The following is a 144,179-nucleotide window of genomic DNA, read 5'->3' as shown; positions in this document are numbered from 1 at the left end:
ATCTACATATATAAATTAAATATTTACCTTCTCTCAAATACTAATCAATAAAATAACCATCAATAGAAAAACAAAATTGGAAGAACTTGCCCCATTTGAATACAAATGGCGTAATAAATCACAATAAATATAACGAGCGAATAAATAGCAAAAATCGAATAGAGTCTGAATAAAGGGAATTGATATACAAATCAATTGGGAAGCCACAATAATTGGGGTAGGGGTAGAAACAGTTAAATATATAATTAAAGGAATTAATAAGCACGGTACAAAATGGATTGGTATGTTTAAGGTAAGGTACACCTGTGAAATACAAGTTATGGAGTTAATACCGTGACTATTTTTAAAGCTTAGTAGGGCTCAGTGGCGAAGGATGAAATTTTTCAAAAGGTAACCTGAGGCAAAAAAGAATTACCTTAGTTAACATATCGCGGCCAATTTACCAGAAACCATAAACGTAAGATAAACGGAAATAAAAAAGGGAAGCCGGTAGGAATCGGGTTGTATGGACGCTTTGCAAGGCCGTAACTAATGAAATAATTGTCTCGCATTACGTTTGCTCCTTTTTCGTTTATTAGTGCCATAATTAATTTAAAATTCCTGTCTATTTTTATGATATTATTATAACATTTAGGTCATTTAAACGGTTCTCTATAAACAGAGCCGCCATCTTTAAAAATGTCTGACAAGTAAAAGTTATAGTTTTGTTCCAAATTCAAATTTTGAATCAAGATAAGTGGATAAAAGTTCAAGGAAGTAATAAAAATATGATATTCTGGAGTGGAAATAAGGATTCCATTTTCAATAAGCATGGAATTGTAGTTTATGTCAAACGCTTTGCAGTAGATCTTTCGTCTGAAATGCAAGCTTCTAAAGGTATTGCATTATTATTGCAAATTCAATTTGGCGGATTCGCGTCGCCTTTTAAGCCATATATGTTTGCCAAATATGCTGTGCTATATAGTTAAAAAAAATGTTATAAGAATAAACAATGTCAGGGTTTAATTATAATTTGTGATAGAGTCTTTTTGCCTTAAAGATAGGACTTTTAGAAGTATAATAAAAATGACTAACTTGTCATTTGTAAAAATACTTATAAGCATGTAAGTTTTTATAGATATTTTGTTACTTAACGTTTGAAAATAGTGTTGTTTTCAAAACCACTTAATATGAATTTATTCATTTAAATTGCTATTTTTCAACTGAATCTCACATACAAAGTAATAAAATCCGTATTACTAACGAAACTTTGCAAAATTCAACATAGTTGGGCCAATAAGCCATTCTCATGTTAATGCTACGGCGTAGCAAATTCGTAGCTAGTTCGTAGATCTTAAAAACTTTCATACTTACGTACAAGGCTAGCTCTCAACGTTTTTTTACTAACTATAAATGTTCTTGTTTATATGTGTTAGTGTACTGAGTACTCACACGGAAGTAAAGGATTATATTTTTATGCTTGTGTGAGGGGCAAAATGAGCACACATAAGCAATGTTTTTAACACAAAGATATAAACTGAATACGCTATACTATCTACGTAGAATACACATACACACACGCTTTTACGCCTAAGGATAAACCAGAGACACAACTGGTACATCCACTTTCCGCCATGTGTATTCAGTCCCATAATGTGATAGAGAATGAGTCTATAGTCGTATCAGACACGAATTACAGACTCTACGTAAAAGATATTACAGAATAATATTATAGTATTTGACAAGACATGTACTTTAATTCTTCTTCCTTGATCATAACATAAGTATTATATATCTACTTATAGAAATAGTCATTTTTTATGGAAACAGACAAGAAAGAGCACAACCTTCGTTAAAACACTTAATTAACCTAAATGACAAAGTTAGGTAAACATTTTAATAATTAAATGTCCATTATCTTAATTAAACATTTTTCATTTAATTATTAAATAAAAGAAATTAATTAACATTTTCTTTGTTATTAAAGTATCTAGGATTCTTGACTGGCATGATCACGCTAGCATATTACGGTTTACAATTTACTGGCTTTTGCTTACAGTTTCGTCCGCGTACAATAGTTTTTCCGTGATAAATGTCCCGCTAAATATTTTCCTGTTATAAAAAGCCTGTCACCAAACTATTCCCATCAAACATCGAAATCCGTTCATTACTTTTAGACTTTATCGCGTTCAGATAGACAGACGCGGCGGGGAACCTTATGGTATAATATGTAACGATGTATTAACTAATTATTGCTACGGTTTCGCTCGCGTGAAATATTTTTCCAAAATAAAAGTTCCGCTATATATTTCCTGGGATAAAAACTAGCGAATGTTCCCAGGGTCCCAGGCTATCTCCGCACCAAAATCCGTCGAATCCCGTTTATTAGTTTTTGAATTTATCGCATTCAGACAATTGGGGGGAGTGGAAGTGGAAGTGTGGGGGGAGACGTTTTTTTTTTCTAAAGATTCACAAACTAGCCATTGCTCATGCTTTTGTCAGCTGAAAAGTCTTTTGCTATAATTATGTCAGGGGGCACCGTTTTCTAGAATAACAAGTAATCTAAATAGGAATCTTATTCCCATATTTCGTAATATATATATGAGTTTATGTGTAATATGCAAAAAACTTTCATAATATTGATACCATCTCTAAAAGAGCGTAAACATGAATCGCATCTTACTAATATAATAAATGCAAGTCTATGCAATATTTAGATGTTTGTTAGAGGTAAACACAGAAATAGCTCAACAGATTTGGATGAAATTCGACGCACGGATAGACCATAATAATAATAATATCAGCCCTGCATTATATACTGTCCCACTGTTGGGCACGGGCCTCCTCTACTACTGAGGATTTAGTCCACCACGCTGGCCTAGTAGATTGGTAGACTTCACACACCCTTGAAAATTCCTATAAAGAATTTCTCAGGTATGCAGGTTTCCTCACGATGTTTTCCTTCACCGGTAAAGCAAGCGATAATTCACAAAGAATACACACATAATGACGGATAGACCATGTCCTGGTTTAACCCATTAGGTATTTTTTATTTATATTATTTGCTCCCATAGATAATAATAGAATTTTTAATCTCACAAATATAAGCTATAAATCGGTACAGGGATATTTTATAAGGAAAGCGCCATGCGCGTGAAGCCGCGAGGAGCACCTAGTTAATAATGTTTAAATTCCACTAAATTAACAAACAAACCACGGAGAGTCGTGCCCAATGCTTGTTTTAAGAAGCTGTATTAGAAAATCTCGCAGCAACATAATTTTTATATTTCAAACATAATAATATAGGCATAGTGTGTTCATAGAGAAAATGTATTTTTATGCACCTGTATATTTTAGGCATATTCACGCTTTTTTTTCTTTTTCATTTAAATTTCTGGTCTCATTATTTATTATTTGTCGTGTCGTAAAATAAAAGCCTTTTTTTTTATTTATTTTTATTCATTTACGCAATAAAAAAATCATAAAGAATCCAATTATATACTAAAGACATTTTACATGATATCTCAATCGGCTATCCATTGATATACCATTACGCGAACACATACTTCATATTTGACGTCCTAATCGGAATCCTGCTTTGAATACTAACGGGCTGAACCATTTGTTACATAGTGATAAGCAATATTTATTACAGCTGTCATGTTACGATATACAGGTACCAGGAATAAACATATCGTGTACACGCAGTCCTGAATTCGATTCTCGGATAGTAACCAATTAAGTATAGTTAATATTGTTGATTGCTTCAGTGGCGTATTTATATTGCGTGCGTGGTACGTCAATGACGTAATATACAACATCTATCACCCCTTTTATCCTAGACGGGGTAGGCAGAAGAACTGGTGCAACCACTTTTCGAGTGAGCTCAATATGTTCCGACCCATGATGTGACAGGGAGTGAGCCTATCGCCATATTGAATACAAATTCCAGACTCCGAAATGATACTGAGAACAAAAACTCAATAGCACTGCCCGACCTGGGATCGAACCTTAGTACTGCAATCGTGCTGTAATACAACCTCAAAGCCCAAAATATATATAAAATACTGTTTAGAATAAAAAAAAAAATGTGTATTTACTTTGTTAATTTAGTATTACAATTCATAGTTTTAAAAAAACATTTCAAATAACAGTAAACATTAATTAGATATTTTCAAACTAATTAAATTCGAAACGAAGAATTTTACGGCACACACCATTTAGCGCTTAATTAAATAAAAACGTGATAAAACGTTGGCGAAACCATTTCATTATACATTTTCATTTCATTATCATTTGAAACCGTGTCAGAGTAATGAGATAGTACGTATCTATTAATTGTTTCATTCTAATTAATTTATAATTGCGTTATATCTTTTATGCCTTTTTACCCTCCAATGTTCCATTATTTTATATAAAACTGTGTAAATAAAATTAAAGAGATTTATATAAAATTATTAATTGCGCAAGGGGGTCCTCTACTATTCAAAGCCTGGCCTTAGTCCATCACGCTGGCCTAGTGGGAATTGGACGTCACACACCTTCAAAATTCCTATATAGAACTTCTTAGGTATGAAGGTTTCCTTAGGGTATTTTCCTTCACCGTTAAAACAAACGATCATTCACAAAGAATACACACATCATTTTAGAAAAGTCGGAGATGTGTACCCTTGGGCTTTGAACCTAACAACATTCGTTTTGGACAACCAACTACACTATCGCCGCTAAAAATTAGTGCCCAACAATGAGACAGTATAATAATAATCAATAGATTAGCAATATTTTTTATGTCTATAGAAAGTTGACTAAAAGGCCAGCATAATTGTGTCATCAGGCGATAGATAACCATCTCTCGTCAGTCGACACTAGGTCTCATTATCTCATGGATTTTGTCGCGGATTTTATATTATGATTTTCTCCCTATGATAAAATTCGTAAAATAGTTTTATTTAAATGCCTAACATTCGCTTAAACATAAGAAATAATTAAGCAAAACCGTCACTTAGTTTTCTGGTAGCAAGTAGCAACCCATTCATACTGCAAATAAATGACAGCATAAGCCAACCTTACAAAACGCCTCACACACTAAACTATAACCAACACAGATTCTGTTAGTCCAACTCGGGAATGAAGCCAAGTGAAGATAATTTACAGACGTGGCAGTGTTCCAGGGAGTCAATGAGGTTCGGCAGACGTGCCGTATCGACGACTCGGATCTCGGATCACGCTAGGCCCTGATCAAGCCACTTGATCTTGACGAGTGCCGTTTTATGCCCGCCGCCTTTCCCAGATTGCATTGTGATTGTCGATTGTTGTTTTTGGAATTATTTTGCATTGTTCGATCGTTGAAAAACAGAGACAATGGCTTTTAATATATTTTCTACACATCAAATCTTAATATGTTATTCATTATTTACATAACGTGGTGGAGTAAGGCCTAAACCTTCTCATTAGTAGTAAATACCCATGTCAAGATAATATAGAGCTGACATTATTATTATGGTTACGTCTAGCGACAACAATGGCGTAGGATGTAAATTCAAAGGACTCTTTACCCGTATAATATCTGTAAAACATTCTATTAATATTATAAAGTTTATTAAATTCATTGACAGTGTATCCAATCAAAATCAATTCTCAATGTTAAGTGTTAAGTCGGTTAGATGGGTTCCTTGACTTGTATATAGAAGAACGGTGCGCGTGATTTGTCAGTGTCTGCCATCCAGAACGGAGTAGATCTCAACTGACCGATTGGAGTGCTTGTAATGTTTTTAGATGTGTTTGACTTGTAGATTCACTGGGTAGGAGCTTGACTTAATGTAATTTTGTGTTATGCGTGTGCGTGTACGTCTGCGCGTTTATAGATTACAACACAAATATGTATGTAGCTGTTAAAATAAAACTAAAATATTTTAAATTTACCTTCAAAACCAAATCAAACTCATTGATAAATTTAATTACCTAACTGGGCCAAATCCTTTCCTCTAATCATAATGCATTTAGTCCTCATGAGGTATACAGATGTACATACAGGGCACTCACTTTTCGCCATGTCTTTTCCGTCTCATGATGTGATGGGGGCGGGCCTATTGCCATATCGGCCACAAATTACCAGGTTGATACCAAGCATAACACTTATTAACTATACTCGACCCAGGATTCGAACCCAGGACCTCATAACGGTGGTCGAACCGCGCACGCAATAAAACTACGCCACTGCGTTAGTCCAACTATAACTAATCCCAATTACAATTTAGAATTAAGTCTATTTCCTACAAATCGACCCTTTAACTAATCAATTTCAAACTCGTAAAAGATACGGTCGCCTTAAAACTATGTACTTTCAACTCGTCAACCGAAGTCTGTCGGAGACAGTCCTGTTATTAACTTACTCAGAATTAATAATTAAATAGTCACCGACAGATCATATCTCTGTCAACCGAACTAAAATTAAATCACATAGTTTCATAGTAAAGTATTCGTTTTGTTGCGTAAAATAATATTATGTATTTCTTATGAGTGTTGTAATGTTAAAAATAACAATTAATATAAACGTTCCTATTTTAAAAATAAACTTTTCATTTTAGCTAACTTCGATATTTAAAACTGCAGGGGAATTGTTTTAATTTATAAATCTATAAAACCCAATAGAGTCCGTTACATTCGGGATTAACATAATATTTTTTATTGCAACATAGCCGTATCTAAATCTAATACAATTTTTAAACATTTGAATTTCGAACTTTAGAATATTCCATAATCCAAACTCTAAACGAACAAATAAAACAATATAACGCAGAAGTGCAAACGTAATGAAAGCCTACTATTACGTTGAATAACAAACATTGAATGGGTTAGCCTTGATTATACGCTTATGATGTTTCTGACACGCATTGTCAAAATAATTTGACCTAATTTCGCATTGCAATTAAAATATTGTTATTTACATTACAGACATCGACTGCCTTGGTTGCGTAGTTGTAATGCGTATGACTACTGCACTGAGGTGCTGGGTTCGAATCCCGGGTCGGGCAAAAATTTACTGTGAGTGGGTTTTCCCATCTTAAAAATTACTCATTACCCTTTGCCTCAGAAAGCACTCAGGTCGTTGGCCCTGCGAATGATCTCTCTGCGGTCATGGCGGTTTGCCGTCTCACAGAATTATGAGGTTGAAAGAACAGAGAGTGCACCTGTGTGTTACGCACATGTTTGTGCACTATAATATCTTCTGCATATCTGGCTGACCTCCGTTGAGATTGGCTGCTGTGGCCGAAATTTAGCCAGGACGGATTCATTCATTTACTTCACATGTTTAAATTCATTGATTCATACGTTGATATTTCTTACCTCCTGAACATTGATTAAGTGTTCCATAAATAAATAAACATGTTTGTTTAATTATGGATAGAAAAGCAACGAGTACTTAGATCTCGTAGTATACTACGTCACTAAAAACAAGGTCCATAATATTTCACACTTCTTCTTCTTGGTTGTGTTCTTCATTATTGAGGGTCGTGTTCCTGAAAGGTCTTCGTGGTTGTATGTATAAGATCTTTCCATTTTGTTCGATTTCGGCTTCTTTTAAGGCAGTCGCAACAGACAATCCAGTGAGGGCAGATCTACCCAACGCGACGGATTGGTGTTCGCCGCGAGGTCTTTTCTCTTCTACTTTGCCCACCACAAATAACTTGTCAGGATTATCTGACGGCGGGCAATATGTCCAAAATAACCAATAATCCTATTTCACACGTGTTTACATAAATATTTAATATACTACTATGGGAAAATAATGAGTTTTTTTAATCTTTAATTAATATCAACATTACAATAACGTTTTCAGTGTTTAAGATAATAATTACTGTCAATTAACAAATCAAAATGATTTATACATAAAACAGAATTTTCTATCAGATCAAAAATGATTAAACATACAAAACATTGCATTTGTTAGATAACATAATCCCATCAGATAACTAATGTATTCCTATCGCGATTAACGCTTGCCAAATTGATATACTTAATGAGAATTCTAATTAATTCCAGTTTGTATTTAAATTATTTAAATTAGAATTAACTAAGTACGCTTCGCTAACATTTTCTGTTAATTAATGGGTATAAATATTAATAATATCAGCCCTGTATTTTATACTGTCTCACCACTGGGCACGGACCTCCTCTACTACTGAAAGGGATTAGGCCTTAGTCCACCACGCTGGTTTAGTGCCGATTTGCAGACTTCACATACTCTCAAGATTCTTATAGAAAGTTTTCTATAAATAAAACACGTGAGCGTCGTCCTTTTCAGAGAAATAAAGATTATGAAACAACGGATTTGGCACCTCCGGAAATTTCAATCACCGCACGAAATGTAGCAAATTGCCATTTCACAACGATTTTAGGTCACAATAGTTTGAATCAGCAAGATTCTGTCTGTTTTGTTATACAAAATTCTCGACAGCATAGCTGTTTAACCGTATATGTAAAATTTTAAACGTAAGGTGAATTTTGTAAGTAGACTAGAGAAGCCTAAACCTACAAAGTAAAACCATGATGAATTTGCAATTATAGTTGTTAAAAACCAGCAAATCCGAAATATAATGTTTAATTCCTCAGTATTAGTATATTAAAAGACAAACCTCAAATTATTTGCTAAAAATTCATCCCTACGTGACCGTTTAACAACATCCATAACAAATTCTAAACATTAAATAATGTAAAATGTAATCCCATATCGGCCACCCAGAGTGGAAAGTAAAGAGAACACATTTATTTATTCAACCGTATCGCGGACGCGCAACTTCTGTAAGCGGATAAACGGATAATGTATGGACAACACGTATCTGATAGGTAAAAACCGATTCCATATGTATAGAAAACGTGTATTGGTTTATGGGATAGGCCTGCGGATTTGAGGTGTAATCCATCACTCGAAGCGTTTTGTGGATTAAAACTTCGGTTCAGCCCTATCTATCCATTTTACAAACGGAACACTGTTTTATAAATTTTATTCGGTTGACAACTATTTGGTTTTAGGAATGACTGATTCATAAAAAAGAATGCCTATTTATTTTTTTATTGATTTGAATGATGAGACGAGCTTGTCGTTACCCCCATTTGGTAAGCGATACGACCGCCCATAAGCAGCAGAAACATCAGCCAACACCTTGAATGCCAAAGTATTGTTTAGTATTCCAATGCGCTCGCCATCCTGAGACACGAGATGTTAAGTCTTATTATGTCCAGTAATTACATTGGCTACAATGTCCTTCAAACCAGAACACAACAGTGACTACACTGCTGCTTGGCGGCAGAAATAGATACCACCAGTAAAAAAAAAATTACGCAACTCGAATTTTTTGATATCGATACAGAATAAAAGTTAAGTGTTATTTTCTTAAAATCCGGTTAAATATAACTGTGAATATAATAACTACCTAAAAAAATCAATCATTCAGCCATTTTTGATCCTAAACGCTTTTTATATGGTAAAAGTTCCACCCAAATCAATAACCATCACAAACCTTTACAGAAATCCGAGATAATTGATTAGTGGCTAACTGGCTCTAAATCTTAGGAAAACCACATTTAAACCTTTCAATATCAAAGCTTCCACAAATTTTCCAGACGTTCGAACTAAATCTATTAATTTGAAAAGCAAAAGATGACGAGCTATGAAAAGCTTTGACTAAACCCATTTCATTCATTTCAAAAACTTAATATAATTTTGAGCTATAAACAATTATTTAATTTAAGACTTCGATAATCGATAGAAACAGATCACGTTAATAGACAATGAGAAACTTGTAATAATCTAATAATGTTTTTTCGAGACACGAAGCCGATCTAGTAATGAAAAATTCATCTTGTTGAATAAAATCTGAAAACGATATAAAAATATTAGCTTTTACGCGCAGATGCGCCCGCGTGGAAAAGTTGTTTTAGGAAAACAAAACCGTTTTATATGTTTTCGGCATAAAATGGTGCCTATATTTTATGTTATAATTTTAGCAATACGCTAGTGAAAACTACATTAAATTCCATGCAGTACTTTCTGCGTGATGCGTGTACAAACATACAGACAGACAAAAATGCTTAAAACAGGTATATTGCCTGCTGTTACTCTAATAAAAAACCTGCATATTAGTTTTTCTTCAATATCTTTAATGTATAAACATCGGCTTCTTACAAATTTTGTTATATGTAATACAAAGACGAAACTGCTTTTTCTTTCAAACTTAGTAACAAAAGACGACATTTAAGTCAAGTTTGATTTACCTCTATCTCTGATATTTGGTCGCTTGTCTACTTATTAGTTGGTTAACAGCTATTACTCGGTATGTACTTTTAAAACCGTATCAAGAATACCAAATCTAGATACTTAAATATTCAGTAATCATTAGTAAAATAATTTTCAGAATTGTGTCAGTACTTAGTTACAGAGACTTTTGTACAATTCAACAGAGATGTAACATCATCCAAGCCTAAAAACAACTTTTTTGTTTTACTAAATGTAATATATACTACAAATTACAATAAATATTTCAAACTTACGAGGAATGTGATTTGGACCACGCAATTAAATGCCTATTGGCAGCATTTTGCTGGTCCAGCGACGCTACGCGCGACAACAGGACATTAAAATCGCCAATTGTCAGTTTCAAACATGCAGGAAACACGCCGGCCAGCCACAAGCGCGTGGTGTTGCCTCCATATTATGCAAGGATAAACCACAGCTGAATTTGTATTGCCATTTATCCATTATTGTTCTGCAGAATTGTACAAAAGTGAATTATTAAGGAGTTATTAAAAAGGCGATAGTTAAAATTCGCGCGTTTAAGAGTGATGGTCATCAACAAAATTGATGTGGGTAGGTATTCTATTTTTAATTTGGAAGATGTGTGAAATCTTGTAATTTGTTATGATTATGTGAATGTTAGACATCAAAATAAAACTAGTTTTACTAATTTAATTTTATCGCGGTTTTTTAAATTTTAATTTTGTCGAAAAACAATTATCAAAAAAAGTTATATGGTTATATTTAGATAAGTACTGTAACTTTGAATTCTCGGACGACCAATACCTCAGTCCGCCTCGTGACCAAGAAGGCCGCAAAGTCTTCGAATAGTCAGGAAAAAATTAAAAATATAAAAAAACTGCGATAAAGTACGAAAATTAGGTGTGTTACGTTGTATGGAAATCTGCTAACCCGCAGAAGCCAGCGTGGTGGACTAAGGCCTTAACCCTTTAGTAATAAAATAGTAGGTGTATTGTATTTTAACTAATAAATAAATTTGTAAAACGAATTAGTTGATTGGACAGACGTTACCCAGTGTAAAAATTAATCTAGTTTTAGCTTGAAGTTTGATTGTGGCAAATATTTGACAAATAAATCTATTAAACTAGTTTTATTCCAATCTGCTATCTAGAATCAGTATTCATTTTAAGTCAGCCATTTTAAAAAAGTATATCGCTGAACAAATACAAAAAAAAATGACGAAGAATAGAAACCAAAATAGAACCTCTCCTATGGAGTGTATTAAAAATTAAATATGTCTAATTACAATGGAATATGCATACGTAATGATTTTCGCCAGAAATATTATACGGTATTAAAAGCAAAGGAATTTCTTTAACTTCATTCTATTATTTACAACTTAAATTGCCAATAGTAAATGCTTACTAACCTTTAACGACAAATATCAGTCCATCTGTCTACCAATCTCACAATTTATAAACCATTAAAACATTAAAAATAATAAAGTCTACTAATCAATCAATCTTGATTAATAACAGAAGAAAATTCTTAGTAGAAAACGCATATTTCCAAAGTTTTCGCCCACACTCAACTGACGACGCAAATATGTTACTGAAACGAACAACTCGCCGAAACGTCCGTGGTAGTTTGCTTTTATACATTTCAATACATGTCAGTTCTCTGAAGTACGAATTCAGTGGAAATTGGTATGAAACCGACAGTTTGGAAATATATACCATTTTAAATTGTGTAAATATTTTTCGGTACAGTATTATAGCGTTTTTATTAAAATATCAAATGTCATTGCAAAAATATTTATATATATTTTTTACTGATTATAAATAATATGATGTTTAATAATGTTATGTTAAATAATGAGTTATATCTCTATAGAAGGTGTTGCCAGCTGCCCCTTTCTTCACCGCAAAATGATGAAAAAACGCTTTACAGCTACCACCACTGTGAGTGGAACGATTATGTTGGTTTCACAGGTCTTACAGTCCAATGTCGACACTCGGGAGTATCATCATCCGAACAAGCATTGCACCGAGTCCATAACCCTATTATACTCTAAACCGGCATACCAACCAAAACCCGCAGTGGCCTTCGTCAGCGCATACCGGATGGTCCCGGTCATGCGTTTAATACTAGTGATTATCTTTTACACAGGTATATTATCGACGGAATCGTTGGTATATAGATATAGATATAGAGAAGGATAGAAATTCCCATGGCAGTTGTTGAGCTCTCTGCGACTCTGATTGTTCTGAACGTTAGCTAAATATTACTTCATGTTGCCGTTGAAATGTAACTCAATACGGATATATCAGATATTGACAGAATGTTTTGGTGTAACATAGCCGTTCATTGGTTTGCCATTGTACAATCAGTTACGAAAAAGCTAAACGAATTCAAAATTTCAGACCACCTCAAAACTTTTGTCTCCGTATAAACGTTATACCTTACTAAAATTAACTTAAAAGGATTTATTTGATTTCTGATAAAGATAAAAGAATATTTTAATTAAAGTTAATATGTTTAGCTAGTTTATGTCTATCATGCCGGGACATGGTAATTGGCGAAATAAGAACGACAATATCCTTGTGTAATTTATATAAACTATACCTATGTTATTTCCATTAAATTTTACTCCTAGAATAGGTTTTCATCAACAAAAAGCGAACTTCATTATAAAGACGACGTCAATGACCATACCCATGTCTGGCAATGAAGATTAGACTCTATTGCAAGCGTAGCTACGCTTATCAAACAATAATTTAGCGCCGAGGATAGTGACCGTCGAACTACGTGACTAGCCTGATATGCAATTAAACTTTATGCAAATACAAATTAGTGCGAAATTTAAGTGTTTTTGGATGTTTTGTCGTTCCTTCGTGCCTTATTGGAGTTTAGGTTATAGCACTAGTTCAGACGGTAAACTGGAAATGATATCTTTAGTAAAATAGGCCGACTTTCCGCATGATCATTGGTCCCTTCTATAAATGTCTACTCGATGCTTCCAATATTGCAAGTGTGTGGTTTAGACGTTTGAACTAAATAAACAGTTGAATGAGGCCATCGTATCAAATAGCAAGGCCCTACCCTTTACAGGCCAAACAGACATACATAACTACCAGAGGCGAAAGTTGAAAATTTACGAAATTTATGTACATAAATACGGTCTGCAAATCGTTCTAATGATAATTAGATTCTACTGAAATTCTACATAAAAGGAAGCCGGTAGGTATCAACATATATGGACCCGTCGCCACTCATAAATAAACCACTCTACAGCGACTTTTAATACTCATTCCACAATAAAAAGAGTAGAAAAAAAAATTTATGAGATTGGATTAAACGTAACATTTGGATTTTTAGAATTAAACTATTTTTCGGATTTTATCGCGGTTTTTATATTTTAATTTTCTCCCAACGTTTCGAAGATTATTTTTTGGTGCTTCGCAGTTTTTTTTAGTCCCCCCCCCGTGACCACATTAATGTCTAACATTCGCATAAACATAAGAAATCATTTGGATTTTTCTTTAATCAAAATTTAACACGTAGACTGCTTATCATGTGAGCGAAACTGCGAGCAAAAGATATTGCTTTTAATATAAAAGTATACGAGATATGTATTCTATATTGTATAATAATACAAAAAACGCCGCCCTAGTGTAAAACATCTAACAATAGTTACGTTCAGTTCCAACATTGTGCGCTTTCTATGAAAACCGCTCTTACTAACACACAAACAGAACATGCTCACAGTCCTTACTCAAAATTTGAATGCGACACGGTAGTCACACACCATTGTCCAGCTTTACAAATAGGTATTGTATGACCGTCGAAATACGCCGTAAACGGACCAAAATTATATTGTTACGATATGGACACAACTCAACCAAGCACTGTAACTTTGCCGAGCCTACACCCATATTTTATTAAGGCCGCACTTACATTGGACATATAAATTGATAATGTGTGTCTGGTTTCTCGCTCGTGCATTTTTAAACAACTATAAAATATGGTTAAGGAAATTGGATGAAGTTTTCTAGTCAAGATCGGGTGGTATACTGAACTGATGTATGTACCTATACTATACGAGTATAATTTTTAGTCTAATATTAGCTTTGTTTATCAGGCTAGAGCAGATGGATTTGCTTGTCTATAGCTAACATATATATGCTGTGGATCAAAGGCAAAGTGTCCATAAAATCCGATTTCTGTCGGCTTCTCTTTATGTAGAATTTCTGTAGAATCTAATTATCATCAGAACGATTTGCAAGCCGCATTTATACATATTAGTACCTATATGTTGTATCAGGTTTCCTTTCGGAAAATGTCGCCTTTCGCCACTGCTGTGGATAATGTTATTACTTCGAATAAGATTTTATACGGACCTTATTATATCGGAAGGAAATTGACATCAGAAAGAAGTCTATTTGTAAAAACGAAGCCATTATTCACAATCGTAATGATTAGAATCATGCAAACTATTGTTTAAAAATGTATATTGCGTGAATCACAGATTAAAACAAGATAAAAGCAGGTGGAACGAGTATGTTGACTCTTCAGCCTAGTTGCGCCAGCTATGTTAAGAGTGCTGGGTTCGAATTTCAAGATGGCGTTCTCAAACTTTAATGAAAATGAAAACGTTTAGAATAAAGCCTTTCTTTCCCTGATGGATTACAATGTAAGAAGTAGATACATTTTTGCATAAAACAATCCATTATTTATTCATGTTAGAAATGACATAAACTATGCTCATCTATTACGCTTAACAAAAATTGGATCACAATATTATCACACAAAAGGAAGTGCGATAACTTTACTACCGTTCCATTACATTCATAACAAATATTTTTACAATAGTAACACAAGTCTATAAATACGAAAAATCGCACAAAATAAACATGTTTTTTAACTTTGCCATTCTTTACATTAACCTTACAAAAGTGAACCCGGCAACTAAAATGTTGTCAGCAAGTAAATTACCCTCTTACTTTAATTCAATAAAATATGTTAATACATGCTAATTTATGCACACAAAAAGCTTCAATCCGACCATTTCTCTTTGCTGTAGTTTTATTTTCAACATCGGAGCACCCTGTCTAGACTGTTAGAAACTACAAATAAATAGTACGATATAAGTATGCAATATTAACTGTAACTTTATGTTAAAGTTGTTATATTGGCAAAGTTAGCGAAACAAAACATTTAAATAATAAATGTGACAAATTGAATTACTATTGATGCCATAAAAGTTAAACATATTTCTATTGTAGAAATTTGTGCTAATTATAGTGTTTTATTCTAATACTAAATATTAATATGGTAAATGAAACTAATCGTTTTAAAAATAATTATAATACCACTTTTTATTCACTTTATATCCATAAGGATATCACCCATAAATTACAAACTTAATAATATTAGTGCCAACAAAATAGAATTATCGTAAATAATAAGCATTAATTTGAAACTATTTAACAGACAGCTTCATTACGGTCTTACAAACTGAATTAATTAAAAGTTCGACCGACTATTAAGGGATAGCGTATCGAAATTTATTCTCTCGATTTATTCCTGCTTAGTTTCTTAATGGGCAGTCGCTGGAAAAAACGATAAAAACCATTGTACTTGCCTTAACAACTAGAAAACATTATAATTATGATACGTGTGCACTTAGAGTATGCCTAAAAGAAACGACGCGACTCCGTGTCGTTTTATTGTGATTGGTTGAGAGACTAGCACGTGAATGACGCATTGGTCTCTCGACCAATCACAAACATCGAAATTAAACAACGACTTACGAGTCGCGTCTTTTGCACATTCTAAGGAGCAGAATTACTATCGCAGTGCATGACATTTCGTGAGAAAATCATCACATAATATTACATGTATTAATAGTTATCGATAGTAGTTGCGATCGTTATTCAAACATCTAGATAATGTTCAGTAACTAGCTCCAATTGTAGCTTGTTAAAAAAACTTCTGCGTTTATTAGCATTGCAAACAAAATTGTACTTATTCTGTACTAGAGACCAGTGGCGAAGGGTGAAATTTTACAAAAGGGATCCCGACACAAAATAATATAGGTATTAATCCATGAAGCATCGCAATGTTTGCCGGCAAACATGACAGGTACATGAAATTTACGTGTGTCACGGGAATATAACCTTACATACTACATAATAAGGTGACAAGCGTAATGTCATCTAGCTGTCATGTTTGCCGGCAAACATTCCGATGCTTTAAGTTTTTGCATAAATATGCAATCTGCAATCGTTCTAATGATACTTATATTTTACATAAATTACGAAAGAGAAGCCGGCAGGAATTAGGTAGTATGAACTCTTCCTCACTGCTAGAGACCGAGATGTTAACGAGAATGTGTTTGTACAAATAAACAATAACAAATGCATTAATTCTACCTCTTTAAACACTACAACGCAAATCAAAACTACATTTTAATTATATACAGTTGTATGACATTTGTAAAAACCACGCCACATCACACAATATCGCTAAATCCCTTCCAAACCATTATTCCGAATGATAAAGCGAATTGTTAAAAACTCAGTTAAAATTTAATGTGGTTCATCTTCCCCTTTTATTGCTTGACTTATCCTCTTTGATTATGAGGAAATCTTAAATCCCTACCCACTTTAAAAAAGGGGGAAGTGGGTGTGGATTTGAACTAGTTAAATACTTTATCGTAGAAAGAAGAAAAAATCGTATGTTTCAACACTACTTATCAATTAAATATACTACAATAAAAACAAGATTTCTTACCCTTAATAATATTCAGTTATCACCTGCCTATCTCATGTGATATGAATTTCTTGAAATTACTATTCCAGACAGAATACATCTTGGTATAAACTAAGTAATAAACCATGTAGGTTAAGACCTTGACTTCTTAGTACAATTAATACTAATTTGAAATAATTCAGAGCGCTGGGCCCTTATTCTGTATGATAGTGTAAACGTGTAACACGGCCGTGTCATGTTATCTTCGAGAAATGTGGGTGGAATGGTATTCTGTAAGCCAAATTTCTATAGTACTAAACATGATGCGTTGTGTTACGTGCTTGTTACGCACTGTTTAAATAACGTGCGGGATAGAGAATAAGGCCCCTGAACAAGTATAATCTGTATACAGATAATGTGGTACATTTTCGATCCCATTTAAGCTGAGGTTAAGAAACAAACGTCATCGTTTATTATCACAAGAACTTCCTGAGATTTTTTTTATTTTCTTTAAATACTGATTTTAAATTACAAATCATATAAAAAATATAATGGATTGATGACTGTACATTACAGATATTGATGAAAAACTAAGCCAATATAACCGTTTTTAGAATTTTTGTCTGTTTGTATTTTTGTTCACGCATCACGTAAAAACAACTATATGAAATGGAATGAAGTTTTCCCCGATGTATTGCTAGAATTCTAACATAAAATATAGACTCCATTTTATCCCGGGAAAATGTAAAACGGGATCTTTGTTGCGGGAAAACTTTTTCACGTGTCTCGACCAAAAAAAACGTAGTACCTAATAAAAAAATCAGCCTCATGGACACTATTTTAGACTTAGCGAATATAAATAGAATTTCTCCAAAAAGCTTTCAGATTACGAAAGCCCCCTTTTAAACCAAAAAATTTGCCCGCTTCCTATCTCTGCCGTGCCATTAAGCTGTGGAACAGTTTCCGGTTCACCTGTTTTCTTCTTCCTGCAATATCCTTTAAACTAAGCGGTTTTGCAAGTTTTGCAACGGTAGAGATTATATTATTTTGTCTTGTAGTTTTAGAGTTCCGTATTCAAAAATATTATATGAGACTTTTTAGGAATTATTCTCATATCTACCATAACTCACCATGACTGCATCGATAGCGTAGCTGTATCACAGTACGATTGTAGTGCTGAGTACTCGGGTTTTTCTACTCAGTATCAGTCCGGAATCTGAAATTTGTGCCAAATATAGCAATAGGCTCGCTCCCTATTACATCATGGGATGGAGTACATGAGGCAGAAAGTGAGTGCACCAGTTGCGGCCCTGTCTACCCCTTTGGGAGTAATAAGGCGTGAATAAGTGTGTGTATCTATCATAACTATTGTTATAAGCCATATACATTAAAATGTCACAGTGTACTCTAGAACTCTGTCTACTAGAAGCTTAAATTTCTGTCATTATTAAAAAAAAATGTTTTTTTTTTGTTAATATTGGCAACTGACATTCAGTAAAAATAAAGTTAATAATATGCTTAAAACAATTTTTATAATCAATACTAATATTGTAAGGAGAAAAAGTTGGTGGACTTGTCTATTTGTTTACTTGGAGCTAATTACTGGAACTATTAACCCAATTTTGAAAATTTATTCTTTCACTAATAGGAAGCTATACTTAGTACTCCTAAACGCAATAGGCTACCTTTATATCCCGGGCAACATAGAGCGGGACTTTTATCATTAAAAATCTTTTCCACGCAGATGGTGCCATGGGCAAAAGCTATTGGTAAATAAGTTTAAATACCAACAGCATACCTTGTAGTTTTAATAAAATAACTACATAATATTATACTAGTTATTTCTCTTAAAATACCGTGTAGATTCTATATGAAAAAAATATTCTGTACTCAACTCCAATATGGACAATATAACGCTAGGAGCCAGCAGGCATTGTTGCCAAAATTATGATCTATTAAACCAACTGAATGCCTTCGTTGAAAGCTTCAAGTGTTTTATGGATCATCAAATAGGAAAAGCTTTTTATTTTTATGACACACTTTTTAACCAATCAAGAGGTTTTAGGAGGTTTTAATACTGGTGTAATTTGAGCTGTATACATTACTAGGTTTTGCCTGTGGCTCCGCCCGCGTAGGAAAGTTTTCCGGGATAAAATGTAGTCTATAGACTCAGAAGTAATGTAGCTTCCTATTAGTGAAAAAAAAATTAAATAGTTTCAGTAGTTTTTGAGTTAAGCGCATTCAAACTAACAAATTCTTCAACTTTATATATTGGTATATAGATACAAGTAGATGCGTAATATGCAAAAATTGTTGAGCTTCATGAATATTATAAGTATGAAAATACTCCTGTAAACCATTCAGAATGAACCAAAATATTTTTTACTGGAAAATATTTGAATATTTTTTGGGACCTATTGAAGATAATATAAAAAATATATTTCTACATAAATATGAATTACTTATAGTAATACATATTCCCATACATAATTTTAAGTTCTTACCTCAAAGACTCACAAACACATTCCACAGACTTTACAAAAATACGGTTAAAATCACATCAATGTAAAAATATGAAAATTCCCCATGTATTTTTCACAATTTTACAAATTTGATTCCACCGCGGATGAAACCATGGGTCGTGTAAAGTAAAATAAAAATTTAAACCAGGAATGCTGAAAGCTAGGTGTGAAACATGTCCGTTGTTTCATATCGGTGCTCCACAGCAATGTTCTTTGTGAAAGTCCGAATATCTGGTTTTTGTTAGCGGAATCCACGCGCTATATCCAACTGGCCGAAATATTTCCTTTTAAATTTTGAATTTGGAATAGTTGTAATTTGAACAAAACAGCCTAATTTCATTTTAGATTTAATTTTAATTAATTAAACGCCTGCTTGCACTAGGATGGCATAACGCGCGAAAATGTATAATTGAATTTTACATTAATTTATTGAACAAAATTATAAGAAGCGTAGTATGTCGATTTACTAAAGACGAATTTCGCAAAGCACTGCATAAACGCACTAATAACTTATTATTATTATCTTATTATTATTCATAAGACGACATAATCATCACGACAATAAAAGTATATTTAAAGAAAGTAAATTCACTTTTCAAAATGATTTTAAAACTAAAATACGATTACGAATAAAATAGCCAAAGAAAATCCACAAGATACGAGTTTAAAGTTATATAAACCAACCAAACTGACACGTTAGGATACACATTTTATCTCAAGTGTTTTAAAGTTTTGAAGGAGGTGAATTAACCATTCCCGAGCGAGCGAAGTAATGTAAGCCGAAAGTCATTACATACTTAAAGTTCTTTTTTGTGTCCCTCATATAAAAGTATTTCTTCAAGTCTAAACTTCTTATTAAGTGTTGAAGACATATCATTGACATTTTTAAATGAAAACTAAATTAATACGTAGGAGGAAAATTAAGAATATACTTCAAAGAGGTTCGTACACATATTACAAATATTGATTCTCTAAATATTTTTGGGCGAGAAAATTCCATTACAACATTGATTACATAATTTCATGCTTTAGGAATTCCGTTATACAGGTTATACATAAGGTTCCCATTACAATTTAAGAATCAAATTCTAACTAGAAAATTGTTTACATTATTAGCCTCTGTTTCATGAACAAAAAAGATTATTTGAGGATGTATTTGCCTTTTTATCACGGACAAGCATAAACACAGGCTTACCATTTTTCAATTTACTACACTAAACTTTTGTCGTCAAAGGGGTTTCAGAAATTCCCGGTCACAACTCTCATATTATTTCGGTCTCGTTTACTTCGTTCATCGTTGTAAAAGCCGAAAAGTAAATTAGAATCCTCAGAACGAATCCGACCGCAGCGTCTACGCCGAGATTAAAATTACGAAAAGAGAAGCCGGTCTAAACAGTATTACGGTTCGAGTTAAAATAGATCTAGTTGCAGAGTTTATCACCTTTTCAACAAATATGAGTCTTATTACTACGAATAATCCTGGAGTGCTCGTAATCGAATCTATAAATTTTGTCTTTGTAAAAATCTTGGATAATAAAAACTTTGTTATATGAAACTTGATTAGGTTTGAAGAATTTTCTTTTGACTTATAATATGAACTTTGTTGGAACGCTTACTGCTAAGATTAATGTAGAACGAATTGATATCCAAACTTGAGAGGATAGTGTTGCAATTCACGTGCATGAACGTAGCTTGCAATTTAAAAATGAGAATAAAATATTTAACTTTTTTATCTTGTTTAGTTCTTCGAGGCAAATCTTTTCTAATAATTGTCGTAAGTGCGTAACTACGGGCACACCTATATGTAAATATAATTTGAACAAAACCAAAGCCATTCACAAAAAATAACTATTAAAAATTATTTCAACCCGAACCTTTTCAGCATTTCTTCCAAGCTATCTCCGTTCCACATTTAAATCCGCTATTACCCGCAGCGGTCGTACAAAAACGATTATTTCAGAAAATAAATACTAAACATAACGCTAACCGCTGGGCTGTTAAGGAACGTTTTTATTGCCAATATGTGCACACGTGACCGTAACGATTGTGCTCGAGATGCAGTACATGTTGCGGGTAAACTTTAAAGATTAGTTAAAGATAATATTGTCCGATGTGGTAGTAATAAAGATGGCAACTGCCCTTTCTTTCTTTTTTATCTTCTTATTATAGGTGCATGATATTACAGTAAGGGTTCCAATCAAAACGTTTATTATAAATTATCAACAGTATTAATAAATTAATAAATCCTTTAGCTAAGGTAGAATAAGTTCAAGTAAAGTTAACTTGCACCGTAAGACAAGGCAAAACATAACCTTGATTAATATACATTAACGTAAAAAGTACATTATATTGACTTTATTTGGTGCTGTAAGACTGAATGAATTAGGTTACCAGTTCCCAAACTATGATACCCGACCCACTAGGAAATATTAAGCCAGCCTTAAAAAATAATACATTTCATCGACCGATCGAGCCAATAGCTGGAGGCCAATGACGGATGAGAAAAGTACCTAAAATTCTCATTGAAATAGTACTTCTTGAACGCAATCAAGTATTAAAAATGTATTCATAACAGCCAAGAGGTGAGTCTAGAATTTCGACGTTTTTGTTAAGTGAGTCACGGCTCAGGCAACTTTTGAGTGTTAATGACGCAATGGTTCGCTCGAAAAAGAGACAAGATATTTGGATTTTTTAAAATAGACTTTATTTTACTTGTCTTTTTGTCTCTTTTGGTTTATATGTGATATTATACATTAGCAAAATCACCGATAAATAAAAGAAGAAGAAAAATATTAATGATACGCTTAAAAATAAATTATATATTTTCATAATAAGGTTGATTACGTTACATTATAATTTATTTACTGTATATTTCAAATTATGTACATGCACAGATATAAACTTTATAGTGCATTAGATGTATCTTGAGTATTCCTGTGTATACAATTTGCAACATTCTACATCCAATAGGAATAAACGTACCGTAAAAGCAAACGACGTGATTGGCTTCAACCCAGTTAATGCTTGCACGTTAATGTTTACCTGATTGCATTTAGTAAAGTCGATAATGATACCTGTACAAACACGGCTTTGCTTTTACGTTGTGTTTGTAATAATTTTCATATAGTACTTTAATGTTGAAACGACATTTAATCATATACTATACAATATGCATTTACAAAATTAATTAATTATAATGAATGTCGGCTGGTTTTGTATTGATAGTATTAGTAGTTTAATTAATTATATAAGTAAGGACAAAGTCCCATGTAGTAAAGGAATGGAAAACTAAGGTTCAATAAGATTATACCGAACACGCATAATGATTTCTTTTGTTTACGCCAATGTTAGACATTATAATAAAAATATTTTATATTTTTATATATAAAATATTTTTATTATATAAAAACCACTGTAAAATCCGTAAAATAGTTTTATTTCCACTTCGTACATGCTTGTTTCCAATCCTTATAAATATGAAAAGAATTGCCAATACAAAGACCATATATCCAAAATATATCATTGAATACTTTACGTTAATTCGACAAAGAGTAAATTAAATATGATCGTCAAATTACTCTAGCCGTAATGATAGTAGTCAAACTTGGGAGTTGAACAGCAACACCCACTGAAATGTATTTTATTGCATCGTTTGTATGCGGGGTACATGATAGCGACCTTCAACCGGCCCCTTTTGGCAACTTATAAGTAAAAGTTTATGGAAAAGTTGGAAATTTATTCCGTTTCGTACGCGTATTCGTGATTTTTTGCAATAACCAAGAAAGGGTTTTGTTTTACGTTTATTTAAATGACGTATTTGAATAAATCGGAATTTCTGCTGAACTGACTGTGGACTTTAATGGTTCGATTTAGATAAGATTTTTAAATTTATTGCATGATTTATAAACATTCTAATTAACTTACAATCGCATTGTTTGGTTGGAATAAACAAGAGATATACTTTCCAAGATAAACGATGAAAATAAAATGGCAAAAAGATAACCCGCCGACGCAATTATAATCTTCACTTATTTATATTTAAAATTAAACTGACACATTCCACAGTGTTATATTTTGCTTATAAATTAATACAGCTGTTTATTAAACATGTTTTTATTACATACAAGTTTGACAGACGTCCATGACAACATACAAAACTCCCATAGAGTAATAATGCATTAAGTAATAATGTTTACACGTAGCATATATGTAACTCGAGGCAATGTCAAACCTGTCTCAAAGTTGTTCGTCGAGTATATTCGCCTTCCACATAAGCTAAATGTTGGACCAACCACGTCCAACGTAATTCACCGAGACACTTCATGACGGACGCCACCGAGTGTGCCGTCACTGGTTTCGGATGTCATCTTTGGTTTTATCCATGACATAAATCCAGCGAGGTAAATATTAGTGCTAGGGAGTTATATCTGGCTATTTGCTAAGAGTGTTGACCTTCAAATTAATATGACATACGTCAAAGAATACTTGGAATAATGACTAGTGTTATAATAAACGATCTAAATTGTAATCTTCGAACTAATCCTGAGATTAAAATAATGAAAAAAAGTAATTTATAAGTGTGTCAAAACGTAATTTCGATTGGTCCATTTCGCGATCGATCTGAAACCAAAGATTGGTATCGTTTATTGAAATCGGCGGCATACGAGCTAGGCACTCACTCAATAGGAAGTAAGTATCAGATATACCAGTTTGCGATACTTTCAAAATTACGTCTTACATTACTCTTATTCATAGGATACGAGTCTTTGCAAAACAATCACAGTAGTGCTAAACGCTGGCGACGAATAATATGATATATTTTTCCCAAAACGAGGGAGAAAATGTACCAACATGTATTACCTATTATTATAAAGTTTGTATGTATGTGGTAATTCCCACGAAAATTTAACTGTTTCTGAAAGTTCTTACTCTACTAAGAAGCTGGTTTATAAGTTTAAGTGCTTGGTTTTATATCCTAAGAACTGACTTTTATGCGAAAACTTATTTATTAAAGTCATAGAAATGATATAATAATATCAGCCGTGTATAATATAGTGTCTCACCGTTGGACACGGGCCTCCTCTACTACTGAGAGGTATTAGGCCTTAGTCCACCAAACTGACTTTATATCAACTCCCATTAAACTGCTTTGACGTAATGATTTATCAACATCAAAACATTAATTAGTGAAACTATATTATCACCATGCCATCTTAAATTCAAAGACAAAATTAAGCTTCTAAATTATTGGTCAATTGAATACTAAAGCTTGTCAACTCAAATATTTAGTTATTAATTTATACGATCCTTTGCCAAGCAATTAATAGATATTCTTGGAAATTTAGAAAGAAACCTTTAAAGCGGTGTTCTGCGCGTAACCATGGAAACAACAAGATATTAATTTTGTCAGATAATTAAGTAGATGTTTAATTAACCTTTGAAATAAACGCCATTACAATTAAACGTGATAGGCATCTTCTTATGTTTTAATTAAAAAATATAGGTAAAATATCAAAAACAGTTAACAATATACTCGTAAATAGACATAACTGACACTCTACGAAAATAAAAAACTGTGGGCCTATTTCACAAGTTTCAAGAAAATTTTATTTAATTGTTCGTATTAAACGGCTAATGTAGATAGTGTTCGTTTTATTACCATTAATTTCGGAGTATATATTAGAGCATAGCTTTTGTATTTGGTCGCTTTAACATTTATATGACGAGTAGCATTTGCTTAATAATTGAGATAGACAGAAACAAACATTTATTATGAAAATTATCATAAGTGTGAAGAAGATACTACCAGTTAAATGCCTAAATAATTTTAACTCTCTAGTACTATGAAATATAATATGTAATATTATTAGGTGTGGAGTCTGAATAAATACGTGTACTACTTTACAATTCTGTGTAGAATTTACAACCAGTCATAGCTCTTCCATCAAATAAATGATTTAGTCATCCATCGGGCCTAACTTATAAAATGTTAACGACATTTTTGCAAATATTTTATTCCTCCTTCATACATTACCATATATTATGCACGCTCTACGCTGCAATGCAGAATATTCCCGGGCTCTCTATAATAAATATAATAAAATGCATGCATCATGGACGACATTATCACGGTCGTATTTTACATACCGCAGTGGCGTATGTCATTATTGTCCGTTTTATTCAACAAAGCTTGTACTACATACTCGTACAAGATGACCCAGTAAAACTCAAGGCCTCATTAGACGTGTACAACCCAATGGTTTTCCGGCTCAAAAAATACTTGTACGTAATAACTCTAGTCTTATACGGTGTTTCGTGTCATACGTGACACATAGGTATTTTTTTTCAAGTTTTGTAGTACCTTGGTCTGAAATTGTATAGACATATAATAATAATAATATCAGCCCTGTATTATATACTTGCCCATTGCTGAGCACGGGCCTCCTCTACTACTTAGAGGGATTAGGCCTTAGTCCACCACGCTGGCCTAGTGCGGATTGGTAAACTTCACACACCTTCGAAATTCCTATAGAGAACTTCTCAGATGTGCAGGTTTCCTCACGATGTTTTCCTGCACCTTTAAAGCGAACGATAAATTCACAAAAAATACACACATGATTTTAGAAAAGTCAGAGGTGTGTGCCCTTGGGATTCGAACCTGCGGACATTCGTCTTGGCAGTCATAGACATATTTATTACCATAATGTACCATTTGCGTAAAGTGTGGTTTTGGCAGAGTTAACTAACTAAAATTAGTTCAGTAATTCTGTTTTGAAAGTCGATATCATTGAGTCTAAATTGTTAAATATTTAGGAACTTAAATATTATGCTTTTTATGATGAAATCTTTTAGATGTTCTTTAGATTTTTCTACAGAAATCTTTTATTCTTCTCCTATTATTTTTAGAACTTATATATTATTATCATTTGAAAATTACTAACTTTTAATTATGACAGCGTCAACAATTTATCTTTTTCATCTCAAAACCCATCCATTCCGCCCATCTTCAGGTTCACCGACCACTGATTTCTCTTAGTTTCAACTCTCGTTAATCTCTCTTTGTCATCGCCTGTCCGTCTGTCCGTCACAAAGAATTATTTCGAAGCCAAAAGTTTTGGGATGAACGTCTCCGTTTCTATTCGAAGAAAAGGTTACAGGATCTCAGCAAATAACACTTCGTTGTAACGGTTTTTTAAATGTTAATACTTTGTTAACGATAGTAATTAGTTCTTAAGGATTTGGGATAAGCCTTAATTGTAATAGGTCTTTTAGATGAAGATTACAGCGTAATCAAACTCTGTGTTGTTAAATATATACATTCTTAAGAAACAGAGTACCTCGGTGGCGTAGATGTGCCGCGGTAAGAGTACCGTGTTGAGGTCTTGGGTTCGATCCCCCGGGTAGTGATTTGTATGGTACTGCTATTCCGAAATAGAATTATTGACCTATCATAGCTAGTGAAATATCGCTGTCACCATTTCACTTTCACCTCTGCCTACCCAAGAGCGAAGCCAGCCGATGGACCAGGGGGGGGAGTTGATATGGAAAATGAGAAAGGTATGAATTGTAAGTAAAGTCGCTTTAATAATAACATGAGCAGAGCGTAATTTAGCGTACGGAATATTAGGAATGGAAACTTTTTTAGAATCTCTAAGGGGGGCAGCTGCCTCTCCCTGCCCCCTCCCCCCCTGGTGACGCCCTAGTGCCTACCCCTAAAACACGAAAAAGGTGTGAGGCTATATTACACAAGAATCAATTAATGACTCTAATATCATAGTAGAATGCATTTCAATATTCAGTTCACTCTAACAATAATAATTGCCGGTGTCGGCTCCAAATGTTGCTTGATAATAGTTGGTGCCAAGTTATTTAGTTTCACCGTCTTCTTCGGGAAATCCACGCTCTACGTTCTAAGTCGGAACTAATTATAGTCTATATACGTAATTATCGCACGATTCCCATATATCTTATAGTAACGGGCTATGATGCTCGTATTAAGTATTTCACGTAATAATATATATGACATTGGAGTACCGTATAACTTATACTTATACACTAAGCGGAGAAGTTTGTGAGTTTATTTGTAGGTTTGTAAGAGCAAATTAGTTAGAAATCTCTGGAACTACTGAACAAATTTTGAAAATTCTTTTACTAATAGAAAGCTACGTTACTTCTGAGTATAGTTGACTTTTTATCCCGGGAAAATATGAATCCCGGAAACACTGTCTTACGCGGCAAGAGCCACGAGCAAGAGCTTGTGTTTATATAAATACAACATGTAATTAACTTCAAAAGTTAATTTACGATATTCATTAACTGACCGAACTCGATTTTTGCGACTTAATATTGTTAGAACAAGTTATTTCTTTATGCTCTTTGACGAAAGTCAATTAACAAGTAAGTAAATTTTTGTAAGTAGGCCATCGTTAGAACAAAGATAATTCAATGTAAAAGTATTTTATAAGGAGCTTTGAAGTCTGAACAAGTGTTTGGAAACTTTAGCGAGAAATGGAAAAATAACAAGTCAGCTTGTAATCATTAAATTAAATGGCAGATCTCGGCTTATTGAGATAATGACCGCGTGGTTTCGTTGCGAAACGGAAGATTCTCAAATCGATTTTTAGATTGGGTTTATAAAAAATTGTTTATTCTCTTTGAAGAATTTAAATAATGGCTGGCGGTAGGTAATATTTTGTATCCACCCGAATACCAACCACTGTACACAAGGTGTAAAAACTTGTCATAATGACCCATGTAAGCGTGTGGCGTTCCAGGATAAGCCTGCGTATATCCAGCTCAAACAAGCTGGCAGAATTATGTCGACTGACGAGAGGTAAGTATCAACTCTCGTCAGTCAGAGATCAGGCAGATACGCAGGAGATATTGTACTTCACAAGAATATGGACAATACACAGGTGCATTCTTCCTTCATTCTCGTAGTCCAGTGAGACGGCAATCCGACATAAGAGGAGGGAGATCAGGCACAAGACCAACGGCTTTACGTCCTTTACTAAGCATGGTGATATCACACAGCCAACTTCCCGACTCCTAGCTGCGACTGAGTATTTTTAAGATGGAAAAACACAGTCACTATTATTTTTGTCCCGACTTGGTATTCGAACCCAAGACCTCAACGCGGTAGTCGTACTCGAATCGCGTATACATTACAACTACGCCACCGAGACAATCTAAAGTATTCTGTACATCAGTGACCTTCAATTAATAAATTATATTACGGAGATCTTGTCTAATACATATTTTCCATTTGAATATAATACTCAGAAACACGTAAATCCGAGGTACAAGACTGATAAATTTCTCTATTTCAATACACTACTTATCTAACAGAGTATGTGCGCTCACGGTTTATCAAAATATTAGATACATTTTTGTGGTATGAGATTTATGTGACAGCTACAAGAATACATTTATTTATAGCCTCAGATACTGATAACCGGCATATGAAAATATATGTTCGTATTTATGTACTATGTAGTGTGTGGTTTACCAGCATAACGTAACCCTGGTATAAGATGAGTGTGTTATATAGTCGATTGCTAGACATTCATTTGCTGGTGGTATTGTATATTTAATATCCGGCTGGATAGCAACCATCGTACACAAGCTGTTAAAACCCGCCTTATTGGCCGATGTAAGTGTGTCACGTTCCGGGATCAGCCTGTGTATATTCGGTTCCAACAGGCCGGCATAATTGTGTCGACTGTCGAGAGGTAATCATCTCTCGTCAGTCGACATTCTAATGGACCCCACTCCATTTACCATCACCGCCTTATTGGCCGATGTAAGTGTGTCACGTTCCGGGATCAGCCTGTGTATATTCGGTTCCAACAGGCCGGCATAATTGTGTCGACTGCCGAGGGGTAATCATCTCTCGTCAGTCGACATTCTATTGGCTACCACTCCTCTTACCATCAGGTCCAGTGAGGTCACTGTGCCGTGCACGTAAAAAAAAATGATCAAGAAAATTCCAATGAAGTTTTGTTCCAAATGTACCTAATTCATACGCTCTCCTAGAAGGCATGTGTGACCAGAATGAAAAAATAATTCGACAGGATTGTTAATTTATTTAAAAACCGGACAAGTGTGAGTTTGACTCGTGCACTGAGGGTTCCATACAACTTGTATATGGTATCTAAGTAAATAAATTTTAACTAGGAAAATAAAACTTTGCCGTTCGATGCCTAGGCACGATTATTACACCAACCGCCAATAATTAGTTTATAATCGTAAATTCGTGTTTTGTTAGTAAAAAGCATATTTGCGATTTTCAGATTTTACACATGCTGAAATACATTACTCCTTGCAAAATTTCATGAATTTAGGTCAACACAAAATACCCCATAGGTTTTGATTCCCTTATGAAATCATAAAATATGCGACAGCAACGGTCATATATTATGATTGCGTTGGCTTACAAGATTGATTTTTTCACATCTGAAAGAGATCGGAAAGTTTATACTTAATACATCGACACGTTCCTGAAAAAATGGTCATCACATATGGATAAACTGACGAAAAACAATATGATCCTTTAATTATTCCCTTTTAGGTATGGAACCCAAAATAATTCGAGAATGGCTTGCCGTTTTGTGGCATGTAATATATTATTATAATATGTGTATTAAAAAATAATTATATTTATAGTAACTTTTATCTAAGTTAATCAGATGTAATCAAATCACTGTGTACGTATATAAAAAATACACTCTTAGTTCTAATAAATATAATAAATAATTTATGTTGAATGGAAGCCATTTTGCACTCACACAATGACTCAGAACAATAACAAGCAAATGAGATTTGCGACGATACACTTGTTCGTTGGCGTTTTGCGTGTTATTTTTCTTATGTCTGTTTATATTTTGTTTCGCTTTTTATGCTCAATTCCACTTATTCCATTTGGTAAAGAGGTAGATACACGTCAATGTTTACAGTTTGTCAGTGTGCGTGCAAAAGAATCTTGTTTGTTTATTTTGTTAGTGTGGACCGTTTATTTATTTTTTTATTATTAATGTTGTATGCAGCATAATATACCTAGTCTTGCCATAAATATTGTAATAAAGAAAAAAGAAAATTGTTAACTGCAAATAACATTTATTACTTTTACAGTGTGTCAGTTTAATACATAAATATAAAACAATTAAAAATATAAAAAGCTTATTCGAAGTGGTCTCCATTGGCTGCAATACAGTCCTTTAAACGATGAGGCCAGTTATCAATAGAAGCACGCACTCTTTCCATGGGAAAATTCTTCACTGCCAATCGTATAGATTGTTTTAGGGACTCCAAATTATCATGGCGTTTAGAGCAAGCTGTACTCTCTAAAACTGACCACAAATCATAATCCAGCGGATTAAGATCGGGACTAGACGACGGCCAGTCTTCAGCTCTGATGAAGTCCGAAACGTTCGATTCCAACCAAGACTGCGTGGACCGAGCTTTATGACCCGGCGCCGAGTCTTGCTGGAAGGACCATACTTGGTTATTGAACATGGTGATGTTAAGGGGCTTAACTACCTTCTCAAGAATGGTATCTTGATACACTTGTGCCGATGTTTTGATACCTTTTTCACAAAAATATGGCTCAGTCACTCCTTCATAGCTAACACCCCACCAAACCATCACTGAAGTCGGATAATGTCCACGTTGCACTCTGTCGACTAATTGGGAAGCTTCCTTAGAGCTTTGAGCATAAATACGGTCATTTTGTTTGTTAAAATGTTGCTCAATTGTAAAAATTTTCTCATCCGTAAACAAAATTTTTCTGTGACCTCCCTTTGCGTACCGCTTCAGTAGTTGTTTCGATTTTACCACCCTATTCTTCTTTAAATTATCAGTTAAGAAATGGCCAGTGCGTCTCTTATAGGCTGCAAGTCCTAAGTCATCTTTTAAAATACGCGACATGGTTCTAGGTGCTATCTTCATTTCCCGAGATAAAATCTTTTGCTTTCGGACAGGATTTCTTCGAATTCTTTCCCTTACTGCTTTGACCACCTTTTTCGTACGAACACTACGTGGACGGCCAGATCTTTTTCTGTCACAAACAGAGGAGGTCTCATTGTACCTATTAATAGCCCGGTACACAAACATTTTACTAATACCAAGTGTATGGAGAGTTTTAAAAATTGCATTTGGCTCCATACCTACTTTGTGTAATGCTATCACAGCGATTCGGTTCTCTTTATCACCCCACACCATTTTAATATCGCAAAATATTTTACAATGTATTGGCGCCAAAATGAGAAAACACAATGAACAATCGTATAAAAATGACAGATTCGAAATTCAAATGTAATATTTTTTTATAATTAAGTGTAACAGTATTTATGGCCAGACTAAGTACATATATAAACATTTTTTTTTCTCCCTGCTTGTCATGGTATGCGCAAAAAAAATGTTTACCTCATAGTAAATGGAGTGGGGTCCAATATAATGTCGACTGACTAAAGATGATTACCTACTTTCAGCAATCGACACAACTATGCCGGCCTGTTGGAACCGGATCTACACAGGCTGATCTCGGAACACAACACGTACATGGGTCACTTAGGCTTTAACACCTTGTGAACGGTTGTCACTATCCGGGCGGATAAAAATATATCCTATCACCAGTATAGTATTTGTAATACTATATTATGCTCACCACATATGGCATTAAAATAGCCCCGACTGGACTTGATGTCATCTGTCACCATATAAATCTGCCGTACAAAATCTCGCAGAGGCTAGCTCCTTGTTTGCTCGTAATTTAGTGCCTCCATAGAGAACGATGGTACAACACCGTCGCCACCCTCTGGCCTGCACAAATATTGACGGCTATCATCTTGTACTGCTCTACTACATATATCTGTATTGGGTACAGTCAAGTAAAAATGCCGTAAAGTTTGTTTATGAAAAAAAAAAATTTGACGGCTATCATCTTGTATAGCTCTACTACATATATCTGAATTGGGTACAGTCAAGTTAAAATGGTGTATGGCTGTAAAGTTTGTTTATTAAAATGATTCTTAATTGTATGCCGTTATGAACCTTTATTATAAAGCTTTAAGTGAAACATGTGTTTATGCACCAACGCAAGACCTTTAGTGAGAATAATGGGGGATCTAATGAGTTGATATGTAAATAAGTCCTCTCAAATTTAATAGTGTTTGCGAGATTTCTTTTCATATTATATTCGTAGATTTTGTTTAAACACACACTTTACGCTTTTAGGAAAGCAGAGGTGCAACTATGGCGCCACCTTTTCGCATATGTATTCCGTCCTATGATGTGATCGGAGGCGAGGCTATCAACATATCGAGCATAAATTCCAGTCCCTGGGCTGATACTGAGAAGAAAAACTTATAACACTTTGCCCGACCCGGGATTTTAACCAGCGACCTCAGAGCTGCAATACCACTACGACACTCATGTAGTCAGTTTAAAGATATTCTGAATCATTTTATCTAAAATGAAAACTGCATATCACTATTCTACTATTATTTATTAGTGCATTTCGAAAAAGTTTGCAAGAAAACTCTGATATAGGCATTATAAGCAATACATTTTGCCATATAAAAATTATAACTCCTTCTCTTTACGACTGTACCTGTCCTTGGAATCTATACGGAATACGATATCTAAGTGGCACCGGACAACCGAGAACATGTATTCAGCTATTGTTTAACGGTACAGTCGAGTGGAATATCTGTTCCTAATACCTGTATAAGAGAACACCTTTATCTCCGAACCCGTTTACGGTTAGTAGTTTGTTAGGTAGAAAATGTACACTGAATTGTTACATTGTTTGCTTTTTGTACGCTCTTTTTTAAAATACACAATCAGTATATTATGTACGTGTTTATATGTAAATCTAAATGAAGAGACGAGCTAGATGCTCGGCTGATAGTTGGACTACACTGCTCTTCATTAACATTAGCAACTCTATTAAAATATAACAAAAATAAAATTTTAATAATATATTTCTCTCAGGCCCAAATGGTTGACTGAAATTACAGAGGATAAAATTACTTGTGGGGTATTATTTAGATAATCCTTAATTGAAATACAATATTCAAGAATTCTTACAAAACTTACCTAGCAATTAGAGGTACGACTTTATCATTCTCGAAGAATAATGAAGCCAATGAAGGAATGGTGTAAACTTTACGCAATACATAGATATACGATCGCACTAATTGCGGGTCATTTACTTTGTCATTAAAATGTTCCATTCAATCTTTGTCAATCTTTGAAAATTTTATACAAAAGATCGAATACGAAGATCAGATACTAAAACCTTATTTAAAGTTGGTTAATAAGTATTTATTTAGGAACATGTATATGTTCCTTAGCAATTATGGGTGCATTCATTATTCTCGAGACTAACTTTATATATTTTGTCGTCTGCCTGTACACGTGCCCCTAGAGAGCACGCCAACCAAACTTTATAATATTAACATGCAAAGAGAACATTTTATAAAACTCCACGGCTTCACGCTTTGTATTTTTCAGCTTACCAACTCTTACATTATCCATGATAGTAAAGATTTTGTAAGTAAATAGAGAATGCATTGTCGGGGAATGTTCGAACGAAGTGTGCGCACTGATGTTAAACCAATGTCAAAGGGTCCATATAACTCGATTCCTGTCGGCTTCTGATGGATTATGAAAGAAATAACTTAGGATTGTAAAACGATTAGTGGATTTATTGAGAACAGTAAAGTCTAGACAATGACAAAAAAGAAGTATACAATTTCTAAATTTAAAGCGGCATACTACCAGTACTAGCTCACATTGGTTGTTATTGTTTGGTTTATACTCTTTGCTGCTATACAGTTTCAACAGCTTCCCTTTTGTAATTCATGTAAAATTTTATCATTTTCATCATCATGAATCCGACCTGTGATTTGCAGATGCAGATTAGTACCTAAGTATAATATGTTGAGCGGGATACCTTTCGAAAAAATTCATACTTCGCCACTGTGGGACACTGATGCTATTTTTTTTAACATGGCCCTACGTTTGTTGGCTTGTCAAGGGCCGCCTTATACAAATACACCGGTCTTTTGGGAGAGCGCTTTAGGCGCTCGCATCCCTTGAAACTGATGCTTAACGTCATACTGCAATCTTCGCGCGATGTGCATCCTAAATGCGCGCAAAATTGCAGCGTACAATGTAAAGGTTTTGAAAGGTTTTTTTATAGCCACAGACCCTTTATAAGTATATTAAGTCTTGATTAAATAGCACTATTTCACAAGTATAATAATGATCTGTTTACGGTAATACTGGTGGTAAGAGTCTCCTATGTGCGATTCCGCCTGGATAGGTACCACCGTAATGTCTATTTCTGCCGCTAAGCAGCAGTGTATAGTCATGTTATAGTATTTGAAGGACATTGCAGCCAGTACAATGTCTACAATGTCCCATTATGTCCAGTTTTTACAACTACGTCCATAATAAGACTTACATCTCATATCTCAAGACGGCGAGAGCAGTGGAATACCAACCATACTTTGTAATTTAAGGTATTGGATGATGTTTCTACTGTTTATAGGCGGTCGTAGTGCTTAGTGCTTACCATCAGGTATACGGCAAGCTCAAATAAAATAAAAAATGATAATTGCGATTCCTTATTTGAAAACGCAGGTGCTATGCACAAAAATCGTCTAGATACGTCCTTTTGAAATATGGTACATGAGAGGTTGTAACTAATAAAAGAAAAACATATTAGGCACAGATTATAACGACGTACAGTTGCAAAGTAATTAAAAATACCTATAATGATGTCTATAAAAAAAAAAAGATATAAATATGTTGTATAAGTTTCCACGTCGCGTCATGACTATGTGTATAGGTGACCACTCAGTATAAAATAATAAGTGTTTTCTATAAACAAATCATTTCTATATTCGGTAAAGATGTTTTACAAATATCTTTAAATATATTTTGATAGATCATATTCTATAGACACTAGATATTTATCAACAGTAATAAATTTCACAAAATTATACTGTCTGACGAATTCAAAGAAATTCGGTAAGAACATCCATCGTACACTGAGTATCATATCAAGGATTGTTAAACAGAATGCAATCAACAAATATTCCTATAGCATAAAAGACAGCATGGTAAAAGTGTCAGATAAGTGATCAGATAAACTATCAAAACATCAGATTAATTCTATTAATTATGATTTTTATTTATAATATATATGTATGAAAGATACATCGGAAAATCAAACCCGATATTTCAATATTAAACAAATGTGAAAAAACAAATACAAATACAAAAACAAGTACAAATATTTAATTGTAAGCATAATTTGGTAGCAGTTAATAAGTTAATTACTAAATTCGTCTTAAATTTCATACAGAAATAGACCTTGTCCTAAGGTAACATAAATTATTTTTACACGGATATCAGAATATTTTTTATAATTTAAAAGTAGCTTAATTAAAAGTTATATTTTTATGTTTTTCCAAGGTTTATGAATTAATTATAGAAAAAACACACTAACAATATTTTATAAGGACTATTTAAGTGTTGATACTTAAGATCCCCACATAAATCACACAAAATTACATGTCCACACTTTGAGTACGTAATTAATTAATGTTGCCTGGAACAAAGTGTGATAAATTCAGCGACACCCGAATAATATTTCTTTGTCACAATTAGCCGACGTTTTCATTATGCTTGTCAAATTTGGGATCGTCCGCAAAACAATGCTTATGTTTATGAAGAATCGATGTAGGGTGTACAAAATAGCATTTCATTGGTTTGCTATAGAATTACTTATTTCATTATTCATGTGTCTAGATTCTAACTCTAAGTAGAACTTTCTACATCCAACTAACAAATAATCCCGCAAAATAATGCTTATGTTTATGAAGAATCGGTGTAGGGTGTACAAAAAAGCATCTCATTGGTTTGCTTTAAGATTTCTTATTTCATTAGTTATGGGTCTAGATTCTAACTCTGGGTAGAACTTTCTACATCCAACTAACAGATTATCCCGCAAAACAATGCTTATGTTTATGAAGAATCGGTGTAGGGTGTACAAAATAGCATCTCATTGGTTTGCTTTAGAATTACTCATTTCATTAGTTATGGGTCTAGATTCTAACTCTGGATAGAACTTTCTTCGTCCAACTAACAGATTATCCCGCAAAACAATGCTTATGTTTATGAAGAATCGGTGTAGGGTGTACAAAATAGCATCTCATTGGTTTGCTTTAGAATTACTTATTTCATTAGTTATGGGTCTAGATTCTAACTCTGGATAGAACTTTCTTCGTCCAACTAACAGATTATCCCGCAAAACAATGCTTATGTTTATGAAGAACCGGTGTAGGTTTGCTTTAGAATTACTTATTTCATAAGTTATGGGTCCGACTGGCAGATTATCCTGCCTAAATTCGAGTACGTCGAATGGAACAATATAAGCTTACAGCACATACGCATTTGTCAAACAACCGATCTTCACTCAAGTATGTTTGGAATTGGCAAAATTTACGTCAATAGAACGACAGTGTTGTCGTATGATAGAGTATAATATATAAGATATAATTTTTTATATCATATACTTTCACTTTATTACTAAGGATAGTATTAATAAACCAATCTTAAGATTAAGGACGCTAGCAAGTAAATCTTGAGATACTGTACTATAAAATAAACGAAACTTGAGCTCATATTTAAGTGACCGATATCAGCTCTATTTAACTCAACTCTTAAGTGTTAAGGAACCTCTTGGTTGCCTTCCTTTAAAATGGATAACCCTGACGTGACGTTGCCCAAATGTATATGTATTCCGTATTACGATATTTATCAATTAAGCATCCTACCATATCACTCCGCCCCAGAGATCGGAGGCCGGAAATTATCAAGTTCTTAGTCAATGTTTCAATGCTAATCGTAGTATGTCAGTGGCTTAGATTCAAGATCACAATGAGCCATAAATACGTGGCGTCGATGTTACGATGCTGCAATAAATTCGGTGCCTCACGTGGCTATCATCGATCTATATCAAATTGCCATAATCTTGTGTTACTGATTTTAACTTATATCAGCTTATACCTCACTACAATGCGTAACTAAGTTGGGTTAATTAGGCCGTCAGAGCCTTAAATCCTTTCATCAATATAACAATAGATTAACAACCAAACTTCTATCAGTAAAATTAGATAACTCCCTAAAGGGTTAAACTATGACCTAATAAAATTCGTCATTACACATTCATAAAGTATTCCGTATAAGCCGTCACTTTGCTAAGTATGCGAGGACGAACTTATGTAAGTTCATAAAGGGGGTTCGGGAATAACAACTAAGTTCGTACCATTGGTGTAGTTATCTCGTAAAAGTATTACTACTGACAAGTGCGGTCTTACAGCCTTGTAACTTGTTACCGCTGGCAAGATCTTGTGGTAATTTGAATATGCGAATTTTTATAATTTATGTAAATAAAATATTTTTCTTTCTGTCTTTCTTTCTAAAATCTAATTATTATTAGAACGTTTATGCATATTATTAGTACCTATAGTGTAGTATAGTATAGTTACGCCTTGTTCCCTTTGGGAAAAATTCATCCTTCACCACTATAAAGTACGAAAATCAATTGGCAAATATTATGTTATTAAATTGTGATTTTACGTTTCTATATTACCATTACAAATGGCCGGATATTTTGTATGCGTAATTGATATAATCATCACAAGGGGTTGGATATATTCAACCAGAGCCTAGGGCACTTAAAGGCAAACATAAGAAACCTAAAATTATTATAGGTCTTTGCAGCTTTATCATTCTAAATTGATAAAATTCAAGCCATTCACAAAATTAGTTTATTCGAATGATTTGCATGGGTTTATTGGTGTTCAAATTTATAATTGTTATGCTGAATATCATGAATAAAAGAATCATGTAATCTGTACATTGTTTCTGTACCAATAAAAAAGCATAATATAATAATAATAAAATCAATCCTGTGTTATATAGTTAGGCACGGGTCTCCTTTACTACTGAGAGGGATTAGGCCTTATTCTACCACGCTGTCCTAGTGCGGATTGGTAGACTTCACATACCCTCAAAATTCCTATAGAGAACAACTAAGAATAAACATAATATAAATCAACATGAAAGGCAGTACATTCGTCACAAAAAACGTAATCCAACATTCTAACTTTATCTAAAAACGAAATGTATTAAAACGTTTGTAACACCATTATACTCAACAAGGCTTTTCCATTTATTTCTTTGCCCACTTCCTTAGTTGGACGTCACGTAACTACCTTTTGAGTTCTAACTTCCATGTGCAAATACTGTTTCTGCTTTACGCAAAAAATATTTACATTTGCTTGATGCTGTGTGGAAATAAATACTATTGTACTGTAGCAAAAAAGAGTCTAAAACTGTATAAGGAATCATGCAGATATTTGTTTGTTGATAGAGCACAACACAACGGTAGTAAGCTGTCCATTTCATAAATGTATGAACTTAAACTATACGTCTGCCTCGGTGGCGTAGTTGTATTGCATGTCCGGTACAATAGCGCTCTGAGGTCCTGGGTTCGAATCCCGGGTCGGGCAAAGTGATATTTGGGTTTTTCTGCTCAGTATCAGCCCGGAGTCTAGAATTTGTGCCCGATATGGCGATGGGCTCGCCCCCTATCACATCATGGGACGGAACATACTTGGCGAAAAGTGGGTGCCCTAGTTGCGCCTCTGCATACCCCTTCGGGGATAAAATGCGTGATGTTATGTATGTATGTATGTAAATTATACGTATAATACTACTAATGCCTTACACGTCATATTAATAAAATTACACTCGCAGTCTTTTAAAAAATTTCAGTAGCTTAGTTAAAACACAAATTTACTTGATCAGCTGTAAGTTAAAACCCGCCATCTTGCCTCTTAATAAGATTTAAACTAGGAAACCGGTAATGTTTTCGACAGCTAAAACAAGTTTATAAGTAAAACTGCATATGAAAATAATTTTAACTGGCAAAAGGAGTTACGCCCCGAATAATCAATTTATATTTTTTATTGTCATCAAAAAAAAGTTGGAATGTTTGTTTTCAAGCCTCTGAAAAAACTTAAACAATTTCATGTATTCAATATCTAACACTTATACAAAGTATTTTTTACAAAACTAATTAAGCAATTTGTCACCAAACAATTATTTCGGCTATCGTTAAAATTAAACGGAGCTTTGTATAATGCCGCCGAAATGTAGGGTTTTGCTCGCCGCTTACGACGGGCACAAAATTCTGCGAATTGTCTAGGTCTTCAAATTGCCCACTATACTTATCTCGTGTTTTCGCATCGTATATTTACTACACTTAAGAATTAAGCCAGTAATGTTCCGGTAATTGTTTTTTTAGCTTTAATTAAAGTGTTCTTTCTAATAAATCGTAGTATTCTGTGTTTTAAGTTATCACCACACTGTATTTTTTAAATCACAAGAAACAATTTGAAAGTAAAAGACTGAAGACGACTAACTATACTTTAATAATAAACACATATTTAATCACCTATAAATAATGTACATTTAATGCCTACATAAAAAAAAAGCAGTTACAAAGCTTCTTGTTTACAAGCAGTTGTGAAAATTGATGCCACTGCGGGCGATGCTTTTTCATTACAGTTAAAGTAAAAAATTTGAATACAATGTTTACTGGTGGTAGGTCTCTCATATGTGAGAGTCCGTCTGGGTAGATACCACCGCAATGTCTATTATTGCCGCCAAGCAGCAGTGTATAGTCACTGTTGTGTTCCGGTTTAAAGGAAATTGTAGTGTAACTACTGGACATTAACATCACATATCTCAGGATGGCGAACGCAGTGGAATACCAATCAATACATTGTAATTCAAAGTGTTTGATGGTGTTTCTATTGTTTATGGGCGGTTGTATCGCTTGCCATCAGGCGAACGCCAAGCTCGTCTCGTCATTCAAAGCATAAAAAAAAGAATTCAATTTTAGATTTTAGTGCGAAACGTTGACTAGTATATTGTATTAGAAAAGAGTGGTAGATAATGCATTTTTTTTAGAGACTAATCAGTTAAAAATAACAAATAATACATAAATACCTAAATGTGTCATTACAAAAGCAACTCACGCACGTTGTTACAAACCGAACTACACTAAACATACGTATCGGGAACGGCGTATAAGTCGAAATTTTCCAATAACCGTCGAGATGAAGACATTTGCGTGAAGGAATGTGAGACGACGCGCCGTCCGTGCGGCATGAATGAATCGGCAATATTTCAAACTCTGCTAATACTGGTGGCTTGTTGTAGGATATTTCAACTGCGAAAACGACCGCTTTAGGTCATGATCATCATCTATAGGAAATCCATTGCTAAACATAGGCCTACGCTAAAAATTTCCTAACTAAACTATTAGAAACTGCATCCGGTGGCTATAGCGTAAAGGCGTATAATCCGCCACAGCCGATGTAGTGGTCCGAGAACAACCTGTATATATCCCGGATTTGAAATAAAATCTATCATAGTGGCCCTTGTAGCGTTCCGAGATCAGCCTTTATATATCAGGATTCGAACTCGGTATAATTATGTCAACTGGCGAGGGATACCATCCCGTCAAACAATACGCTATCTGGGCCCTTATTCTGTATGATAGTGTAAACGCGTAACGCGGCCGTGTCATGTTATCTTCGAGAAATGTGCGTGGAATGGTATTCTGTAAGTCAAATTTCTATAGTCCTAAACATGACGTGTTGTGTTACGTGCTTGTTACGCACTGTTTAAATAACGTGCGGGATAGAGAATAAGGCCCCTGGGCGCCGTCTCTACTTACCAATATGATCATTTTGGGGCCACTTTGTTGTGACCGTATAAAAATTATATTTAGGCTATTATTTAATGTACTTTTTATTATACACCTACTACTGTTTAACTCTGCATCACCTTTTGGTTTACGGGGAGAAAATGGCCATGACATTACGTCCTCTAATTACGAGGTCTACTGCACAAAATATAAAAGAATTCCTTTATTATGCGAATATGTAACACCCTGTGTACAGTATTAATAAATATTAATCACCAAAAACTAATACGTTAAGGTCATTTTTCGTACACAACAATCTGTATTGTACTTGGCGTAGCACTATGGTTTAATTTTCTTTAAAAGTTTCATTTCAACCGTTCTCTTATTGGATCTGAAATGTCACGTTTTATTTCTTAGTAAACTGGCGGTGCTATGACACGTTAATACTACTGTCACACAGGGCTAGTAGCTCGCTCCTAACTCTGTTAAGTGGGAAGATATTTCATGAACAATTTTCTTACAGCTGCGTAAAAAAGAAAAACTTTACATACCGTGGCACGACAGGTGGTAAGTGGTGAATCGATAACCTGCATATTCAAACCCCGTACTCAGAAAAGGGTAGGCAGAGACAATAGGTGCACCCTCTTTCTGCCGTGTGTATTCCGTCCCATGATATAGGTGGCGAGCCTATCGCCATTTCGCACTTTGCCCAACCCGGGAATCGAAACCGAGACCTCAGCACTGCAGTCCTACCGTAATACATCTATGCCACTAAGGCAATATATTATGATGTTCTATAAATATTAATTATTTTATATCTGTCGATGCAATACCTGAAGTGTTTGATTGTACCTCTGTGTACTTAATATCAAAACTATTAATTTGGGTAAATTGGGCACTTTACGAAGCATCCGTAAATCAGTCAACAGTAAATTTCTTTGTAAAATGATTACTACTGCACCATTTCATATAACTGTAGGTAACTTTCCAAGATACTGTGTAGGAAAATGGTTCCTAACCTTCTCAATATTGTTACCCCTGTGATCTTGTTGTAAACTAATTCTACCCCGCCTTCAAAATGTTATCAAAACAAACAATACAAGCAAATACAAACTTCTTTATTACTCATAAATTGCATAACAGCCATACAACAATACCATAGCCATACAACATAATTTAATATCAACTCTGTTACATTTTTTTTATTTTTCGATCCTATAATTAGGTTCTTTGTTACCTCCTGTGAATAACCTATTTTATCCCCGCGGGGTTAGGAACCCAGAATGTAGGACGAAGAGCAATGAAACTCGCGTAGAACGAAACTGATATTTATTAGGGTAGTAGGTAGAAAACAGGCATGATCGCAGTACCCTCAAATTCTTTATAGATATATCTAAATATAAGTATAATAATACTTACATTACGAGTAGGTATACAGGGCAACGCGGATATTACCACTTTAATTTAACACACGAGTAGGACTAGTAATCAGTAACCATAAAAATAATAACAAAGTAACACAGCTTGAAAATAAGAAATATATATTAACAAACATTATAATAGGAAGAGTAACCATTATTAATAAAATATGCAAAAAGTAATAATTTTATTTTTCATAAATAACATTTAATTAAATGTAACTAAATAAAAACAAAAATAACCAATATTCTTCAGTTATTTTAATAATTACTTAGGTATTTCATAAAAGTTAACTGTGATATCATTTTATAATTATTTTTATGATTACTGAACACTATCGCTACCGTGTGAAATTGAAACAAAATGCCGTATTGTCGGCGCCACTTGTTATACCAATAACAAGTGATGATAGCTAATTTAATTGATAGACAATGAAACCTAGTTTGACAGCACTAAGCGGCTTATTAGTTAAATTGGTGGAACGTCTTTTGTATACTTTGAGTTTGTCTGGCTTGTACCGCAAATTGTAATATATAATTCTAAATTCTACCGTAATAGTGTACCATGTTATATTCCGGTGTGAAGTACGTCGTATTCAATATTAATAAATCCAATATAATGAGGCCTATTTTTTTTATTTCGTGGAGAAAGTACCTTATTACTATCGCCCAGTCTTCTGTATTATGAGTCCTACGTCCAGCAGTAGACTGCAAATTCTCATTAGAGAATGTTATCCAATATTCACTGGATGTTATTAAATTTTAAATCTTAGGTCTAGTGAAAAGCTTTTCTTCCTACAGAAGTCCCTAAAACACTATAGCGATGTATAGTGCCATCTGCAGGACGCTAGCGCCATCTTTTTCTTTTCTAAGGACCCTGATTAAAAAATCAAATTAACAGGATAAATGGTGGTTATGTATTAAATCAAGGACATGATCTATCAGTGTGCCAAATTTCATCTAAATCCATTGAGCTGTTTCTGTATTTGCTTCTGACAAACATCCAAACATGTTTACAAACTTTCGCATTTATAATATTAGATTATGACGATTATAATCAGCATTTCGCAAAAAGCTTATACGTCTTCTGAGACAAAATAAATGGCAACATGTGTGATACATCTCTGCATACCCTCAAATAGGAAATCTACGTGATGCTATGTCATGATTCTCGCCATTTAGTTCACAAACAAAAGCGTCAACGTATTGACGTTCAACTCAACGAAAATAACTATCTATAAACACAGCTTGTGAAATCTCTTGCCAAAGATAACTGACAAAACCTAAGTAAACTACATGATTCAAGGAGATATTAAGTTTGGCTCATATCGATAACGTGCTCAGTTCTTGGAGAGTATTAAATCAAGTCTCCACGATTTGTCTGAGAGGCGTACGAGCTTTGAATTAATGGCGGCTGTTACTATGGGAACAATGAAAATATTCGTAAGATAAAAGTTTTTTTATAGAACAGTTAAATGTCTAGTGATAAATATAATATCAAATTACAAGGACTTTGGATCTTATAATTAGAACTATATGGGTAATGTGTTTTACTAACTAGGGCATATCAAAATAAGTATCAAATAACAGGTTCAAAATAACCGCGATAGTTAATTCTGTAACTATAGATAACCTAGTAAATTAGTAACTTAAAAAAATCGCTTCCGAGGAAGACCACAAATGCGCTGGAAAGACAACGTGAAATAAGTCACCGGATCGATCTGAAAAGAGCTCAATACCTTAGTGAATGAACGTTAAAGGAGGCCTACACCGAAAAGGTTGAATATGACTAACGAAGAAAGAAGAACTTAGAAAAGCTGTAATAAAACGTTGAAACAAATGGTAATGGTAGAAACAAAGGTAAGATAGAAATAACGATTCTTACCCCAACGTCAGCAAACTTCACATGACAAAAGTGTACACTCTTGCCAACTTTGGCTTTTGATAGAAATGTCCGCAAAATATACCAGATATTATTTTATTTAAAAGTGTTTGGAATTAGTTATGTTTTTTTCTAGTTATTTTTTATGCTATAAATTAGTATAGTGCATTGATTGTATTATTCTGTTGCTGTGGTCGCTAATTGCCTTAGATAGTGCAGTGTGTATACCTTTTGGTAGTATCAACACATTGAGGATAGTGCACGCGAACACTTCCCTTCTCTTTCCGCTCCGCCCATCCTAGTATCTTCCTCTTCCTTCCCTTTCACTCCCCCCTCCCTTTTCTCCTCTTTCACTTTCCTCCAGGGCTCTGCAGTGGGTAAGCCAGGGGAATCTAGTATACCGTTCGCTCTTTTTCTTTTCTTTTTTTGTGTAGACAGCGGGGTCTGTACTAAAAAAAATGCCTTAGATAAAAAGGAACCTAAAATAAAAAAATAAAAAATACATAATGATTTTATTTTTATTATTATAATTAATCCAAAAAATGATTATGTAACAGACACCTAACTAAACTGATAAAGAAAACTACGTGTAAATTTGAATTAGAAAATAACAACATGTACAAACATTCGTGCAAAAAATATGTTTTTGTTGTGGATGTTATGCTGTCAGTAGAAATTGATTTCAGAGATGCCTTCCGCTGTGATTTTTAATTCCCAGGCATGACGGGCAACGCCAGTGCAACGGACATAACGTTGATATCTGATATTCCAATTCTGTACGGTATTGTTCAAAAGTTTTCTATATAATATTGTTTGTAGAATTCACTTACTAATGGTTTCGAACCTAAATACCATAGCATTAAGTTTTTTTTTTACAATAATATTAATAAAAATTACATTTTTAATTATTTTGAACTAAATTTCAATTCATAGATATAAATCAAATGTAGAATAGGCAAATGTATGCTTTATTCTGTCTTTATCCCGGAAAAAAAAAAAAATTAAAATATATTTATAATATAATTTTTTAATTAATTAATTCTATTAACTAATTAAAACTAAGATAGCGTGACCCAAGATAGCCCGGTTCTTAACAAGGCCCACCATCCATATTTTCTTGTTTTTTTTTGTGTTATAAAGCAAAAACATACTACCAATTTTTGTTAGTACTTTTATTATTCAATTTTATTATGTTTTGTGATATATTGCAATTTAATCGAAGGTTTTCCTTTACATTTATGAAAAAAATTGTGAGTAATGATATATTGCAATTTAATCAAAGGTTTTTTTTTTTCATATCCTTACATGAAACAATTTTGTGAAAATTTTAAAATTAAATGGTTCATCAATAGTTTCCTTAGTTTACGTATTTATTCTTAACCTACTTGAAAAGAGGGTTAATCGGCCAAATTGAATAGCCCATATTTACGATACCTACGGCAATACATCGCTTGAAATGCTCGCTCCATTGTCCTGAATCTGGACGGAAGCCAGACTTTAATGAGGGGATCCAGGCCGTTAACCCGAATACCTTACAACCTATGTATGTATAGGCAAATATTCACTACAATTGAAATGGACATTTATAACGACCTCTATATATAGAATAAGATAGATCCATTTAAAATAGATAAGATAAAATAGATAAGTTTTTAGAAGTAAGAATTGTTTGCTTAATTTAATTTTATAGTATAATATTGTTTCTTAAATTCACATACAACTATGTAAAGATGAATATGAGATGCCTATAATTTTTACGAATTTTTATTTGCTTTACCCGCCGAGTACTTTCAATTAACTCGGATTATTAAGCACTTTGTTGTAAATTCAATTGACATATATGAACCAAAAGCAAATGCTTTGATCAGATAAATAAAAATGATACTGTAATTGTCATCATATTTTATAACCAATTCATATTTTGTAACCGTAACAAATAGTATAATGGAAATATAACATTATGCTCTAGAATTGACTCATAGCTTCATCTTTCACTTGTCCTGGTGTTGTGTTCAGTTCCGGTTTAATCAGTAGTGAAACAATAAAAGCACACGTAACCCAAGAGTGCGCGCGTATAAGCATTTTGCCCAGTTCGATAAAAAACTAGCTACATTTATTAGAATTCTTGTACCTTAAGTTCGGAATCTTAAGTAGCTGCCCCTATATTCATCGTCGTTCATGCTGAACAGTTAAACTTGATCAGGCTTCAGGAGGCCGCAAGAGTAGGGAGTTTTTATATATTAGGCTACGGTTGTTACCATGAGCAGAGGCAACGATTTTATAGCTATTAAAATCGTTTATAAAAATTTACTAATCGATTCCGAGGCGAAAATATAATGTAGAGCATATTATGTTTATGTGTACAGATTAATTATTTCTATTAGTCTATTTTTATCCCTAACGCATAGTTAACTAGGATTATTTATAGGAAAATATAAATATAACTAGATTAATTTGATGAGGTTTGTGTTGGTAAGATAGGTAATAAATAAGGTAGGTTAGGTATTAAATATAAAGAACTATAACTTTAGTTATAATTATGTACAAAACAATACATGTATTTATGAACTAACTTCTGTGAAAGAATCAAATAATATACCATGTTCTACACATATATTTTTAAGTCATCAATTATTGTGACGTCATTATCTTACTACGATCGCGAACAGACGCTGAATCGAACGGTGATACCGTGTAACGATAGCCGGAAACGTGTCGCAGGTCGGAAACGGATAGTGTCGTGTTTCCGGCGGATGTGACGTCTTGTCATGTTAAACCGATCGGTTGATATTAAAACAGTTGTATGTTATGTTGAACACTGTTCCACGTACATGACATTGATATATTAGCAATTAATATTACATGCTGTAAACTAAGACCGCAATTGATATTATCTCTAATATTTTTATACTACATTCAATAGCGACCTTAGCTGGTAAGAACTCGTCATTAAAACTCTTTTTGAAATCAAAAAACTAAACAAACACATCACGCCTTTACCACCGCAGGGGTAGGCAGACGTGTAACCTGGGCACCCACTTATTATTCTTTCATTCATGTCATATCTGGCATGCATTTTAAACATCGGGCTAATACTGAGCAACCCAAGCATAGCTTGACCCGGCATTGGAACTCCAAACCTCAGAGCAGTGTCGTACCTCGCATGCAATACAACTATGCAACCGAGGCAGTCCCGGGATCCGTTTATAGACGTTCAGTAAAGCATAGTTTTGTATTTTATTCTCTTTTAGTGCATGTTACGCTTTAAAATAAAGCTAAAGATAATACTGCCTCGGTGGCGTAGTTGTATTGCATGTCCGGTACAATAGCGCTCTGAGGTCCTGGGTTCGAATCCCGGGTCGGGCAAAGTGATATTTGGGTTTTTCTGCTCAGTATCAACCCGGAGTCTGGAATTTGTGCCCGATATGGCGATAGGCTCGCCCCCTGTCACATCATGGGACGGAACATACTTGGCGAAAAGTGGGTGCCCTAGTTGCGCCTCTGCATACCCCTTCGGGGATAAATGCGTGATGTTATGTATGTATGTATGTAAAGATAATATCGTGGTTTTTATATTTTATTTCTCTTGACAATTCAAAGACCTTCATGGTCATGGGGCGGACAGAGGTGACTGCAAAGTCTTCCAAACGTCGTGTCGGGAGAAATTAAATTACCAGGCTTTACAATCGTCAGACTGCCTCGATGGCGTAGTTGTTTTGCATGTCCGGTACAATAGCGCTCTGAGGTCCTGGGTTCGAATCCCGGGTCGGGCAAAATGATATTTGGGTTTTTTCTGCTCAGTATCAGCCCGGAGTCTGGAATTTGTGCCCGATATGGCGATAGGCTCGCCCCCTATCACATCATGGGACGGAACATACTTGGCGAAAAGTGGGTGCCCTAGTTGCGCCTCTGCATACCCCTTCGGGATAAATGCGTGATGTTATGTATGTATGTATGTTATGTACAATCGTCAGATAAGTTATTCATGAAATAAAATATAACCTGACCTAGTATGACAGTTGAATTGAACAATTTTATTTACGCAACTGACATTTTTAATTTGTCAAAATATTTTATCCCTGAAATAACATTTATCTCATGTTTGAAAAACAGCCTGGTGAATGGTTAAATAAACAAATAAATTAAAATGCTTTATTCATCACGTAGGCGAACATAGTTGCGCTTATGATAAGTCAAGGTACACGAGAGTATTTAATAATTTCTCAAATTAAGTCTAAAAGACACACACAACATCACGCATTTATCCCTGAAGGGGTATGCAGAGGCGTAACCAAGGCACCCACTTTTTGCCAAGTGTGTTCCGTCTCATGATGTGATAGGGAGCAAACTTATCGCCATATCGGGCACAGATTCCAGACTCCGGGCTGATACTGAGCAGAAAAACACAAATATCACTTTGCCTGACCCGGGATTCGAATCCAGGATTTCAGAGGATTTCAGAGCACTGTCGTTCCGCGCATGCAGTAAAACTACGCCACCGAAGCAGACAGACATTTTATATTGGACATAATGGATGTACTGGTATGGTAGATTTATTTATCAGGGTAAACAGGACTGGGACCACTGTCTTCATATGTATATAAAAAAATTACCTAAAATGATACGTTCTAGCCGCATTAGGCTCAGATAAATCACCGCAAATGCGAATCGCAGCAACATCCAAAATACATTGGCGTGTATAAGCGCCTAATTCTGTTATTAGCTGTATCTAGCACAATAGGTCAAAATAGCCAGTGCACTGCGACCACTAATTGCCCGGACAGTATAATGGGCGCGGTTGTTCTAGAATTATGTTCCTATTGGAATTACGGGCCCGGCTATCGGTGCAAGCGTTCGTTGTTCTAATTTGTGTTCAATTATGAGATAGGTTTGTCCCATAAATTGGTTGTTTTTGTTTTGGGAGTTGATTTGTGGAGACACTTTCAGATTTCTGGAAAATTCCTGCCGTTGTAAGAGTGCAGTTTTATGTTTTTTTTTTATTATTATTGCAGTTGAATGACGAGCCGATCTCGCTTGCCTAATGGTAAGCGATATTCATAAGCAGTAGCAACACAGTGCAGAACCATGAATTACAAAATACTGCACATCACTGCATAAGTCACCTGTCTTTATGTTTCTCATTTATCAAATGTACGACCTAAAAATCCTGCTTCTATGTTATCTCCTATCGGCTTAACTAGTAAACCGGCTGTGTTAACACATTTTCTTCTACAAAAGCCCAAAAATAATTCAAAGGATCATCTATCAACTACGAATATTTGCTACGCAATAGCGTAGTTTCCTATGGTTGTTTTTGTACATTATTTTATATATTATAGAAAATAATCAAAAAACAAATAATTCCGTAAAAATTATCATACAATTTGATTAATATCTGGCAGTTATTCATATTTAAAATAATGTCGTGTGCAAAATTGAGGTGTGGTGAGATTATCGCACTATTTCTTGTTTACGCACGTGGCGTTATGGCTAATGACACTGGGTTATGTCACAGTTTGCTATTATTGTTGTTTGACAGCTATCCTTTCTGCCAAATTGTAAAGCTTTATAATTTATTGCTTTATATTGCGTCAATTTTTGATATTCCTTTTCCGAGAGATTTGAGATGACATCAATTTTTAATAAATATATTTAAAAAACGCAGTCCATTACCTTATTTACTATAATAAATAGCAAATAACCTTTCTTTTCTCTCCACACCCGCAATGTTTCAATGTGTGATTCATTAAAATTTCTCATTCACAAACATTCAAATATAAAATACGCAACATTTCCTGGCTTTAATTACATAAACAGTACACATAATTTATCTCGCACGTCTATTCAAATTTAGTAGAACCACATTCGGCAAATGTAATAATGTCGCGTCTATGCTCTCCGTCGCCCAAAAGGTACCGTCCTTTTCATGATAACCTCAGCCGAAACACAACCCTAATCAGAGTTAATTAATAAGATCTCGCTGGAAAATTTACGCCAAAGTATTCCTTCAGCTAAAACGAATAAGGTTTCATCACAATTCACTTCTATGGAAAGTAGATTAACTCATGATCTATGAATGATCTTTGTAAGATTTGTAAGAATCGAGAATATACAATATATTCATCTATAAATTATCTATAGGTACACACAATAAAACCGCCGAACCCTGTGTCTGTACATTTAAAGAAAAGAAATAAAAAGTAATGATTAAAGAGTAACAGAACACAAATCGGCGACTTTTTCTGTCTGTCTGTTTTTTGTTTGTTTGGTTGCGCATATTTCCGAATCTACTGAACGGATTTTCATAATTACTTTTCGCAGGTAAACAGAGTATATTTGCAAGCAGAATATAGGCTTAAAATCATTAAATCGGATATCGGAAAAAAGTCATCGTCATTTTATGGTATTTGCAAGTTATTTTATATATTTTAGGATTCTTTCACGCGGACTGAACTGCATGCAGAAAGCTAGTATGTAATTATTAAGCATTTTGAAATTTAACATATTACAATGTATTTGTGTGACCAGAACACTGCAGTGCTTCGTTATTCTAAAGTCCGAGTGGTGTAACAACTGTTCCTGCCTTGACCTACTTCAAACAAGTCGTTCAGTGGCCGAAATTCGTTCAAATGACCGAACCGAAACATGAATTTTATTTTTTGCCCTCCTCTATACGAACTTTAATCATGTTATATCTCACACTGATCCGTGCGCGCAATATGCTTAAAAAAGGTACATCATTTTCTCTTCATGTATAAATAAATATGTTTTAATTAAAAAGAAAAATATTAAAGTATTAAATTCCAGCCGTTCGTATGTTAAAAATCGTTTCTATAGTTGTCATTCTCAATTACAGCAGACTGTGACACCGTACTGTTTAAGGCATTAGCAGACTGGTGGCAGGTCTCTCAGATGTGAGAGTCCGCTTGGGTAGGTACCACCGCAGTGTCTGTTTCTGCCGCCAACCAGTAGTGTTTAGTCACTGTTGTATTCCGGTTTGAAGGACATTGTAGCCAGTGTAACTACTGGACATAATAAGACGTAACATATCATGTCTTAGTTTGAAGAGCGCAGTGGAAAATAACAATACTTTGTAATTCAAGATTTGGATGGCGTTTCTATTGTTTATGGGCGCTCGTATAGCTTACCATCAGGCGAACGGCAAGCTCGTCTCGTCATTCATAACAATAAAAAAAAGTTTAAATTATCAATCTTTGCCAAAACATTAAAATCTAGTTTTCATATAAAAACCACTCCACAACAAATCGAATAAGAGTTAATATTATTTTTCCCGAAGTATTAATATCCGTGGCTGAACCAGGTACATTACAATCTGAGGCTCCCGCGTGACGTCACGTCCACCGGCGGTGACGCTATTTCCGATTGTCATAGCTGTCAGTCAACACTTCCGGTTTGTTGAGTAAATGCTCTCTTTGGATAAAGAAATAAGTTTTTTTGTACAGTATTGTTAATATCATGGTTTGGAAAATAATGTGTAATGACAGCCTACAATGTAAGAAGTGATCAATTTACTACTAAAGATTACAATAAATACAAGAATACCTTTATTATTCATATCTGCACCCACAAAAGAATATAAATGGAAAATTTATGCTGTACAGTTGAGTCGCCTCCGTTTGCTTTTATTAACCGACTTCATTTTAATTAAGTATTGTGTTCAGAAAAGCACATACACTCAATGGTATATTCGTATGTTTTAAGACAATAAACTTGTATATTTGGCAAATATGTTTTATATAAAACAAAAGCATTGATGCATATTTGACGCCATGTATGTATGTGTGAAAAAAAAATTATAGCATATTTGACGCCCATCTAATTTCCTGCCTTTGTATATAAGTTATACTTAACGATAACCTAGAGTTGCTCCATAATTTGTCCGCTAACAAGATAGTTTGTAAATACGATTCGTTTTCCTTTCCATTTATCACGTTAATTGGCTAAACGTCAATACTTCTAATGAAACGGCCGATAGCTGTTAATCAAACAAACGCAATATTTATGGATGTCGCTCTAGGACAGAGGTACACGAACTGCTCTACTTGGAGCTCAAAATAACTCATTACTATTTATGACTTTGGGATTTGTTTCATTTGGTATAACGGCTATATTCGATTGCAATTTAAAACTGCGTCTATCATTCGGTAATGGCTCCACAATTTCGTTTATCAAGTCTGTAGCAAATGAAAATAAAACATCAAAAATCGAACACTAAAAACAAACGATTTTAAAATTGCATAGATCCGCAAGTATTCGCCGCTGAACTATGTTTCTTAAAGCGGAACGGATGGAGTGTATTTCGTACAATTCTAATGATTAATTATAAATTCAATGGCTTCTCTGGACCACCTTTTATGTTGGGGCCTGTATAATGTTCAATTAATTGCTTTAAAGGGAACGAAGCAACGGTTTTAGAGCGATAATGCCGTGGCATATTGACAATGCCACTTAATTTTTGATATAACGTTGCATACTGCACAATATAAATATAATCTGGATATATTTAGCGCAGTACTTTAACGCCTTATTTATTGCCTCTGAACGTTCTCATTAGCCTTGGTATAACCTCAACATTATATGTGTAGGGACCAGTCATACAGGCTCCCGAAAATCGCTGTGTTTCAAACAATGCAATTCGGATCGCATCAAGCAATCGCTACGTATCTATATGAGAGAAAACTATAGTTATTTGATATTTGAAGTGGTTTGATGGTTGTTTGATGGGACGTAAAATTTACATTGTAAAATTCGAATCGGATTTCTCGTAGTGGCGCCAACTCGCTGGTAAGGTTAAGTACAACACGCCTTAGAATCACAACAAAGTCAAACTATCGAGCAAATTTAAGGGCAAAACCTGATAAAATATAAATAAGAACTAGAAGGTAGACCTATATTTCAAACGCGACCCCACGTACACGGGACGCGTGTTGACTGGAATCGAATTGAACTACGATCACACTTATCAACATTCTACCCGGCGGGCCGTGGGGGTTCGATGGTATGTAAGCCATCAGTTAAATTGTCAAGGCCGGACATTGGCGGCATCTGAAACTCGATTTTTGGATCTTTTCTGGCGCATATTTGAATTTACTGAACTATCGCGCTGCGGTCTCGGATTCGGGTCCAGGGTTAGGCAAGGTGATATTGGGTTTTTTAGTTGATACTAGACTACCTCGGTGGCGTAGTTGTATTGCATGCCCGGTACAATAGCGCTCTGAGGTCCTGGGTTCGAATCCCGGGTCGGGCAAAGTGATATTTGGGTTTTTCTGCTCAGTATCAGCCCGGAGTCTGGAATTTGTGCCCGATATGGCGATAGGCTCGCCCCCTATCACATCATGGGACGGAACATACTTGGCGAAAAGTGGGTGCCCTAGTTGCGCCTCTGCATACCCCTTCGGGGATAAATGCGTGATGTTATGTATGTATGTACTAAAAAACCCAACCCTTACCGGGCTGATGCTCGGAGTCTGAAAAGTACCCTGGAAAATGTCAGTAAGGCCGACCTCCATTGCATAGCTGATAAAACGTCGCTAAATTACATTTCCGCCTATACCTTAAAAGGAAAAAAGGCGTGAAGCTATGCAATCTATTCTAATATTAAAACTGAAAGTAACTGTGTCTGTGTGAGGCTGTCACCTCTTAATCACTGAACTAATTTTGATGAAATTTGGTATAGAGATAGTTTCCCTGGGAAGGATATAGCGGGAGTTTAATCCCGGGAAAACTTGCAGGCGGAGTCGCGAGCAAACCCGGTATGTAGTAACAAATTTTACTTCTTACTAATAAATTAGTTCAATAATATGTTTAAATGTTCATTATAGGTAAACAGAGAAAACGCTGAGCGGATTTTAATAAAATTTGACGTATAGACTATGTCCTAGATTTACATATAGACAACTGTTTATTTCAGAAGGTGAAACGCATGACACGCGCGCGTTAGAATGAGACAAAATCTAATTACGAAAAATCTCTGATAAATATTCTAACCTTCTGTAACTACCGTGGTTTTATTATAACGAGGAAATATATTGGCTATTACAACGTGACGGGATTATTGATCAGTATATCACAGATTTTTCCTGAAGCGGTATTTTTATATGTTTTGTTGTCATTTTATGAAAAATTTTATAACTCGTAACTTTTATATTATATGTCTAGTCTGCATCCACGAACAAAATTAATAGACACCATAAAATTATCGTGTATTGTTTATGAAATCATATTAACTTTAAGAAAGTTTATTTAAAAATCATTAAATAAATAATAAATATGCTTTTTAAATAAACTTTCTTAAGGACAATAAAGCAATTAAATAAATAAAATAAATAATAATTATTTATTTTAAAAAATTAATTGCTTTATTGTACACCAAAAACAGAAACACAACGCGATTTAAAACAATTAAGGCTGAAAGGAGATACAAGTGGCGGTCTTATCGTTCGAGGCAATCTCTTACAGACAACCATTGGATGATATGAGGCTCCGCTCTGGGCATATTCCGACAAATATGTTTAAGCATCTTATGCAGGCGTCAAACTCCCCAAACTGCTCTGACTGTGGAGTAAGAGATGACTTAATTCATGTTTTGTCGGAGTGTGTGCGGAGTGGGCCTCATACTTTGAGCTTTAATGTGGGCAGCATAAATAGCTTTTTGACCATTCCAGTATCGGAAGAGGCTAAAGGCTTATTAAAAAATATTGTGATTTTATTAAAAAATAGGAGGGATGGATAAAAGTGGACGTACGGAGCGACATAGTCGTGAAATAACGACCAAGCTCCTTAAATAAAGATTAAAAAAAAAAAAAAAAAAAAAAAAAAACCATTGGATAGAATAAGAGAAATAATATTTATAATAATTATCTTATTAATTATTGTATTTGCAGTCGCTGGATGCGGGCCGCTTGCAATAGGTTGATCTGAAAATCTTTGGTGGAGACCCATGTTCAGCAGTGAAAATCTCGCGGCTGATGGTGATGATAATGATGGATTATTGTATTTATTATGGTTAAGATTTTCACAGAAAATTACTATGAAAGTCAACACAATTCATTCAAAATGATATATCATCATTTTATTGCTTTGCATAAAAACTAAATATCAAGTTCAATTTTAAAGCATTCATTAATCATTAAGTACCAACTATAATTTAAAATACAATATTATTGGAGTTAAAACTTCCAAAATTAATAATATGAAACAGATACAAACAGAATATCCAGTTATTTGTATGCGTAATGATACAGGCGCCGAGTAGTGATTAATTAACACAGATAATAATCGTATTTATGACGAACCGTAACAAGGGTGTATTTTGTGTGATTATCTTAATTAATTAAGGCGACCTCACGATCACAATTTGATATTCTTGAACGATCCTTGAATAATAAGGCTTTATAGTTGACGTTCCTTAGTCTTATTATTTTTTATTAATCATCGCAATCGTTTTTATTTATTTCAAAAACAACTAATGGAGGTAAATTCTTTATTTGAACTGAATATTAACAGTAACTTCAGATTAAAATTACGTAAGCGTCCTTAGTTTTACTTATGACAAATCAAAACACATAATATAAGGCAATTATTATCGACGGTTAAAAGAATAATTGACCAAATCAATTTTTTTTTAGGACACTAAGGTTCATCATCATCATCATTTCAGCTGGGAATCGTCCACTACTGGATATAGGCCTCCCCCATTGAGCGCCACAGGGACCGGTTCTGAGCCCCCCTGATCCATCGGACTCCGGCGAACCTCACCAGGTCCTCGGTCGATCTCGTGGAAGGCCCGCCTACGCTGCGTCTTCCGGTTTGTGGTCGCCACTCCAGTAAGGTTCAAACATATTTAAAATCAGCTCTCTTTTCTGTTTTTTTAAACTAGTTAAAAAAAATTTAAAGAAAATGTCGCTTAAGTTAATCAATCTTTCAAACTTCTTTATACATTTTATACAATTAGCGACTTAAGTTCTCATCGGACACCGTTGCAACAAAAACTATTGATCTTAGACTACCAATAAATCCGATACTATAATTATCTAAACACATTTTTCAGGCCCACCCAAATCAATCGCTAAATTTAGACATCGTAAACGGAACCATTCCATCCATTTACTACCAAAAATAGACAAAATGAGAACATAAATCGATAAAATTATATTAAAGCGTGTATTGTATTAAATATAAGAAATATAAGAATTTGTACAATTACGTATGTAGGTATTGCGGCAGGAATAGTATTGAACGGAAAAACATTAAAAATTTAATGAAGACAATCGAATTTCTGGTAGGGCAAAGGTCAATACGTCAAGGTCATAACATAAAAGACTTGGAAAGAAGATAACATTCCTTGGGTTTTTAATAATTTTCTATTAACTCGTACATAAATTCAATCATTTTTTGGTTTATAGTTTGAAGTCGGTTTTATTTTTTGTTATAGCTACATCGTACTACGCTACAATCCTGTGCCGCAGCAGCATATAGTTTTCGTAGCCGTGGTCTTCGCTCCTGTTGACGTGTGACCAAGGCTCAATGCAACCGCGCGTGGCACACGTGCGCTCCGTTCGAAGGTGTCCGCTAAACTTACGAAGCTAATTGTTCTCTATTCCACCCACAATACCAAAAGCATCATCAATACGCTGCAGGTCTTAAAGTAATGGAATAAGAACTACGGAGAAAAACTTTTTCTCCATAATGCCTGGGTCTTCAACTAGCACAATCAAACCCGAAATCTACGTATACGCACTAAAACTTAGTACCAACTTATACATAGACTTGTAGTTTATTAGCATTACTGAAACTGTGCATATACGCAACATCGCTAAACAATAAATCTAGCAGCACAGTATTAAACCATTAACAACGTTAATTGATATAAAGCCTAACTCTCAGAGGTGCTGTCCGCATCTCCACCTAATGGAAATGAAGAGGCGTGAATAAAACGAATGACCCGTGGTCGGCACATGTAGTACACGCTGCTAGTTCCCTTTAGTAATATTTATAATGACGGTAATACGGAAGACGAAAATAGTTTTTATTTTACGTGATGGTAAGTGCAACATTAATAACGAGAATAATTACAGAAATATTATATCAGTAATGGCAGCAATAGCCTAGTTGGGACTAAAACGGTTTGCAAGACGAAGATCCACAGGTTTAAAAAACTCAACAGCGTGTAGTTCTGACTTTTCTTAAAAGTTATGTGTGTATCCGTTGTGAATTATCGCTTGCTATAACGGTTAAGGAAATGTGTGCGAACGTGCATACGAGAGAAGTTCTTCATAAGCATTTCGGACGTGTATGAAATCTGCCAACTCGCAGTAGGTTAACGTGGCGGACTAAGGCCTATACCTTCTTAGTAATAAAAGAAGGCCGTGACCGGCAGTGTGATAATATATAATACAGGGTTGATGTTATTATGCTAGAATAATTTGAATTTTCCGTGTCTTAGAGGTAATCACAAAATCTCCGATAATCTCGCTTGATAAATGACTAGTACGTGGGGAAGACTAATGCTCGCTTAAAAATTGTTAGAGCTGTTGCTGAAGATATTTGAGCCATGATACAAGAAGCGGAACATTACGACAAAGAAATAACGTTACAATCGTTTCGAATATTATTGTAAAATAATTACATTACAAACGTAGACATTTTAAATAATCTAAACTCATAACTTTATTAATCTTACTTTAATCAGATAGTTATTTATTTATACGGGCAGATGATTACCCCTCGACAGTCGACACAATTATGCCGGCCTAATGGAACCGGACACACACAGAATGATTCCAGAACGCGACACACTTCATGGGCCACTATACCGAGTTTTAACACCTTGTACAGTGGTTGCTATCCAGGCGAATATAAAATATATCCTACCACCAGCAAAATACTATAAAATACATAAAGTGCTTGTGAAATATGAAGCAATCATTGTGACTATAATACGACTTCCACTATTCTAGTTTAGAACATTCCAAAAACGTTCATGACTTATACAGGCCATATCCTGATATTAAATTACTTCTCAAGTCTGAAAATTTCGCGCTATGTTGTTATTACTCCCATAAAATATGATAAATGGGTCAAATGTTTGCCATCGCAGAGATATTATAATGTCAAAGAATAAATAAGAAGAAACATTTCTGGCTATGATTATACAATAACAATGCTTACTTTGAGAATATTAATTTAATATTTTGAACTTTAATATACTGCTATATTTGCTCAAAACAACGCGTAATTTGTCGCCAAACTAATATTGGACCAAACTTAGGGTTCTCTGTAATAGACAATATTTGCCAAAACTTTAACAGTTCTCTCGGAAACTGAGAGAAAACAATAAAATATTGTACGAAAAGTTTAACATTTAATATAATAGTCCTATGCAAAGTCATGGCCTTTCATTAGCTTCAAAACAAATTTTGTGTAATTAATACTACGCATAGTTTTTCATTCCAACTACTTTGGACTATTGTGTCTACGTTCATACACATACATCACGCCTTTACCCTCGAAGGGTTAGGCAAGACTACAACCAGGACACCCACTTTTCGCCAAGTAAAAAATAAATATATTTCCATAAACTCTCATTTTGCAATTCCTCTACCATTACGAATTCCGAAAAATTCTTTATCACACTGTTTCTAACTGCAACAAATGCCTTAGAAATGTAATACCAGTTGCAAACTAATAAATAAGCTTCCTTCGAAACACCTCGCGTGTTAAGAGTTATAAAACGCATTCGAACCTGCTCAACGGGGTGTCAAGGTTGTAAATAAAATAAATGTACTACGTTATTTAGTGTTGCAGTATAAAGTTTATTTGTTTACGTTAGAGCGCCGTTTGATGTTTAGTCGATCGTGTAATGGAACTAGACAAATCGCGAGCCTCTACGATGCTGCAGTTTAGGGTTTACCTATTGAAATTTTATTTTATATTACTAACAATGCTGTGTTTTAAGTTCTATTTTTTAAGAGTGATTCTAACCAGTCATATGTTAGTGATGTATATTATTACGTATATGAGTACAATGCAAGAGAAAGTTTGTTTTGTATGAAGATGGAACATGTTTCTGCAGTAAAGATAAAACGTACAACTTCCATATAAACATCACATAAAAAATATGATGGTTTAAAACAACTTAGTTGCTGTACGTACAAACTGCGAAAGCTCGTAAAAGATGGCTTTGAACGCGAATAAAGACATCAACCTCTGAGGCTAGCTCTCAACGTGGTTTATTTCTTAGTTTACAAATACGTTACTACTGTTTACACATTTAAAAACATTCTCTAAAAATAATATGTAAGGATAAAAATAAAACCTTCTTACATGAAAAAATATTTTTTATCTATACTTATAATAAATCTGTAGAGAGGTCAATTCTGTACATGAAATATATTTCCAAATCTATCTTCTTCTATACTTATAATAAATCTGTAGAGAGGTCAATTCTGTACATGAAATATATTTCCAAAATAACTATCAGGGGGTGATTAGGGATCGATACTGATGCCAAAAATGCAATTAGTAAAATTTTTGTCTGTCTGTCTGTATAACCGTTATAGAAACAAAAACTACTCGACGGATTTTAACGAAACTTGGTACAATTATTTGTCATACTCCTGCGCTGGTTATAGTATACTTTTCATCACGCTACAATTAATAGGAGCAGAGAAGTGAAGGGAAATGTTGGGAAAACGGGAGAAGTTACTCCATTTTTTAAGCTTCCGTCGCGTGTGCAACCTTAATGGTTAAAGCTACGCAGATATCATGTATGACGGAAATGTTCTCCTTAAAATTATGTAAAATATATCCCACGACAGCATATGTCTATCTTTTATGGTTGAATCACAATAACACGTATAACTCCCGATAGCTTAGCAGTTCGAAGCATTCTCATTATATTTGTCTACTCTTACGTTTATAACACTCTCAGTCATCCCTAATTAAAAAAGTTAACATTATTAAATATTTCATAAAAAAGAATCATAGCAATCGGTATAGAAACACCAAAGTTATACATGAAATACGCTAATAATAAGCCATCATGCTTGAATACTGAATCATGCTATAAGATTCTTTCGATTTCACCAGGATCCCATCATCAGACCCTGACCGGACAATCGGACCACCTGCATACCACCATACATTAAAAAAACATCCCGACAAATTGAGCACCCCATCCATTTTTGAAGTCCGAAATCCACGCGGGCGAAGCTGCGAGCGGAAGCTAGTTTATTAATAAACTTGAACATCAGAGTTGAGTTTGTTTGAAGTTTTTTATTAATGTGTTTTTATTTCTACAAATCTTATGGAATATCTTCCCACATTTATTTATTTTATTTACGTACTATATTTACTTCTTGATTTTTTATTTTGTCGCGCTTCTTCGTCACGTTTTAATAAAAACTTATTGTAGAATTTCAATTTAATTTTAAGTATACCATAATAATATTGCTTTAATAAATACCAATGTGTCATACGTCTCATTATAGAATAATGCGTATTACGAAAACACATAAAACAAAAACACAACCTAGAAAAAAAAATCTGCCAACACTCTCAAAGGCAGGACGATTTTAGATAAATTCGACGCGACACGCATTATAGGTAATGGCCAAAGCCGCGGCTCGTGTGGGCCTAATGGATGCGGGATGCGGTGTAAATAAAATAAATACGAATCCCATCAAGTTACCAGGAAATTACTTGGAATATTTACTTTAACGTACTTTTGGAATAGCTGACGCCCTTACACGCTTTGAATCTCTTGGGTCTACAATAATATATGCAGACAGAATAAATAACATTAACTATCTAATTAATCGTAGTATAGACGAGTTATCATTTAATGATTTTGTATTTGATTTTGATATAACCCATAACGTAGTATTTTATGCCATAATTATTGCTATAATGACTATGGACAAACGTAGTGTGGGCTTAGAATTATATTATACTAGCTTTTGCCTGCGGCTCCGCCCGCGTTATAAAGTTTTTCAGGCTAAAGTTTTCCGTTATAAAAGTAGTAGTTTTCCGGGAGCCTTTGTTCTTCCCAGGGTCTCAAACTATCTCCATACCAAATTTCATCTTAATACGTTGGGTAGTTTTTGAGTTTAACACGTTCAGGCAGACAGATGCAGCGAGGGACTTTGTTTTATAATATATATTTTTAGAACTTTTTAAGAGGAACAATCCCGTCATACATCATTGTTGCATAACTTTAACCGTTTACACAGCGCACGCAACGGAAGCTCTCAAAACTAATAATTTTTCCCCGTTTTTGCAACATGTTTCATTACTGCTCTGCTCCTATTGGCCATAGCGTGATGATATATAGCCTATAGCACTCCGGGATCAAAGGGCTATCCAACACAAAAATATTTTTTCAGTTCAAACCGGTAGTTCCTGAGATTAGCCATTACTGCTCCGCTCCTATTGGCCATAGCGTGATGATATATAGCCTATAGCGCTCCACAAATAAAGGGCTATCCAACACAAAAGAATTTTTCAGTTTGGACCGGTAGTTCCTGAGATTAGCCATTACTGCTCCGCTCCTATTGGGTATAGCGTGATGATATATAGCCTATAGCAATCCACGAATAAAGGGCTATCCAACGCAAAAATAATTTTTCATTTGGACCGGTAGTTCCTGAGATTAGCCATTACTGCTCCGCTCCTATTGGGTATAGCATGATGATATATAGCCTATAGCACTCCACGAACAAAGGGCTATCCAACGCAAAAAGAATTTTTCAGTTTGGACCAGTAGTTTCTGAGATTAGCCATTACTGCTCCGCTCCTATTGGGTATAGCGTGATGATATATAGCGATTGATGATGAAATTTGCTTAGATATATAGAAATAAAATAATTATAAAAAAGGAATAATATAAAATAGAAAACAGTATTTTACTAATTACTTCAACTACACTATACTGTAACACCATTACTATTATTAATTTCCAAAATATAACTCGTAATCAACGTGAAATACAAAAATCCTCGTACGAAAATCAATATTCAATGTTTAAAATTAGATTTACATTTCTCTTGAACATGAAGGCACAAGTTTGTTGCCATTAGTTTGATTGCGATCGAGTTTCTGACTTCAAAAAGTGCTTTATTATTTAATATCAAAAATTTTGCCGATGCAATAAAAGTAAAAAGTTAGTTTGGAACATTTCTTTAACAAAACCAACTGCGTAATTCATTTCAAGCGTGGTATTTACTTGCTTGATCAAAATTTCAATTGTTTATAGATTATGGAACTATTATAGAATCACAAATTAATATGGTATAATATTTATAAGTAATTAGTGAGATTCACAATGTTCAATGTAGCCTCATCATAAAATCTATTTCAATTATCTGAATACCACTATTTCATAGCTCTTACCTTATCTTTACCAACCAAAATTAATTAATATAAAATTAGTGATAAATTACGGAATTTAAAATTAAACTCTATTATATTTCTAAAAACGTCGTGCCGTTAGCACTAGATTATTGAACAAGGGTCATGGGATTTCATTAATTCTCTTTACGACATTACCCAGGTAAGGTAGCGTAGTAAAATATAGTCATTGCCGAAACGATACCATTAAGAAGGTATTTCGACAATGCCCCCGGCTAATTTGATTTTGTAACCTACGCTTCTGTTTCTGTCGGTGTGAATAAATTGTTTTTGAATGCCTTTCCGGGCGACCGCATACCTTCTAAATTGTAATGTGTAAATGTTTTGTTCTTCCGTTCTTCCTTATCACACTGCGACGTGGGGTTGACGCAACATACTTTTCAAAGCTTATCGATGGCTCATAGGGCTAGCTTTTATTTTAACGAACAGCGGCCTGCCGAACGTAACTCTTTCTAGTAATCTCAAGCAATCGTGGTAAAGAACCGGAAATAATGTTGCAGGACCTGGAATTATTACACAATTTTTAACAAACAAGAGGTTTACGCTTCTCGTAGCACCTCATTATGATAGAATATTTTCACTTAACAGAAATAGGATAAATTATGAGTTTTTTCTGCACGCTAGGTACCAAACTTCTCGAGTCGATGAGTTAGCAATAACCTAAATCATCAGTTATTTTGTCATAATCTGTTAAGAAAAGGGGAGGATACGATATCCTATTTAGATAAAAAAAAATACTGCAAAAGCGAACGTAAACAAACCGTTTAAAATGATGACAACCCATGAAAGATGAACTTGCTGATTGTACAAGCGACATTTAAATTTTTCCGCCATCTCGCTTACCCGACAATTTCCCGACAGATTCCTAATCAAATTAAAATTTCATCGCGATTCGTGTTTGGGGCGTGGTGGAAAAAATTCGTTACGGTCTTACTACAATTTCGGGCCGGAAACGCCAATGTTGCGCGTCTAAATTAAAAATGCCGTCCGCAAAAAAAATATATTTTTCACGAAAGTATTTGGAATATCCAAAAAAGTTGAACGTAAATTGAAAGTTTCAAATTCGGTTCAGGTATCTAAGGGGTTTCATCGATCGGGATGCGGGCGTAGGCTTCGAGGCTTTGGTTTATTTATTCAGGTGGTGAAAACAAAGGGCCACTCCTACAAGTAACTTTACATCGCTATCTACAATGTGGGTTTATGTGAATGTTCACGTAATTCCGGACAAATAAACTGAATACTTGCTGGTTTTTTTGTTTTGAACAAAAAAATAGTATATTTAAAGTAAATATAATATTTAGTCCAATACATATATCAAAGTATGCACCACACAATGAAAACTAAAGTGAAGTGGCGACTATGTACTTGCTATTTCTTCATAATATTACTGTGAGCCAAATTTTCAGAGGCCTTTTCCTTTAAATTAGGCCATTTATAAATCCTCTCGAATAGTATATCCTTATGAATGAACATCTAGATATTCGAAAGAGCACAACCATAAACTAACATTTTTTTTCAGAAATGTACTATCAACTAAATATCCATACAAAAAGAAACATTTAAAGGGGCAAGAACTCATCATCCGCAATTTAACATTGCTGCAAAGCGAATTGGTTCGCTTGTGGTCTAAAATAAATAGTACTACTGAGAATTCCGCGACAAACTTGTAATAACGGATTCAGCTGTCGAGTTTAAAATTCTCTCCTGTTTCAGGGGCGGATTCTTTGGCATATATTTTTGGGTAACTCATGGAGACGTACTGACTGATGATTTATCTTCAAAAAAGAAAAACTAAATTATTGTGTATTGTTTATATATTATTTCTATAGTCTTTCAGTTATTTTGTGTATTTAACGATGAAGATTCGAAAAATTAATATATACTTATTAATATACCATTGTTAAAAGGTATTCTATCGATTTTGAAAGCCTGTATATAACATTGGGCGTTGACATCTACGGCCGTTGGGGCGGAAAAGTTCTGGAGTGGCGACCACGATCCGGAAGACGCATTGTAGGCAGGCCCCCTACGAGATGGACCGACGACCTGGTGAGGGTCGCAGGAGTTCGATGGATGAAGGCGGCCCAGAACCGGTCCCTATGGCACTCAATGGGGAAGGCCTATGTCCAGCACTGGACGATTCCCGGCTGAAATGATGTATATAACATAAAATACAATTCCAACAAACGTAATTTCGACTCGATAGTTATCTAACCATTAATGCATCTGCATTAACTAACTCTACTAAATCATTTAATTCAGTTATTGCATTGAATAGATGTTGCTTGAAATTGATCCGCCTTTTCCGAAACACTGAGTCTGATTCTGTGTCCATAAAACAAAAGCTAATAATACTTTAAAATCATCGGAGCGTTTACTGCAGTTCGTAAGCAGATATTATATACCGCCAGTATTACTTTTAACTGGAGTTTAAAGTCAATTTACTAGGGCATAAAGATTTTACTGTCCTTTATGAATATGAAATAATGCGTCACTGGTAAGTGCGGTACGTATGCCGTGCTGAGGCTTTGGGTTCTATCCTAGATTGGCTGTGTGATATGTTTATCTTTTTTTTTATTGCTTTGAATGACGAGACGAGCTTGCCGTTCGCCTGATTGTAAGCGATACGACCGCCCATAAACAGTAGAAACACAATCAAACACCTTGAATTACAAAGTATTGTTTGGTATTCCACTGCGCTCACCATCCTGAGACGTGAGATGTTAATTCTCATTATGTCCAGTAGTTACACTGGCTACAAAGTCCTTCAAACCGGAACACAACATTGACAACACACTGCTGCTTGGCGGCAGAAATAGACGTTGCGGTGGTAGCTACCCAGGCGGACTCTCACATATGAGAGACCTACCACCAGTAAAATATCTGCTCAATACTAGCTTGGAAACTGTGCCATGTCGATAGACGCTTCCCCTATCACACCACGAAATAAATAGCGAAAAGAGGATGCACTATTTACACTACCTACTCTTACAGAAATAAATTGATGTGAATAAATCTAAAATTTTGAATTTATGTACATCCGTACAAGAGAAGTTACTGTTAAATTCCCGCAGACACTAATGTGATCTGAAAAGGTTAATTATTCGGGTCTGTTTGAGATCAAAGGCTTTCGCACCCTGTTATAGCGAATTGCCACTCGAAGCAATATTACACAGGAGCTGATTCCAGGAAGAGTAGTGGGAAGCTAAATATCTCATGTATTTTGAACCAGTACCAATCTTGATTAACTAGATAGTCTATCGTAAGCAAGGATTCGGTTGAATAGGTACCACCAATATCTATTTTTACCACTAATCAACTTTCTGCAACCCCTTAAATTGAACTTTTGTGTGAATTAAATTGAACTCCAATGTGAATAATATTCTATCCAATTTAATTACTTAGCATAGATCGGCGATAGCTTAGTTGGTTGTGGAACGGACTGACAAGACGAACGTCCGCAGGTTCAAATCCCCAAGGCACACACCTCTGAATTTTCTAAAATTATGTGTATTCTTAGTGAATTAGCTCTCTTAACGCTACTTTAAGCCTGTGCATTCCTCAGAAATTCTCTATATGAATTTTGAGCGTGTGTGTAGTCTACCAATCCGCACTAGGCAGTGGAATAAGGCCTAATCCCTCTCAGCAGTACAGGCATAAATGAGGTCTGCAAATCGTTCTAATAATAATAAATAGATTCTGCATTTCTTTCACTGCCGTGCCAATATAAAAAAGGCGGGACCAAAGTATACCTTTTTTTTTGTTTTTGCAGAGAAAGTCCCTTATTACTACCGCCCAGTCTTCGCGGGGGGCGACTGAGCGGTTATGTTGGGGTAACCGTTGCCTTACGACCCGACAATTGAAGCGGCCCGGGACCCTCGGGCGGCGGTCGGGCCGAGTCCCTAACCAATGAACCTAACCTAAGTCCCTACGCAACGGCCTACCAACTAAAACTCCGCGTTGACCCTCTTCGGCGCATAAGGGACGACTGCGGGCGACCCCGAGACAGCAGGTCCGAGACTTAATCCGCGGCCGCCCCTGCGCGGTGCCGCCTTGCGGCCCGTCTCCTAAATGTGGGGGGCTCCTAAGCCCCCGCGCACCGAAGGACGCTCTCAGCGTCAAAGGCAGCATGAGGTCAACGCCACACTGCCGTCCATCCCGGAGGTCAACCGAAAAATGGCCAAGAAATGCACGAAAATGCACTAGGGCGGACAGCCCCCTGCTGCCCGCCGACGACCCCCTTCGTGGCCCCTATTAGTCGCCTCTTACGACAGGCAAGGGTTTAACGTGGTGGTATTCTCCAAACGTCCCCATGCCCCATTCCACAGGGCGGGGGACCAAAGTATACCTGCCACCACTGCAGTGCAATTAAGAATAATCAAACTGTAGCAACAAAGCAAAACAGTATCACCGTGCCGTGTAACTAATAGGTTCATTATAAACATTACAATGCCTAACGTACCTACCGAGGACAATGTGCCGGGGAAATAACAATAAAATAAGCGGAATGTCCGCACCGACGCTATTCCCCTTGTATAATCCACTTATTTTACATTTTGGCTGTATAATAGGAGTTTTGGCTTTTATCTGTAAAATTTTATCTTTTACCAAATATAAACGAAACTAGGATTTATTTGATACAATTTTTTTATAATCGAGTTTATATTATTCTAGGTCCAGATATACATATAATATTGTGTAAGTATTTTATATATATAGATATTTACAGATAATTGTGGCATGAAAATACATAAAACCAAACACCAAGCATTTGTATTTTTATTCGCTTCCTTTTCGAGGAAAGGATCAGAGTGAAACTGCGCGTAAATTATTTTTCCTATACACTTAATCCTACAAACGAATTCATTGGAGTGAACAAATGGACAACGCCCAGAAATTTTCGTGTTATAAATGTCCATTTTGTTCCTTATTTTATTTCCTGGGTAAATAGTATTAATAGTAATTTATTATAGATTTTCAAAACACTTTTATGCATATATCGATGTTTTTATACGTGGTAACGTTGCGCTGTATAAGTATTTAGTGACAATATTTAAAATAATTTGAAAGTTGTACATACTATAACATAATATATTATAATAAACATCCCGACGATGACAAAAATTTGTAAGTAAGAAAATCCAAAGGTATATATAGTAAACCTAAGGTAGGATATTTTATTTCGTTTCAGTGGTATAACAAATTGCAGGTTAATATGCCAAGAGTTTTATAAACCTATTGGGATCTCAAACAAAATGGCCACGAAGAACCGGTACTTTCGACTATTACTATTCCAGAATTTGAAGCCAATTCTCACAAAGCGGAGCTTTTTCGTTTGACTGATAAAAAACAAAGCGACGTCCGGCGGATTTACCAACATCTGATCCAGCAGTAGGTTGGATAAACGAAATGGATTCAGGTAGATATAATAGGAAGCGGCCGGTACATACATAATAATTGGATTGGTGTGGTAGAGTAATAGCCCGCATATACGTGTACCTACAATTAGCTACAAACAAAAAAAAAACACGACGCGGAAGTATGCTTAATTAAACCTTAATGCTGCTATTGCTGTTATTAACTTTACTAAATGCCATAAAAAACGAAACAAACAAACGTACGTCAGGCATTTATCCCCGAAGAATACAGAAACGAAACCAGGGTACCTTTCGCTAAGTATGTTCGAGTAATAATTGTCATATCACTTTCTAAAGACTATTTCTTACCCGAAACGAATCCCATAACGAATTTTCACATATATTTAATAATTTATGTTCGCTCTTAGCATTAAAACCACATTGCATAAGCCTGGGATCATGTACATTTAATTAATTCGGAACCCAAAAGACCGGTTACCATACATCAAGACACTGTGAGTCATTCTGCATCGACCGGAAAATCATCTAATGTACTTAATAAAAATAAGAAAAGTGTAGATAGACTCGTAACGTAACTCGGTGTGCCCCGTGACCACAGAAGCTGCAAAGTTTTCGACACGTCGAAAAAAAAAATATCCGAAAACTAGTTTTATTCCGTTTAAAGCCAGATTAATGATTATACTTTTTTTTTGGATTTTATACTTCATTCAATAAAGCTTAATCCAGTCATTTGATTTGGTAAAAAAAAAACAACAGAAACATGATATATTCAAAAGAAAAATCACAATCCCCAATCCAACCCTACAGATAGCTTTGCTTCCTATCTGGTATCGGATTTAAAAGATCGGATCTCTAATCCGTCTTAATTAACTTAAAGGTGTTCTGCCTATTGAATAAGCATAGATAACTTATTTGATATTAATCGCAAAGGAAATTGAATAAAGGTTCCGACAGGCTATATGAAGTAAAACGGGCCGGCGGGTAATTTTCGTTTCTTTTGAACCAGATACTTACCTATTGTGTGTGTGTGTGTGTGTGTGTGTGTGTGTGTGTGTGTGTGTGTGTGTGTGTGTGTGTGTTTAAGAGAGGTAGGTCTTTACCAGTACATAATCGGGTCACCAGATGTTAAAAGACATATGTCTTTTAGCATCAGCCAAATCATCATAAGCCAAAAAAGGTAGTGGTCAAAGCAACATCATAGATTAATTTATAACTAATAGAGCGTCAAATTATAGTTGCAAGCAAAAGGATCAGGAACGTGGTAGGTAATTATAATGCTAGAATTAATAAAAACAAAATGTTATTCATCCGAATAATACTCGATTATCTGAATAATACTGGATTATTCGGATTTCGGTCTATTTACTTTACTTCACACCAAGAAAAATAATCAATTAAACTGAACGTCTAGACTATTCTAAGTATTGAATTTGTTCAGCTATCTTTGTAGTTAGTTGACTGTACCTAAGTATGTTTTGTAACACACCACAAAACTTATTGAGTCCTCAGAAATCATTGGGCAGATCGTTGACTAGTATAATTTACTACTTGAGTATCCCTAGAGAATATGGACCGTCGTAAAACCCACAACGAATTTGGAACCATTGTAAGTACATGGCACAAAAAAAACTACACGCGGTCGTAAAAAAAAACAATTCCTGAATAGAGTACATACCTAGCCGATATGCTTTGATGTTTATACTGATAATATTTATTATGCGTTTTAAGTAGAAACCTAAACGGATTCGTTTTTTTACAAATTATTAGGCGATATATCTTTTAGTTATCTTACCATCCATATAATGTGACTTCTGCTCAGTCGTAGCTTTCATATTTATGATGTAACAACTGCTTTTACAGAAAAACATCCTGCATCCTGAAAATTAGGTATGTAGGTACTCATGTAAATTGAATGCTGAAATTCCAAAACGTTAAAGGCCAGGAATTTATTTTGATACTTGTAAATCCAAATGAGTTTGCAAAACGTCTTACACATATTCATTGACGTTTACTGAGTCCAATTAGGTTTTTCCCCAAATTGTCTTCCATGAAAGCACGATCAGAAAGATATCCAGGCAAGATACGCAATATACTTCCTAAAAACATATAATATGATGTATAAACTCGTGTTAGTTTTATTAAAAGTCATACGTTTGTCCAATATTTCTTTCATAAATTTCCCAGGACTATTACTTCTTCTGTCTAAGTTTGCAGCTGGAAACGAGACAGGTAAGTTTTAGAAGCCCGCGCGCTGCCTTTCTTTATTGCTATAGATTTTACAGAGTTTCGAACACTTGCGAAAGTAATATTTATCTTCATAAACAATACATTTTATGTGCAAGTACGTTTTGTTGCTGTAAATATTTTAGGAAAAATATGTGTGAATATTTATTTGGAAATCTTTGTGTACTTTGCTCAATACTAGATCAGGCGCCCTATTCCGTCTGTGGGGGCTAATCCGTATTTTTGCTATTACGGCTATTTTAATCGAAGGGCAACTTGTAACGATACGGGTAGAAGAGTAAAAAAAATCCCCTATTTACCTTTACAGCTATTAAAACTGATCTTCAATTAGAAAGCTCGTAAAAAACGCATTTTCTCCCGTAGAATAAGGTCCCCTGATTACATTTTCCTTGTAGTTCAGAGCATTTAGAACTACGGAATCATTGTCACAACGTCGAAATAGGAAAAATGGTACGAACCAACTTCACCATCATCAGCCACATGATGTCCTCTGCTGAACATGGGCCCCCACTTAAGATTATCAGATCGAGTGGATTTAATTTGAAAAGAAATAATTTATTTAAATCCGTAAAATGTTATACATTATTTAGATTCCGTCAATATTAACTCTACCACCAGTTCGGAAAGCAGTTCTCACCAGAGAAGAACGGGCAAGAAGCTCTGGTGTTGCTCTTTTCAAAATCAGTTTAAGGTACATGATAAAGAGAGGAAAAAAAATACAATTGGTTTTTTTATTTTTGTTAAGAGCAGTTCATTTATATGCTTGTAAAATAGAAATAAATTAATTTAAATTTTCACATGAGTGCACAACAACAATTTTACATCTTAATCCCTTAAGATTAAGACTATGGGCATTGAACACATTACCAACTAACGATTAACAATCAATAGTCTTCGTAATAAATAAAATATTTACGATCTTAAGTAAACAGGAAAAATTGTGATTTTGTATTGTTATCATAATCAGTACACCCGCGGGATAGAGCATCGATCGACCTACTTCTCAGTCACGTTTCATATTCCCTGAGATCTCTGCCAATCAGGCCCTGATTTGATTACGTGTCCTTTAAGTACAGCTGTCCAATGTTGAAAAAGTTATTAAACGCGCCTTATAAAGGATTCAAACTCGTACATTACACGATGTACCGCTATATTCAATAGACGATCCTAAACCCTCTTCGATTAATCTCAAAAATGAAAAAAACAAAGTTTTTTTGACATGCTTACAAATGAGTTATTTGGATTGGTTCATTCATAGAGTTGGGTTGAAAATTGAGATTTTGTAACGTAGTCCATTATGAAAGTGTGGATTGTAAATTTAAAACATGACAAAAAATGTCTATGTAATAGACCGGGCAATATAGATTAGAGCGAGTTTTTAGATTTGAAAATACTCACGATCTGCGTGGCTCCAGATTTAACTTGCATCACGTCATGGGGCATGACACGAGCTCGGTACTCTTCGTGCCGTGCCTTCGTGCAACTTTAGGTGCACTAATTGTAGATACCTCTGACCAAGTCCTTGTAGATAAAAGCTTGAACTAATGCTCATTGCTTACGATTTAATTAATGTTAGATAAAACTTAATTCTTTCAATAGAAGACCCTTGTGCCATCAAATGGGACAGTGTAATCAAAACAGGGCTGATATTCATCCAAGGCACATTGAACACATCTCACATCCAATCATTTGCCTAACCTCTTATCATTTATAAACGGAACAAATATCCCTAACATGCTGGAGCCGAGCAGAATCTTTCCAAACAGGAAAACAAATGACACCCGCATTTATGATTTAGTTTATGGACACTGATATGTAATTTACCAAAAACCCTATTACGTAAGGAGCCGTTCAAGTATTACGTAACACAATTTGGGGGGGAGGGGGCGTCTTGTAAAATGTTATGATACGTAACATAGGCGGGTCACATACAAAGCGTTATGTAACAATAGTTTTTATTTTAAAACAATAACAAAGGTATTTTAGCGATTTTCCGGTCCCTGTGGCGTTCAATGGGAGAGGCCTATGCCCAGCAGTGGACGATTCCTAAACTTCATGATTCTAGGTCAACGGGACACTACTGTTTTTGTTTCCTTGTGAAATCACAAAATATGCGACATAAACGGCCATATCTTTTAATCGGGTAGACTTACAAATTTGATTTTTTCACAGCTGAAAAATATCGTAAACCCGTGGATTACATATAAATTTCAAATTGATACCTCTAAATGTTCCCGAGAAAAAAGGTTGACACACAGACAGACGGACAACAAAGTAATCATATAAGTGTTCCTTTGTAAGGAACCCTATAAATACAATTTCCTAAAAGTATTGCACTCAAATTGTGAATTATAATATAGATGCCCCAATACTAGACAACATCTAACAATATGTGACATAAAATCTTGTTTATCAGTATGGGGCTCTGCAAAAACTTTCCTATACAAATAAGGAAGTATAAACACAATTCGAAACTCAGTTCGGGAATAAAGTCGAGTGCTTCCGTGATCGTTTTGAATCTTGAAAACAAAGAAAGAAAATTGTAAGTAAAAAAAATATATTTAAAAAATATCACATATCCAAAAGCATGTGTTTACTATATATAGGTATTTTAAATAAGGATGGTTGTTTGGTTAAAGAAACAAATCAGTTCAAGTTAGGAATTGTTAGTACCCATTCATTTATTATCCAATAGAACTATTGCTACGAATGATTCCCTAGATAGAAAGAAAAAGGCTTATTGTCTCGTCTGGTGCATGCAATAAAAAGGTATTATATAATATGAGATATAAAACCAATTTAATTAGAACAGCGATGCAGGCCAGCGACGTGACAATTGGATGTCCAGCTCAGCATATTGCTAAGTTGCGTTGGTTTTCAGTGGCCACCTAAAATTAAGCAATTGAAGTTAATTCCGCGTATGCACAAAAAATAATTAATTACAGAGAATATGTTACGGTATAGCAACCACGAAGTAAATTGAACTGTAGAAGCACACCGATAGAGCGTAATTTTCATCAAACGATGAGACGTTCTTTTGTGCACCTTCCACTCGCATTAACAATTTAAGTCGTCTATTTGGAAAAGTATTTCATTGTATATTAACAAATTCATATAAAATATCCCAAACAATAAAAAAAGAAAAATCCTGATTCCTTAAATGCTTACTCCTCTCATTTATATGGTCAGTTTAACACACCTTGTTATCCTTTAGTGGAAATTAGTAATATTGTTAACATCACAGGAACTTGGCAACACTTCTAAGAATATAGTCAAAGTAGCAAAATTGTTAGAAGTGACGCAACACACTCCGTGAATATGACACAAAGTGTCAGCATCGCGTTACCTCAACAACCTTAGTTTAAAACTCGAAACGTCAGACAATAACACTCAAAAGGCCCTAGACGCCTGTTGACTGCGGCCAACGACGTACAATATTGAAGGCAACAACAAAAGGGTTTAAATAATTGCTAATGAACCTCTCCCGGCTTATTCAGTGGGTGTCTAAAACTTCACCAGACGAAAATAACAACCCCTTTATGTTCACCAAAGCAAGAAATTGCACTGTAATTTTATTAGGATTTTACGACTTGAATGAAACTTATGTACGGGCTTCGCAATTTGTGTTTGTTCAAAGAGCACGTAACTGTTGCTATACTACGTTTCAAATGAGGATTTGGGTAATTGACTTTTACCCAGTTAATGATGAAAATGTTTAAATTAGACGTACAAAATGCGTTGTGTTTGCTAAAATACAACGTGAAAGTGAAATTAACTAATCATTCTGTAACAAGCTGGACATAACTATCTATGATTGCATTAGTTCTTGTAATGGATATAATCAGCTAGCTTTTGCCCGTGACTGCGGTCGCGTGATGTTTTTCTGAGATAACAATTTTACCGGGATAAAGAGTAGAGAGCTCTCGAGAGCCATTAGTAAAAAGAAATTAAGATTCTTTTTAGTAGCTACTGATATTGGCGCGTTTGAACAAACTCTAGCTTTATATATTAGTATAGATTACTACGCCGCAAACATTCAGAAACACGATCATAGTTCTTTACTTCATCGGTCTTGGTCAAGAAATAATTATCAAGACCATTTGCATACCTAATGCTGAATTTTTTATGCTCCAGTCGTAATAGCTTCTTAATGAGGCCGCACAAAGGCTCTCAGCAGAAACAATATTTACGCACATTCATAATGAGCGGGGAAGTGTCTTACTCAAAACTTTGCATTTTCACCGCAATATAAAGAGGCAGTAGGGGCCGCGGCGCATGCAAATATACTTATCAGTGTTATTAAGCCCACATCTGTATGTAAAAAGGTATCTGCGGCGGATTTTCGTTGCAAAATAAGTATTGTGGAATTTAGGAATTGGAGCATTCTTTATAACAGAATGAAATAAGCAAGTCATGCGTCTTGGCACTAAGTCCCTCTCAGTGGCAAAAGGTAAAATTTTTTGAAAAGGAATCCCGCGCAACATATAGGTATCTACTAATACATGAATGTGGTCTGCAAGTTTTTCTAAAGACAATTAGATTCTAGATAAAGGGGCCAAGATGCAATTTTCTGAAAGGGAATCCGACGCAACACACGTACTAATAGGCATGAATGTGGACTGCAAACCGTTTTAGATTCTGAGTAGAGGGAAGCCGGCAGGAATCGGTTTATAAGGACCTATTGCCACTGCTCCTTATGTCACACGCTATTCGACAATTCAACAACTAAACATGCACGTAATGCATCTCACGATTCTTACCGCGTTTATGACAAAATACAAATACGGAATACCATTTCACACTAATTTTACGAACTGCCCGAGTTACGAGTTTCCACTGTCATTTTTAGATTAAGGCCCCTGATGGTAAATGCCAAGACTGACTACAACCTGAAGAACTTTGATAAAGTTCGAAATGATGCTACACTGCCTCGTCGTCCTGGAAGGTTTACTGGTGGTAGGTCTCTCATATATGAGAGTCCGCCTGGGTAGGTACCACCGCAATGTCTATTTCTGCCGCCAAGCAAACAGTGTGTATTCACTATCGTATTCTAGTTTGAAAGACATTGTAGCTAGTGTAACTACTGGACATAATAAGACATAACACTTCATGTCTCAGGATGGCGAGCGTAGTGGAATACCAAACAATACTTTGCAATTCAAGGTGTTGAATGGTGTTTCTACTGTTTACGGGTGGTCGTATCGATTACCATCAGGCGAACAGTAAGCCCGTCTCGTCGTCCATAAGTAATAATAAAAGTAGATAGTGCTGCCACACTACTTAATGCAAGAAGTATACAAACTAATCGGGTCAACGTGGACTGTCTCACCAACCAGTCACCTACAAATCTTATTAATTTCAGCTTACATACATTTCTTTCCTCTGTTCTAACACCGACTCTACATGCAAAGCAAGCGTGAGTAATTACTTGTAAATTTTCTTAGTGTCTTGAAACTTCATACGCTCAGTTTTGATGAATATATTTTACCATTTTTTTTCCATAATCCAACATTTACCATCATTATAACTTGAAAAATGATCATTACGAACAAAGTTTTAATTTAAGGGTGCCATACCGTCCATATCGGTGTTGCGCGGAGTGCGGACCTCGGTCTCTGCAATTCCACACCGCATATTTCATTTTAATGTTCAGACAGGGCCGCCTCCGGCCGTCACTCTTAGCGCCTCCATTCACTCCGCTAATTACAATTTCTGCTATTAAGTTTTTCATTCACTCAATTACAGACATTACTAATTTTAGTACATTAATTAAATAACTCAACCAATTTGTTACGTTCATTAAAACCACCATATTTCCATTAACATTTATTTTGTACATACGTACCTACCTATTCTAACAAAGAAGCTTATACAAAATAACTATTTAGTAACACATATTATATCTGTAAAATATGATATGAAAAACGCTAAACGATTGATAAGCGACAAATAAATGGGGTCTTAAATATTTACTAGAAACGAATACGATTTGATATATAGACTTGACGTTAGAACTCTCGGCCCTATAGATAAGGGCGATAGTCGCGTACCAACCGTTCAGCTTGCAGAGATCGGACGTGTATTTAGATTTAATAACAGTGCATATCAAAAATACACAAATAGCAAATAAAATACAACGTAACCTATAAAACGCAACTGTAATGTTCGATGTGTTTACTGGGTTCAAACAGTTTTGGGTCGCGCAATAAATAATGTAAAACTAAAATTATTTATTGTATACAATGAGTCCTGCTAAAGAACTGACTTAGTTTCGTACATCCAGACTGCAATATGAGAATTAGGCTGATGTAGTTTCTTGATTATTGCCGTTATAATGTTGAAACATATTAAACATATGTATACAATATACGTATGTATTACGGTTACTAATACGTATTGATATGCATTTAGAAGAAACCCAGCGTCCTAGCTTGCTATATCAAGTACTGTAGGCAACTAGACTAAAATTTGGGTCTTCACGATACAGGCTTGCCTAGTGTGAAGACCAAAGGATATAAGTTCATATGTAAAGACTTGTCAGTTTTTAATACAATATACATAAATAAATATATCAAAATTTTCGGGGACTCTTTAGTCCAGTGCGAACGGGCACCCGCCTAGTTCAATGTAGGTATGGACCAAGAGAGGCCTCTAAGCTTCTAAGAGACCTCGGGGGCCCCGTATCACTGATATGGAAGTAGCTACTGTCCTGAAGAAAGCTTATGCCCATATCTTTAACGTCCATTTCTGCTGTTTATAGGAACAATTCATCAGTCGCTCGTATCTATATATATATATTTCTTGCAGCCCTTCAAAGCAGAACCCATTGTAGACTTCACAAAATACCTAAACTAAATAAAACCGCAAACTATTTCAACTAGAAATGCATTTAATACACTTTAAAGTACTTTTAGTAAAGGAAGCATCATTTACATCTCTTACATAATATCCAATGCAAACACATTTTATTGAAGTCATAAATTTGAATATATTTTTAATTTTTATACCAAATTCAAATGTACAAGTATGGTTTTGGCGTTCATTTGTTCCCAAATATTTCTTTGTGATGTAGAATGTGGATATAAATTTCTGGAATCTTCTAGAAATATTTATCGAACTTTACTTACTATGAAATTTTATTCAATTTTTATCTATTTATGATGTTATTGAACATCTACAAAGGTTTTTGTATGTTACATACATACTCATACATTCGAAACAGGTATATAAAAATAAACTCAACAATGAATCCACTATGAATCACAATTAACACAGTCTGGGATACAATATAAATTATTAAAAACTTAACCTAACTACGAAAATACGATTACAAATAACACTAAAGTGTGTACCATTTATACAAAGACGTTTTTAAAATACTTTTTTTTTATTTTTTTTTATTTCAGCAGTAACGCAAAAGCACCCAAATTTAATGCTTACAATAAGTTAAATGCTGAATACAAAGGCAAAACACATCACAAAACCTCGAGCACACGTGTATGGCTCATTTACAACTGTCACTCATAAAAAAAATATACACTGCAATATAATTGAAAAAAAAATTTAGAAAACTTTATAACTAAGTTGAGAAAGATATATGATTTTTAAACGTTAAATCCTTCACATCTTACTAGTTATAAATGTTCTCATTTAAAATATGCATACGCTAATAATAACAAATCTAGAAAATAAAAATACATCTCAATGAATATATATGATATTATATTTTAATTGACATGGTTGTCAAAAAATACCACAAAATCAAGTCGGTACAAAATGTACAAACCGAAGGACAAATGCAAACGAGCCACTGTGTCATCACAAAATAAAAATTCACCTACGCTCTAAGAGGAAGACCGGGCAAAATAATAGCGACCACAAAGCAAAGAACATGCGGGCATCAAAGGAAACGTGGTAAACATTAGTACATCGACGACGGCGAATGGAAGCGTTGTGTTCAATCGTGAAATTCAAAATTCTTGCACAAGTGTATTAGTGTAAATGTGTGACAAAAATCGATAATTATAGAGTAGATACGTCCAAAAATTGCAAACTGCAAAGTGTGATAATAGGCTATCGTCCATTAAATATGTTCTACAATATGTATATCTATCGTCTGATGAAACAATTAACTTATCACTATAGGATTATATCAAGTAATAGATTTGGGAGCGGACGTATCTCCTCTTAGAATTATCCCTACGACAGCGTGCACTAAAATTTCCAAATACCAAAAGTGATAAGCACGAATCAGAAACATTTACACTGTGAATAAACACAACAGTCTCACACATTCAATAGCGCAAACAACTGCGAAGTCAAGTGTATCTACACTAGGTGCACGGGACAAGGCGGGTAAATTAAGGCGGACTTACCAAAACGAAGCGATATTAACACAATAAAACTCAAACCAAAACGGAAAAGTGCATCACGTCAAAAATACCTACATTTTTTTGGTTTTCACATTTTTCAATATTTTTCGTGTAATCTAAAAAATGCAATCTATTTTACAGATTATTTTATGAGTTTAATGTGAGTTTTGGAACGCTCCCACGCGCATGCGTGCGAGAGTGCACGCCCGTTTGAGTATTCCAACGCTCCGCACGCGAAGTAACCGCGTCCGTATACTATTCAAACAACAAGTACCAGCTGACATGAATTACGCACTTTCAGCAAAGAAAAATATGTCAAAACACTACTAACATTTTTCGCCTTGCGACTAGTGAAATCAACTCTACTTGACCATTTATCGATTAGTTGTTATTTTATTCGTTATAAAACCTCGATTAGTTCGTCCACGAATGCACTATGTTTTAATATTTTACCCCTATCAGACACCGTGTTCTATGGTTGCCGTACGCACATCAATAATATACTTTCTCGTTATCATATAGCCTGTATATGAAAAGGAAAGTCTTGAACACTTGTGTACAGTTCGACAGTGTCCCCCGTCGAAACTCCATACGCTGTTACGTTACTAGGGATGCACCGTTTCGACAAGGGACCGACATGTGCCGACTTATGTACCGAAACAGCTTTCAAATCGATTTCATAGTGTAGCGTAACACATTTTTTGCTCTTCGATATCACCTACGAAAATTACCTTAAGTTTTAGCCAATTTCTAATAAATTAAAATTATCAAATTTTGAATATTCGATGACAGATCTCATGAATAACATTTTCTAATATTTTTTTCCTCGTGACGTGATTTAATTTTCATACCGAGTCGTTGAGACGTGATTTATCGTGATCTACACATATACCCAAACGATTACCTTCTGTATTTTGCGTATACTATGTTCAGTCATGAGAGGCATAGTAGATCGAGTTGAATAATAAATGATGAGGTAAGTAAGAGCGGAGTATGGGCGGGGAGATCACGTCTCGACTAAAGTGTTACGTGGTGTTTTGCTGGTGGTGGTTTTGGATAATGGTATCTAGAGTTGACATACTGTTTACTGTCATCGCGTGGTCTCAGGGCTAGTCCTCTGCGCCAGCGTCCTCACTGATTGTGTCGCTCGCTTTCTCTTGGGAAATGTTTTGACCTGGTGACAATAACTTATTATTAGTACATGAAAAGATGTAACTAATTAAATTTTAAAAAATCATAATTCATTTCACTTATGAACACATTGTAATCGATTATTCAATACATTGTCTGATTTAAATGTATTATAAAGATATATGTACAGTTATAGATAAGTGTAATATATGAATTGTTTACCCTTTTTCGCTGATGAAAGTATGCACTTCTTGCAGCTTATGAAGAAAAAGGAGACACGTTAGAGTTTGGAGTGGAAGGCATGAGGTCCATTGTCTTGCACACCCACCCCGCTATGTCCACCTTTTCTGCGTCCGCTTTGCGTATCCATTCGTGATTCTGGACAAACAAAAAACATTCTTATATCACAGTAAAGTAAATTCATTTTAACATACTGATTCGACCAAAGTATTATTAGCCGTGAAGTTTGAAACACTTGAGCCACTGAAATTCGATGTTAAATACCTGTTGAATACAATTTTTTCACGGCATTAATTATGAGTAGGAACTAATTGGTATTCAGAAATAATACAATGATAAAATATTACTGATTTACTCTTGCGAAAATTGTATCGCAAACAGGGTAAAAAAATAGAGCTTGTATATAAATAAAATTTTGACGCATACTACACTCTCACTCATGCCTTTTATGTCCGAAGGAGTAGGCAAAGGCGCAACTGGTGCACTCACTATCCGCCATTTGTATTCGTAATATCGGAGACAACTTCCAGACTCCAGACTGAGTAGAAAAAACCCAACAACCCTTTGCCCCACACGAGGATCGAACCCAAAACCTCAGCCCTGTAGTTCTACCTTAACACAACTAAGACACCGAGCCAAAAGAAAACTAGTTGTATAAAATTGCCATTAGATTTTTTAATATAAGTACACAGTACACACCATCAAAGTCTTCAAGTCGGCTCGTTCGTCTGGATTCTTCTTCAAGCAGCGGTCGACGAAGTCCTTGAACTCGTCGGAGAATATTCCGGCGGGCAGCTTCGGCGGCGGCTCGTTCACGATGTAGTCCAGCAACTCGAATATGGCCATCGGACGGGGCGAGTTCGGCGCCTGCGCAAAGTATTATTACTTGATTTTTGGTACGGTAAGCTTCGACAATATGTAAAGGTCCGGCTTGTATGATCTTTCCTGTCTGCTGAAGTATAACATGAACAGTTTATGAGCAATTTTTTTTTTTTTTGTTGAAATAAACTACTTTTCGGATTCTATTTTTTTTTTTGTTGAAATTAAACTACTTATCTAACATTCGCGTAAACATAAGAAATATATTTTATTTTATTTTTATTTTTTACAAGGGTTATTATTTATTCATGTGTGCGTCCATAGCGACACAAAACGGTATAAGTATGTGTGTAGCACTTTCTATGTAGTTGTTACATTGAGAGTGACCAAAATTTTTGTTCGCGACAATAATCATTTGGCTCGCCATTTCGATATGGTCTAAGGGGTAATGCAAAATGACTACTATACCTAAGGGTAAGTATAATAGCTTCAAAGTGTCAAGATAATGGTCTCTATAACATAAACTTATTTAAAAGGCGACCAACGTTATTAGTTATTACTAAGGCCAAGTCATACTAGTGCAGCGTCTTTTGTCTTACGTGTAAGATTTTTATTATCACGATATACATATTATGTACATTATATCGAGGAGATAAGGTTCAATTTACTCTTTCCTAGTATGTTGACCTTTACCAATCATGAAACGTTAAAAGTAAACATGTATTTAAACTCTAATCACATACCTGACCAGGAGAATGATCTTCATTCTGTCCACCGAAGATGGCAGCCAGGGTCTTCGCGTCCGGCGGCGGTATGGGATACATTCCGATTGCCATCTCTACCAACGACAGCCCGAGCGACCATATGTCAGATTGGACTGAATAGTGCGTGCCTTGGAGACGTTCGGGCTGGAATCAAAATAATTAGTTAAATATAGTGTGGTTTAACTAATATTAGAGTTTGCTTTCGACGGTATCCATATAAATCCTTTTTTGTGTGAAAACTAGCCTAGTCTCTGAAAAATCTGCTATCAGCTGACTAGAAAAGTCCTGTCAAATTTGGATTACCTAATTGATTTGCCAATATGTATACAGAAAAGTTTTTATTAGATGTTTAAGGTTACATACGACTCCTTTACATGTGAATATTAGCAATTATTTAATTATATTTATTACAACTGCTGGTGGTGGGATATATTTTGTATACGCATATAAATCCTATCGAGAACTTCTTAAGTATGCAGGTTTCCTCACGATGTATTCCTTCACCGTTAAAGCATGCGATAATTCACAAAGAACACACACATAATCTTAGAAAAGTCCCAGTCGTACCCTTGGGATTTGAACCTGCGGACATTATTCGGCAGTCCATTTCACTCCAACTGTGCTATCGCCACTGTTTACAAAACTATACTTACAGACATATAACTCCTAGTGCCGACAAAAGAGTTGGCCATGGAATCGATCAGCTGACCGGACACGCCGAAATCGCATATCTTGATCTCGCCGTTGCTGTTCACCAGAATGTTTGATGGTTTCACGTCGCGATGCATGATGGCGTGCTTGTCCCGGAGGTAGCTCAGACCTTTCAGCACGGCGGATGTTATTGTTCCTGGAAATAAATGTGTTATTCAAGGAGACTTTATCTTTTAAGTGTAGCAAAGAATATAGCACCTAATGGATTGTGTAATACAATCCAAAATCAATTGAGATAGATTGTAATCCAATTTATGTTATTGTATTGTGTTAGATGTTGCTGTCTACCACTAGCATGGAAGATCTTTTCGACGAGACTCCCACTTCACACATTTCACAGATTAACATAGGCTATCCAGGAAATCCATATAAGAGTTTCTATGTTTATTTCTAAACATGCAAAGATGTTAATCTATAACATTTATATTAGTAAGATAACAAGAACTAATTTTGTACAATTACTTATTTTTAAATATGAAATCGAATTGATCTATTGCTAGGCACAAACAAGGCTGATCTAATGTGAGGTGTTAGACTTTTGATGATATTGAATGATTGTCCAAATTACATCTTAAATCCAATGCACAATTTGTGACTAAATTTTGCCAAATCAATATTATCTCATATAATATTATACATATTCAAACTGTAGATAAACAATCTAACTATCTACAATAAATTTATGCAATCGTATTATGATAGCTCTTCGTAATAATTCATATCTACAGTGCAACTTGTCAAGCATGCCTGACGTCAGTCCTACCTAATCATACTTGATAAGTACGCCAAGAATAAAACAGTTGATTGTTTGAAAGATATTTACATTACATTTAAAATGTAAATTCGATACCGCACGTTATCCAGCTAACATGATGCAAATTTGTGACTGCAGACACAGGAAATACGAAGATAACAAAATTAAAATAAAACACATACAAAACTAATAAAGTAAACTAAATAAAAACAGTGTTAATCAAATATCAAATAAAGAAATATAAATATGTAAACTCATCAATTTTAATAACAAATAAAGAAATTCGTATATTCATCAATGTAGCCTGATAGTAGGTAAATTCTGAAAATTAAACATACACGCCATAAAAGTAGGTAAACCCACATCTCTATCCCCTAGTTTAATTTGTGATCTTAAATTTCGCCAAGCTCCTCTGGGAATCAAACTCAGATCTTCATACAGGTCACAGGCCATTGAAGCAATGAGGCAATAAATAAAACAACTGTCATCACTTATTCTCCCGACTTTAACATCTACAACCAACAATGCACAAAACACTCACCTAGAATAGATTCAGGAATCTTGCCGGCCTTCTTCAGTATAAGGTCTAAGGACCCACCGTCCATGTACTCCATACAAATCGAGATCTCGCCGTCGCTATAAAAGGCCCCGTAGAAGCCGACGATATGCGCAAAGTTACATTCGTGTAAGACTTTCAACTCCCTGATGATTTGCTTCTTTATTGCCGGCTTGACTTCCAGATGGATTAACTTTCGCGCCATTATCAGACCGGTTGACTTGTGACGGACTTTCATTACAACGCCACCGTTGCCTTGGCCTGAAAATGTAATTATTTAATTAAGTTTTTTTTTTTATATTGAACGGCAAAGTCACCTCACTGCATCTGATGGTAGGAGAGTGTGGACTTATACAATGTCGACTGACGAGAGATGATTACATCTAGGCAGTCGACACAATTATGCCGGCCTATTGGTATTTGGTACCGGATATACACAGGCTGATTCCGAAACGCGACACACTCACATGGGCCACTATGGCGGGTTTTAACTCCTTGTGTACGATGCTCGTTATCCGTGCGGATATAAATTAATATATCCTACCACCAACACAACAAGAATGTAATACTTTAAATGGTACATGTAAAATAAACTTTACGCAATAAGTAAGTGTTTTTTGAAACCGTCTGGATAAGGTATTACCACTACATCATGTTAATAATTTGTATTAATTAGGGTCTTACTTTGCTACTAAAATACTATGGTTGCAAAAAGTTTTTGATGTGTGGAAATCAGAAATCATCACAAATAAACAGATAAAAGTAATGGAATTAAATTTGACACATATATTGATCAAGTTTAAGAAATATAAGATACTTCTTATTCGAAAAAATACAGAGAGATTTTTATTCCAAGAAAGGCCTCACAGTAGCGAAGCCGCAAGTAAAAGCTAACAAATATCGTCTGTGAATATTACCCAGGTTTAATAAGAGGTTATAAATTGCTAACATACTATAAAGTCGAAGCTTAGTAAACATATTAAATATTAATTTTAATATGTTATATAATAATCCGGGATAAGCGTCTATGTGAATATAAATAGGTACACCGTACTCTTCTTATTGATGAATAATAAATCAACTTTATACTCGTCATCCACACTATTCATATTAGAGAGGTAAAGTTTGAGAATATATTCGTAAACCATGCGTTAGCGGTTAGATCATGAGAGTAAATTGGCTAGCAAGGTCTTAATACATAGTATTATTTTCTCCTATGCGATAAAAGAATAATTCCCACATAGCTTCAAGCCGCTTGGTAACATGTAATTATTTGAACCGTATTATAAAAGCCAAGAGATTGGAATCTCATTGTCATCTATTTAGTCTGTCAGCTATTTGCGCGGCCACACGATCCGACTACACTGACCTTTATCGGTAGCAATCAGAGTTCGCCTACAGTACGGAGTGGGTGTATGATTATCTTAGCCAAGGCACTCCATTATCCACTCTGCCTAAAAGGTCTGCCCCAAAACATTTAAGTTTGCTAATACTTCGACATGGATGTAATAATTTTACCACTGTAAAGAAAACTGACTGCCTCGGTGACGTAGTTGTACTGCATGCGCGGTACGACGGCTGCTCTAAGTTCCTGAGTTCGAATTCCGGGTCGGGCAAAGTGTTATTTGGGATTTTCTGCTCAGTATCAGCCCAGAGTTTGGAATTTATGCCCGCTATGGCGATAGGCTCGCTTCCTATCACATCATGGGATGGAACACACTTGGTGAAAAGTGGATGCCCTGGTTGCTCCTCTGCATACCCCTTCAGGGATAAATTCGTGATGTTGTGTGTAAAGAAAACTGCTCCGGTGCTGTTCGGTATCACTCTGACCTAAAGTTCTTGGGTTCCATCATCGGGTCGGGCAAATACATTAACCTTCTCTGATCAATATCACACGGGAAAGTGAAACTATCTTTGGTAGATGACAATAAACTCAAGTAACCTAACATAGCTAGCGGAATTTTTAATACACCTCTACCTACCATTGATAAGGAAAAAAAGCGATGCTATGTACTTATGTAAGGAAAAACACAAAATTATTTTGAAGATGAAAAGGCTGCGTAAACAGATGACTACTTTTAGTTGTAACACAAACAGGCAAATGTTTCTTTAAATACACTAGTGTTCTTAAACCGTGAACACGTCATCAACATATTTCTGAACAATTTGGGTCGACTCTTAATTCTCATTATATAGTTTGATTCATTTTTCTGCGTAAAAGAAATTCTTTACATTTAATAATGTGGCATAACTGAAAGTAACTGGACGTAATATGTAACATATTGAACACAGTATAAAATACGGATGATGTGCATTTACCACTTTCTAAAATACAATATTAGAGACTAGCGACCCACCCCGGCTTCGCACGGGTGCAATGCTGATAATAAATACACTACAGAAAAACTGTGAACGTTGTATATAAAAACATAGCGGCCCGCTCTGGCTTCGCACGGGTATAACATAACAAAATAACAGTATTTCTCCACTATTTAATGGATGTTATTATACATATAAACCTTCCTCTTGAATCACTCTATCTATTAAAAAAACCGCATCAAAATCCGTTGCGTAGTTTTAAAGATTTAAGCATACAAAGGGACATAGGGACAGAGAAAGCGACTTTGTTTTATACTATGTAGTGATAAATTGCGTTAATCCGTAAAACATTACATAAAAAAATACACGAACATTTTCAAAACAGAAGTCAACACTCATAGCTTTTAAGTATCTAACACGACAAGATAGAAAAAGGTAAGTCGGCAGTAATCGTATTTTTTAGACCCAATGCCGGCCTTCTGGAAATCTTTAGGGTAGACCTATGGTGAACAGTGGACTTCAAATAGCTGATGATAATGATGAATGCTGGCGTTAGCTACCGGCATCCCTGTTACGGCGACCTTTTATAACCGACTCCAAAAAGAGGAGGTGGTTCTTAATGCGACTGTATTTTTTTTGTTTGTTACCTCAGAACTATTGACTGGGTGAACCGATATTGATGATTTTTTATTTGAAAGCTGGTGCTCCCCATGTGGCCCCTTATAAATTTGCAGTCGTTGACTAATTAAAATCTATAGTTAAGCTATATAAATGAATGAACATGAATAAATGAACGAAAACAATGTTTAATTTTTATTAGTCATCAACTCCAAACTTGGTAACCAGTTGAGAGGTAATATTAAATTATTTTTTGGCTTTTAGTGGTTTTTAAAGGTGGATTAATTTTTTGTTCAATAAAGTTTCATCACTGACACCAACACTTGCATTACTAGTAATTATTACTGGCACAACTACTAACATTAAGTCTGAACATCATATATTAATAGATTAATAGACAACTTACCTAACTCTCCAAGCTTTTCAAAATCATCATCACTAAGCTCCCCGATCTTCTCCTTCTGACACAGAAACACTTCTATTCTCCGTCTCTGTGTGTCGTCCATCTCGATTTGCTCCAACCTCTCTGTCAGGGCTTCGATGCTGGTTTTCGATTTACCAGCCAAGCCCTGACGCCTAGACATGAACATGCGAAAAAATACAATAGAGCAGCAATTTTTTAGACAATATTGCCAGTCAACAGCAACATAACTAAAATATAATACCTAACTACATTTCCAATAAATTGATAATGTTTTAAGTTTGTCAATTTTGCCTACCCAGCAATTGTTTAAAGTTTTAGTCAAATTATTTAACCATATCATTGATTGTGGTCAGAAAATTTGATTACATTGCAGCCTTATTATAACAATGAAAAATCTGAAAAAGCATTAAGGAAAATACCATAAAAAATAAACAAGAAAATAAGTGTGGTGATATCGAGAATACAACCAGTAACACTCTGCTTTTCTCCAAAATCTCTCACTTACATAAAAAGGGGATTTTACAGCATATATGATATGTAAAAACTTACTCCGTAGCTGTTGCGGACTTCAGCTGTGGTGTCATATTGGATGGTGTGATGGCTGGTGCTGTGTCTATTGACCCTGGTGGCAGGGTCAAGTTTAATTTATTCTTTGACATCTTACTCATTTTGTATGCGGCTCACTTGCCTCTTAACCCATTAAGTTTCTTTGATGTTCGATTGAGGATTAAACTATAACAATAAAACACAAAATATTAACAATTCACATTATAAGTTGAGGAATAATCGTAAATGTACGATTATAATAATAATTTTAATTAAAATAAAATAATGTGCTCATGTTTTTTCATTGATTGATTTCATTCAGCCCAAAAATCTGTATGATTTGGTTTTTTTTTATGTACAGGCACAGTCAAGTGACCCTGATGGTAAGTGGAGTGGGGTCCAATTGGAAGTTGCCTGACAAGAAATTATTACCCCTCAGCAGTCAACACAATTATACAAAAGCTATACACAAGCTGCCCCAGAATTTGACACCTTTGCTAAGGTGGTCGCTATCCAGGTGGATAAAAAATATTTCCTACCACCGGCTAAGCATTTATCTGTTTATTAGAACAAAGTAATGAGTAATGAGTGTGCTATACATAGTACCCTGTTTACTTTTAAATTTCATACTACACAAATTACCAAGTGAAACAAATGATGACTGTCAACATTCACAATTTTTTAATCTTTAGGGAAATTAATAACAGGTAGGGATACTCATAGGATTGAATATGATATTAAAAATAAAAAATAAAAATAAAAATGCTTTATTCATCACGTAGGCGAACATAGTTGCACTTATGATAAGTCAAGGTACATGAGAATATTCAATTATTACTTAATTAGATTAGCTTATATAAACAAAGACAATAAAATAAATGAAAAATATACTTAGTAAACAAAGAAGCCAGCTCGGGCTGGCAGGGAAGAAGAAATAAAATTATGTATGATGTGTATTATGTATGAATATTAATGAATACTCCAGTCAAATATATTTTTTATTTTCTAAACCTGTTATCAATATATTATGTTACAACAATTTACTTACAATGCTCACTGAGTTTGAAACATGTGCCACAAAATTTATCAATGATCAATATCAATGAAAATATTAAATTACTCTTTAACAGATTATAATTATATGCTATAATAAATATGGTAAAAACCTAAAAAAATACAAATGAAGTAAGTGGTTGCCAGAGCCTATAGACTTAATACACTAAAGAAATGTATTATGCCTCACCAAGCATATATTTAATTTTTACCATAGGTAACATATTCTTATTTTTATCCATGTACTTCATTATATTATGCCAACAAATACCAGAGATATATTTAAATGAAATAAATGATCACTCATCCTTATTAAAGAATGATCTTTAATTCTATCATTGAATAGGAAGGTCACCAGTAACCACCTTAATTAATCCAATTTAACTTGTATCATCAATAAATGGAGCTAGGCAGATACCATATATTCAAATAGAATACAGCACAAAGATAATCTACATTCCAAATATTTATATGAATCAAGCCATAAAGCATTGACTCTTAAAAGCTGGGCACTTGAAGCGATATTTATAGTTAAAATACACACAAACGATTTGTTCACACAAACCTTTACATGGATGTTAGTAATAATACTTGCAATGATTCATGGATAGAACATTTTCGTATACCAAACAAAAAAGTGAATCGTGATTCACAACGAATTTGCCGCGCTCTCAATAAACGTTTTTACTCTGTTAGGAAATATAAAATGATAAAATCAATTCGACTTTAAATTTAATTAAACGGCTGGTGTCTCTCAACCATTGAAAAACTTATTAAATGAAATGTATAAATCAGTTAACAGAAACCTGTCCGCAGGTTTTCATTATCAATTGTCTCGTAAATAAAGCAAAATCTTCCCAAAGTTAGGACAAAAGATATGTGGAAAAAAGAAAAACACTCACACAGTGAATCCTCCGCTCCTTTGTCACGGCATTACTTAATTTCGGAATAACACCGTCTTCCAAATTTCAACTTTATTCAATTTAGCAAAATTATTAACTTGAAACTAAAAACATACGCCCAGTTTAGAAAAATAAGTATAAAAGTTGCAGAAAACGCGATGTAAAAAATGACACTCCTTTTTGACAGTTCGGTATTGAGTATAGTGATGCATCATTAATCGACTCAAAACGTGAATGGTATCCAAAATTTCCGTAATCGATTACATGAGTCGATTAAAAGATTATATCAAACTAGGTGTTCTAGTGACTGCTTGCATTCATATAATAAAAATAAAACACAACTTGATCCATTTTGTATTTTTTATAAAATTATAATAAGTACTACAGATATTATAAAATAATGAAATATTTACACATCTAATAATTTGTTGATAAAATTATTATGAAATTATGTATGTGTAGCACTGAGTAATGCTATGTTAATATTCTATTATAAATTATTTTCTTTACTTAATAGGCTAGAAAATCCACCAGTGATTGCGATAAGTCTAGAATCCAGTCTATAAAGTATTTCAATTTATAGAATAAAATACAACATTCAACATTAAATTATGTAGATTTTAACTTTGCTAAGAACACATTAATACCAGGCTGATTTTTCTTATCTGACACATTCTTCTTCGCATCTGTTTTATTAGCGGGTTTAGCTTCTTTGTCAGCTTTTACTTTCTTCTTTTTTTCGAGTTTGGGGCTTTTTTGATCGCTTTTTTCTGAAGGTACCACCTTCTTCTTTTTGACCTTCTTTTTCTCTGTTTCTTCTGGCTCATTAGATGGTTGCAATAAAGGTGAAGGATCATTCATAATCATTGAAAGCTTTCCAAAGTAGTTCCATAATGAGTCAACACATTTTTCAGGCTTGCCGCCTTCATTTGTTTCCCAAAGGAGGCCATACATGCGAGGTTTCAGTTTCTCGGTAGGTTTTTTCATTTCTGATTCGAACTCATCTTCTAAATGTTTAAGTCTAGCTTTTTGTGTTTCTGGGGAGAGCGATAGGACATCATCATCATCCATTGTTGCCTCCTGAAATAAAATATATTAAAGAATGAATGATCTGTTGTTATCTTACGTTATATTTATGTAAATCAAACTGTTTTCCAAATAACAGTCAAACAAGGTGTATAAGCAAAAAAAAAAAGGGTAAAAATGTTATGATACACAGATAGATTGACTAAATTAATTATTTGAAGTAATTTTTTCTTCACTTAAATACCTACCTACCTACTGCAAGTTTATTTATCTACATAATGATTTCATTCCATTATTTTGTCCATATTTCCCTCACACACAATATCACGCATTTAACTCCGAAGGGGTATGCAGAAGCGCATCCAGGGCCCTCACGTTTCGCCAAGTATATTCCATTCCATGATGCGATAGAGGGCGAGCCTATCGCCATATCGGGCACAAATTACAGACTCCGAGCTGATACTGAGCAGAAAATCGCAAATATCACTTTGCCCGACCCAGGAGCTCAAAGCGCTGTCGTTCCGTGCATGCAGTACAACTACGCCATCGAGGCAGTCCCTTTTCTCTATTATTACAATTACATGACAAGACTAGTATGCCCATTGCATGATCATAGGTAACTTTAAGTAACATAGTGCTACATGGAACTTCTGGGCTTGTCACCTTGAGACATAATACTTATATTAGTATTCTTTACCTCATCACTAAGATATCCGTGAGGCACAAACACCTCATTATCCACTTCATACTCATCAGCCTCTTGTTCATCATCACTGCCAGCAGCGCTGCCATCAATACTTTCACCTTCCTGCTCTTCCTCCCATTCTTCATCGCTGTCCACTTCATAATCCAGTTGTTTCTGCAAATATAATGTCAAATTGTTACACACATATTGTCTATACAACATTACTATAGTCTTCTTTAATCCATTTTTAAATGATGCTATAGCAGAGGTTTTCTATTCATAGTAATTTTTTTTTATGTTTGTTCTGCAATAACTTTTTTACCCCATGGTCTAATTGAAATGATTCTTTTTGAATACGATTGCGTATAGCTTTGAAATGATCCCATTTTAATTTAATTGTATGAGACCTTAAATTTCGAAGATGTAGAAGGAAATATCTAAAATTTTAAAAAGCTTTCGGTCATGCTTTTGGTATTGGGCTCAATTGGGTGTGTTTAATAAATAAAAAAGAAAAAAATTAAGCAAAAAAACTGATTCCAAAAACCACTTCAATCTTCAAAAAATAACATACTTTAAACACAGGTTAAATAAGATTATCAAAACATGCAAAATAATCTTCTTTCCAGTTTGTGTTATTCAATTATTTTGCACATAAAATATTTGTTGGGACTAGATTACTAATTTAAATTACATTGGGTTTAGATAATGTGTTATTTAATCTATGGTATTATATAAACCTAAAGAGTTTGTTTGTTTGTTTGAACATGCTAATCTGCTTCTGGAACTGTTCAACTATTATTTTTAAATAATATAAAGAAATAAAGTTTCATTAATTAAAAAAAAAAATACACCAAGTTTTATTTTCTCAAGCATACCTGATCTTGGCCAAATGGTTTTCTTGGTTTTATAGAAGCACTCTTTTTTCGCCAAGTACCCCAATACGGTGGCCGTCGATTTTCATGAAAACTAAGAAGTTTTGGACGAAGTTTCTCTCTTGGAGCTGGTTCGCAAGTAAGAATCTCCCCAGCCGCATCCATGGGCGGTAGCTCGTCCTCTTAAGGATTTAAGGATGTAAAATTTTAAATTAAAATCATGGTATATTCAACTTATCAAAAACAAAATTCATAGATTGACAGGAAGAAACAATAATATTTTAATAAAAAGTCAATTTCACAGTTACAATTATTACAATCCTAAACGAAAAGAGAACAAATCAAACTTCAAAAAAACATTAAACACTGATTAATATTTCTAATAATTTAATTTATGACCTACAGACTCCTATTTCTATTACACAGTGTGGAGTATGGATCTTATAAATAAGGATCATTTTCCTTTAATTACTTATTACATAATGAATCCTAGTTTGTTATGTGATTCATGCAGTATAATATATAAAACACCCTAAAAACAAATATTATCTTTACAAAAAAAACTTACCAACAATCATAACATCATCCTCATCTTTATCACTTATAGGCCATGTTTTTCCACTTGACAATGGCTTGCTGGTTCCATTCTTCAAACATTTCAAATACAAATTAATGTTTGATCCTTTATGGTCTTGTAAATAAGTATCTAATTTATTTCTCTGTTCCTCATCTAAATCAACTCTTTTTGTAGGTGCCAGCCTCATATCAGTTTTAATAGTAAAGCTTGATAGCATACTGTTCTTACTTACAGGACCAACAGTTGTTTGGTCTTTGTCTGATTTTTGTTTCGGAACAAAGAAATTAACAAATGCTTCTGCCGCTTTCTTCTTTTTGAGCTCTTGTTCTTGTTTCTCCAGTTCAATAGCCTCTTGCTTTTTGCGCTTTTCTTCATCCCTTGCTTCTTTTTCTTTACGCCTCTGTTCCTCTTTCTCTTCTTTTTCCTTTCTTTTCTGCTCTTCCTTTTCTTCTCTTATTTCTAAGAAAATTTACACAATTAATAATATAGTTAAAAAAACAATACTTGATTTTATTTTAATAAGGTATATAGTCCATTGAAATGTTACATTTTTTAGGCCTTACCTTGCGTTTTTTAGAGGACGCAATTTTATTTTTTTGATGTGTAGGGGGGGTCAGTGTAAAGCTAAAACCAAGTTTGTGGGGTCGCCACCCTTGTCCCACGGCCGCCATCGTGAAAATAGGGGTTGAAATCGTTTTTACGATGTATCTCTTAAACTATTTATCTGACAAAAATGTATAAACATTTTTGTTGCAAATTAAATTCTCTACAACTTTGGTCTAGTAACTTTTGTCGTAGAACTATAAATAAAAAGTTATGAGCGAAAATGTTAAGAAATTCAATGTTAAGCAATGTCCATTGCAACATCATCAGAACGTGTGTTTATAAGGTTCATAATACTTTTTTGTGTACTCTCATTAATACCCAAATACCCAAGGGACCATTAGGGAACAAAAGAACATCTGCCTGCTATTATTATTATTCTTTCTAACCTCTCTTATTGTAAGAATAGCTGATAATATTGTGTTGAAGTTGTCGTTCAACTTATATCTTTTAGTTGTGCTACATATTTCTGTACGTGCGGATGTATTTTATTCTGTTTTTAATTGTGAAGACGATTTCGAATGATTTTAGACACGATTTTAACTTTAGTGAAAACTACTTTTTTTTTATTAGCATTTTGACTTTTAAAAGACTTTTAAAAGTCAAAATGCTAATAAATAACTCTACTTACGACAACTTCAACACAAAATTATCAGCTATTCTTACAATAAGAGAGGTTAGAAATAATAATAATGATAGCAGGCAGATGTTCTTTTGTTCCCTAATGGTCCCTTGGGTATTTGGGTATTAATGAGAGTACACAAAAAAGTATTATGAACCTTATAAACACACGTTCTGATGACGTTGCAATGGACATTGCTTAACATTGAATTTCTTAACATTTTCGCTCATAACTTTTTTTTTATAGTTCTACGACAAAAGTTACTAGACCAAAGTTGTAGAGAATTTAATTTGCAACAAAAATGTTTATACATTTTTTGTCAGATAAATAGTTTAAGAGATACATCGTAAAAACCATTTCAACCCCTATTTTCAAGATGGCGGCCGTGGGACAAGGGTGGCGACCCCACAAACTTGGTTTTAGCTTTAGACTGACCCCCCCTACACTTCAAAAAAATAAAATTGCGTCCTCTAAAAAACGCAACCCCAAATGTAACTTTTCAATGGACTAATAAGCAAGACATTGTTTCACATTTCACTTACTTTTCTCCATTTCTTTCTGCTTTTCCTTTTCTTCCTTCTCCTTTCTCTTTTGTTCTTCTTTCTCTTCTCTCTCCTTTCTTTTCTGTTCCTCTTTTTCTTGCTTCTGCTTGGCCCTCTCTTCCTTTTCTTGCTGCCTCTTTTTCTCTCTCTCTTGTTTTTCTTTTTCTCTTTCCTCGCGCTTCTTAGCCGATTCTAATTTTTTCTGCAACTTTAATGACAATAATGGGTTTTTAAAACAATGTAAAATACCTATATTGAGTTTTTTTAATGCAAATAGCTATAAGTAGGAATGAGGGTCAAAAGGAACTTATAACAGATTATGGTTGTTAATAGTGATCTGTAGTTTATACTACAATAGTTGCTAAGTGGTTACAAGCAAACTATTAAACTAACATTCAAATTGCAAATGCTAATTTAGTGTTGCTTAAGTAAATCAAGTGAAACTCTCTAACTTTTTCTAGGTAATATTTAAAAAGCTTTTCGTAAAAGTATTTTGCAGAAAATAGCTTTAATTTTGACTTAGTAAATTCCAAAGCATCTTTTAGGGGTCAACATTGTATTTAGACTGCACTTGCACTGCAAACAACTCACCACCACCTACAGTTTATACAGATAATAATATTATTATGTTGAGAAATATGGTCAACTTATAAATGTATGTAAAAATACAGTATGTATAATAATTGAGGTATTTCAATTATCTGGAACTATATTGTGCTTCATATCCTTGCGTTGAAGAGAGTTTCGGCAAACTAATTACGAAATAACCGTTAGTTCTAGCTCTATTTATTTGCACATGTGACAATTTCTGATAAATCAATGTAAAAAATACATACATATATACATAGTATATACATAGTGATCAGTAAAACAAATTTAATGTAATTTTGCACTCAGATTATGTTTTGGAATCATAATTCTAAGCTGCTCAATACCCTTAAGTTACCAGCGGTACTTTGATTCTCAAAAATAACACTATGTCGGTTCAATAGTGTTCAAAAGAGCTTTTAAACCATCAACATATATGTACTACATTCTAGATCTGACATTCTGTACTTGGCTTTGGCTCAACTATACTGCAATCTGTACACCTAACTTTAGTATGATTTCAACATTGACAGCTTGTGGTTATGTACAGAGTGGTGTTCATAATATAAGAACTCAGGGCTAAATGTAACCCTGGATGTGAATAAAAAATATTAGTCAAATAAGTAAAATTATTTGTTGTTCAAGTGAATAAAAATAAATAACTTATAACAGTGACGTTTTGATTGCCATTTTAGTTCAAATTTTGAACAAATACTTTATTTAGACCTTTGTGTCTATAGAATATATGTTAATGTTTTAAACAGTACAAATGTCAATTACAATAACTTACTTGTTTAGGTGTTAAATTTTTGGATACAGTAGATGAATCATTTAGAGATTCATTTCCTGGAGCGCTTGTAACGGAAGAACTTCTACTCTGCTTAGGAGTGGTAGGATTTGAAGATACAGATTCATTTAGCTTTGTATTTGTAGGAGACGCTATAGAATTATCTAGTTCCTTTTTTGCTCTGTTCCTTGCACTTCTTTTTGGAGTGACAGTCACTTTTTCTTTTGGTGAATTTTTATCTGTTTTTGAATTTGAATCTTTTGGACTTCCACAGTTTTTCTCTTCACTTAAATTTGTATCCATCTCGGATTCACTTGATGATTTGTTTGAACCATCTGATTCTGTTAAGTTCACTTCTTTATCAACTAGTTCTTCATTTGTTAATTTATGTGGACTCTGTTTATCTTTTTTAGCATTTGTTGGATGTTTTGTATTTCCTTTTTCTTCACTTCCATGAGATTCCTTCATATTCATATCTCCATTCAGTTTTCCTTCATCATTTATTTCGTTCTGGGCGGCAATAACTGATTGAGAAGACATATTTTCCTCATCAATAATTACACCCATATTTGTCGAATTTGCTTTATTATCAGAAGTAATTGCTTTTGAGTCAGTCCGTTTATCATTATTAGTGTTTTTTATATCAACTATTTCTTGATTTGGTTCATCAACATCCATCGTTTCACTATCATCTAGACCTTTTTCTTCTGAAGTGTCATTGCCAGACTCAGTTTCAACAGAGCCATTTGTTAATGACTTGTTTCTGATACTCCTCTTTCTCTTAGTAGTCTTGCCTTTTTGTATTTTTTTCTTCCATGCTGTATCCACCAATTTCACATAGGGATTCATAGATATATCTTGTTTTTGAGACTTCTGTCCATCTTTACTGTCATCATCACTAATTACCACCAAATCTTCCACAGGATCGTTCTCTTTACATATCTTGCCTAACTTAGGCGTAGTTTCAGGTTCAGAGGCCGACAATTTCCTCTTTCTTGTTTGAAGAGGCGCTGATGTCGGTGAGCCCTCGCTAATTGTTTTGAAAGGAAGACGAGCTTGCTTCAACTTTTTTTTCGAAGGCGTAACTTCGGTTTCTTCTGAAGCCTTATTAGTCTTCATGGTTATTCCACTATGCACTAACAACACATAACATTAAACAATTTCCGAATTAATAAAATATACCTTACAGTAATAAAAATAAATAAATCTCATTCCAAAAACACGATGAACTTTAATTTGACCTGACATAGACAGAAGAAAACGCGGGAGTTTCGGGCGCGTTCTGAAACATTACCACGCAACAATTTTTTTTTAACTGTAAAATGTTATTCTTATTTTTGGAAGTATTTAAAAATGAACGAATACTGAAATCAAAATTATATATTCATTAAATTAAATCAATAAAATATAAATAAAATAAGAAGGTTTATGTAGAAATTATCATTAGAAAAATAATTACCTAAGGTTTCTGTGCTAAAAATAGAAAAAGACACGTTCATTTTTACACAAGATTTTTAATAGTTTAACACTATGTGAAGCACAAAAGTATATACATAAAGTCAAAACATGATTATTACCAGTTTAATAATATTTTTTTTATCTATATAAAATAAAAATAATTGTAAATGATACAAAGTAAAGAAATTACATTAAAAAATTTGAATTTAGACGTCAAACTGATATTCACTGACATCAAATTATTTTACCATAAGAAATGTCGAAAGGAAAAGGCAATTGGAGTTTTCGTGATGTATCGCTAGGACTACAAAAACTCAGAGAATTTTTATTAGGACGGAAACACACATTACACGGTCGATTTCCAACAATGATTTCTCCAAGAACAATTCCGACTCCAGATATCCCTCGTGGTCCTGATGAACATTACTCTAATAAATATTATTTTACTCGACACGCAAGAGATTCAGTGCTGCCTCCCGTTATAGCGCCGGTGGCCGAAGGGCCACCTATGTGTCGCGATCCGTTTAAAAAAGCGAAACCAGGTGGCGTACCACCGGACTCGGTGAGAAGAAAATATTTTAGCTAAACGTAGTAGATGAGCAGGTGCTATAAAGTATTACATAGGCGTATGAAATAGTCATTCGTTCAACGGCACTTCTTGTTTGCCTCAGCCAAATAAATAGATATCCACTGTCTGATTTTACAGGCTACTAGGTTTTTCATCTATAAACAATATTGAAGTATATAGTCCGGAAATGACGTATTGGCGCCAATTTTAAAATTATGTTCAATTGGAAATACCTACTATATTGGTTTTGATTGATAATACGTCGCTCCTCGCAAATTATTAAATAATAGTCACTTAATAAAATAATAATAAGCCAACATTTTTACCTGGAGAGTAGAGACAAAGAGATGACGTGATACTAAATATACAAAAAATAAAAACCATTTAGATGGGTACAATTCCTGTACATTCATAATCTCATTATAACATAATGCCCAAGAAGGTATCTAAGCGGTACGGAATTTATGTTAGGCGGTTGTTTGGAACACCAGGTTTTAGGAAGGGCGCCAAGTTCGATGCATAACTGATAGTAGGTGCTTATTTGCTACTTCACCTTACACTTGGTGTTTAAAAACCTTCCCTGCAGGTACTGTGCAATACCCAGCCTTAAGCATGCAAAACTATGTAATACTTACATTTTGCCCCGACGTGATGCGGGGATTGATTCCATCGACTCATTTTTCCATTTTCAATAGTTCCACGGGTTAAATAGACTCAGTGTAACAAATGCTATCTGTTTCTTACTTATTCGTTATATTAGTTTAATAATATTCCATGTATTAAAAGTATGCAGATAAGTCTTTTTAATTTGCAGGTTTGTTTCAACTGCGCACCTACTCCTGGACCTACTTGGTGGTGGGACGGACATTTTTATTATGAAACTCAACCTGATTGCTCTCCCCCTGAGGCGAAAGCTAAGGCCTCGCCACCTTGCTCATCGCGATGTGACCCAAATCCTACGGAGAAGAAATGCTAATTGCTAACAGTCATTATTGTTCTCTAATGGAACTAGCTAATTTTATGTTCGCTGTTTGAACCTTTCAGTTTCTAATTGCGATCTTTATTTAAAGAGGTAATACCTATCTACCAATTAATTGACAAAAACAAGTATTAAAATTTAACTATTTTTCGGATTTTATCGCGGTTTTAATTATTTTAGTTGCCTTCCGACGTTTCGAAGACTTTGCAGTTTGCAGCCTTCATGATCACGGGGGGACTGAGGTGTAAAAAACAAGTATTGAAAATTATACATAAACCTACTTACTACATTAATGTATATAAATATATATTCCATTAACGGCCCATAGAAATTCCATTAGCTCTTTAGTAGGCTGGATGCAAGTCTATTACTTAATGGCTACTGTTGCTAAAATACATCGATATTCATGATGCCTATATAACGTGTGACCGAATTAATTATTTTACGTAATTGTCGCCAACGGGGAGTGCTGTCACGTCCTGGCCGGTCCCCGTGGCTTTTCATTGTTAGATGTTTGTGTTTCTAGTTAATGGATAGGTTAGGCAGTAGACGTTAATTAAATTTGTACGCAAGTTGGTTACAATGACCCTTCATGGAAGTTAATGTGGTAAATATAATTCCATGGCCGTTGATGGTACCGGTTATATTTAGATAATATATATTTAAGTTTTGAGGATCCATTAGGGTGGGTTCTTATAGGATTTTTTTTTCATTATCTTATAAAGAACAAATGCGACTATGACAATGTTGTATTGTTCTCCTTTTTTCGTGTTTTTACTATAAATAGAATTAATAATAAAAACTTAACAAAAATAAATACTTACGCACTCAAAATAGATTACGAGTGCAAACATTTTTATTGTTTACTTTTCTAAGCATTTGCGTCGATATAAAACCTATTTTCGTGAAGTGGTGAAGGGATGAAAACCCACAATTGGTATAGAAATATCCATTAAGCGTCGAAAGCGAAAACAAAAGGTCCATTCCTGCTTTTGTTCTGTTAAACAGTGAATGTAAATAGAAAAGCGTATTTTATAGGAAAGGGTTTTTGTGGGATTCCATATACGAATACGAATAAACAGTATACTTGGTAAATTCTACCCTATTTTGAATATTCTATACTGGAATGTTTAATCTTGATGTTAGCCTACTCCAGTATAAATAGACTAAAAGACTTCAATTTAGAAATATGACATGAAACTTCACGCAAGACAATATTGAAGACCAAAAGTATAGAGAAAGACGCGTGATTCTAATCGATGGAAAGGCAACACGTTCTGGTCAATTACGATAAGTAAGCCTGGATCAGCGAACAGCCTTTTTCTAATTACTTGGCCGATGGCGACGTGAAAAACGGTAGGAAGAAAATGAAGAGTTATTCTTTTGTTATCAATAGTTTAATAATTTTATTTCAATCAAAAATATCTCTGAACTAAATAATAATTATAGGCTTTATGGTAGTCCTACTATAATATTATATACATCACATAATAATAAACGTGTACACCCTTTATTCGTATGGTTGTAAAAGACATAAAAACGTCCAAACAGGGTATTAGGCGCTCTACCCTTTTACTTTTTTATATCTTTTTAACTGTGAAACACTAACATATTTTAATAATTCAAGATTTTAGAATTTACGGTCTAAATATCATACATTGAAGTACTTTGCGTTAAGTACTTAGTGACTTATATTACAGAACTACATCCATTCTGCATATTCATGATAACCCTTCGCAAGCCCTTCTCGAGTTTATCATAATTCCCGGGAAACTATTAAACGTTAATCCATCTCGGAAATTAACCCTGGCTTTAGTTAATAAATTCACTCAGTTGGATTTGTAAGGAAAGTTTGCAGACAATGAGTCCTTTAGAAACTTTCAATTTTTAGTATTTAAATTGTTTAGCTATACCTAAATAATAAATGCAAAATACTGTGAAGATGTTTGGATATTAATTAGAAATTAATATCCAAACATTTTAAATTCGAGGAACGCTGGACGAGTTTGGATGTCATGCATTGTATATTATGTTCCATTGACATGGCCTTATGTTTCCTGTTAGTATAATGTGGCCGAGGTTAATGGAGCTCCTGGGTTAGATTGTACGTACATTATGTCACACTTCTTGTGATTGTTTTTCCTTTTGCTTTGCATTTATGCTGTAGACAGGATGATTTCAAGTTGGTCTGTCGCAAAAACTATGTGGGAAATCTTTTATAATCATGCATCAAATCTATGCCATTTCCTCGTCAGAAATACGTAAGATAGATAGCAATGGCGAAGAGTAATATTTTCTGAAGGGAACCCGACACAACATGTAGATACTACTAAATACTAATATACATAAATGCGGCTTGTAAATCATTCCAATGATAATTAGATTTTATATAAGTTAGGAAAGGCAAGCCGGCAAGAATTCAATTATATGGACCGATAGGTAGGTTTTATTACCTACTCAAAATGACTTTGTTGCCTGGGTGCAGAATTAACAATGATTTCAGCTCTACTAGCTTCTACTAGAGTAGGGCTACTCTCTTTTGGGTGGCTTGTTTTAAGCCTATGTTCTTTTCATATTCACTCGAAGTATTCAGAGCTCTTCTTTAACGATAATCTAAAATAAGACAGGGTGGTTAAAGGAAAATTACGTCGAAATGGCAGATAGTTGTGTGTTCATAGTTAGATGACCCAATTTAGATGTGCGCCGAATCCCGTGGGTGTAAACACGACACAAGGTTTTCTTAATTTGTCCACGTTTCTCTTCGCTCTGTATGTTCCACCTATAAAAAAGTAAATATACATGTACAGATGAATATGTACTTTAAATATTATATAATATAATTAACATAAAAATTATAAAGAAATGTTGTCAGGCGCATAAATCCGATGTGCGATGAACAAGAATTTCTGAATACGTATGTAGGTACGCAAATTTACGCGTTATTATTCAGTTAAAAATACCCAACACCTATTTCCGAGTGAGTTGATGTTTCAACAGAATTTACATTGTTTTGTAAATATTGTACGCGTACGTGCAATCGTTCTATATTCATTGCAATGGTAATTGTATGACTGTTAGCTGGGAGACAATCGTATTCATATGGAAATTTTAATATCTGCATGTATCTTATCTACTTGTTGCGATACTTAAAGGTTTTGTTTGGTTTGGGTTAGTGACCGTTATTGTCATTTGAAGAGGGAAGATGGTTCCATAATTAGGTACCTACTTAATAAATTAATTGTATTTTTATTGTACCGGATACTCTATATGCAGAGGTTAAGTTCCTTACTCTAGGTAGAGTCTGTCTCAAATGCATTTTAATTAGTATTGATTTGCATTTGAAACTAACACGATGAACTAATAGGCACTTCTTCAGATTTATATTTGCATATATGGTAAAATTCATCGTTTCTGTTTCAAATAAAAGTTTTAGAAAATTTAATACGTCGTTACCAATAATGGACATTTCAATTGCCTCCTACCTAATTAATTGCTAAAGTAAGTAGCTATTTCCCAAACTTCATATTAAATATAATATTATCATCATGTAGAAATCAATGCAATCTGCGAGATGCACTATACGACCTTTAATGAATCTCTGTGTTATCAGCTCGATAAAAAAGAAATTGCAAGCTAACTGCAAGATTAGATCCCGTGAGCGTTCATGCATTGTAATTAGAGCTAATATTCGAATGGTAGGACGTGCACGGCATCGTTCGTCAGCGCATGATCGGCATCCGACAGCCCGGCAGGCAGTACCTCGGCCGCTTTCATCGGAGTAAGACGTACCGCCGCTCATAACACAACCCTTAGGGAGGGCTAAATAATGACTGAACTCACCCCTGGGAGCGCGCGAGACAATCGTAAAAATAAGTGAACTCGACAAACTATGGCCGGTTTAGTTACAAACGAATTATCATCCAAGAAATTATAGTGCACCTTAAAACGGACATTTGTAGGACTAAATATATTTGCACCTGGTGAAAAAAAAAAACAACTCAAAATGAGACAGGACAGCGACGCATCAGCTCTCGCTGAGAGAGTTGCCGCTTTCAAGAGCGATCCGGAGAAACTTCGTCAGGCGACAGAATTTGTTGATCAACTTATTCAACAAGCTAAGAAAGAGGCGGAACTTAAACAAAAAGAGAAAGACAGAAGTAAATTCGTAAGTATTAATGTATATTTATCCCCGTAAGGAAAGAATAAACGGAAATGATAGGGCGGTAAGTGTTAAAAGTGCCGTAGTGATGCCTTAGATTGCAACAATCGGCTTCTTCCAATAGAACGCTGTCCATCACGACTCAATATTTAATAGATATCGATATGTGACTTCGGAATATTGCATGCACTTCATTAATCTATCGGACGGTCATTTTTCATTCAGGCGTCTACACATTTTCAATAGCTGTTACGTTAATTTGATCAATATCTAAGTATAGTATCGTTCGATTGTGATGAATTATTGCAAGCCTTAAATAGGCACTAGTTCTGCCAATGCACTATTTTCTCTACCACACACATTTTGTTTTGTTAATAAAACATCAGATATAGTTAACTCTTCCCAATTTTTATCAAACGCTAATCGTAACGATGATGTTTACTTAAAAACTGTATTGATGTTCATGAGATTATAGTGAGCAATCGGCTTATGTTTATCAGATAAAAAATGTGAGATACGTTTATGCAATGAGTGTTTGATCGATTGTTTGGTCGTTTGTCGAGCTTTGGCAGGGCATCAACGAAAAAGCAGCGTACCCATCGCGCCGGTCTGAATAATTGACCTTTTATCTGAGTTTGCATCACCATCGCAGAACGTTTTTTGTTAATACAAACTGTCTATACTTAGTTTTATATGTTTAAACTCCAAGATTAGCGTGTTAGAGATGGATGTTTCATAGTTACCGTTCTATTAGAAATGAATATTTAGACATCTAGTTTCTTGATTACATCTCCAGGCTCACTTTATTTTATGATTGGCTATTATTAGATTTTTTTTTACTTGTTTCTTACTGGCTTTTCTGATAGCGTGACTACTACGATTTCCTATACCACAGTTATTAATTTTGCATCAGCACAAATTCTTGTAAAGCAATTTAGAAGTTTTTATTGCTGTTTATATAGTAATTTTGTCTGTGATTTGACAGACTATTCTTGATATCATAATAGTGCAAAGAAACAATAATCACGAATTAATGACGTAGAATTTACTAATGAATTTAAAATACATGAAACATTGCATAATTTAATTTTATACTTATAAATTGCCGGCTTGCTGCATTATTAAATGAATTATGAATATTTTCCATAATATCTTTAATACGCTAAGTGCTTTTTCTCTTTGTTTCAGGAATTACAAGACCCAGCTGCTGGTGAGTATTCAATCGCGCTTTTTATTTTAGTTTTGCGGCTTTCTCTGAACATTTATTTAATTCTGTATTAATAAACTGTACTCGTCCTGAGTTTCATAAAAGATCAAATTGTATTTAATACCCTTTGTCATAGGACTGACGAACGAGATTTGTTTGTAAACGCTTCATGAGAGTTCGAGCTTTACAGGGATTTTATTGACGGACTGTAGGGCAGCGCCTCACATACAATAATCTCTTACCTTCTTATGAAGGGGTTACGGATATTACGCGATCATAACTTTTTTGGTAATATCAGAGGATAGAGGAAATGCATATACATGTACCATAAAATATTGTAACTTTCGTGAAATGTTTAATTTGATCTAATTCATTTTCACAAACGATTCAACGACAGTCATGAAAATCGTAATTGATAAAGGTCGTCAAACTTTATTAATATTTGCATATAATTTGCTTATTATACCTGATTCGAATTTCCATATTCCTTTATAAGATAGAAACATATAAAAATAAACATATAAAATTTCAAATAGTTCAAACAGTTAACACCAATCGAAATAAGCTCTATAAATGGACGAAGCGTTTTCATGAAATGGTGCATAATAAAGTCACCTGGTAGAGAGCGCCTGTTTAAAATTCATATTGCAGACGCCTCAAGGCTGAATTTGAAATATTCTTATAACAATGGACTTACAAGTATATACCTTAAGGTTATCTTCCATTTACTAGAAATTGTAACAAGGGTATATGAATAACTTTTAATAATTGAGTTATTTATATATTTGAACACACATAATATATTTTCGACACACGGCTCACACTTTCTTTCTCACACAAATACGTACGTCGTACACTATTTCGAGCTGAACTTCATCATTGAAATTTGTAACCATTGAACTAACTTACTAGCCAATTTGTATATTTTATGGTTTGAAATTAAAATCAACCAAATAATCTAATTCAGTCAATTTGGCTGACCTCTACCTCAGACGTTTAATGACAATTAATTATTAACGATTATTAGAGACAATCTGAAGATATTATTACCTATAATGAAAATGTGGAATCTGGAGGGCTGGAAGGATAAAGCTTGGGATGGACTGAGGTTCTTTATGGTTACTAAGTTAATAATTAAGAGATACTTTCTTGAACTCTAAAAATAACAGCAAAAGTAAAATTCATTAGAGTTGCGCCAGCACAAACGTCTTAATTTGAATATCAGTAACTGTAAAACTGCTTCGGTGGTAGTCATGTATTGCGTGCGCATTACGACACCGCTGTAAGGTCACGGATTCAAATCCCGGGGCGGGAAAAGTGTATCACCTCATGAGAAGGAACACACTTGTCGAAAAGGATGGCGTCGTTGTATCTCTGCATACTTCTTGCGGGATAAAGGCGTGATTTGTGTTTTGTTTGATTTGTAACAGTAAAAGTGACTAAACTAATTTTTGGATACTATCGCGGTTTTTTATATTTCAGTTTTCTCCCGACGTTTCGAAGACCTTGCAGCCTTCATGGTCACGGGGGGGACTCTAAAAAACTAAAATATAAAAAACCGCGATAGAATCCGAAAATTAGTTTAATTTCAAAGTCTAACATTCGCGTAAACATAAGAAATCATTAAGTAAAAGTGACTGTTATTATTAACTACTGGTGGCAGGTCTCCCATATGTGAGAGTCCGTCTGGATAGCACCGCAATGTCTATTTCTGCCGCCTAGTAGCAATGTGTAATCAATGTTGTGTTCCGGTTTGAAGGACATTGTAGCCTGTGTAACTACTGGACATAATAAGACATTATCTCATGTCTTAGGATGTCGAGTGCAGTGGTATATCCAACAATACTTTGTAATTCAAGGTGTTGGATGGCGTTTCTATTATTAATAGGCGGTCATATAGCTTACCATCAGGCGAACAATAAGCTCGACTCGTCATTAAAAGAAAAAAAAAGTATGTAGAAACTGAACGTGAAAGTTGAATGGTCAACTCTGTATAGTTGAAAAACAAGAAGTTAAACAAAAGGGTTATATAGGTCACAATCGTCATGTCAACCGAAGTAATTGCAAATGCAATGACCGGTTTCGAAACGCAAATGAGTTATTAAACCAGGACTTTCAGTGTGTACAATGTTTGCGACTTAACAAATATTTTATCAACTACATGATCTAATTCGCTCTATAGATTACGACCCCTCGATGATCTAGCTATTAGTATGCAGTGTTGGTTTCATATAGGGGAACATACGAATGACTGAATAGTTCATATACGCAATTTAGTACTTAATAGAACTCTCTCATCTTAGACAGAGTAAAGTGAAGAAGAAATATGAGAAAAGCTGACCTCACCGCCTTGTGACTTGCATAGCTTGAAACAGTAGTACTTACTTGATTTGTCGCCATTATTATCCTGCTAGGGGCCGGTATTCCAACTATTTTACTATAAAAGTGTTACGTCATGGCCAGGGTTGCTAGTTCCCAGGGTTTTCTTAAACAATTAGATCACCTTGATATACCAGTGAAGATACCACTATGTTTTTGTTATTAATCAATATTCAATGTCATACTTTTTGTAACATTTAATGGAGGAGTGAAGTTCTCATAATCCAGTCTGATTACCTTCATTAGATGTCGATAAAGCAGTAACAATTTCTCTGGATTCAGTTTACTTACCATTTTTATTTTATTACTGATGTTTTGAAGCAATTATTATCCTTCCCTGTGAATTTTACGCTGATGTTTTATCTTCGCGCTTAAGAGTTTATCGTCTGTATAATTTATGGTATTGCGCCGAGAAAACAAATTTATACGCTAATTCTTATTTTCTTTCTCGTTTATGATCTTTGTAAATTTGTAATATTTCTAGACATTTATACGCAATGGTATTAAAAGAGATTATTTAAACAGAACCTATAAAAGCGTGAAAGGTTCCTAACCCTGAACGGGATTCATATCTTAAATGTACCGGTAGTGGAAATCTTACTGAGAAACTCTGAACGAAACGGTTTGATTCCGTTGAGTTTGAAAGGAATATATTTCTCCCTTATGTGGAGCGCTTAAATCATAAAATAGTAACACTACGTTACGAAGGCAACCCACGTGAGAATTAAACAGGACATGAATCTATAAAATTGATTGTCTCGGCGGAAACATCTCATTACCGTTATGACAATAATTTCCTCCACATGTTGCTAGAACTGGCAAGTTTTAGTAACAAAATTCATAATTAGGCTCTTTTTTAGATATTTGTTAAGATTAACGTCTATAGGTAACGATTTAGAAAAAAACATGTATGGTTTTGTGTATTTTGTATTTGTGTATTTTGGTTCATGTTTATCTTAGAAATCTAACATGATATTTATATAACAGAGTCCGTGAATTTCAAAGGCTTTAGTCCACTGTTTTATTATACCTGTAAGTATGAAAATTTCATTTAAGATTTACCAGTTGAGGAGCTTGTTTGTGGTTCGTGTCGTTTCAGTCCCCTAGCGTTTACTATATTATTTGGATGATTAAATTAGTGTGCCCTCGCAAAAAATAGCCTGGAAATATCTTTTAAGAAAACAAAATTTAAATGTAGAGTCCTCTTCATTTCTTCTCTGGGTAAATCTATCACTATAAAGAATAATGATATTTCTTGGTTGAAAAGAATAATATTTTTAGACAAAAGACAACTTTTAAATTTATTATTCTGTATGTGAGTTATAAAAAGTGAAGTAAATCTCTTTTGCAAGAAGCTAATTTGTAGACAAACTCTAAGTTAACTTACTATTGGTACTTAATATTAATTTATTAAGTTACTCAGACTAGACGTCGAATGATTGTTCATTTACAAAACAATTCATGAGCAGAGGATTGTTTATATAAATTGAATATGCGAAGCCTTTTGCTGAGTATGTAGGAGTTAACATTATAATATTTTTTCTCTCCCTGGCGTATTTTATGCAAATTTTGTAATAGCTGCGGCGTCCATGCAATAAAGCCGATTATGAATTTATCACGCATTAGACAATGTTGGTGTTTAAATATATTTTAATATTAATTTTACATACATGTGGGAATGGAACATTAGTGTGATGCTTGGAATAAAATGTAAAGTGCACGATGACAGACTAAAGACGTCAGAGGGGAAAAATATTAAAAATGCAATTAACTTGAAAAGTAAAGTTTTATTTTGTAACAAATCCATATAGATCTTGAAAATATTTTTCTTTCGTCGTATGTTTGCAAAATTTAAACATATGTAATATCTTATTAACGTTCAATTTCAATAAGCGAATCTTAATCTATGATCCGATCCCGAGAATAAACCAATCTAATTAAGTAATTTGTAAGCATGTCAATAAAACTCTATTCTGATTGGTCCATTTTGTTAATCGTAGCAATAAACAATTTGGATCGCTTTTTGAAATTGGTGGTTTAGACTATTGCCGAATAACTTGATGGAAAATTAGCGCACGAATATTCGCCATTTTCAATAAACGAACCCAAGCGCTTTCGAACTATTTCAATAATGGACCAATAAGAACAAAGTGTTTTTGACGTGTTCACAAATGACTTATTTTGATTGGTTCATCCTCAGAATCGCATTGAAGATTGAGATTGTATTTAAATATGGCGTAAGTTATTAATAAATGAAGCCTTTTAAACATATTTTATGGCTCTTAGATAACCTGGTGATTATGAAGGCTGCATTAAAATTCACAAACGATTTTTTAAATAGAATAGAATAAAAAAGGATTTATAATACAATATTTTTGGTAGGAAACATTTATAATAAAATCACTACAAACTTCAAGCTGTTACATCATAAATTGTACATTTCATTTTTTAAATACCTTTTTAATTTTACCCTATTACACGTGGAGCTCCCCTTAACGCGCCTCTCGCAAAAAAATAGGGTTGTTTTTAGTCAAGAATATATTAATAATACGTACTCCGACGCAGTATGCAATCAATACACTAAATTCCAAGCCCTTGAGGCTTTATTTATTTATTTATTTATTTACACTTTATTGTACACCACGGATAAAAATAATGTAAGAAGAAAAGAGAAAAAAAAGTACAAATGGCGGTCTTATCGCACAAGGCAATCTCTTACAGACAACCATGGGATGGATATAAGAGAAAACGGAATAATAAGGGGCAGCATAAGGCGTACGAAGGATATAACTAATTACTTACTTAAAGATAAGAATTTTTTTTTTATTAAATTATTAAAATCATATAAAATGAAACCATAAAGTAAAACTTTTAAGAAGACCGTAAAATGCTTTGAAGTTTTTCTCTGAAGACGGCTTAATACTTACCTAAGTCGGTACAATGGTCATTACGATGGATTCCTTAAAAGGTTTTTCACAAAGGTCGTTTCTTTTATCCCGAATGAAGATACAATTTAATTTTGGGGCTCTCTTCGTTCAGCGTCTTTGTTGACTGTCTTGGTACCTTAGATAAATTACAGCGATATATCATTTTGACTTTATTTTGCTTAGGATTATTATTTGCGTTTTAAAAAAAATTGTAAATAGTGATATTTTTTGCAATAAATTTTATTAGTCACTGAAATAAAAACGCATGATTGGATTTTTTTTAATTATTTAGTAAACTGGAAATACAATAATCATTTTGGTAAATAATTACTTAATGGAATGTAATCATAATGTTTTTTGAAGATTAATTGTTGATTTTTTCATATATTTTTGGTGCATATTAATATTTTTACACCATTCATACTGCATAAAATTATTTAAATTCCTAAATACTTCAATTAACATCCAAAATCAACGGAAACTATCGATGTCTCCAAAGCATCAGGTCGTAAATAAAAAAATATGATTTTACTGAGGATCAATGTAGTACCTACACTACTCTTTTGACAAATAATTAAAACATTTTCTTCTACTTATGTTTTAGAATTATGTTTTTTTTTTAAATTAGGCAGTGGAACAATGTTTTAAATAACCAGAAGAATAATATAATGCTTTTTGAATATTGTTCATTAAAACGGATCCTCTATAAAATTATACTTTATTACAATCTAATGCGTGGAAGCCATCGATAGTTACACATAATGTCCTCTGTGCATAGAATTAATAAATAAATCTCATTCCAATGCGTTTTACTTTCTTTGTTGTGTTTATAAATATGTAAAATGGCGTGCACATAACAAGGATCAGGTCCCTAGAGGGAAATATTGTCACAAATGCAGTGTTACTAACTTTTATTTATACTTATAGCTTTGTTTCTGTCTGTGTTTAATGTTTACGTTGGATATGTATGAGTAAACTAAGTATTTTAGTGGAATTTGCTTTCATTGAAACTTTATTTTCATACTATTAATGATAATATTTTGTCGACCTAAATAGTATTTAAAATTTTATATCTCATTTTTAAGATAGTACCTACCTATGTTAATAAAACTTATAACCTTATATCCGTGAATTAATAATCTTTACTTCAACAAATTTAATAATCTATGTATTTACTACAATTTTGAATATAAGTATGTATTACGATAAAAAAATAGATTATCATAACATTATAGACTTTATCTTTGGTGATTATTTTTGCACACACACTCACTTTTATTTCCGAAGGGTTAGCCGTTAGGCAAAGTCGCAACTGGTGCACTATCTTTCTGCCGTGTGTATTCCGTACTATCATGTGATAGGGGGCGAGCTTATCGCCATATAGGGCACAAATTCCAGACTGGGCTGATACTGAGTAGAAAATGCAATATCACTGCCCGCTTGAGAGACGTAACCCGAGTCTTCAGCTCCAGTACCGGGTTTATATTTTTTATGAGTGTAGGCCACTTTATTTCCGTCGCCCCATGTAGGTAGGTTTATGTATGTATGTAGGTTTCTAAAATACTTAAAAATATTCCATTTGTTTGTATTATGGAAGGCACTAAAGTTAAATAAACGAATGATTAATTAAATCGAGTGAGCGTCCTCTGAAATCTGCCGCCCCTAAGAGGCTACCGTTCATAGGCCGCAGCCTATACGGCCTATTTACAAATCCAGGACTGTTCAGCACTGCAGTAGTAGCATAATACTAACTACGCCACTGAGGCAGATACGTTTTGCTACAAAATTATATCGCCAATAGTTTATACGTTCTCTTATGACGGGTATAATGATAGTAATAGACTATTAAGTTATAAAAGGTATTTTATGAGGAGCCTGCCTTATTTTTATAGTGCCTTCAGAACTAGAAATTATAGCGCGATAACGTTGCCTCGTAATTTTTGTTTTTCTCTTCATATGCTTTTATGAAGGTTCTTCGACGACGTTTTCTTCAAAACATAATTCTGAGAGACTGTTTCTTACATAAATATCGAAGTTAGTACTTTTTTATGGAACTTTATCTGGACTTTATTGTTAGTACATTCTAATATTAGGTATTCTTTATTAATAACATCTACACAGCCGTGGCAAAGGGTCCATATAAGCCGATTCCTACCGACTTCGCTTTATCTAGAATTTATGTGGAATCTATTTATCATTAGAATGATTTTCATACCGCATTCATACAATATTAGTACCTGTTCAGAAAATTTCCCGTTTCGCCACCGCTACACGGTACCTACTTCATTATAAACCACCTTAAATAATGGCTACAAATCTGATCAAATTGTTACTAAAGTCGACATAATAACATTTAATCCTTATTTGAATACGCAAGCCGCCGCTGTTAAAAGATGAAAGGTTAAGTAACTTCAGCGTTGTTTTAGGTACAGAAGCCAAATATTTAGAATTCAAATAACTTGAGTCTATAGGTGTCAATACGTCTCATGATTTCAAAACAAATAATAATACATTTTCTGGCGAACTGCAGGGATGATTGAAAAAAAAGGTCAAAAGGTTGGCTGCAAAATGCTTCTTCGAACTCAAATTAAGGTGAAGATTATCATTGATCTTCAGACACTGAGTGTTTTCTTTCATAATAGGTTGGGTAGACGTTCTTGACTTTAACGGTTTTCTTCACTTAACCCTCGTATCTTGACCGCCCGGCACCGCCCCAAAGCGGATACTGCAGGAAATGGCTACATGGGTACGAGAGCACGGTCAATTGGTTTTCTTGGGCCTGTATTTATGTATACCATTGTATCCACCATTCAGAAGGTCCCTTAGAATTAAATCGGATTGCTATGTAGGATTGTGTAATGATGTAGAATCGACAGAAATAGTGTAAATGGGTCAGGTTATATTCGAAAGGGTCTTATGTAGTACTGTTAGTATAAAAATATTCTTGTGAAGGTATTTGTGACGCCTTTTGCTATAAACACACTGAGCGTTTGAAAGACCCTGGCAGCTGTTCATTGACAGACGTATCGGTCGTTTGGTTTGTTTAAAATATACTTGCCCACTGCTGAGCACGGGCCTCCTCTACTACTGAGAGGGATTAGGCCTTAGTCCACCACGCTGGCCGAAAATGTAAAATATGTGAAAGTATATTTGTAGTCAGTGATACTTCTTTTTATTAACCGACTTCAAGAAAGGAGGAGGTTATCAATCATAAATATTACTTACATTACATTTGAAAAACTCTATTTTTATTCGAAAGAATATATCTCCAGATTTGTCCCATAATTTTTTTTCAAAGCGCTTCAGTAATTTTTGTTTTTTTTTTAAATAAAAATCGCATCAGTTCCTAACAGTATTTATTCTATACTGTCTACATTTTGATTATGATCGGCAACAAGCCCTCACTTCAACTTCTATTTAGTGTAGATGCTACTAGATATTAAATAAGATTTATGATCGTATTATGAGTTGCTATTTTATTTAATAACTTGTAGTAACAACGGCTTAGGAATGAAGATTTAACATCAAAGTTTGTAACTAAATATATTCCATTTCAAACTAATGACTTCATTAAAACGTTAAACTTACATAGAAAGAAATAATTAACTTTGAAGTGCTTTATAAGAAAATTATTGCAATCAAAACTCGTTAATTCTGAATCTCTTGATTCGTTTTACTTTGATTCGTTTCAGAGTTAGTTTGTTCATCGCTTTCATCTCAAAAGTTTTTCTTCTTATTTCATCAAAGTTAATTCCTTTTCGATTAACAGCGCTAATTTTAATTATATATGTATATAGGGTATATATAATATATGTATATATTTTATACGTATATGGCAAAATTATCCCACTGTACCTGATGGTAAGTGGGGTGGGTTCCAATAGAATGTCTACTGACGAGAGATGATTACCCCTCGACAATCGACACAATTGTGCCGGCCTGTTTTTTTTTGGAGATCTGCCGTGATTATTACCAGGGGTACCCTGCGAACGGTGTACAAGCGATTCCCCGGCTTAGCAACCACGGTAGTCCCTGTGAGGAGTTGGTAGGCCCTACCGTTATCACCGTCGGTGCCAGTGGACGGTATACTGGCGACTCACGGCTATCCGGTCTCAGGGCCTGGGAGAAAGAAGGGAGGGGATAGGGTGAAGGAAGAGTAAAAGGATGGAGCCATCTCAGAATAGTTGGAAGGGAGAGGGAGGGGAAACGTTTGCGAACCCTTATAGGCCTTAATGTGTATTTAGCAACCATGAGGTACACACACCGAACTGTGTGCCTAGGGTCGCGGCAAATGTGCCCCCATCCATGGGCGTGCATTCGGTGTGGAGACCAAGTGCACAAGAATTGCCTCGGGGGGGTTGTGCTGGCCTGTTGGAACCGGATATACACAGGCTAATTCCGGAACGCGACACTTACGTGAGCCATTATGACAAGTTTTAACAACATGTGTACGGTGATAATATTATAAATGCGTAGGTAACTACGCCTAGGTTGTAACAAATATTTACTTCCAATATTATTTTGTCGAAATTTATCACACAGTAAGCACGAATCGAAAAGAACATAAGCTACTTTTTAGCTACTCATCACAAATTTAACGCGAGGCAAGTTGCGAGCAAATGCTAGTTATAACTTAATACCGCAATTATTGGTAAGCACTTGTTCAATAGGCTGAGATTCCCGATATAATTTCTACTCTAATAGCTATTCCGTAATTAGTTTCACGTTTCTCTTTGGTCCAATGAATATAACTTGAAAGACGAAATTCGCGTGTATATTTAGGAAGCTACATATTGTATGATATACGAAACTATGAGGTCTAATATAGCAAACGTGTCCCGAAACTATATCGATTTATCTTGTTATAGTTGATTATAGTTTATACTCCAGTAATTGTAATGGAGTAGTTACCGTAATTATTAAAGGCATTATTAAGACAACACGTTCAATTATATTGTAGAGCTAGTCAAAGAAAAAATTACATATTATAAGTAAGGTGACTGCCTTGGTGGCGTGGTGGTATTGCGGTACAACTGCACAGCTGAGATCTCAGGTTCAATCCCCGGGTCGAGCAAATTGATGTTGGTTTTTTTTTACTGTGTCAGCCTGGAGGTTGGAATTTGTGCCCGATATGGTGATAGAGGGACATCATGGGAAGGAGTACACACGGCAGGAAGTTGGTGCATCAGTTGCGCCCCTGCCTACGAATATAGGTGTGCTAACCAATTCATAAAAAAAATGTACTTGGAGCTGTGAATCAAAATCGGAACCTTACCGTTTATACCCTTGGGCCTCTGTTGGGAAAGCATAAAGGCGACTGTCGAAAACGGGGCTTAGATCAGAAAGAAAGCTTGCAGAGCTATCTTATGCAAGCAATTTTTACTGTTTTTTTGTTTACCATCAGCTGCAGTAGGGTCACTGCAGTAGAAATATAAAAGAAAGCGCTTCTAGAAATTCTCATGCAATATATTGTTAAGAGAGATATTATCTGTTATTAGAACAATTTTCGAAGTAGCGTAGATTATCTAGCGGGTAAAATTGTATCCTCAAAATATTTTACCTTATTTTACCATGATATATTTTTAAAATTTGTTTTTAGGCATGTTGCCAATTGTCGAACTGAGTGAAAATTGTTATGGAAATTGCTTTTACAGCTTTGAAACTTTTTTACGATTATTGAAAAATGTAGAATATAGAGCGATAAATTAAGCAGACCGCTTTCATGTTGTGATTTAACTTTCTTGGGTTAGTTTCTCTACAAAATACTGATACAATTTTGATGTTTATTATTTGCCTTATTAAAGTCTATTATTGTAACCAGCGTGTATCCATAATCTATGAAAGGTCGACCTTTTTAAAGATTGCGCGAGGTATATAATCCACAGCTTTCTCTTCACTCATCGATTGACCAACCTACACACACACTCACACCTTTTATCCCCGGAAGGCTAGGCGTGTCCGTCCCATGACGTGATAGGGGGCGAGTCTATCTCCATATCAGGCACGAATTTCAGAATTAGGGCTTATTCTATGAAGAAAAAAGTCAATATCACTTCACCCATCTGGGGATCGAACGCCAGACCTCAGCACTGCAGTAAATACCCTATTACTACTACGCAACCGAGGCTACCTGTTAACAATAAATAAAAAAGAGTAATTTATTTCGCAACCAGTAAAGCTAAAAAAATAACAAATAGTTGCAAAAAGCCATACAAAGTTTTAAGTACAAAGCTCTACCGGTTTTTCTGTCAAAGGGTTGACATGGGACACGCTGGGACGGTTCCGAGCAGCTATCTTAGTGCAACAAGATACCCCGGGGCCATCCCGTATGCGCCGAAGAAGGCCACCGCGGGTTTTGGTTGGTATGCCGGTGTAGGGTATACAAGGGTTACGAACTCGGTCTAATGCTCACTCGGATGATGTTATACTCCCGAGTGTCGACATTAGTCCGCAAGACCGGTGAAACCAACATAACCATTCCATTGACCCTCTAAGTGGTGGTAGCGACAACGCGTTTGTCCCCGCGAAAAAAAAATAGGGTTGACATGGGTGGCAAGTGGCAACAAAGAGAATTATAATATAGATGGAAAGGCGGCGAACTTCTAGCGGAGATCTCTTTCATCTGTAATGCATCGGGTGTTACAACTTTGTCAAAATATATTCGTAAAATGTTAGTGTCTTGTGACCTACTTAACGGTTAAGTTTTCATTAAATTGAAAACTTTGCGACATTCCGCGCTTGGTACGAAAATACTAGGTTCGCATAAGTAAAAAGTAATTCTCTCTTGCCAGCTCGTACATATATACATTTATTATTATATTTACATAGGTAACGCAAATAATCATATGAAAAACCTATTACGCCTTTATCTCTGAAGGAGTAGGCGGAGTTGCAACTGTAGCATCCAATTGCGCCATATGTACTCCGCCCCATGATGTGATAGGGTGCGAATCTCTCGCAATATCGGGCACACTGGTGCTGGGCAGAAAAAATAACGATCACTGCCCAACTCGTCATATTAAATATATCTAAAGATCGTCGATATTTATAATATAAATAACATAGAAATAGTTATACGCGTACGAATAGTTCTATTCTATTGTGTATCATGGAGATATGAATGGTTCGCTGATTCCACTAACAACCTGTTTTAAATAACTAAAGTAATGACTACGTGCTAGCCATTCGTTATGTTTCATTGTATGTTAAATGATTAAGAGGCACATTGTTTTTAAAGTTGAGGAAAATCTTTAGTTTTACATAACTTGGTAGATTATTTATTTTATGTAACCAAGTAGATTTCAAGAACATTTTCCAAATTTATTAATTACATACTTTCTGACAAACTGATTGGAACTATTTTATTCTGTGTTTTCCCATAGTTGCTACAAAGTAGGTGTGGCGGATTGCTAGGTTTCCATGCATAGCAAAATCAAGACTATTATTCTGTTCAAAAATATTTCCGTTTTGCGTCGAAAATCGCATTTGAACGCGATTAATATTTACCTGCACCTTATAGCCGGGTCGATAAATAATTACGATATAATTCAGGATTCTAGGTTTTGCAAAATCTATATTACTATTATATAAAGCTGAAGAGTTTGTTTGTTTGTTTGTTTGTTTGTTTGTTTGAACGCCCTAATCTCAGGAACTACCGGGTCAAAATGAAAAATTCTTTTTGTGTTGGATAGCCCTTTGTTCGTGGAGTGCTATAGGCTATATATCATCACGCTATACCCAAAAGGAGCGGAGCAGTAATGGCTAATCTCAGGAACTACCAGTTCGAATTGAAAAATTCTTTTTGTGTTGGATAGCCGTTTGTTCCTCGAGTGCTATAGGCTATATATCATCACGCTATACCCAAAAGGAGCGGAGCAGTAATGGCTAATCTCAGGAACTACCAGTTCGAATTGAAAAATTCTTTTTGTGTTGGATAGCCCTTTATTCCTCGAATGCTATAGACTATATATCATCACGCTATGACCAATAGGAGCGGAGCAGTAATGAAACATGTTGCAAAAACGGGGAAAATTAATTAGTTTTGGGAGCTTCCGTTGCGTGCACTGCGTAAACGGTTAAAGTTATGCAACAATGATATATGACGGGATCGTTCCTCTTAAAAAGTTCTACAAAAATATATTATAAAACAAAGTCCCCCGTTGCATCTGTCTGCATGAACGTGTTAAACTCAAAAACTACCCAACGTATTAAGATAAAATTTGGTATGGAGCCAGTTTGAGACCCTGGGAAGGACATAGGCTCCCGGGAAAAATAAATAGCGTGACTTTTATAACAGGAAACTTTAGCCCGAAAAACTTTATAATGCGAGCGGAGCCGCGGGCAAAAGCTAGTACACATATAAATAAAGGTAATGGCATTCAACTAATTTTAATGAGCTCTGTTGTTGGGAACCAGGACGCGGTAAAGTTTGAACGCGGCAAACATGGAGAACAATCATCTTGTAATTGAAACTTTTGGGATTCAGTGAATAGTTTTATGAAACTTCTCAGTTGTGCTATGCTTTATACCACACTTTGAAAGTAGCAGATGTTAATTATTTGGACGGACTGTCTCTCGAATATTCTCGTATTCTACTTGTGTTATCGGTCTAACAATGGACATTTTCAGAGCAACCACCATCTTTTTAGAGGATATTCTAAAATACATTTTGAATAAAGATACATTTAAAGGTCTGTATACAGTCTTTATAAACGCACTTAATAAATATTGTGAATCTAAAGGTGTCCTTGTAATCGTTTTCTGTGTGTAAAATATATTGAACAGTTTGTTTAGCGTACGCATTAATAAATATGAATTCAATAAATCTTACTCAATTTTATTTAAATATAGCCATAACCCAACAATACAGTATAGAGTTCAATCTAAAATCGTTTTAAGAGGATATTGTAGCGTTCAGTGTAGAGTCCGAAACACGTAATAAGAGCACATTGTTATATGCATGACTTTAATATTGTAATATTATCTGCCTATGGCCTAAGTACTTAAGAAAATGACATAACGGAGAGATATGACCGAGCAACCTTGGCATGCTTAGCTGTTATCAAACAGTGATCTAGAGGTCTTATTTTATCACAGTAGCAGGTAGGTATGTACTACAGTGGTATATTTACTGATCGCAATATGGAAGCACCGTAAATTTCTTGTGAAGGGAATAAAAACGCGGATTCGTTCCGTTTACACGTTTGCAGACTATAAACCAATGTTTGCTATAAAACGGAACGTAAATTATTTACGATTCCCGTGTACGTTGTCAGTGTAATACAATAATATTATGTAGGTACTTTGTTATTTCAAATATTCATATCGGCACAAGACATGGTCAAACATTTTAAATTTTACTTATAACCAACTTCAGCCAGAGTTCGGCACAGCGCGCTTTTGACTGAATGCCCGGCGTCACGTCCTGACAAACGCCACATAATTTAATTCCCGATCCGGGCATGTAACCCGAAACCTCTCGCTTCACAGTCATTCTTACGAAACACTCTGTCGATAGAACAAAGCGGTAATAAACCTCTCAGAAGACTGCCATTTGGTCGTTAGAAGACGCACGAAGCGTAATGACATTGTATTTTTACCCTTACACGTGTATTTTCTACAAAATATTTTACTTAATATTATATCTCGCTCTCTACCATATCATGGAACGGAACACACTGGCGAACAGTCGGTGCCCTACTTGCACCTTTGCCTACCCATTTAGGATTAAAGCCGTGATATGTGTACATTATATCAAACTATACTGAATATGACATATCTATAACTTATTTTTTGTGTACGTCAGTAATCTAATCCCCGATGCAAAATTCAGCTGGAAAACCCGTCCTATCGAAAATCAGATTTGCAGCATCCACGTAACAAAATTACGATGGGTTAATCAGATTGTTTCATCGCATAGATGTTTTCGATTTTATTTAGCGAAATTCTTTTCTAATCTCGTTGACCTATTTGATTTTATATTTTCACTTCTTCCACTCTTTCTCTGTTCTCTCATTGTGCGTCATACTATTTGGGGTTGGCGAGAAACTTTTTCAAGTATGTTGTGGAATGTAATTGGCTTAATTTTTGTAATAAGGCGCCTGTATGACGTCAATCGTCTGGGAGAATCTTTGTGTGAAAATAGTATTTCGAAAAAATAATGTAAGTATTCGGGAAGCTCTTGGTTCTCAGCAGAAGCGCAAAATTGTGTTAATGTGTAGAGAACTGGTTTCTTCAGGATGAGGATTTATGGTCGATAAGGACTTGACTCCTATCACATCAGAGGACATATACAACGGCTGAGTCGGTGAACTAGTTGGCAGCGCTTTTGCATTTTAGGGAAATATGCTATATTTTTCATTTGAATAGATACCTTGTGTTATTCAAGAATACTGTTGCTTTTATCATTGAAACAATTTTTAGAATCGAAAACAGAGTTAGAATTAACCTACCTTTTTAATATCTGTATAAATAATTTCTTTATATTGAGAGTCAGATAGATTATAGACGGATAGCTATATTTTGAACAGGAAACCATTAAGGATGATGCCATTCCCGTAATTGCATTTACTAGAATGATGTCACCAAAGCGGGCCAAAGTTAGCAACGGAACGCGACAGTAGGTACCTAATTACATTACTAACTCCATTTGAAGTTAGCAAAACCTCTTTACCTCTTAGTTAATCCCTAAGCTTTATAATTTTATGAAACACAAAACAATTTTATATAAAGATGTTAGTACAGGATTTTAGTGTACCTACAAACCCAACTTGTTAACGTTTTATGGTCACTAAAGCTTTTAGTTCATTGTTTTCGAATCGTAAGTTAACTTCAAAAAGTTTACTATTCATTTCAATGTTTATATTACGGGATTAGCCCATGACGGACACGCGGATAGCAATTTTGTTTTAGTATACGAAAACGTAGAGCGTCGACACGCCTTGTGATTATTATTTAAGCTTCTAATAGCCTATACACACGTCCAAAAATTTGCATTTTAATACGCGCCCTCTGATTGTGTCTTTACGGCGTATTTTACTTACGTTCATAAGTAAAGTACATTTCGTTTTTATTGCGTTTGTAGCACGTTGTATGCCATTGCATTAAATTTGACACAATTCAATAAAAATTTCAATTGTTTCACTTCTTTATTTAGTGATATTTCAATTTAGTTATGGGATATATTTTTTATTTATAATAAAAAGCAGTTGTGATCTGTCTAATGATTTGTTCATCTGAGCAAGGATTAATTTTGAAACAAACAAACGCACATTATGCTTTTATCCTTGAAGCGGTAGACAGTAGTGTAAATATAGGTACCACCCATTATTTGCCATGTATGTTTAGTCCCAAGATGTGATGGGGAGCGAGTCTATTGCCATATCAAGGATAGATAATAGACTCCGGGCTGATAGTGACCAGAAAAACCCAATATCAATTTATCGGACCCGGCATTTTAATACAGGAACCTATAGGTATAATTATAAAATTGTATTTTTATTTTGCCTCTAGATTTTATGCTCTGAATAAATCTTATCGTGATAATATTAAGCCCTAAATTAACTTAACATATTTCTGAGTTTAACACGTGTGTATTTGTCTGAAGCTAATTGTTACCCTCATTATTTTCGTTTAAAATGTTTTGTTCGCCGTTTATCTTTACCAAGATGTTTGTTAAGTCAGCTACTGGAGATAACGATCTTTGTTTATGGCTTTTAACATCGGAGACTGTCTGGGTATTTAATAACACATTTCAAGGAAAACGTTCAATATATGATATTTCTTACAAAATTGAGTAACTTTATAAAGAAGTTATTTTAATAATTAATTTTGTTTTAGGTACATTGTTACTTGGTATTCTGAGATCATTAATTCTATTGTTTGCAAATCGTAATGTTTGTTCAAATAAACATTATTAACATATACTTATTTAAAATAGTTCTTCTATCTATACTTACTATTATATAAAGCTGAAGTGTTTGTGTCTTTAAACGCGGTAATCTGAAAAACTATTGGTTCAAATGAAAAAATAATAATAATAATAATAATATCAGCCCTGTATTATATACTTGCCCACTGCTGAGCACGGGCCTCCTCTACTACTGAGAGGGATTAGGCCTTAGTCCACCACGCTGGCCTAGTGCGGATTGGTAGACTTCACACACCTTCGAAATTCCCATAGAGAACTTCTCAGATGTGCAGGTTTCCTCACGATGTTTTCCTTCACCGTTAAAGCGAACGATAAATTCACAAAGAATACACACATGTTTTTTTAGAAAAGTCAGAGTTGTGTGCCCTTGGGATTTGAACCCGCGGACATTCGTCTCGCAGTCCGTTCCACACCCAACTAGGCTATCGCCGCTTTTTTTGCGGCTTTTGTAACATTTTTCGTTGATGCTCCGCTCCTATTGGTCATAGCGTGATGTTAATACGAAAATATTTTTTCGTATTAACATCACGCTATGACCAATAGGAGCGGAGCATCAACGAAAAATGTTACAAAAGCCGTTGCATACCCTATTTAAACAGTCAAATTTACGCAACAATCATGTAAGACGGTAATGTTGGTCTTAAAAAAAATCGCATCTGTCTGCCTGTCTGAACGCGATAAACTTCAAAACTACCCAATGGACTTGGATGAAATTTAGAATGGAGATAGTTTGAGACTCTGAGAAGGAAATGTAGCTTCTTTCTATCCAGGAGAAATATATAGCGGGATTTTTACCCCGGAAAACTCTTTCATGCAGAGGAACCCGAAGCAAAGGCTAGCAATTCATTTGTTTTTGAAAAGAATAACATTAGAAGGCAAAAATAAAAACTACACTAAAATCTGAAGAAATAAAAATAAATCGTACTTATTGCGTTTACTATTCTGTCTTAATTCCTCATTCTCTTCAATGGATCATCTATATAACCCTTTTAATTAACAAACCGTTATACAAGTAGCTATAATTATAAGTCTGAAAGGTACAACGACCGTCTGTTTGGGACTAAAATCGATACCGAAGGGCGCTCCCCTTGTCAAAGAATCAGTATGCCGTGACAAAATAGTGTCTTTGATATATGGTATACGAGAAAATGGCGATAGTCACGGCATTATGTAACTTTGTATAAGAATAATAAAATTTACCGGAAAGTTGAAGGAAATTCTGCTGGAGATATGTTTATATACTAAAGTTTTTAGTCGCTGTTATTTACCGTTCCAAATCGTTCGCTATGTAATTTAAAAAATATGGATTTTGTCTTTATTTATTTCACACATAATATGAATAACTTTAAAGCGGCTATAGTCTAGTTGGGTGTGGAACGGACTGCCAAGATGAATGTCCGCAGGTTCAAATGCCAAGGGCGCACACCTCTGACTTTTCTAAAAAATCATGTGTGTATTCTTTGTGAATTTATCGTTCGCTTTAACGGTGAAGGAAAACATCACGAGGAAACCTGTACATCTAAGAAGTTCTCTATAGGAATTTCGAAGGTGTGTGAAGTCTACCAATCTGCACTAGGCCAGCGGGGTGGACTAAAGCCTATACAGGGCTGAATTTATTATATTATTATGAATAACAGGTCCGCAACGTGAAAGGTTTTTCTAAGATAAATATTTTCCCGGGATAAAATTAGCCTAGATCACACATGAGTCGTGTAGCTTCCTATTAGTAAAAAAAAAATCAAAATCGGTTTAGTAGTTCCTGGGATTTGCGTGTACGAAACAAACAAAATCTTCAGCTTTATATATTAGTATAGATTATGTATTTTCTTGGAGTTGTTGAACCCAAATCTAAAAACAACAGTTTAGTCTAATACTTCTAAATACCTCATAAGATCTTACATGATGCAGGGTTGCAATTATTTCCTTAAAATACCTGATAATAATATAAGCCCTGTATTATATACTATCTCACTGTTGGGCACGGGCCTCCTCTACTACTGAGAGGGATTAGGCCTGAGTCCATACACCACGCTGGCCTAGTGCGGATTGGTACACTTTACTAAAAATTTCTCATGTTTGTAGTTTTCTTCAAGATGTTTTCTTTCACCGTTAATGCAAACGATAATTCACAAAGAATACACACATAATTTCAGAAACGTCTACGGTGTGTGTCCTTGGGTTTTGACCTGCGGACATTCGTCTCGGCTCTCCGTTCCACCCCCTATTGGCTACCAAAATACATATGTAGAGATACGCTATTTAGATTTAAGTATATGGCGTTCGTTGTTGATTAGAAAATCGCAATCTTCACATATTTTTATAATCTCAATTTTATATTTATTGTAGTACAATAACTTCGAATTAAAAAAAATAAAGTACTCAAACTCAAATTATTTGTTCTCAAACTCAAATTAGCGCTTGAAATAAAATTAATGTTATGAAGCAATAGGTACTTATTACATTGCGTAGATAAGGTGTTTAGGCTAACAGCAATTACTTAGCAGTTATTTTCATAACTTACGTACTCGAAATTATACAAGTAATAAGTAGTATATTAAACTTTGGAAAGATATTTGGATGCGTATCGCACATGAATGAAACCGATGAACCTATTTGGAATTTCGGCACAAAGTTATACCCTGTACCTAATGGAATCAGCAAATTATATGCAAATTTTATACCCGAAAAGCAAATTGTGTGAATTTGATTATGTAAAAGATGTTTTAGGCAATCAAAGCCACAAACATCGACTAGTAACTTTATAATTTTGAACCTGAATTTAAAGGGAAAAAATATATTATAATACCGTTTAATAATATGCTAGACTACTTATAGCATAGCTGACAAACCTTTTAGCGAAGTATAAAGTAATTTAAACGTCGTTTCTATAACAAAAGACAACAAGAGCGGACAGGAATTAGAACAGCGCTCTTCCATTTCTTGCTCTTAGAAAACTATGTAATGCTTTTAAGGCGATCGTGTCCGTCCGAGTGTTGTGAGGTTTCTCAGTTTTATACAGAAGAATAAAAAAGAAATATGTTTACTGTAAATAGTATGAGATTGCTGGTCGTAGGCGTTGTCAATAAACTCCAAGAGCTGTCTAGAAATGTACAAATTATATGAAAAACTAATGAAAGGGTCTACCTATGCCTAAGTATATAAGGTACAAATTCCCCAAGCAGTTCATGTTTACTAAGTTCATATACATATAAAGGTATTTAACATAACACTATTATGATTTACCGCCATTTTCAATAATCGATCCCAACCGGTTTTCTCAATCTATCTCAAAAATAGACCAAAAATAAACTGCTTTTTAACATGCTTACAAATGACCTACTTTAATTGATTTATTCTCGTAATCGGATTGATAATTGAGATTGGGATCGATTATTGAAAACGGCTGATAGTGCGAATCCAGTAGATTCATAACATAATCATATTATCATAACTACTGGTGGTAGGTCTCTCATATGCGAGAGTCCGTCTGGGTAGGTATCACCGTAACTTCTTTTTCTGCTGCCAAGCAGCCGTGTGTAGTCACTGTTGTGTTCCGATTTGAAGGACATTATAGCCAGTGTAACAACTGGACATAATAAGACTTAACACTTCATGTCTCAGGATAGCGCAGTGGCATACCAAACAATACTTTGTAATTCAAGGTGTTGGATGGTGTTTCTATTGTTTATGGGCGGTTCTATCGCTTACCATCAGGCGAACGGCAAGCTCGTCTCGTCATTTAAAGCAATAAAAAAAATAGGTAGGTTTAGGTATGACATCGCATGAGTCTTTATGTATTCAGATCTCGTCTTCTTCTAGGTCACAGGCACCGACATTGACTCACTTATCTCGGAATTTATAAGATTTGCCTGTAATGCTTAAGGCTGAAATTATACTTAACCTTTGCCTCTTTAATACCAAGACCTTTTAAAACACATTATACTATATTCAAAGTAACGTGAGGAAATGGACTTGTATCTCTCGTAATGGTTAGACTCCAATATCGTCTTTCTTGCCACCCTTCGTTAAATCTGTTGATATAATACAGGTGTGGAATTCGTTGGTAAATGTTCTTAGAAACATGACAAGTTTGTTTAAAGATACTTGCAATAGTTTATTTTTAGGAAAAATATTGTTTTGTTTGACGATCAGCAAAGGTGTCGGCTATAAAGCATTGAAATAAGTAATATTTTGATATTCTACATCTGTATTGTAGCAAAGGATATGTATTCAGTCTAGCAGTAGTACTAACAAAGGTAATATTAAATCCAACGTAATAAACGTAGCAATATTGAAATACATTTTTTTCACCGTAACTCAATTGTTTGCTCGGCGAAGTGACAAAACAGAAAGTTTCGAATTCAATTGGGAACGCTACGCCTCGCATGGAGATTTGGCAACGCCGCTAGCATATTAATAATGGCCCCTACTATTTGTTACAGGCAATTTGAAGCGGCGATTGGGACGAGCTCGCGGTTTCGTCCTGCGCATGTTCGACGCGCTTTGCAACTGTACGCAAACGGCCGCAGCCGCCGCCGCTCGCAGCACCGCCCGAAACAACCCTTTCACCAAGCGTTAACCCGATCACAACTCACTTTCGAGAGCACGTAGTAATTGATGTCCTTTGAAAGAGCGTTCAGGTCGTCTTGCGGAGTTCTTTCATCTTTATTTTGTTAAAGGAGCTTTGATGTAATATGAATGTTATTAAAGAACCTTCTTGACTTCGAAGTAAATGTTTTCTGTGAGGATCTTAGACTTTGATTACTTCTTATTTATTTGTAGATGTATTCATTAATCACAATATGACGTAAGGCTGTATTATTAATGTATAAAACATATCTGTGAGCACGTTATACAGATTTTCTCAAGACCAAAGATCTATGCAAGCTATATAAAATCGAACTTCTTAGTGTACTTCGTTTTTTCGTTAGAATGTTAGTCTTCCTAAGGGATTACTTATCATTACGTCACATATGGAAAGGCAATTGTTCCAGAGACCGTGACGACGCTGCAATCAATATGAAATATCGTGATGTAGCGTCATTTGCAAACACAGAATTGATAGAAGTGCTTATAGGATAACATCAGTAAGTTGGAAATTCGAATTATACACATAGTGTGACGTAGTTATGAATAATACCTGATTAGTGTCCCTAAAACGGTGTAACATGGTGTTATGTGATCGGTGTTGATGACGCTTATAGTAATAAGTGTGTATTTAATAATACATTTTAGATTAGAAAATCTGAAGGTGTACCTCATCATTTATAAAGGTCACCTGGCTGCATATTCAAGCTTATTTTGCAAGTTTCTACCGACGCGACGCAACGGCGGCGTAAGCCGTCAAACAATTTTTGTTCCATTTTAAAATTTATCAGATTGTTTCATTAAAAACATTTGTAATAATTTTTCGTGCCGCCATTTTAATAGGCTTAGTCATATTTCTTTCGTAGATTTCCGAAGCTTTAATCAGTAATTAATGCAGTTAAACCACATATATTAAATAATAACGATCTATGTCCAATATATGGCTGATTTTATAAAAAAATATTCTCAGACTTTTTGATGGCAATTGTATTACTTTTTTAACTTTTTCTATAACAAATAGAATACGAATAGAATTTTATAATAAAGGTAATCTTTATTTCCATTATCTCAAACTACAGCACAAAGAGTAAACAAAAGCTCAAACATATTTGTAATCAGTTGCTTTTTAATAACTTTTTGTGTCTTTTTTTTACTTTATAAGTATTTATTATGATGAGATAATTAAATATCCCGTAGAATTTAAATAAAACAAGGCATTTATTCACTTATTCGAATAAATCTTAATAATCTATTATATATTTAACACAGGAATTGTAATAACAGTAAGTGAATAAGTACCTTTGTAAATCGTAAGTCATTTGTGTAGGGCTGGAAAAGATTGAGAGAGAATTTATGAAATATATCTTCTATGAATTGATGGAAAAAATGGTAAAGACGTAGTTTATGTATAAAAGAAAAATATTTTTAATTATGAATTCTGTAGGTGTTCGATGGATATGGTATTTAATATTATAAAATGTTTTAATATAAATGTTCAATGTGATATCCTGCCTGTAACCTTTACTTCCGGTGTGAATCTACTGAATACTTCTTCTAAATATAAAAATGGTTTTATAAACTTTAGTATTTCTTTTATTTCCTTTTCGGATGATAAAAAAATACCTTTTTACTAACTAAAGTCGTTTGCAACTGTGTAATCACAAAATATATACAGTCATAATGCAATTTATAGTTTAATTGCACGATAACTAAACCATAAATTAATTATTAGTATAACTAAATTGAACACATAATATATATTAATTTGTTGATTAATTACACAAATAGTTATTACAATTTTGACAAATTTTTAACATAATTGTAAACGTTTCTCTTAAACCTAATCGAAGAGGCCGCAACGCACCATGCCTGGCGCAAAGGTGCTCATAACGCTTGCACCATTACCACGCTGTATAGGTAGAATACAACGTGGTGATTGAAGACAGTTTCATCTTCAGGCTCAACGGTAATGCTAACTGAACTAGAGTGGTACCATCGTCTACGAGAAAACTGACATGTGGTACTATTATGCTCACGCGTTTCTTAATAAAATTATAGCTGGGCTAACTCTATTATTCAATTATTTTATGGCTAGTAGCGGCCTTAATTATTGCGAAGCTTTGGGTGACAGATCTTTACGAGGCCTTTTTACCTGATTGCCGAACATAGTTCCGTTTCGTTCTCGCCACCCCTTGAGAATGCCATTGCCTGAGGCCAACTTCCTCATGATTTCCTTTACGGAACAGTAATATACAATCAGGTAAGCCATTGAATAATTAGTCTAATCTTTGCTAACATAAGCTATGGTTACGTTGAGGATTTAATACTATTTTTTAATTCTGGTAATTTGGTGTTTCTGTAACTATTTTATTTTATAACAACTTAGACGCAGAAGAATCTGTAAGCAATAGCTATTAACTATAGTGATTATAAAATATAAAAGTTAAAGGTTTCATAAACGTATATGGGTTTGATAAAGTCTGACCCCTTTCACCCCGAGGTAAGTGCAAAAATATTTTTTCGAATCGATAAACTTACACAAAAGATCCCCTGACCTGTTTCTGTTGTACTATTTCCCGACATAGGAATTGGACCACCATGCACTACCCTTTCGGCTTATATAGTGCACTATAACGCATAGTACTTACATAAAAACTTCTATACAGCAGTATCAGTTAAGTATATCTTTTGCTAACCAAACGTTGTTTAGTAGTTAATATTTATGAAATCGAAAAAATAAGTGTGGAAGGACCTACTTATTTTTTTTTATAAAGATATAAAAGCTTATAATGGCTTTCTATTTTTAAACGTAAAAAAAAGTGACTCTATTTTTAAATTGATTAAAAGACGTCAGAAAAAATATTGAACCATTTTATCGAGGCTATGATGAAATATCTCATCTTCCTCCTTCGCGGTCCGCGTTACAAAATATAGAACGTTGGGAAACTAATTTACGTTTCCATAAGCATGGTGCGGCGTTAAACGAAATACAAATTTATTCTAAATTCCTTCAGGTCAAGGCGGAAATAGGGAATCAGGTCACCATTTTTCTAGGCTATTAAATCAATAGGCAACGTTCATTTACTTACGTGATTTAATAATATGTTTAGAAATGTATACAACTTGTAGCAATATTGTTTACTTTGCCTCTTGTTCTAGAGGTTTATTGGATGGAGACAATTGAGAAAATGATGTAACCAAATGAATAAAATTGTTTTTAATAACAGATTACTTAAATTCAGATCTGCGATTATGCCAAACAATTGAAAAATCATTTGCTCGTTTTTTACCATCTCTAGAGATTAAACGGATGGAACTTGCACCTGGGCAAATTTTGTGCCAAATATATTTTTCAGTGTGCATATCCATTACCATATAGGTTACCATTACTTTTACTATTACAATAAGAACCTGGGTATATTTAATTAACAGTATTTGAAAGACATTCATGATGCTTATTTCGCAATTGCAAGTCCATTACAAAAAGACCGAATGATTATAACGAAACGTGTCTAGGACGCAAATGATCTTATTTCCCACACGTTTCACTGAAGAGAAATAGGCAATTCTGACAAACAGAAAAGATAAAAACTATGACGTATGAAGGAGAAAAGATGTTTCTTCTTATTAAATGATAAAGTATATCAACCCCTAAGGCTAATAAGCACGTAGGTACACATCCCATTAAAAGTAGAATTTTTCTAGTATTCGAAAGTTATAAAAAAGCAAAAGAAGTAGCGTTATATCTACGAAGTATGATGGGACCAATAGATCATTTGTAATGATAAATTGCTCTGTTGAAATGCGAAGTAGGTCATAAAACCAAATGGCTTTTTAAAGAGGCTAATTATTCAGTGCCAGTGGCGGTCTTAGGCGGTGCCAGCGACACACGGATTCGCGCTTCGAAGAGTCTCGTGGTTGCAAAGGGCACAAACCGAAAAAACTTTACTCTCTTTCGGCAATCGGTTAATAAGGCGGCGTATAGAGATCCCGCTTTTATATACGGGCATCGCAAAATGACCAAACTGCACCTGATGGTAAATGGAGTGAGGTCCAATAGAACGTCGATTGATGAGATATGACAACCCAATATAATTTGAACTTTATTAATTTAAACATAAGTGTAAATTTATATAAACAAGTATAATCGAATCCTCGTAATTACTTATTAACTCATATACTTTTAATTTCACTTAATTAAATATTATATATATAAATAAGTTTAATCGCACTCTCTTCCGATTGCGAGTAGATTCGCATAACTAATCTTGGAGGGAGGATGGCATGATTTAATATTAATAGCTTTTTACAGAGATGTAAAATACAGAGTAAGCAAAATTGGAATAAGGTGATTCGAGCAGTTGCCGAGAATCACTAGTTGCAGAATAATTCTTCTAGTAATCTTACTCAGAATTCTCATGACACAGATACGGGTTTGGTGAGCGTCACATCTTCATCGTAATTATCAGGTAAGTAGGTATTTGCAAGAATAATCTAATAGTAAATTCTAATTGCAATACGAAATTGAATTGCACTCAATTTTATTTACAATATATCAATATATTATTACTAGGAATTGCAGCACGGAACAACCTATATCTATCAACTTAAATTTAAAAAAATCTTAGGTATTTTTTTTAATACGCACGCTTTAGATGCAAGCGATGTTATATGTATCCTAATATAGGATACCAAACATTATTTCCAAATTTTGTACCGAAAATAAATAATAATATTAAAAATATGTCTATGTTATTTATTTGAATTCTTAAAAATACCGTGTTGGCAAAAATTATGTCTCTTGGGCAATGTAGTAATGTTCTACGGTAAGTTTATGTATCCATGTAAGCAATATTTCCACGGATAGTGTTATTACTTGAAACCGTCTGGGAGTGGGTAATACATTTTTAACAAGATCTATGTAAGTATAGGTATTGATAGATAAAGTCAAGAGTGCACTTCGAAACTTCTAGTTTAGATGAACATTTATAAAATATAGCTGTTGCACGCGGCTCCGTCCGAGTGAATAAGTTTTTCCGGGATAAAATGTATCTTATAACACGGAGGAGGAATATAACTTAGTGAAAGAATTTTCAAAACCGGTTTACTTTAAATCAAACAAACAGACTCACAAACTTTCCCTCTTTATAATATTAGTAAGTATAGTTTTAGGTTTGTAGTTTATAATTATTTTAATGACATTATTTCATCTATTAATGGCTTCTTTCAATAGAAGGTAGAGATATTATTTTTATAAATTATTTTTGTGCAGTCGTTTTATAATAGCTTTTGCACGCACTAGACATTTCTGGATCATTACAATTTAGGGACCATCAAAAACGAATACATCGTACCTATTTATGGAAATTCGCATATAAATATGTGTAGTAGGTACATGAAAAATATGCTGCCTACACTAGTTCCGTGCTGGTTTATTTCGAAAAATATGATACATAATTAATGAGCACTCAAGTGCGCGTACTTAGGAAATTTCACTAAGTGGGTAATGCACAAAGAGTTCTAAGGTTGGTATACTGTTTAATGTATTTGAAAAAGCAGCAAAGTTCGGTTAGTTTTTAAATTTGAGATTGTTATTTATTTATATATAAATATATTTGGTACTTATAGTACTGCCTCGGTGGCGTAGTTGTACTGCATGCGCGGTATGGCAGCGCTCTGGGGTCCTGGGTTCGAATCCCGGGTCGGGCAAAGTGATATTTGGGTTTTTCTGCTCAGTATCAGCCCGGAGTCTGGAATTTGTGCCCGATATGGCGATAGGCTCGCCCCCTATCACATCATGGGACGGAACACACTTGGCGAAAAGTGGGTGCCATGGTTGCGCCTCTGCATACCCCTTCGGGGATAAAATGCGTGATGTTGTGTGTGTGTGTGTGTGGTACTTATAGTAAAGTAAGATCGCAATTTGTACGTTCTATGAGAATCCCGGAGGCGCAATAAGCATAAACTCTTTTCAATGGCGACGCATTTTGGTGGTAGGTAATGTACCTATCGTCAAAATCCGTCGTAAGTAAGTACTTATCTACCTACCATAAAGTATTAAGTACTTGTGGATAATGTAGGAAATAAATTCTGTCAATAATTCTACGTTTTGGTTTTTATGAGTCTATAATCTCGCGTGATCAGTGTTGTGTAGTTAGATGCCAACTTGTTCCATCTCAACGATACCTCTTACAAGAGCAGGAAAAGAAGTAAAGTTATTGTTCGAGAGGTCATTTTATGCACCAAAGACTACAGGTATCTGAATGTTTATATTCATTATTGAGTATGTGGGTCCAATAACCCTCTATCATAGCGGTAGAGCTGACCTGCATCTGCGCTAATTGAACTGTCAAGCGCAGTTGCGTCGGTGTTGTCATGGTTATTTTATCATTCAATATTTTTAAACAAACAGCTTTTGTCTGCGGGTCCGCTCGCGTGAGTTTTAGATAAATATTTTCCCGCGATAAATAGTAGCTTATTGTTTATACCAATCAGGAGTAATGTAGCTTCCTATTAGTGAATGTTTTCAAAATCGGTTAAGTATTTTCTGAGGACAACCCCAAACAATCAAAGAAACTCTTTAGCTTTATAATAGTATAGATTTGTAGATATTAAATGATACTATATTTGTATTTATTGCGGAGAACATTTTGTTATATTTCAAAGGAGGAAAGAAGAATGGAAAGAATTGAATTTACTTCGTGTTTTCATAAAATGAATTTAAGTGTTTAAGTAACAAGGCATAACTGTTTAAACCATAAAGTCAATAGGTCAATCCAGCTTGAGATCAGATTATGTAAAATGAATGTTCCCAAATGCAATAGGTACTAAGTACTTGAAATTTACAAATTTGTACCTATTAGTAAAACAATAAGTTCGAAAATATTTTTTAAATACATAGTTTGAAATGCGAAACGCATTTGTTACCCGGTGAAACACGAGGATCGCGATCAGCAGGTTTGTTCTTGGGCATTTTAATTTATAGGCCTTGAATGATGAGACGAGCATGCCGCTAGCCTGTTAGCTAGCTCGTCACTCTGAGGCAATGGATGTTAAACCTCATAATGCTCAGTAATTCGCCTTACTGGTGGCCAAAAATGATTATGCTTCTGTCCCACGACGCGCCGGTTCAATATTTTCTTCATCTAGAACTTAGAATCCTTAAAAAAGAACATAATTAGGTATTATACCCTCGAGAAATTTGGGTGCCCTAGTGAGATTATTCTAAAAACCTTATACATTCCCGTAGAAGATTAAAGTCAGGTACAGAAAATGCCGTAACCGGCCAACCGTGACAATAAGTCAAATTTTGTGCAACGTGCTATGCCATGCACCAACCCTCCGAGGAAGGGCGGGTAAATCGTTCACAAGCTATTATAAATTGGTATAAGCGCCATCTATGAAATGTTTTTTCATGTTGTGAGTCGAGAAATAAGCTAACAATCAGACTAACAATGTTTAATACTAGTTTGTAAAAAATTACATAGATGTCGCGATACAGTAATTTGTTTAGCACCATTTTGTTTTTGATGCCAAAATGTACCAAATAGTTTAAACATTTGTGAATCGTTATTTATTAAAGTTGTATTTTTATAAGTATAAAAATGGATCGTTTGCCCACAAATCATTAAATATAATACTTTACTGTTCAGGAAACACGCCAATATATCTGACACAAGCTACATCGCTTGTGTACTGAACAGTAAAGTATTATATTTAATGATTTGTGGGTCAATTTTTTCAATCATTTTGATTGTTAGTGAAAATGTGTTTTGTTATCTTGAAATTAATAATAACTTTCTTATGAGTGTAGGTATAAAGATCAAGTCTAACAAAGTACTACCCAACACAAAATTAAAACAAATGTAATAAAACACAAGAATATACTCTAAAAAAATATTTTATTGATTAAACTTATTTTCTATGTTTTTTATAATTTGGCGACCGATCTCTGTCTCTCTTTTTTTTCTTCCCTTTCCTCTTCTTATCTATATCACGTTTACCATCCGGAGATCCATGTCTCTTGCTTTTCTTATATGAATCAGAATACTCTAAACTACTACTTCGACGTTTTCTACTTTCTTTCTTTTTACTGTGTCTCCGATCGTCTTCTGAAAGCGAAGACAGCGATTCATTACTACTATATCTTTTTCTTTCTTTCTTATCTTTCTTTTTCCTTTGGACGTATCTTTCTTCACTACTAGAAGAATCTTTTCTATGACGATCTCTATTTCTACTTCTTCCATTGGACGATTTCTCATGTTCCCTATATTGTTTTCTGTCATCATTTGCATACTTTTTTTCTTCTTTACTCTTATTTGTCTTCGACGAACCTTCTCTCTCGATATTTCTTGAGTTTTGTGAACTTTTCTCACTTTTTTTGTAATCTTCAAATGTGTCTGAATCTAGAATTAAATTATTTATTAGGAATTCACATTATGCCAACATGTTACATCAATTAGTGTCCAAGTATTGTACCTCACAAACCCTTGAATGTAGTAAACACGCATAAATATGAGTTGTCGTTCAAACTTAAATCTTGCAGGGAATCTGTGAATAAAAATTAAAATTATTGGATATGTTTAATACTTGCAAGGGTGGGCATTACTTGGACACTAAACACTAGTATAACAAAGAAGATAATCCTTACTGATATATAATCTTTTTGTAGGGGTATAAAGATTACATTGGAAATACTTCAATTTAAATTCTTTTTTAGGAATATTGTGATCTAAGAATGTATTATACTGTATCTAATATACTTCTTTGCTCTTCAAAAATATTGATTGCCTCGGTTGTGCAGTTGTATGTGCAATTCTACACCTGATGTAGAGGCTTTCGGTTCGATCTCAGGGTAGTGATATTGGGCTTTTCTGCTTCCATAAGCCCGAAATCTGGAATTTGTGTCTGATATGGCAATGAATTTGCCTGCTATTACATCATCAGATGCAGTACACATGGGGAATTGGGTGCTCTGGTTGCCATCACTATTGTGATTTCTTCAAAGATAAAATGTGTACATGAATGATCTTAAAATATATTCAATTATATACTAAATTGGAAACTTACTAATTACTTTGGATTCTTTGTCATACTCGGCCTTTGTAACTGGATGCATCATAAATTCACTCAAACTGACAGTTTCTTTTTTGATTGGAATATCAACCATCACTCTGCCATTGTCCTCATCCAGGCTGACAACCTGAAATGACAGCATTATAATATTGCTATTATCGCTTTCTTCTTTACAGATGAGATATGTAGAAACATTCTAAAAAACTTCTATAAACCATACATCAATAAAATTTGCATTTATATCTTTTGGAAAAAAACAGACTCAATACTAAGTTTACAATAAAATAAATTTACCTTTCCATAATATCCACTCCACTTTCCAGTAGTGATTTTCACGAAAGCATTTTTAATAATCGTTAATTCCTCATCATTTTTATTGTCTTTCATTTTCTTTTTTTGGTTTTCTGTGACTACTTTATCTGCTCCTAGCCCAAGGCCTTTGGGTCGTAACTGCGGCTGCTTGTATTTAGATCTGGAACAAATATTCACTTCAGCACTTTATGTAGGTTTACTCTACTTTTCATTGCCTGGTTTGATCGCATCAAATATTAACTATGTATAACTTTGCCTGAGACAATGTTTGCCAATATGTACATCCAATTATACAAATGTTCTTTTGTTTATGTAATCAAATACTATATTAAGATTCTCATTCTCCATCTATTAAAAAATAATAAAAATTAGAGTCAATACATACTGGTCTTTATTAGGTTTCCAACCCATCCCTCTCAGCATTGCCATTCCAAACTGTTGTATCGGCATGGATTCATAGTCATCTAAAGAAGACTGAAACATGAAGTTGAAAATCATGAATATAAATTTAATATAATAATTATATTTACTTTACCAGATATTATAAATTACTATGTTTTTATTCCAGATTTAACTCAAGGGTATACTACAATGTCTTTAATCTGACTAGTCATGCATTCATTCCTCACAATCTTCAATCATTATATTTGGACAGTGCCTTGTTACATCCAATTTCCAAAGAAGTAATAGAACAGACTACTATCCAGTGTGAAAATTCAACTGTAGAATATAATATCACCATCATCATCAGCAACACAAACTCCACCACTGAACATAGACCTACTATAATAATATTATACTTAACACATATTTTACATCATTTTTATCTCAACATATATGAACTTTAATTATGCTACATCTCACAATACTCCGTACATGCTATGTACTTCTATTTTCTATGTTGAGGGGTTCCTTTTTCCGCACTTAGCCTGTACTAGGTTGGGCCGTTGTGCGTGGGATGCTGACTATGGGTTTAGACATGTATGCTACGTACTTAAAAAGGGAACATATTTTCTTCACATGTTAATATAAATATAGTCAATATCTTCAAAGTGTAAGCAAATACTAAACATTTTTACCTCCTTCTCTCCCTCCATGATAGGTTTAGCCGGCAAAGGCACAGTCAACACCTCTGTTTCCACGTTCACTTCCTTCTTTGCCTCCCGCACCAACTCTCTCACAGCCATCTGTTCCAAAGTCTCATTTTCTGGTGGTTTTTCATCAATTGAAGGGTTCGGCTGTTGCGGTTCAGGATCATCTAATCCGCTCTCAACTTTTTCAGCTATCTGCTTTAATCTTTCTGCTGTGATGAGTGTGTTAGGCTTCATTGGTATTACTAAGGGTGCATCGTCTTTAATTGATTCACCGCTGAAATTTATAATGGAATTAAAATAAATGTAAATAGATATTAAGTGCTGTAATTTAATTTTAGATGGATTCGGTAGTTATAAAAGGATTTATGGAACCAATTTACAGAACAAGCCAATGTTAAATACTATGGAAGGTCAAACATATGATTTAGATCACATATGAATTAATTTAGGCTTAAGTGTTGTTAATGTTAAATTTATTAATGTAAAATAGATATTTTGTAAGCAATCTTTAAATACTAAGTGTAGACCGTATATTTGTTGTCAGATACTTTATATATAGCAACTAATGAAACTAACAAATTGTAATTAAAAAATTGCGTTTTATTTCTATTGACTAACAACTTGTTATAACGCATTGAAACAAGAGTAATTCAAATTGCAGATATAATACTGTATTTATAAACCAAAATGTCTACGTTTACTTACGCTTTGAGGTTAAATTTGTAAACACAAATGAACTTACCCCACAACTTTAATAGATTTTTCTTCTACACATTCGATGAAATCTTTCTTTTCTTCTACGATAACCTTGTCAACTTTCTTGGTTTTCATAAAACCAAAAGATATTTTTTTGCCCTCCATCTTCTTTGGCGGTGTATGAAAATGGTGAATAAAAGTAGTCACAAAATGTATTTTATCGAGCTTTCCTTACATGTCTTATTTCAAATATAAAACAAATGTATTAAATAGCACTGTGTTAATGAATAAACATGTTGAAATTTCGAGTTCTTTTCATGTTTAACACGAATATCGCAGAATATCGACTCAAAACGAACGAATGATATCTGAATGAAAATAAAAATATTCCTCGTTCATTCGCGTCTGTCATCAACGAACTGTCAAAGTCATTATTTTGTTACGCTAGGCAATACAGTCCTTTGGTCATAAATGTTTATAATGAAAAATAACTAACTAACATTATAGGGATTAGATGCAGCTTGCGGCTCCGCCTGCGGTAATAAGCTTTTCAGGAATAATAATTAGCTTTTAATATAATAATATTCATCATCCAGGACATTTATTTTCATATGTACCTACCTAATGGTGTAATCTCGTAGAGTTATGAGGGTTTACTAAGTTTACTTTGTTTACACAAAGCAGGTGGCTACTTATATACCTTATTTCATACTTAGATACTAGGTAAATACTTAAAGTAGGTAAAAAAAGCTTTAAGAATCTAAATTAAGGGCCTCCAGGGAGAGGCTGTAGGCCTCGCGTAGGGACGCAAGAGCATTGATCATTCGTTCATATAGTGGGAATATGCTAAGAGTTATGGATATATTACCTACTAAAAAAAATTAAGTCTTTTTGAAAATTCTAAACTGTTAAAATATACTTAACATACAATTGTCTATCTAATAGTATTGGTTGTATATTAAAATATGTACTGTAGGGAGAGATGCACGGAATCAACAATTTTAGTTATATTTTTCATTAAAACTAAATATTGAAACAATATCCACATTATAAAAAATCAAGGAATAAGTAGATACTTAATATAATATTATTGTAGAAATATGATGTTTTATATTTTTTTATGCTATTATAAATTCCAAATAGATTGCAAAAGTAAGGTTAGAGCGCAATTTTGCTGAGGGTGCCACTTTAAGGCCATTAGGAATGCATTCATCGGATGCGAACCGAGAGATCCTGGGTTCGAATTCCAGTTCAGGCAATCTTTGTATTCGTTTTTTAACATGCTTAATGCAGGTCTGGAATTTCTTGAACATAATATTGATGTTGTCGACCAGGCTTGTAAAAAAGAAGCGATATCATTTCAGCAACATACTTGAAAAAGTATCTTATGCTGACCGCACATTAGATTGTGATAAGAGCCGGCGGAAGAAGATATAAGAATGATTGAACCATTTATTTACTTTACAGTAGGTACAACGCAACATAAGCCCGCACTTCGCGCCCAGTCTGTATTCCCGAAGGATTTAGTGGAGACGCAATTAATACATTCACGGATCGCTGAGCTATTTCCGTCTCATGAATTCCAGGTAAGTTGGACGCCTTAATTTTAGAAGGTTAATTTTGGAAACCATCTTACCTATGTACTTATTACAATTCTAATATAAATATCATTATGTCTAGTTGTAACATTACCTACTAAGGTATAACACCTTATAATCTTTCTCTTGCAAGTCCAATAATATTGAGTTAGCGCGATACACTCTTGTTCTGAGATGAAACCACATACTCACCTTTGCCGACATTGTGCCAAAAATCATTCATTAAAAACGAATATATTTGCCAAAAATTTTGGTTATAGTTTTCTGATTTTTGGATCATTTTGTAGTTTAATGCAAATATGGTGTTTGCGTGAGTCTATTTTTGACTGAAAGTATGGTGTTGTCGCTGCGACAAATTTACTAGCAAGGAACTAGCCTAATATAGAAACAAATGCTAATTTTACAATCACAAACAAACTAACGCATGAACAATACGAACAACCGATTGGGGACTCCACACGGTCGTTCAAACCGTTATGGCCGTCGTAAAAAGATTTCTTTTTTTTATGGAGGGACGTATGTTGTCACTGAAATTTGATTTTCCGAATGACCGATTTTAATGTGACCGCCCCACCTATATTAAAGGCTTGTAAAGCTCTTTCAGTTTACGGCCCGAGTATTTCGATACAGCTTTCCTGGAACAATGTGGGGCAAAGCGTACGTGAGCATTTCCAAATGAATGCGATGCAAATGTTATGTAGAATAAGGTTTAATGAACATGTCTACAATGGTAGCTGTTTACAACGTATTTGTCTGTTCAGATGTTAAGTCCACTTAACAGTAGTATAATTAATGTTGTGGAGATGATTTCGTCCGACATTTTGTGTAGTCTAGGTCGGTATACCTATTTTATACTATACTTATTTTATGCTATGTTATTTTGTCCTTATTTTGTATGTAAAACTTACAAAATAAGGATATTGAAATAATTTGTATTTTACTTTTTCAATTTATTTGTAAAAATTCATGTTACGTCTGTGATCTGTCTGAAGCATTTTCATTATTATTTCTACTTTAACAAGTCTGTATTCACTAAAAACCTCATCATAGTTACGAGAACAGCCTGTAGATAGCAGGCGAAGACTAACGAGGCACTCCAAAAATATTCAGTTTTAGTTTCGAGTTTGATGCATGAAAGTTGGAAGCCTCTCATTGTACGTGTAGTCGGATTATCAAGTAGGCTAGGTATCCCGTAAGTAACTACGAAAATTAATGTGGTGCGGTCTTTAGTGTAAATACGAGAGTTTTTTTAGAATATGTTTTATAAGTTGAAATTACTGAAATGTAACTAATAACTATGTAAGGTGTATGTTTTGTTGGCTGTTCAAATAAATAAATAAATAAGTTCTTTGGTTGTAAGTATGGTGCTTTTTATACGTTATCATAAATCGATACTGGGAGTTCATGTTTTAAATAGGCTTAAATGATGGGGAGACTGTATATTTAAAATATATGATTGATAAGTTATATGGTTTGTTTTAATTCGTTAATTTGCATAAAACATATAATTAATGTAATACCTATCTTCAAATTTTTTTAACCCGGGAAAACAAATAATTGCAAATATTCTTTTTTAAACAGTTTCCTAACAGTTACATTGGCTGTTTGACAACAAAGATAAAAACGATCATTAGCACTACTACTTGCCATTCTCAATTCAAATTACTACCACTTCTGTGAACCCGCGAATATTCGCCTCTAACTTTTAGAAGCAATTGTCATCATTTAATTAGTAAAATGGATTGCGAATCCCTTTTCCCACTTGGTTTAATTCTGTTATATATAACAATCTTATTAATACTGTAACATTTACGATCCGTTTGAGTTTCAACTTCAATACAATTAAGTGAAACTTGGTTGCTCGGCCGTTGAGGTGGGCTGAGAGGCTGAGATCTCAGTAAATATTCCAGCTTTATGAATATTCACGCGTTGTCTCGTGGGAATCTAACCAATAAGTATGTAACTTAATAACTGGAGTGTTGGTAATTAGTTATGTCAGTGTGGGTAACAAACACGGTACATGTTTCACAGTTTGTACGTGACGTGTTCCATTTAGTGTTGCCAGCTTATTTATTACATAAGTACTAAATTAGTAGAATGCGATTTCACGGTCTAATGAATTTGTAAATTAGTTTTTGCTGCTTTCGTTGTGGGGTTCTTTTTGGTAATAGCGTAATTTTGTTGTCAGAGTATAAACGATTATGAAAACGTGTAACAATAAAACAATTTTGCATTTAGGGTTTAGTATTCACGGAGTAGTAGCTGAGGATTGATAATATGCAGATAAAATACAATAAAGATAAATTTGTAAACGCCTGTCGAGATCAACCTGTGCTCTGTTTTTAAGCAGGCCGACAAAATTGTGTCGATCGGCAATTAATAATCATCTTTCCTTAGTATATATAGACGCCAAATTCCACTTACCACCAGGTGCGGTTGTGTCACTGTCGTGTTCCTATAAAAAATACAGTAACATAATTATTACCTGGCTAGTCATGAAAATTATTTACACTTTTAAATTATTAAGTACGGAATTTTATAGTTATTGGAACAAAAAGGCGACCGTACACCACGTTTCTTAGTCTTTAAAATTCATTGCTATTTGCCTAATAAATTAGGGGTTCTTCACACAATCTTGGCCAATGAAGGCAATTATACAGGTATATTATGTACTACGTTGATGCCTATTGAGACTCTCTCGTATGAATATGGATAGTGCGAAAAATTAGGCACCGACTCCAAAATTTGTATCCAATATATACTTGTTATGTGAAATTATTTTTTGGTTTTGAGTGGTTTTTGAAGGCGGTTTAATTTTTTGTTAAAATTATTTTTATTTTTTTGCTTTTTTGTGTAAGTAAAAAATAGACCGTCTCAATGGCATAGTTGTGTTTCGCTCACGATACGACTATCGCGCTGAGGAGGTACACCTCTGAGTACCACTAAAAAGGGGAAAAGGTGTGATGCTATATATATGTATGTAAGAAGTAGATTCAACTAAACCCAACGCAAAAACACAACTAATGTGTTTCGCTCGCAGTACGACTATCGCGCTGAAATGTTACACCTCTGCCTACCCCTGAAAAGGGGAAAAGGTGTGATGCTATATATATGTATGTAAGAAGTAGATTCAAGCAAACCTAACGCAAAAACACAACTGATATATTTGGCTCAAAGTACAACTATCGCGCTGTGGTGTAACACCTCTGCCTACCCCTGAAAAGGGGAAAAGGTGTGATGCTATATATATATGTATGTATGTAAGAAGTAGAGTCAACTAAACCCAACGCAAAAACACAACTAATGTGTTTCGCACGCAGTACGACTATCGCGATGAAATTATACGCCTCTGCCTACCCCTGACACGGGAAAAAGGTGTGATGCTATAAATATTTATGTAAGAAGTAGATTCGAGGAAACCTAACGCAAAAACACAACTGATATATTTGGCTCACAGTACAACTATCGCGCTGTGGTGTAACACCTTTGCCTACCCCTGAAAAGGGGAAAAGGTGTGATGCTATATGTATGTATGTATGTATGTAAGAAGTAGAGTCCACTAAACCCAACACAAAAACACAACTAATGTGTTTCGCTCGCAGTACGACTATCGCGCTCAAATGTTACACCTCTGCCTACCCCTGAAAAGGGGAAAAGGTGTGATGCTATATATATGTATGTAAGAAGTAGATTCAAGCAAACCTAACGCAAAAACACAACTGATATATTTCGATCATACTATAACTATTGCGCTATGGTGTTACATCTCTGCCTACCCCTAAAAAGGGGAAAAGGTGTGATGCTATATACATATATGTATGTATGAAAGAAGTAGAGTCAATTAAACCCAACCCAAAAACACAACTGATATGTTTCACACACAGTACGACTATCGCGATGAAATGTTACGCCTCTGCCTACCCCTGACACGGGGAAAAGATGTTATGCTATATGTATAAGTATGTGAGAAGTACAGTCAACCAAACTCAATGCAAAAACATAACTAAATACGTCATAGGAAAGCTAAAATCGCGATTTCGTTTTCTTGGACGACATCATTATTCTAGTTTTTTAAATTTTAAAACTAAACTACCGAAGCGGTCTTGAAAAAAAATTTATGGGACCAATCTGGAGAGAAATTCTTTCGAATAAAAAAAGAATTTTCCAAATCGGTTCATAAATGAGCGAGTTCTGAGGTAACAAACATACAAAAAAAAAAATAAAAAAAAAATTCACGTCGAATTGATAACCTCCTCCTTTTTTTTGAAGTCGATTAAAAAGCATTCTAAATGAACAATTTAAAATGAAAACAAAAAATATGACACAAAATTGCAATTTAACTCATCGTATATTCAAAAAAGTTGCATTCAAAAACAATATTCTCTTATTCCAACCTTTTAAGGGTCGAAGCGTGGCATTTCATATAAGAAGTTATTTCGATGCGATGCTTGCCGGTCGGTTGACATCGCGAATCGAGGCTGGCAGAGCAAGGCAATCTCATTAAACTGGGAGAGAATAAACAAGATTATTCTTCGAGTTCAATGTCTCGTCCCGACCGAGATTAAGGCGTTGTAGGTCAGTTTTTAACTCAATTTTGCGGAGTGAATTTGAAAAAATATAATATTAGTGACGTTACATATTTCCTCGATAAGATATTTTCGACGTTGAAGAACATTATTTGAAGTTTGTTGAGGCAACACGGGAACTTTTTAATGCGATTGCGGTGTCCGTCGTGTCCAATAACACTCGCGTCACTGCACCGCCGTTACTCTTTTAAATTGCGTTACACCTAGAAAGCTTACCTACACTACTTCGGCAATGTAATTTTCTTTACTTTAAAACCGCACTTTAGAACCACTTAAGAGGTGTTCGGGATGAAGTTAAATCAGTGCTTATTTATTTTATACTTATTTGGATTTATTCCTTTGCTTTGCGTGTGTAGTGAAGCTTACCTAAATTATAATTTGTTTTTTTTTTTGTTCATTTATTCTCTCTCCGGTTGGGGTGTGATATTGTTTTTCCGCTCAGTATCAGCATAGAGTTT

General features: G+C 34.5%; 4 protein-coding genes and 1 long non-coding RNA gene across 6 annotated transcripts; 2 read left to right on the top strand and 3 right to left on the bottom strand.

Annotated features, from left to right (window-relative positions):
• Window positions 1-76,469: 76,469 nt before the first annotated feature.
• LOC115446913 (dual specificity mitogen-activated protein kinase kinase dSOR1) lies at window positions 76,470-90,074 on the bottom strand. Of its 2 annotated transcripts, none has more exons than XM_030173754.2 (9): window positions 89,866-90,074; window positions 87,914-88,096; window positions 87,347-87,522; window positions 83,989-84,264; window positions 82,636-82,829; window positions 81,962-82,126; window positions 81,099-81,266; window positions 80,382-80,537; window positions 76,470-80,202 (listed from the first exon to the last, which is right to left on the bottom strand). In XM_030173754.2, exons 2-8 carry the CDS (start codon window positions 88,030-88,032, stop codon window positions 80,418-80,420), a joined length of 1,218 nt encoding a protein of 405 aa, XP_030029614.1. In that variant the 5' UTR covers window positions 88,033-88,096; window positions 89,866-90,074; the 3' UTR covers window positions 76,470-80,202; window positions 80,382-80,417. The 2 variants fall into 2 exon arrangements, with proteins under 2 accessions (XP_030029614.1, XP_030029622.1); XM_030173762.2 differs by having other exon boundaries at window positions 87,347-87,516.
• Window positions 90,075-90,308: 234 nt separating this feature from the next.
• On the bottom strand, window positions 90,309-97,443 carry LOC115446926 (chromatin assembly factor 1 subunit A). The gene is made up of 6 exons (XM_037436354.1): window positions 96,171-97,443; window positions 94,793-95,000; window positions 93,017-93,484; window positions 92,452-92,630; window positions 91,589-91,750; window positions 90,309-90,945 (listed from the first exon to the last, which is right to left on the bottom strand). Exons 1-6 carry the CDS (start codon window positions 97,284-97,286, stop codon window positions 90,475-90,477), a joined length of 2,604 nt encoding a protein of 867 aa, XP_037292251.1. The 5' UTR covers window positions 97,287-97,443; the 3' UTR covers window positions 90,309-90,474.
• Window positions 97,444-97,655: 212 nt separating this feature from the next.
• Window positions 97,656-99,331, top strand: LOC115446842. Its single transcript, XR_003938956.2, has 2 exons — window positions 97,656-98,187; window positions 99,008-99,331. It is a non-coding gene; the product is annotated as an uncharacterized LOC115446842 (long non-coding RNA).
• A 3,540-nt stretch (window positions 99,332-102,871) lies between these two features.
• On the top strand, window positions 102,872-127,944 carry LOC115446758. The gene is made up of 3 exons (XM_030173545.2): window positions 102,872-103,337; window positions 104,520-104,541; window positions 126,216-127,944. The coding sequence occupies exons 1-3, from the start codon at window positions 103,176-103,178 to the stop codon at window positions 126,350-126,352; spliced, it is 321 nt and encodes a 106-aa protein (XP_030029405.1). The 5' UTR covers window positions 102,872-103,175; the 3' UTR covers window positions 126,353-127,944.
• Window positions 127,945-134,242: 6,298 nt separating this feature from the next.
• LOC115446787 (protein PXR1) lies at window positions 134,243-137,917 on the bottom strand. Its single transcript, XM_030173579.2, has 6 exons — window positions 137,584-137,917; window positions 136,827-137,115; window positions 136,133-136,221; window positions 135,730-135,907; window positions 135,430-135,562; window positions 134,243-134,765 (listed from the first exon to the last, which is right to left on the bottom strand). The coding sequence occupies exons 1-6, from the start codon at window positions 137,700-137,702 to the stop codon at window positions 134,275-134,277; spliced, it is 1,299 nt and encodes a 432-aa protein (XP_030029439.1). The 5' UTR covers window positions 137,703-137,917; the 3' UTR covers window positions 134,243-134,274.
• Window positions 137,918-144,179: the final 6,262 nt, after the last annotated feature.

The sequence above is a fragment of the Manduca sexta genome, chromosome 8 (assembly GCF_014839805.1).
Source record: "Manduca sexta isolate Smith_Timp_Sample1 chromosome 8, JHU_Msex_v1.0, whole genome shotgun sequence".
Classification (NCBI taxonomy): domain Eukaryota; kingdom Metazoa; phylum Arthropoda; class Insecta; order Lepidoptera; family Sphingidae; genus Manduca; species Manduca sexta.
The sequence above is the reverse complement of the archived record's forward strand: the minus strand, read 5'-3'. Positions and strand labels throughout refer to the sequence as shown.

Bases quoted from the DNA above. Each gene is read 5' to 3' on its own strand.
- LOC115446913 (XM_030173754.2), bottom strand. From the start codon at position 88,032: ATGAGTAAGATGTCAAAGAATAAATTAAACTTGACCCTGCCACCAGGG. The intron at 87,523-87,913 runs GTAAGTTTTTAC...TCGCATGTTCAT, and splicing joins AAGTCCGCAACAGCTACGGA to GTCTAGGCGTCAGGGCTTGG. The intron at 82,830-83,988 runs GTGAGTGTTTTG...ATTTATTTCCAG, and splicing joins GATTCCTGAATCTATTCTAG to GAACAATAACATCCGCCGTG.
- LOC115446926 (XM_037436354.1), bottom strand. From the start codon at position 97,286: ATGAAGACTAATAAGGCTTCAGAAGAAACCGAAGTTACGCCTTCGAAA. The intron at 92,631-93,016 runs GTAAGTTTTTTT...TAAATCCTTAAG, and splicing joins GGATGATGTTATGATTGTTG to AGGACGAGCTACCGCCCATG. The intron at 91,751-92,451 runs GTATGCTTGAGA...TTATATTTGCAG, and splicing joins AACCATTTGGCCAAGATCAG to AAACAACTGGATTATGAAGT.
- LOC115446758 (XM_030173545.2), top strand. From the start codon at position 103,176: ATGAGACAGGACAGCGACGCATCAGCTCTCGCTGAGAGAGTTGCCGCT. The intron at 103,338-104,519 runs GTAAGTATTAAT...TCTTTGTTTCAG, and splicing joins AGAAAGACAGAAGTAAATTC to GAATTACAAGACCCAGCTGC. The intron at 104,542-126,215 runs GTGAGTATTCAA...TATTTGTTACAG, and splicing joins ATTACAAGACCCAGCTGCTG to GCAATTTGAAGCGGCGATTG.
- LOC115446787 (XM_030173579.2), bottom strand. From the start codon at position 137,702: ATGGAGGGCAAAAAAATATCTTTTGGTTTTATGAAAACCAAGAAAGTT. The intron at 136,222-136,826 runs GTAAAAATGTTT...TTCATGTTTCAG, and splicing joins TCATGGAGGGAGAGAAGGAG to TCTTCTTTAGATGACTATGA. The intron at 135,908-136,132 runs GTATGTATTGAC...TATTTGTTCCAG, and splicing joins TGGAAACCTAATAAAGACCA to ATCTAAATACAAGCAGCCGC.